The 130147-nt window shown below is 35.8% G+C and overlaps 3 protein-coding genes across 4 annotated transcripts; 1 reads left to right on the forward strand and 2 right to left on the reverse strand.

The window, feature by feature from the left end:
* Nucleotides 1-23982: 23982 nt before the first annotated feature.
* LOC132543206 (thyrostimulin beta-5 subunit-like) lies at nt 23983-25029 on the reverse strand. Its single transcript, XM_060206680.1, has 2 exons — nt 24808-25029; nt 23983-24180 (listed from the first exon to the last, which is right to left on the reverse strand). The coding sequence occupies exons 1-2, from the start codon at nt 25027-25029 to the stop codon at nt 23983-23985; spliced, it is 420 nt and encodes a 139-aa protein (XP_060062663.1).
* A 22140-nt stretch (nt 25030-47169) lies between these two features.
* LOC132543208 (hypoxia-inducible factor 1-alpha-like) lies at nt 47170-97030 on the reverse strand. 2 transcript variants are annotated; one of them, XM_060206682.1, is made up of 15 exons: nt 96909-97030; nt 76779-76975; nt 75514-75653; nt 75137-75328; nt 69524-69786; nt 69213-69319; nt 57844-57991; nt 57308-57492; nt 56093-56176; nt 55392-55537; nt 54457-54591; nt 53610-53725; nt 52903-53150; nt 51809-51930; nt 47170-51238 (listed from the first exon to the last, which is right to left on the reverse strand). In XM_060206682.1, exons 1-15 carry the CDS (start codon nt 96929-96931, stop codon nt 51068-51070), a joined length of 2277 nt encoding a protein of 758 aa, XP_060062665.1. In that variant the 5' UTR covers nt 96932-97030; the 3' UTR covers nt 47170-51067. The 2 variants fall into 2 exon arrangements, with proteins under 2 accessions (XP_060062665.1, XP_060062666.1); XM_060206683.1 differs by lacking the exon at nt 96909-97030 and adding an exon at nt 84018-84446.
* A 2730-nt stretch (nt 97031-99760) lies between these two features.
* LOC132543207 (fibril-forming collagen alpha chain-like) lies at nt 99761-120809 on the forward strand (the record flags this gene model as incomplete). Its single annotated transcript, XM_060206681.1, has 12 exons — nt 99761-100140; nt 101238-101445; nt 102294-102395; nt 102910-105244; nt 105976-106003; nt 106264-107160; nt 107585-107753; nt 112690-112905; nt 113867-113947; nt 118281-118308; nt 120165-120372; nt 120690-120809. Coding segments are annotated over exons 1-12 (4755 nt in total), but the record flags the coding sequence as incomplete, so codon positions are not given.
* Nucleotides 120810-130147: the final 9338 nt, after the last annotated feature.

Consider the following 130147-nt stretch of genomic DNA (forward strand, 5'->3'; position numbering starts at 1 on the left):
AGAAAGGATTTTCGGAAATGCTTTTATCTGATTTTCCCGGTGCACGTCCGACTGTTGTGTATATCCATATGTTGCTTTGTGTAGTAAAGCGATATAGTGCTTATGCTATTTTTCTAAACTGAGACATTGGGAGGCTCGGATCTTGTATGTAACAGGATTTACATTTTAATGTTCAATAGATCTATACACTTACATAAGTGACAATTGATGTGTAGTATCAACTAACCACGACAAGTCTGAACAAACAGATCGTTGACATCCGTCTGTTGATCACCAGCTACGCTTTGTATTATAAGTCCTTTCTGTCATTTAGCCTGACATTGTCAGCTGAAAAGTTCCCTCAGCTTATTTTGTTTATTAGATATGTTTAATGATCTAAAAAGTATTTCCCTTATGCCTTAACGGAGAATAAGGTATATAATATATATCAAGCACTGACAGTATAAAAGTCACACTTTCATTGGACTATGTAACAACGTGAAAAGAAATTAATGGAACACATCAGACATTGTTACGTTTTTAGGTAATATATTGATGTTAAAGTAGATTTTATATTCAAGGGCCATTTTATCACCGTGACATACAGACATATTCTGACTATTAACAGACAAACTTACAACACGATGTTTCTAAAGGTGCAGGCTGATGCAGACAATAACCAAGTTTTATGGTCACAGACAACATCCGGAAAGAAAATAATCGTTATCCATTTGAATAAATAAGACTGATATATGTTACACCTTACATCATCACTCTTGATTTACATGATAGGTCTGATCGTCCCTCAAAAATCTGGCACACCTAGCCTTTGACATTTGATATCAAATTGAATTACAGGGCAAAACTATGATATTTTGTCGATCTATTTCGATCTTTCTCAACTACCTCATATGATTCACAATTTAGGACATTAGCAACACTTCTTAGTCCTAGAAACAGCTGTATGATCGAATTTTATTTGTTACTATATTTAGTTCTAGATTTGTATTCAAAGGTGCTGTTATCTTGAGTGTCTTTTATATACTCCATAAAAAAGAAAATACCAACGTGTCATCATAATCCAAACTCAAATTCAATAAAACTAGGGCACAATATGGACAATAGAAAGATTTACACAGATACCAGGTGTTCCGGAAGAGTAAGCGTCCTCTGCTTCTTCGATGACACTTGCCATGTAAACCATAGTCAATCCAACTTAGTAATCCCACATTGGAACAAAGTATAAGACAATAGTACCAACAGGCAAACTAACGAGTAACAGACACGTTCAACTTCATATCGCACAAAGAATTAAAATATATATTTAATGAAAACACCCTGATGATAGTAAAACCTCCCTATAATTTGCATCAACCTACTTCTATTTGTCAGTCAGGTGACAATTTCTTTCATTAATATCGTGATAAAGGGAACAGGTTCTTGACTGTTGAATCAATTTGCGACATGCAAACAACATAGGTCGGGGATTTTGCTATCCAATAATGGAAAGTTCACAATAAGGTAAATTGAAATCATCAAACTTATGAAACAGCTTGGTGAAAAACTGCCCATATTGAGATTTCGTTGCAGGAAAAAATAATCAGCTAATCTAGAAAAGTCTGTCTTGTCCTTGATTTCATATTCTTTTGGGTATATACGATGGTGGTGGTAAATAATTCTATGTTATTTTTTCTTTGTGAAAAGTTTTTCGTTAAGTTCAGCCTCGTATGAAATTATAAAAAGCAAGGCAGGCAGCAGAGGGACTCGGTTAGTTCCCATAGGTATGCCAACAGCCTGTTGGAAGATCTTAACACAAAACTCGGCGAAGATGTTGTAAAACAGAAACTCGATCATTTTTAGGATTCCGTCCTCCGTATATTTATTCTTTGATTTGGAAGTATCTATACGAACTGCGCATCAGTATAATACACAACCGGATATCTATACCGCCGTTCACCTTTCTTGCAAAAGAAAGCTCTCATAAGAAGAGAAAGAAAGCGTTCTTTCAGTTGTGGTATGGTGTTGTACAAAGTGGATAAATCCAGTTATCTTATGGAAGAATGAAGGGTAATGAGGATTAGGCAAAGCTCTTCGGAATGCTTTATATATCCACATATTTATAATTTCACTTTTTGAATAAACAATATCACAATGACACTGTAACCCGTATTTGATAATATAAAGAATTGTGGTTAGTAGTTTTTAAAAGGACTTGGCTGAACAGCTTGACGAGAACGTAATAAAACGTTGTTTAAATGGATTCTTACGAGTTTATGAATCCGGTTTAAACGGGGAGTTCCGTATCTTTATTATTAATAGTTAACCAGTATTTCTTCTTCGGGAAGAATGCGCAATGTATGGGTGCCAGGTTCTGTGTGTATACATGAAATGTGATAATGTTCGATACAATGATCAAGTAAGCCAGGTTCTGTGTGTATACATGAAATGTGATAATGTTCGATGCAATGATCATGCTAATCTTGAAGATTTAACATCAGGATCGAGGAAAGCTGAGTTATATGCTTTCAAGGGTGTCTGTGTAAAACATTTTCCCTCATATTTCGTCTCATTTTAGATATGTTTACTGACATGTTTGTATATTTTACAGGTTATTTGGCTGTGATGATAAATACTACGAATGTTTTTACCTTTTTTATTGTCCATGACCTTTAAACATACCTGGAAATATTGGATCTGAAGAATATCTACTTACATCTCAACCAATATAAATAGCTTTCAACTAAGCTGTCTGTGTGTATACATGTGTGAATTGAATTTGATAAAATGTTACGCAGATTGTTAACTAAATGAAAGCTTCTAGAACTTTTATTAATCGACAACGTTGTTATGTATATGAAGTGTAGGTTTTCAAGAATAAATCGATTCTTCACATTGCTGAACACCTGCACATTCAGTGATGTTTGTTATCCTTGCACAAGAAGGGATTGTAAGAATGCTTAATCGAAAACAATGTTTGACCAGCTCATAACAGAAAAATTAAAGATCAAACCGTGATTTTTTTTCCTGCAAGATTTCCCTCAAGAAATATCTAGCTTTTTAGTGAGAAAGAGAATTAAAGGTGAAAAAATAACTTGGTATTGATGTTCGATATAGTGTTTCTATCATATATCTTTAACGACTTTTTTTTGTTCTATTGGGTGTTTGATGGATTACTAATAAAGTGAACTGCCTACGGTAAAATTGGATATGGATCAGCGATCTATGTCCTTCTCAACTTTATTAAAGTGCCCATATTTGATATATTGATATTTGAAAGCATTGGTTTTAACTTTGAAGTTCAATAAAACTTCTACAAAAAAGCAGGCCTCTGGTACAACGTGGGTGTGTATCGTAGATGATTAGCTAGCGTTATGAATTGTTTTAATACCAAAGCCTTATATATATTTACACCGCGAAAGATTTGGGGAATGATGCCTTTCTACTCTATTAACGACTTCATTACTGACTTCGCCTGAGGTCAAATTGTCAATATTCTGTTGGATGTTCTACCATGTTGTTTTGCTTCATTATAAATATATGAAACAAAAAGACAGGTACCATTAACCTGAATTTGTATGTTGGAGATATACACGTACACATGGGAGACCAAAGCATGATGGGAAATACCATTCGTGATTTCCGGTAGAAGTGAGAAATCTCTGGGGACGATGCCAATCCCTTTATCAGTGGTAATGTGACAAAGTGTGGGAAGTGTTGTTCCTACAGTATCTATACCTAGATAACACATAGACGATCAGCCTTTTGATATAAAAAAAATGATACTTCCGTGCTAATTTCTTTAAGATTAATTGATCTTAGAAATCATTAATGAGCTTATCCATTCATGAAATAGCATAAACAGTAGAGCCAATCTATAAAGACGGGATATATTGAATATCGATCTGTGTTGGGGCGCAGCCTTACAGAGATGGTTGAGTTTATTGTGTAAGCAGAACGGTAGCAGATAGCCTCGTGCAAAGTGTTTTAGAACATTAAGTGTTAGTGGGATATTTTCATCAACAAAGAGACAGAGTGGCTTTTGATTTCTTCTCTGGAAGTTATTTACAGATTCTGATGACAATAGATACACACAGAAATAAGTCAAACAAATAATAAAGTACAATGATATTGAATGATAACTGGAAACGGGAAAATTATCACTTGTTAAATACCGTTGAGAAATTCAACTTTTATCTGATTGTATTTTATTTCTAATGTTTGGGGATTTTTGCAATCTGTATACTCATTAAAATATTTTCCGAGAGTCACTCTAGAGATCAGATCTATTTAAATGCTGCGAAGCTGACATTTGCTTTATTCGATAAAACTGATAACTTGTTTGTGATTAGATAAAATTTATCATGTGACTCGTATGAAAAAAATAACATTCATCGTAATTTTGAATTTCAGTCTTTGGAACGATGTCCTGACGTCATTCTTTTGGTGCTTGAGATGCTAAATGATGGACGAATGGTGGGTAATTCAGGGTTATCTAAACACCAATCCGTAGTGACGACAGCAATGATAGACCACAGAAAAAAATATTGGATGATATTTCCAGAATCTGCTGCATGCCGTACGAATTACCACAAAAATAAACAGTTAGGCGGTACTAGCGATTTGTTTGGAGTGTTATGCTATTATTTTTCTATATACCATAAATCGGAGAAAACCAGCTGCACTGAATCTCCCTTGTGATGGTTTCACTTCTGCTGTCATCCATTTTTTGAGTCTGTATGTAAGACTGATATCAACTCATTTTGTTTTCCTGGTAAGACATTGTAAACAAAATATCGAAGATGTTTAAGTATTTTCTGATCTTGAGGAGCCATTTAATTCAAATTGCCACAAATCGCTCCTTCGTTGTGGAGGGTTTCTAGAATTCCAGAATGTTAACTTCGTCATTCACAGCCTGATATATGCAAGGAGGAGACTATATAGACTCATGACTGTGATGAAAATGCATGGTTACTTCTTAATTTAAAAAATCGTACATTATGCTGAATGTATCTAGATTTTGCCGACATGCCGCCCTGTTATACTTAATATTGGACATGTAAAATGACTGTTATGTAATAATTATCTAAATCAGAAACCAGATTTACTGAATACATAGTACGTTGATCAGGCTTGAAGTTAATACCTTCTGACGGACTGTATAGAGTGGATTCAGTCATCATTTCTATCGTCTTTGTTCAAGCTGTAAGGTAGTACCTACTGACGGACTGTATACAGTGAATTCAGTCATCATTTCTACCGTCCTTGTTCCTTGTTCAAGATGTAAGTTTAACCTTCTGACGGACTGTATAGAGTGGATTCAGTCATCATTTCTATCGTCCTTGTTCACGCTGTAAGGTAGTACCTTCTGACGGACTGTATACAGTGAATTCAGTCATCATTTCTACCGTCCTTGTTCCTTGTTCAAGATGTAAATTGATACCTTCTGATGGACTGTACACAGTGATTTCAGTCACCATTTCTACCGTCCTTGTTCCTTGTTCAAGCTGTAAGGTAGTGCCTTCTGACGGACTGTATACAGTGAATTCAGCCATCATTTCTATTGTCCTTGTACAAGCTGTATGGTAGTACCTTCTGTCTGACTGTATAAGGTGAATTCAGCCATCATTTCTACCGTCCTTGTTCCTTGTTCAAGCTGTAAATTGATACCTTCTGACGGACTGTATACAGTGAATTCAGTCATCATTTCTATCGTCCTTGTTCAAGCTGTAAATTAATACCTTCTGACGGACTGTATACAGTGAGTTCAGTCACCATTTCTACCGTCCTTGTTCCTTGTTCAAGCTGTAAGGTAGTACCTTCTGTCTGACTGTATAAAGTGAATTCAGTCACCATTTCTACCGTCCTTGTTCCTTGTCCAAGCTGTAAGGTAGTACCTTCTGACGGACTGTATACAGTGAATTCAGCCATCATTTCTATCGTCCTTGTTCCTTGTTCAAGCTGTAAGGTAGTACCTTCTGACGGACTGTATACAGTGAATTCAGCCATCATTTCTATTGTCCTTGTTCAAGCTGTAAATTAATACCCTCTAACGGACTGTATACAGTGAATTCAGTCATCATTTCTATCGTCCTTGTTCAAGCTGTAAATTAATACCTTCTGACGGACTGTATACAGTGAATTCAGTCACCATTTTTACCGTCCTTGTTCCTTGTTCAAGCTGTAAGGTAGTACCTTCTGTCTGACTGTATAAAGTGAATTCAGTCACCATTTCTACCGTCCTTGTTCCTTGTCCAAGCTGTAAGGTAGTACCTTCTGACAGACTGTATACAGTGAATTCAGCCATCATTTCTATCGTCCTTGTTCCTTGTTCAAGCTGTAAGGTAGTACCTTCTGACGGACTGTATACAGTGAATTCAGCCATCATTTCTATTGTCCTTGTTCAAGCTGTAAATTAATACCCTCTAACGGACTGTATACAGTGAATTCAGCATTCATTTCTATCGTCCTTGTTCAAGCTGTAAGGTAGTACCTTCTGACGGACTGTATACAGTGAATTCAGTCACCATTTTTTACCGTCCTTGTTCCTTGTTCAAGCTGTAAGGTAGTACCTTGTGACGGACTGTATACAGTGAATTCAGCCATCATTTCTATCGTCCTTGTTCCTTGTTCAAGCTGTAAGGTAGTACCTTCTGACGGACTGTATACAGTGAATTCAGTCATCATTTCTATCGTCCTTGTTCAAGTTGTAAGTTGTTTTAAAAATGATTTTGTAAACCATTTATTAAAGCAACATAGTAAAAATAAGATAGAGACTTTTAACATATAAATATGGTAGAATCGCTGCATTACGAAAACATTTTGATATAAATGTAGTATTTATCAAACTAAAGTTTCGTAAATGCTGCGAAGAGCACGCGATATTGCTACTGAAGAATTAGCAATCCTCTTGAATATGGTTACAACCATTTGATATCTGTTAATTATAAATAACAGTAGAATGTAGAGGATTTTTTTCCACAGAATTTCTCTCATTAAATCCTTTCTCAAAATTGTCATGAATGAAAAAACAACAAGAAAATATCAACTTATCAACATAATCATAATCCGAACTCAAATGCAGAATAAGATCAGATGTACCGGAAGAGTATATTCGCACACTAATACAATGTAGTAGCGTTCTTTAATTATTCTTTCCGGAAATAATTCTCATTAAAATCTATACGTTGGTGCCATCTGATGGACTGTGTAATGTGAATTTAGTCATCATCACTATCGTCCTAGAGCTAGAATATTGTGACTTTTAAATAACTTTATAGAACGGATTAATTTATTAGCTACTGTCTTTGGTCAAGTGTTTACATATGATACAACAAGCCAACAACGAATTGCTGTCGATTAATTACACGTTCTGAAATGATTTCAATTTCCTGCTTTTTAGTCAATAAGTCATTCGCATCCGTTTTCAAGTTTCCTGACATCAACAAATTTATTGACAATACCGAACAATTCCCATACTTCTATGCTTCAGACAGTGAAATAGTTTTTGGATAGTACTAGACTGTTTATCAGTTCAGTAATCCCAAATCGCCAGACATTTAAAGGATTGATACAAGTAAATTTTAATATATCTTTTTTCTGACTTGAAAGCATCGGTTTTTTTTTCAAATTACAAGGTGAAGTTTGGATTTACTGCAGCCTTATTTAACTGATGTCATGTCATCACTAACTGAGGTTTGTAAACTTTTTTTGTAATTTACATTAAACTAAAATGACGAATAGAAGAACAGGTGATTAGGATTCATTATTCTAGAAACAACACCAAATCTGAATTCTATGACTAAGCTTCAACTCATTACTTGTTAATCACAGTAGCAGGATATTCAAGCTTCAACGTGCTTCAGAATATTTTAGATGACGATCGATTCCTTTAAAACAAAAATACTATGCACCTCATAACATTCTTTCTAAATTCTTAATCGTCGTTTTAACATAATTTTTCCTAAGTTGTCTAAGGGAACATCTTACTGGGGTTCGCTTTAAAAAGTATAATTAATTAAATTTTTTTTTTCAGGTTTCTTAACGTAATTTCTTTTACGAAAGGAGGTATATTACGTGCTAACCAGCATGCGCTTTTAAATTAAATGCTTTGACATAATCATTCCAACGTCTCTTATATCAGAGTACAGGAAACAGTATTTGTTTTTCATGGAGGCGTGACGCTATTAAACCTTTTCTCATCATTCCCTGGAGTAGCATTAATACAAACCGTGACTGGATTTGTACCAGCTTTGTGCGAAGGTAAATCACCTTGGGTTTGTTTTTACACCACAGAAGACCAATGATTGTCACGTTTGTCATTTGTGGCAATTCCTGTTAATTTGATTAATGGTCTGATCGTTATCAAGTACGAATTTCCAATAAAACAAATTAAATTACACATAAAACGCTTTTATCAACTATAAAATGCTATATCGTGATCTCATTCAGTAAGCTCAGCCAGAAATTGCCCTCTGGTTACCCCAGGGGAGAGGCGTGTGCAGTAGGAATAACTGCGTGAGATCTGCTCATCAGAGTTTTGTTTCATTAAATTGAGTACTGTAACAAAGTGATGAAAATTAGCCAACACTTGTATGAACGTGATTTCTTTTTTCTCGATAATGCTTCATTAATATTTTGTCGACAAGGTTGCACGCTATGCTAGTGGGTTGTCTTGCACTTCCTTTTAAAATATAGTTCCGTGCTGACGAACTTTCTAAAACATTTCATTTGCAGTTATGCATGTTATGGGCATATTCTGTCAAACATTAACATTTTTGTTTTTACAAAAACAAATTATTGTTATTCTACGTTTAGGCTTATTCATTTCTCCCTTTTCTGTAAATCTAACGGTAGCTACATAATTTTTACTATTACTAATGCCATTACATGTAGATGACATTTTTCTATTAGGAAAAACTTGTTCGTTCTATTTTAGTCGAGATTACAAATATTGGCAGAACATTATGTAGCAATGGCTCTGGTCCTGTCTCAAGTCTAATATCTGAAATAACATTTTAGACGATTTGCATTGATTTACAATTTTATAATTACAAGGGTTTTTAATTTATGTATTTCAACTTATTAAGTCTGTAAATTAAAAGACCTACGGAATACAACATATTTTTACTCACAGTGTGTTGTTGCATGTCAGACAAAAAATCAAGTTTAATGCTTATGGTTCGGGTTTTATACTTCGGACGGTGTTTTCGTCTTTATAAACAATTAAAACATATATGAATTAAATACAATCACAATTATGATACTTCAGTTTACTTTGAGGTGGTTTGAAACAAGACAATAATGACCCATTCTGCTCCCAAACTCTGAGAGGAGTAATTCTGATGCCAGTATTTTCAACCGCATGTTTTTCTTTTGGTGACTGATCTGTTCGTGTATTGTAAAAGACGTTTATCTGTTTGTGCTGACGCTGAGGTGAATATACCTTTGAATAGGAAAATGATAATTAAACATCCTCTTAAATAAAAAAAAAACAAACAAAAAAAAAAACAAAAAAAAACAAGAAAAACATCAACAAATCAACATAATCATAATCCAAAGTCAAATTCAATAAAACTTTAGCAAAATATGAACAAAAGAAAAATTTAAACGGAAACCCCTGCAAAAGGACAAGGAAAAGAGGACCAGGTGTTACGAAAGGCATTTTTCCAATCAAAATGCAAGAATATGTATAAAAAAACTTGTCAACTGAGCCTAAGTTTGAAGTGTAAGCGTTTTTAACTTGATTGATCGACACCCGCTATTGACATACATGTAAGACATTGACTGATTACACAACCAATTGTATAGAAGGCTTTACAAAGCTTAGGCCGTAATTGCATGAAAAGTTATTTGTCACAAGTGTCAATGATATTAATGGTACATTTCCTTTTGTCATATTCGTTAAAGAATGGTATCGACAAACTTTTAATGGTCACAAGAGGGACAGTGCAGTGTACTATTAAAACGGTGCGTGCTGTTATGTAAAAGTACAGTAAATCCAATCACAATTTTTTTCACGATTTTATCGTGCAGCTTAATGAAAAGAACACAAATGACTTCATCATATGATGTGATGGTTAAATGTCTAAATTTATGTATTTTCTATTTTTGTTTCAGTTTGATTGGTGGATTCCCAAAAGATGTTTAATGTTTCTAATCATAGTACAATCTTTTCTTCCTGTCACTGATCCCCTGGTCCATGAAGACCTTTGAAACTATTATTTTGACGGGTTTTCAGGCAGTTATGTTGATCAAACATATCAAACCTCTCTGATGACATTAATGACTCCCATCGTCCCATACTGATATCACTATTCCATTTCCTTGTGCGATATAAGATAAAACATTTTCAATACCCGCTCGTGTTACTGGTTGTTTTGTTGATGTGAACGTCACATTACTTTTTGTGAGTCTTTCTTTGTTTATAATTTGTCTTCGTTATTTGAACTTAGATTGAGATTTTGTCAACTAGTTTTGTTGTTTCTATATAATGATTCAGATTGTTCCCACATGAAGTAAGACTTCTTATGATCGAGTTTCTAAATGGCAACATCTTCGCGTATGGTAGTAAGATCTTGCTCAGGTCACTGGCAAACCCAGAGGAACTAACGCAGCCCCTCTGCTGGTTGACTTTTTCATACGAGGTTAAATTTATCAAAACGCTTATTCAATAGCCTGTTCCATTATCACGATTTTCATAAAAGAAGTCGTTAATTGACGGACAACAACTCGTAAGACAGGGTTTCAAAAGACGCAGGCTGAAGAAAATGTCGTCATAGTGATATTGCGCGATATGAAGCTGGGGTGTTTCAGTATCCCTGGTTGTTCCGTTGTTATATATTTTGTTCTCATTTGAGACTGTGACATTACGTACTTGGATTGACCGAGGTTTTCATGGTGGTTGTCAATACAGCAAAAAACGCTCACCCATTCAGAACACATGGTCTTTGTTTGTATTTGGCTCTTTGTAGCTATTCTTTTGGTCATATTTTGCCCTAGTTTTATTGAGTTTGAGTATGGGTAACGATGATGTTGAATTGTTGACATTTTCTTAATATTTCAAAATATTCTATTTATGTAAGTTTTTTGACCAAAATGCAAATATAGACACAAAACTACAAAATCTATTTAAAAACTCAAAACATCAAATATAAACATAGTTGTCGATCTTGTTTAATTGTCTTTTTTCAAATCCAACTATATGTTGAAGTTTGTCGTTAGGTGCATGCGACGTTTTAATTTATTTGAGTAGTTTCGTGACTCAGAAAGGCAATGGCACTTTACGTCCTGTTCGTTAAATTTTGAAAATCACATTTTAATTTTTGGCTATTGCATTTTAAACCCTCTTTAACATTTGCTTCAACCTATATAGATTTTCTTGAACTGGTAAACTCATAACACGTGGTTTCACAAGATGCAGGCTGATGAAAATTATGGGGAAATTTTATAGTCGCCATGGTGAAGAAATTTTTTTATATCATGGATTAATATGAAGCTGGAGTGTTTAATGCTCGTTACGTTGCCTGTTGGTTCCGATGTTATATACTTAGTTCTCATTTTAGAACGTAACATACTTACTTTGATTTACCAAAATTGACGTGGCGCGTGTCATCGATGAAGTGAAAGACGATTACTCTTTCGGAAAAGTTTGGAGCCTGGGAGGAGAGTGAAGATAATCCAAAGTGTTCTAAAGGAAAGTCAAAAGATTGGAAGTGGAAAAGACATTTAATGATGTTAGTACCTGATAGATCTTACTGCTGCTTTTGGTAGCCAGGCATATAACACACCGTTTGAGATTATTTCATTTCTTTATTAAGATAACTATGTATCATATATCCATTGTATGTAATACTTATTCAATACCAAGATGTGATTTGTTACATATTTGTTTAATATATTTCTTGTCTGTATACTACACAAGCGTAATACTTCATCGATATTTTTTTCAGATTAGAATTTAAAGATAATAATTCTATGACGATAAAATGGTCCTTTATTTTAAAGATTTGCTTATTAGAAAAAGACATTGCTCTGTACCTCGTTCTTATATCAAATAACCAGACTAATGTGGAAAAAACCCAGAACAATAAATAACTAATCATTACAATTAATAACTTATGTTATACATGTATTAATTACAATTACTGAAATTAATCCGATTCAAAATAAAAAAGACACACAGTGAATACTACCTTTCTATACAAACTTAAGATTAGATAGTGTAAGGTAAGATAACGACTACAACTGTAGCATACATCTGTGTTTTCCTCCTGCATCTTCTCTGAGGTTTTGAAACAGAGGGAATATTGTAGTTCATACTTTTTAATTTGTGTTTTTTTTATTTAGATATGATAACTCATGCTCATTTTTCTATATCATAACTTGTTCTGGACTTATACGAAAGTACGGTTGTTAGTTTTTCCTTCAGCATTTTTCCAGTTATTTCAGTACAAGCCACACATACAGTCCTGTAAATAAGAGAGCAATATTTACCATTATATATAGGTCGCTATCAACATACTTTTTGTGGTATTCTATATTCAATGCTGAATGAGCAACATTTTTCATCCCTCATATATGGTAAGCTTTTTCTATTGTTTAAATTTCCCATGATTTACCAACAGCTTGCATGAAAAAGGAAAGCCTTTCTTAAGGAAGTCATAAAAAGATAATCATTGTATTTTATTTCAGGGAGATTAAATTTTTTCACGATCTTGCTAAAATCTAGTACATATATTTTTTTGCATTACGTAGGTTGGTAGAATGAATTGAAATGTGTATATGACAGCAAAGAAAAAGTGAACATGTTTCCACCAAGATCTACCTCTCATTGTAGCTAGCGATGAACTATCGATTTCTTTATATCGTTAAATTGTGTCCAATTGTTGCTATATTGTCTAATGGTAAATCGTCTTGGCGCAACACTAATATACAGTTTAGCAGAAAGGTGAATAATGATATCGTCGTAAGTTTTCTCCAAATTCAAGAACAGAATGGCGTCTGCATATTTACGTACTCGAGAGAAAGTAATAGTTTTCTATAAACATGAAGTGCTAAAGACTCGTTGTACCTGCCGTCAATAAACATCTCCGAGGCTAATGGTATACTTAACCAACCTTAGTAAACATTCTTCGTGTGACTTTATGGGTCTGTCTGTACTTTTTCTCGCCAGAGAGGCCTCGGAGTAAATTTGATAAAGGATTATAGAAATTGTAGGGAAGATTGTCATCCAACAAGAAAGTTTCGAGACTAGTTTGGTGTGCGTTTCTGTGTGACCTTTACCAAGTCGATAAAATGGTTTAAATTTTCGACTTTTCCTAATATTAAGTAATCATTTATTGCAGCTGTGTTTTTTTTTATTGATATCTATTCCAGTTTTATTGTTCAGTTGAATATGTACAAGAGACATAAAAGGGAATAACGCCTTTTGATACAAATTTAGAGTTATAAACAATAAAGCCAAGCAATCAATTTAACTGCATTATTCTGCAACTGTTTCGTCCTTTTATCTGACCTGTTAGTTCCGTTGTTAAATACCTTATTCTCATTTGAGCACGTGATATCAATCACTCTTGTAGATGATGCAGACAACGCTTACTCTTCCGGAACACCTGGTCTTCTTCTCTTTGTACATTTTCAGATGTCTCCGTGTTATTCTTTCTTTTGTTTATAGTTTGCCCTAGTTTCATTGTGTTTGAGTTTTATTATGTTGAAATGTTGCTTTTTTCTTGCTGTCTTCTTCTGCCTTAAATTTGAAGTCTAAGACACGATGTGGGAAAATCTGGTCAAAATGCAGGTGGTAGGGCAGGTTCACCAATCTATGATAAAATAAATTTCGTAATGTTTACTTGTATATTTGCTGATGTTTGAGGAACGACAAGTACATATTTATCTATTCATAATTATATATTATCAACGTAAACAAGGTAAAACGAGCCTCAGCATGTGGTGCGTGCTGCTGTTAGCGATCAGAGCTGACGAAGCGAAAAATAGCACTGTAACTTTTCTCCATTCCGTTTTACATTTAAGAATCTTCGTTGTTGATGGTAATTATTTCGTGAGTTTTGTTATTTATCTTTAAGTCTTTCTTTTTTTTATTTGTATCTTTCCTTCGAAATTTCTTGTCCGCCTTCTTGATTAGACAGAAATCGAATTATTTGAAAATGGCAACCTTATTATTGCTTTGCTGGGTGAAATGATTTTGGGATAATGTAGACTTTTTTCCTGTTAATTGCGGACGAAATCGATAGCGTACCAAAATTTATACGGATATTTTTCTAGTACTTTGCGCAGTTTTAAACATTACAAAAGAATCTGTTATTACACGATAAACTCACAGATACAACACAATCCCTTTCGTGTAGAAAATAATCTAAATACATTTTCAGTGGTTCGATTTTGTATCGACGAGCCGCGACTGTTGTCGTCCTCGCCATCTTATTTACACTGCTCTGCCCATGGCGCCACTAAAAACCGCAAGATGGTTGAAAGAAAATCCGAATATGCTCTTCATGACATGAGAGCTGCTTTTGCTCAGCTACAAAATTATCGATTGTGTGTAAATAATAATGACTTCTGAAACGGTTTTTTGTTCTTTTTATTATTGACAATTAACCAAAATTATACAGAATATTATAATATAAGTTATGTAGAAAGTATTATTTCTTCTACTGAAATTTCACAATATACCAATAAGATTCACCAGTTGGATATTTATGTATGTGTATATGTAGTCAAATTGATCTTGACCCTGCTGGTAAATAATACCACAATTTAAAAAACAGAAAACTAAGAAAACCAAAGAAAACAAGAATTTTATGCTATGTTGTATATAAAGAAATACTTATAAAGCCTGAGGAGATATTAGATATTAAAAGGAAACATTTCCGAGAGGTTACTAACTACAGTGAAAACATGCACTATCAAGTATCAGGTAGGCAAATATGTAGATTAATGAAATCTTTTTTCAAGAAGTTTTTTTAAGATTCTTTTTAATTTTAATCTTTGTTTTTTGGGTTTTTTTTAAAATTTTGAAATGGATCTTTCACAGGAATAATTTGAATGCTTCTATGCCATTTGACCATTACCATTCTTAGATACACGTGTCACAGTTATCAGACATCTCTGCTGTCATGGTGGTCAAAATAAAAAGAAATTATCAGAGGAGGAAGAATTAGTTTCATTGGTGAAAACCTGTCATCCCATAAATTATTCTGGCTTGTTTTGAAATGCCATCCAGGATTGATGATGAGAAAATCACAAACACTTGTTTGTATGTCCATTGAAGCACTATCCTTTCCTTCCTGAATCTGGAAAAAACAATGCATTGTCTTGGTAAGGCAATGTAGTCATTAACTTTCGTCTTTACATGCATCAGTTTATAACATTATAATTTAAAATGTCTAAACGAATGTGTAGCCAACAAAAGAATCTGGTACAAACTATGCCTAGTCCTATGTGGTTGAAAATTGACATCCATGCACCTTAAAAGATACCAAAATAAAATTGAAAAAGGATTATCTTTTCCAAATATCAATAAAACTATAGAATCCATATTTAGCAAACGTTGGTGTAGGAGTACAACATCAGTTTCTGGTTACTTTTGTGTAGAGGTACAACATCAGTTTCTGGTTACATTGGTGTAGAGGTACAGCTTCAGTTTCTGGTTACTGTGGTGTAAGGTACAACATCAGTGTCTGGTTACTTGTGTGTAGAGGTACAACATCAGTTTCTGGTTATTTTGGTGTAGGGGTACAGCATCAGTTCCTGGTTACTCAGCCTACATATCTGAGACTGAAAAATCGATATTTGCAGCATATGTTTGAGTTACTCATCAACGTATTAACGTTAGATGATCGGATATAAGAACTTTTGATAAATGCTTTTAAGTTGCCTCCAATATCATTTTGATAGATTTTCAAAGAGTACAGACCATGCCAATGCCACATTCGCACTAAGTAAGTCTTAGAACAATATGTAACCTAACGTCGATCGGTGTATAACTATTAATGTGCACGGTAGTGCCCTATTTCTCTGTTTACAGCAAATTTATGATGTATTCAATATGATGTGGTTCAAAATAAATATTTGAGACTCATTTGTTCTGGAAGATCAGGTCTTTCGACAGACAGGGTGTCAGTTTGGGTACACGCACCTTGTTTGATACAAGAAGTGACGCCAGTTCTACCGTTCTATTCATAAACAAGTGCGCTCTTAAAGTCCAATCAACACTCGGAGAGGAAGTCTTAAATCACTCTTTGTCAAAATGAAACAAACATTTGGGAATAAATCCTCAGCAAACGAAATATTAAGGTAAATCATTGAAAATTAGTATCATTTACGTCACGTTAGCTATTGGGATATAACTATTATAAGGAAAATAAGTAAATAATAACGACTTTTCTAATGATATTTTTATCTACAGAAATATTTTATGGTAACACTTTATGAAGCATAACCCAGAACAAGGCCTATATTCATGATATTATGTAAGATAATTTTCTCCTCAATGGCACACTTAAATAACCTTTCTCGTCATTATCTATTGAGGGAAATCTTTATGAAATTACCAGATTTTATTACGAGTTACAAAAAACGAAACGTCCTTCCCAATTGTATTATTATGTCTTTCTTTCGCAATAAAAACCATTATTTATTTCTATGGTCAATGTTTTTGTGATCTTTTGTGGAATTAATTTCATCCTGTCTTCACGTTGTAGTATTACAGTCAGCGGGGTATCATAATAACTAGGAAGTGTGATACCTTAGACCTTTTATGATCCAGTCGTTAAAATTAGAGAAAAACGTAAATATGTCACCTTCCTTTGTTTAATTAAAGGGTGAAAAGTAGTAACGATAATTTTAAAGGTGTAGGTGAATACTGATATTCTAAATGTTAGTTTCTTTTGAATTGCAATGAAGAAAGGTTGAACATAAAACACACAAGCAAATAATTATTTTCAATAAAAATTTCGAATAAGATACAGTATAACCTAATCATGAATTTAGTTACATTATAAAGCTGTTGCGTAACTGTTCGTATATGGGAACTTGACATTTCTTACATGGACTGACCAAGATTTAAAATGCGGCTGTCATCGCTATAACAGAAGACGCTTACCCTTACGGAACACCCGATCTCCTTTTTTCCTTGAATCTCCGTATAGATATTTCTTTTGATAATATGTGTCATAGTTTCTTCGACTCTGTGTTGAAATTAAGATTCTGTTAACATGTCGATATTCTATTTGTGTTTCGGACTTGTCGGTGATGATAAAAGTCTACATTGTTGAAATCCAATAGTCTTGTGTATTTTTCAAGATAATTCAATCATTACTTACAACTTCTGGTCACTAAATTCATTTTATTGTAAAATTGAATGAGAAATAAAAGGTAATGTTGAAGAGGATAGCATTTGTTTTTGACATGTGTTCTGTCAGTAGGAACATGCTCGGGGAAACACGTTCTACCTTCGGGATTTCCATTACGTGCCCGCATGTCTTCACCTTCTCCGAGTTGTGCGTGTTTTCTATGTTAAATTCCCTGAAGTACGGTTATGCCTGAAGGATGCTCAAGCCGCTAGTTCTATCATGTCCTATTTTTCGAATGGAATCTAGAAAAAAAGGCACTGTTTCTGAAGAACCACTGTTAAACCCCTTTTGCACCAATTAGAAGTTATATCGATAACTTTAAATTCAAAAAAAAACAATCACACATATGGTTTTAGTCATCCCACAGAGCGTAAATAATGCTCTTTATATTATCAAAAAAGACCGATGAAACAAACACAAGTATCAATATGTCAACAAATCGGTAACCCGATATCGCAAATTTTTATTAAAAAAGAAATTTAAAGTTTCAATATAGTAAGAGCACACCCCGGTTGCTCAAAGTCCGGGTAGAGATAACCAGAATTTATTGAAAATTGTCAAATACGAATTAAGCACAACTGGATACATTCTTTCATCATTTCGCTGCTGTAGGTTTGCTGAGACAGATCAGATTTGTGTGTCTGTAGGGTTATGCTTGCATTTAACGCTGTTGTTTTTTCAATAACATGAATTTGAATTTTTCACTTACCACAAGTTAACTTTAAATAACATTTCATAAATGACATTTGAACAAGCTTGATGTTCTGATAGTGCCTTATTCTACATGGACGACATATTTAAATCTATAAGTGAGATTTTGTGATATCATGCTCTTTAGGTAAGGGTTAGTGTAATAACAACAAAACGATCAGACCGAACTACTCTCAAGCATACACTACTTGATACCACACAATGGTACTTATTATCTAATTGAAATGTTAAAGTCACCATAAAGCTTGCCAGCAATGTTCATCATTCTGGGAAAATCACAAAAATGGATGTTTGTCAGTTTATTTTGGGTATATTTATGACCCCAAAACGAGTATTTGGAACAGAATATTGTTTTTCGGATATATTGGGACTTGCGAATGTAAATGGAAAAAGGAAGATACTTATTGCAGAGAAAATGAAGACGAACCTTGATAAACTGTCTTGATGAGGTCATCGAGGAATGCGTTCTTCAGGTTGTAAACGATATTACCGACAGAGTAATCCGTTACTTCAATAGCTCCTGTAGAGGAATTGAGGGCGCTCAGATACCATAGTGACACTAAACTATAATACAAAGAAAATTTATTAGAGGTTTGAATGACTGTGGCCTCCTTAGGCCCCTGGCATCATTGAGGAGTTCAAGAAGTACAAAACATAAGTATGACACAGTCGTATTAATTATTTGACCTTACAGTATCCAATTCTGAATCTGTATTGTAATGATTTTCATATCCGTGTCTATTTCACAAAGGGTTTTGGAGAATAATATCAGCGGTTTAAAAAAGAAGAAAATACCAAAATGTCAACATAATCATAACCAAACCCAAAGTCAATAAAACTAGGACAAACTATAGCTAAGAAAACTTTACACGCAGACTCAAAAATAAAAACAAGTTTTTGGATCGTCATAAATGCTGTGTTGCTGTAATGTAAGAACGTTTTGAACTAGGAGATGAAAATGCTTTTATTAAATCCAGTCTTCAAATGTTGTCAGAAATGATGAATTCCAATTGTCCTTATAACCGAAATAGATAAATGAAGCAAGCAAACTGTTAGTCGAATATGGCTGACATCTTATTGCCTCTGTAGCGTTACTACAAGAATGCCAAACCTCCCATTGTGTCTAGCTGCAATATTACAATATAGAGTAGAGATGTATATGGTCTATGGCTACAGTTATATGGTCTTCGAGGTGTGGACAGCGACGTTACACGTGTTTTATAGTGTTCCGGGCTGCTCAAATTAGTTATTATTCCTGGTGTCTGTGAAATTATACCTCGAGCATGTGCAGTCCTGAAAATGATCGTTATTATGTTAACTCTAATAAGACAAATGATCCGGATTAGGAAATCTGTGATGTAATGCAGCATATCATCTTAATAAGAATTTGGACGTGATTTCTCTGTGGCTTGACATTTCTATGACTGTCTATTGTCTAAGGCAAGATGGCGCTGTGTTTGAGATGCGCCTTTAGTACAATCCTATATCATCTTTAATGTTTCTGTCACAGGATCCTCAAATAAACTGGAAATAGCAAGTAAACAAAAGAATTATATGTTGATACATTCTGCCACAACATATGGTGCATCGAAAAGATGTAGTAGGATATGCTATATTGGCAGTGTGATAACGCCCAGAAAACAGTTGTTTGAATCAGATTTAGACTAAGTATATGTTATATAGCTATCCAGATACATTTAAAGCATGTTGGCAATTAAAAGGCAACTTTTATGAATGACGGATTTGCCATGTGTTATTTTGTCTGCTTTAGAAGCCAAGTTGTATTTCGTTCTCCTCCAAACTAGATTGGATACGTAGTTGTTTATATTCAGGAGTTTACTGATATGCTCTCACAGCTACGTATAATTTGCCGAGTATGAAGAGAGGAGTAATCACCGTTACAATAAAAACAAAGTTAACGGCGACTTCTGATGATTAGATCATCAAATTTCACGTTAGTTTTCGTGGCATTTTGTTGTGATGTTTGTAAGTTTTCGTGTTTCAGTATTTTACCCTGGATTTAAATGTCGTGTTGTAATGTTTGTACATTGTATCTGTTGTCGTGTTTCAGGGATTTAAGTATCGTGTTGTAATGTGTGTACATGTTATCAGTTGTCGTGTTTCGGGGATTTAAGTGTCGTGTTGTATTGTGTGTGCATTGTATCAGTTGTCGTGTTTCAGGGATTTAAGTGTCGTGTTGGAATGTTTGTACATTGTATCTGTTGTCGTGTTTCAGGGATTTAAGTGTCGTGTTGTAATGTGTGTACATTGTATCAGTTGTCGTGTTTCGGGGATTTAAGTGTCGTGTTGTAATGTGTGTGCATTGTATCAGTTGTCGTGTTTCAGGGATTTAAGTGTCGTGTTGGAATGTTTGTTCATTGTATCTGTTGTCGTGTTTCAGGGATTTAAGTGTCGTGTTGTAATGTGTGTACATTGTATCAGTTGTCGTGTTTCGGGGATTTAAGTATCGTGTTGTAATGTGTGTACATTGTATCAGTTGTGGTGTTTCAGGGATTTAAGTGTCGTGTTGTAATGTGTGTACATTGTATCAGATGTCGTGTTTCGGGGATATAAGTGTCGTGTTGTAATGTGTGTACATTGTATCAGTTGTCGTGTTTCAGGGATTAAAGTGTCGTGTTGTAATGTTTGTACATAGTATCTGTTGTCGTGTTTCAGGGATTTAAGTGTCGTGTTATAATGTGTGTACATTGTATCAGTTGTCGTGTTTCAGGGATTTAAGTGTCGTGTTGTAATGTTTGTACATTGTATCTGTTGTCGTGTTTCAGGGATTTAAGTATCGTGTTGTAATATTTGTACATGTTATCAGTTGTCTTGTCGTTTCTATATTTCTTCATTTTGTCCGATGTCGTGTTGTTATAATATTTGCACATTGTGTTATGTGAGGTTATAATGCAAAAAATTCCTTTCTATTCCTAAAATTCTTTCAATTCAAATGGAAAATAAATCGTTGAGAGAAAATTATCCTCATATGGATTAAACTTGTCCCATACGCATTTCATTTACTAAAGCAAAGAGACAATTGAATGAAAGTGTTGAATATCACAATGGCATCCACATAAATAATCTGAAAGCCCATTTTAAGTAAGGTGTTTATAATATCTTTATGAACGAAATGCAGCATGGTTATATTCCATTAGGAAAGAGAAAATCGGGAAATAAAAGGCTTAAAACAATTTTATTGGAACCGATCCTTTTTGCAGTATTTCCGGAAACTGGCATTTTCTCTTGCATGTGATTTACCCGGATCGGCAGGGACATCAAAATAATCGTCAGAGAAGTTTCGCTTAACATCACTTAGAATGAGACATAACTATACCACCGAAACAGCTCTGTGACTGGCACATCCGGAGATGGTGTTGGTATCTATTGTCACATGTTATATCTAACGCCGTGAATCCTCGGGATCGGAGAACTGGCGAGCTCTGACACCAATCAGTGGACATCTCGCCTCTGAGAATCATCTGTTGAGCGTCCACCTATTGTTGGTGTCAGTAGGTAGATCACCAATCAGGACAACAGTCTCTTAGAAGACGTACAAAGGACACAACACACCGTCACTACATATTTAGGATTGAATACGATAGAGCCAAATAATGAATTTAGCAGCTGCCTCTTCCTTCCTTGACTCGACATTAATGTTAAGTATTTAAATTGTAGAAACCTAGGAAGGGACCGAGGAAAATCAAATGGTCAACAAAATTGTAAAAATTGGAGAGGCGAAATACTTCCATACTTTAAATTCGATTTTAATTTTTGAATTTATCAATATTTTCATATCGGATAGTTCCAAATGAACGTTTAGTACATGTGTTTATTTTGAACATGTAACTGTTCAAATCACAATTTAGATGCACTTAAACGTGACATTCAGGTTGCGACACACCTTGGGGACTAAACTTCCAAGCAGTTTCTATCACCTGCAATTACAATGATTGTATAAAGGGCACAAAAGTGAATAGAACCGTGCAATGCAAATCTAGGATTAGAGGCAGTAAAGTCAAATAATGAATTAGACTGTTTTTACAGCTGCTTCGTCCCTCAGGGATTCATCGGTGATGCTAAATGTCGAAATAACGGAAACGTAAGAAGATATAGAATGATATCTTTTCTGACATGAAATTCTTCGTATGTTTGTCGGCAGCATTCCTCATGGACAAGAAAACCTTTGATATGGTGCCTGACATCAAGTTTGCTGTACCTTTGATAGATGCTGTTTCAGCTAGTATATTGTCAGTGAAATGTCTACATTATTTGATAGGTATATGTGTTGTGCCCCGGAAAACAATGAGGTTTTATAAAATCACTGATGATTTTTTTCCAAAGCAAGAGACACTAGATTTGATTGAATCTGAAATAATGAAGATTTCGGTACTAAAATAAAAGTTCTTGTAACTTAACAAGCTGAAGATTAGAGTGTCATGTGTCGACAACTACACGCTCACCTTCATCAAACAAATGACGAGTGTTGAGCGTACTAGAGTGACGTTGGTAGTGAATGAGAAAGTGAAGAAATGACCACCTTTTCCTGCTGTACTATAATCATATGCACACTAAGGTTGAAAACAGTGTGACTAGATGGTATACAGATTATAGACCAATATATACGCAAGATGGTTCCTTTTCATTGGTAGTAATATGTATTTATGTGTGAGAGAATATGGAGCTGATTTTCCATATCGAGTTCAAATGCTCACTAGTATCAAAGACTCACTTGTCATTCATAAAGATAGTTATATGGAATACCCCAGGGGGTGGGCAGTTGATTATACAAACAAGACGCATTTCTTATTTACACAATGGATAAACTGGTATAGGCGAGTAAGTTTTGGAGTGATTTGGGGCTTCAGATGACCTCATATGTCTTACTTTTGATGGAAGTAATTAGAAAATGTTATATCTGATTTTATCGTAAACATCGCAGGAATGCAAAGCTAGAAGGCAGACGTAAGCTTTTGTAAAAAACATAAACCTTTGATCATCATTTGTTCTGGCAATTGTACACGTTTTGTTGGATCGTTAGATCCCTACATCAATGTTTGATACTATTCTTTATGTTTTGTTATGTGAGGTGTAAAATAACAATGGGTCATATCAATATATATGTCATTGTACTGAATCTGATCATTTTACGCTTCATTATCTTTGCAATCTAAAACTTGTTCAGTTTTTTATGGATTAAAAAACTCATATGATTGATATTTATATAGAGAAAGTGTGGGAAGATCAAAATGCCCTTTTTATAAAAAAAATTACTAATGTTTTAGAGTGTGTTAAATATTTCTAAATTATCATAGCTTCTCCTCTTTCTGAAAAGTTATTCACAACACTGTTTTGTAAAACGAACAATGTCACTTATGTCTTACGTTTATAGCAAGAAAGTGTTTTTTTCTTTCAATTTCATAGTGTCATGTTGAATCACAATGAAACCTAAAATGTTAGATAATACAAAACGTGTCCGTAATGTCGGGTGGACAAATGAATGCTGGCACACTTAACCCAAAGTATAATGATCCGGGATGTCATGAGGTGGTTTTCCTCTGGCATTTAGTTTTAACATAAAAATAGAGGATATAGGAATGATCAGTTTTCGATTGTTGTTTATAGGGTATATGAATGACACCTAGATGAATTGTATTATTGAGATACATGTATCAACACTAACGTAGAGGACTTTTATGTTAAAGGTGAGAAACTGAAACAAGCATCGTATAATGGAAAATATTTTATTTTGGTATTGCACATTCACACGAAATCTCATATTTCACAAAACAAAAGGCAACCTCACAAGATTGTTTTCAGATTTTCAGTAAAACCACTGTAGCAACTTTAAACTCTCGATTATTCAACTTCATCGTTTTAAGAATCAGGGTTTTTTTTATATTTTATTTATTTCTGTTTTAGTTTAACCGTTCAAATTTTCACAACTCGTGAACTCTGAGTCACATGATCCACAAATACAATGAGTGGCATCATACACAGTGTAGGTAGGGTCAGGATGAAGAGGATGGCAATGTGTAAGGGTCAAAGTTCGCTCCCTAAGACCTCCATACGTACACACGGAATGGTTACTGATCTTGTATGGAATCCGGTAGTCAGGAATCTAAAATACATATCAATACCTTCAATAATATACTGGCTTCTGAATAGAACTGGTTTTATGCTACAGTGTATTTCAATCAACAAAAAAGATAAAAAAAAATAATCTGATGATATGAAATGATTTTTTCAAACAGGCAGAACCAATAGTAGATATGATATTCATAAATAGTAGATGTGATATTCATAAATAGTAGATGTGATATCTATAAATAGTAGATGTGATATCTATAAATAGTAGATTTGATATTTATAAATAGTAGATGTGATATCTATAAATAGTAGATGTGATATTTATAAATAGTAAATGTGATATTTATCAATTGTAGACGTGATATCTATTGATAGTAGATGTGAAATTTATCAATTGTAGACGTGATATCTATTAATAGTAGATGTGCTATTCATAAATAGTAGATGTGATATTCATAAATAGTAGATGTGATATTTATCAATTGTAGATATTGTATTAGTCAAAAGTAGATATACTACTACCAATTTTAGATATGATGGTTATCGATATAAGATATCAAATTCATTTACAGTAAATACGATATTTATTAATATTAGATATGATACTTATCAAGAAAGACAGGGTAGACAGTAAATGTTCATCACTAAAACAATTTACCTCGCTAGAGTCGCATCGACCCCAGCACGACCGGACCGGTATCATATCTTTACAAGGGAGTTCTTTGCCGCTCGGTGTCCTGTACGGTTTCGATGCGAACATTTTGAAAACTCTTTCATAACATCTTGAAACAAATCCACCGCTTTCTCCGCCACTACCGTTACAAAGAGCCAGGAAGGAGATCAACAACATACTGGGAAGACAACCCCAAAGGCAAACCATGTTGTTTATTACAGCAAAACTGCAAAACAAAATAATAAATAAAGAAAATCTTTCTGATTAATGGCGTACGTTTCTATAACACCAGACGTATCAATTTACCTTAGTTCTCAATGAGCATTACCTAACACAATTAACGAAACCGTGACGAAGAAGTGCCGAACAGTCGGCTAGTTCTTTTTATTGTATAATCGATGTTGTTAGCGCCATCTTACGGAAAGCTTACACAAAAATGTCAAGGCTGTAGCGGTCCCAGTCGAAAGTAGACAAATTACACAGTCAATGATGAACAAATTAGAACATTTGGCAAACTGAGCAACAGACAAATCAATCGATCACTTGATATCATGATAGGTATTGTCTGAGATTCCTTTCTTGTATTGGAATCCTGGGTTTATCCTCGTTCAGAACAACATGCTCCCTTTTTATATGAAGTTAAGAATGAAGTGCAATTTCATTGGTTATCAATTCAAGCAGTTAACCAAAACCAATATGTCAATATAATCATCCTGAAAAAGTACAAGGAGAATAAAACTAGACGTTCTGAAAGAGAAAATGTATTCTGCTTTATCGAAGACACCCACCATGAAAATCTTGGTCTATCCAAATAAGTTAGTTCACGTTCGCAAATGAGAAAAAGGAATACAACAACTGAACCAAAGTAACTAATACAGAGTTGTCCAGGTTTGTTCATATGAAATAGGAGACATTGCCGTGGAGGTCATATTACATCATGTTAACGTTGGCCTTTTGTCCTCATAATAGATTGAGTAGGTCGCAGAAGAAATTATACCTCTTTTGTACTCGCCTGTTTTAAATAATGTTTTCTGGATTTTCATTTTCAAGTGTTAAAAATATGTCTTTAGCTCAAGATCTGTTTAAGTTTATATTTTATCCTCATAATTTAGTTTATCATAAAATGACAATATCTAGAAAAATCACTTGACGAGAAAATTCCTGAACGAGACAATTTCCGTACGAGACAGTTCGCGGACGAGACAATTTCCGGACGAGACAGTTCGCGGACGAGACAATCCCCGGACGAGACAATTCCCGGACGAGACAGTTCGCGGACGAAACAATTCCCGGACGAGACCATCACCTGGACAAGATATCCATACGTAAGACAATGTTAAAGATTAGTTCTGACATAAGCAAAGTCAATAAATTAACAATATTGCCTTTATAACCAAATATCGGTATTTTCCTACATCTAATATCTGCTTTCAGTACCTTGAAGGAATTTGATTTTTCGGAATATTTTCTCTTATCCAATAGACTTATATCAGTGCAGAGAGCTGCAATATTTGTAAGCTTGTTCGATATGGTTCATTCAGCGTGGAATCTGTATGATGTAAATGTTCAAAATATAACTCAATTTTTGTGGAAAACTTCTTATTGTCGAAACTCAGTTTAGCTACTTACTGTGTAATCATTGACGATAATATTTACAAAATCAAAAAGTCATAAACTATAGTCAATAATGAAAACTATTTTCTTTGGGTTTTTATTAATACAAAACAAGCATTGACCTCAGTAGAAGTGCAAGTAATATATCAGATAGGTTATAGTGATACATTATACTGTTTTATGTTAGTATTTGTGTATTAAATTCACTTTTACTATTTAATGATTATTAAATAATACAGTTTTTACTGACAAAGACACAGGGATATGTTTGAGAATCTTGTTAATAATGCACCACCTTAAAAGCCTTGTCATTATTGAACTCGGTAACGCCCTAAATTGCTGTGACATGGCCACTCAGGGGAGAAGAGTTTCTACTCTACCTCACACAATTAACCTCATGTGTGATTATGTCACAGTGTAAAACATAACAGAGAAAACATGAAAAAGCCAATTTTTCTAGTACGAATATCTTTTAATCCAAAGACATTGCTTGAAATACATTACATATACTTTAATTTGATTTCAAAGTAACATTATACGAAACAATGATAGTGTTTTAGAAATAGCAACTGGTAAAGCACTACATATCCTATCTGTAGTGTTAAAATTTTCTATTATAAATACGTGCCTTCCTAATTTTGTTCGCAAACAAAATATTGACAGATAAAGATTTTATTACCCCCTAGCAATATTGAGATTAAAACATCAATTGGGATATCGTTCAAATTAATTAATTAGTTTGCACTATCAATAACAAATCGTGTTTTTGAGTGCAGTGTATTTGATAAATAGCTTCATCATACGCACCAGATAGAAATAATCAATAACAATTAAAAGTTTGCTTTGTTTGTACCTGTGTGTAAATTAATTGATTAATTAATGTATAATGATGTGAGCTAGGGTTACAGAGTGGACACCTTTATATATTTATACCATCTCTTACAAAAACTGTCTTTGTTTCGATAAAAGTGAAATTTCTACTTCCGCTGTCATTCATGCCAGTGCTCTATATATATATCTACCTATCAATGTTTATGGGAGAATATTCTCCTTGTGTGATATGGAGAACATCGGAAAAATGACAACATGTCAAGCTAATTTTACTCCAAACTCAAATTCAATAAAACTAGGGCAAAATATGAAAACGTACGAAGAGAATAAGACTAGGTGGACGTATTTGATGCTCTTTGTTTACCTTCTTCTCATATTGGAACGTCACATTACTCACTTGGATTGACAAAGATTAACATGGTAGATGTCGACGATGAATCAGAGGACACTTACCTTTTCAAAACACCTGGTCTTATATTTCTTGTACTTTATTTTTACATATGATTTTTTCGTTTATTCAAATGTTACGTGGTTTCGTCAGTTTGCGTTTGAATAATGACATTGTTGACATGTTGATGTTATTCAATTTTTAGATGTTGCATTGAATGAAATATACCATTTACTTCTCATTTATTTCAAACGCGGGATTACACTTAAGGGTTCATCCCTGACTAATATGTAATACAATCGAAGGTTTAATGTTTCATTAACATATTAGCAACACAATGGGAACATCCATATGTACTGATGTCTACTGTTTAACTAATAATGGTATGCTGTTAGAATTATACGAGAGACCTTTACTAGTATCAAACATTCCTCTTAATTAAAAGACCCTTCTTTCTTGTTTCCAATAAAGGATATTTACGATACTCCCGTTGGTGGTGACTTTTCAGGGATCTGTTTATCTTGTTTATAGTCTGCTCTTGATTTGTCAAGATTTATATAGGGGATGTCGCAGATGAAGCAGAAGACACCTACCCTGGTCTTTTTTCCCTTGTTTTTAAACAGAAGTCTCCGTGTAAGTCTTTCTTTTGTTCACATTTAGCCATTTTTTTTTATTGTACTGAGATTCTATTTACCTATCATCATTATTCTCTATTTTCTTTTTTTTTTTTTTTTTTTTGCTTTTGAGTGGAAACTTCTTTAAACGCGATGTGATGGTGATGCTGTTATTGTCATCCACTTGTCCTTTAGGTGTTATTAAACTATGTTCTAAACCTGTTTAATACATGTAACGCTAGTGAATTAAACAATAGTTGTATGACAATTTTTTAATGATAATCAGAGTTTAGCAAAGTTCGGTATCATTTTGTTTCTCTATCGTTTGCTAATAACGAATCTCGAATTTTCATTTTAATCAAATTCAGACAAAGTTTGCTTTCTGCGCTGGTGTACTAACTAACACCTGCCAATTTCAATGGAATGATAGTGCTTAGAATTCTTTTTTTTATCCTTCACAGATTTATGGTAGTTCTTGACATGAACTTAATGTTAATAAATGACTGGACACTTTCGTGGTTCGTATATATTCTGTCTACATGTTGATGTCTTTTTAGCCTGTCGATACAACATAAGTCTATGTAACCTTTGGAGGAGATCTGAGTCAGTGGTTCTGTGCTTCCCTTGAGATATGTATTTCTCATGAAGCTGACAAGTGGACCAATCTATGCTAACGTGATTTTGTCCATTGGCAAAACATTTTACCCGTGACTGCTAAGAATGACTTTCCGTATGTTGTTTGCCTAGGGCGATAAATCCAGAAAACGGGAATATCGAAAACTAACCGAGGAGGACATAAGGAGCAGCATTATAAACTCAATATCGGATTGATGAAGGCAAAACTTTAAAATTGCACGGGGACCCTTGAAAACTTGCAAGGTATTCCGGAAGGGCAAGCGTCTTTTGATTCATCGACAACGCCAGCAATTATACCTCTTACTATAAAACAATACATGATAAAACACATATAAGACATTTCCTTTTATATGCTTCTTGTGCAGTTAGATATCAGACAAAAATACGGTAATGATATTGTCTATCACTCTTAACAAACATTTCCCCTTGATTGGATTATTTCAGCCGATTTTAGTTTTGTAACATGTATTCTGATTCTTAAGTCCATAGCACCACTGCACTACAAGGTCGAAACAGTTGATTGCTATTGTAAATAGAGTTAATTTTGATTGAAAATTGCTATTTACTTGTGTGTTTTGTGCATGCATTTAGTACGATACGAGATTAAGCCTCAATGGTATAGAGCGCTTTTCGTGGAAGCGTGGAGGTGATAGTGCTATCACAGAGAACACGTAGCGTAAACACGGCATCAAGACATCTCCCTAAGCAATAATTCATTGAAGCAATTTTGACTGCTTTGTAGAGAATGTTCATGGGCAATCAAAGTAAATGTCATGTAATTAATATTGGAAATCAGATTCAGGTTGTCAGCTTGTTTTCAAAGACGGGAGGGATGAAGCTTTTTGTCATTTTTTGTTTGAAACCAACAGCTCTTTAAAAGAAAAATAGGCGTTTTCTTCCTAACACAATAACACGAATGCGTTTTACAATATACCAATTACAATAATTGTTAACGAGTGTATTAAAGTAACACATATATGCATTCATATCGATAATAGTATACAGTTTGCACACACTGAAAAGTCAATCTTACCTTCTGTTGCGGATAAAAAAGGACAGAATTGGCTCCCTCACAGGGACGAACCTTCGTGTATCCTCGGCCTGTATTGGTTTTAAACAAAAGGATTCAAATCCTCGGTTTTTTTGTCGTCGTTGTCGTCACATTCTCCTTGCGTTGGTATACAATCCCACGCAGACCTAGTGGTGACAAATTGGTCGCAATCAATAGCACACGTACTTCGTGTTATGTGTGGCTGAGAGGCCACCCAGCAACGCTACCATTCCGTAACACGTAGGAGTGGGAGGGGAGAAGACTTGTACTGACCCCTAATCAGTGAGATTTTTCATCGATTAGCCTTGTCCGGATAAAGTCATGAAGAATCCAAACCTAACCTTTTATACTTCCCATTGAATAAGATAACATTCATAATATTTTCACGAAAGAAAATGAAATAAAATCAAAGGAACGATTTTAAAAATAATTTCCGTTAGTGAAATCAACTTTGAATGAAAGTATGTTCCCCTCTCCTTATGGTATGACCTGGACGTAACAAAACGTACCTCTATCTCTCGGCTACTCGACGTCACCAACACTCCCGTTCATTGATAGTGGATTAGAACAGTTTGTCAACTTGACGATGAACGCGCGAAATGATGATTTGTTGCATTTAAATCTATTCTAAAAAGGGATATATTTAAAGATATAGCATAAAACACACAATGCATTATATTTCGTAATAAGAGGAAGGTGGTTAATATTGTCAAGGAAATATATTTTAATAATGCAAAAATAATGCTTACATGATTTCACACCTTCAACGCGAAGATGACTATAGTTGAATCCTCCTGTGGAAGTACTGCTACGTCAGGCCATATTTCTAAACAAAAATTATCACGCACAAACCTGAAGTCAAACTCCCTCAACATGAACAAACTTCCGGAAATTATTCAACACAAAATATTTGGCCAGTTTTGTTTTAAATTAACAGATAAATATCTTCCATGTCACACAACAAATCGATACTGGCAAGTTTTATCTCTTTTTATAGATAACCTTTCCATATCTATGTACACGACTCTGACTCTAGTATCATCAACAATCCAGAACAACAGAACAATTAAGTTCAAAATGAACAAAAAATGAATTATGTTTGTGTAAACGAATTAACCTCGTCTGGTTGGTGACATTTATAACAGAAAAATTGTTGGACAATATGATACATTAAGAGGTTTTCTCAAACGTAACACCGGAAACTCGATGTTCCGGTATTACAGAATTCACAGTCTTTTTTATTTTGTTGTTTGCTGAATTTGTTTTCCTGTGTATGCGTTTTAATGTTTTCTATAAAGCTTGTCAATGTCGTTGTCTTTTTCCCATTTCAAAAAAATATATATCTTACACCTTTTTATTCCGCAAACTTTTAACAAACTGAACATATCCTTCCAGTAATTGGTAGTCTTAGGTTTTTTCTTTCAATGTGTGTAAATAATTAAAACAGTTTCGCTTACACAGCATTCATATAACACTGTGTTCTGTTTTATATTTGTAAGTATACTCAACATATGTAAAGTAATTCAGTATTGTTCATGAATTTTATACTTATCTGGACTTATTATATTGTTGTGTACATCACTATAACAATCAGTTAAATTTCTCATGTAATATCTTACATATATCTACTAGTGTTAAATACCTATGTGGTGTTTTTACTTGCTTCGTCAGTCAAAAATCGATTGCGACAGCTTTTGTTTTGTTAATGTTTTTACTTGTTTTGGTTTTCTTTTTACCAAAAAATAGAATATCGTTTTCTAACTATAAACTATATATAAATCCAAATACAATTTAAAGATGTCAATTTCACTCGTTGGTGTTATTCTTACTTCTGTCAATCAATGCCTCAAAGTTATGATGAACAAAATCCTTTTAAGTTCTTGTGACGTCATACAAACTCACGATTTTGACATTTTTGTTACATGAAAGGTGTAAACCTGCCAGTCATAGGATAAATAAATCTGAATGCAGTAACGTTTGAACAATATCACGTTCCCTGCTTTGCAACGGTCTAGAAACGCCCTCTCTATAAATATGAAAGATCCACCATGTAAAGAACGTATAAGCAATATAAGAAGTCACTATTAAGCATTATTGTGCCATGTGGTAGACACCGCTGGTGGACTTTAAGTTCCCGACGTTGGCCGTAACCTGCACACTACTAAAATTATCAGATATATGAAAACTACGAAAAATATTCTTATTAGGGAGTTGCTGCTCCTCCATATCTATATTTTGACTTTTCTTTCGATCACTTTGATTTCTCCTTATCTGACTCACAGCCTTCCAAATTTAGGCCCTTATCATCACTCATGAGTCCTAGAAGGACGCAACAGCTCTATAATGCAGTTTAATTAATTGTTTAGATCTACTCTATCTCATCTAAATCATTTAATGGTGCTATTCACTTGTGTATCTTTTGTATAATCTTCAAGATTGAGACCGACTTAACTTTTAGTGTCACAAGATTAAAATGATAAAAATATCAACAGAACAGAGAAAATTAAAGATCGAGCGAATATTATATCTCATAATACTGAAGGAAATTCCGAAATACATTTAGCAATATGAAGTGCACTTTAAAATGTAGCCATGGAAAGTATTAAGAAAAAATAAAGAAAATTCAGTAAATGTTTTCATTGTAGGATTTTATTATTCTTATTCCACACATGATCTCTTCTATATGAAATTAATTCGAAACTTTGGAATTGTAATCTTATTTCGTTATAAAACAAAGACATGACCTATTTTTCTACATCAGTCACTTATCTCGATCGTTTTCTACCACATGGACAGCTTTCCGTGAAGCTGTATGATAAGCGTGATGATTTCAATTCCCCATTGTGAATTTTCCGTTTCTGGACAGCAGCTGGCTTGCAACACCAACGTATTGTACTTACATGTCACAGTTGATATCATATTCACGGACCTGTTCCCATTATCACAATTTTCGTGGAAGATGTCAGCAACTGACGGACAAACTCGTAACAATGGTTTTTAAAGGCGCATGTTGCTGAAGCTTTACGAACATCATAGTTATCTTATTGAGAAACAATCATTTCCGTTATGCAATATAAAGCTGGACGTGTTTGATATTCGCTTTTTGGTTCCATTTTGTAAACTCTGTCCTCGTTTGAGAACGTGACATTACTTTGGAGAATTCGTGTAAATCTTTCCTTTTCTTCATATTTTATCCTTGTTTTATTGTGTTTGGATTATGATCATTGATATTTTCTTTTTTAAATAAAATGTCTGTTCGTGAAACATGTCTTGCTGAAATTATGATATTTTTTGTAAAGTTTCATACGAAAGTCAGGAAGTAGTTTAATCGTTAGTCACACCTACATCGTTTATATCAATTAAAGCAACCGGATTTATTTATTAAGGAACCATTCTTTTATGTCTCTTGATTAAGAAACATTTGCTCAGAATAAATCTTAAGAGTTATAAACCACATGGAACAAAATAGAGATAGCTACATTTTTTATGAGTAGACTTAGCTTTGAAGTACAAAAACATTTGCTTACTGTCTTTTGTTTTGTCTTAAACCATTAAAACATTTGTATCAGTCTACCGGCTATAAATTGTTACCTTTCTTTGTAGAGTATAGATACTATAAATTGTTACCTTACTTTGTAGAAGTATACCGGCTATAAATTGTTACCCTTCTTTGTAGAAGTATACCGACTATAAATTGTTACCTTACTTTGTAGAAGTATACCGACTATAAATTGTTACCTTTCTTTGTAGAAGTATACCGGCTATAAATTGTTACCTTACTTTGTAGAAGTATAGCGAGTATAGATTGTTACCTTACTTTGTAGAAGTATACCGACTATAAATTGTTACCTTACTTTGTAGAAGTATACCGACTATAAAATGTTACCTTTCTCTGTAGAAGTAACCGGCTATAAATTGTTACCTTACTTTGTAGAAGTATAGCGAGTATAAATTGTTACCTTACTTTGTAGAAGTATACCGGCTATAAATTGTTACCTTACTTTGTAGACGTATAGCGAGTATAAATTGTTACATTACTTTGTTTTCCCTTTCTAGAAATTGACAAACTTTCTTCCCCAACCTATTGTTTTAAATTTGAATCGCTAATTAAAGACATGTTCCAAATACCAGTAAAACCGTGTAAGTTTGTCTTTTCCACCCTTTTCATTGAATTGACGTACGAGATAAGATTTTGATGACGTTTTGGTATTTTCTTTGAAATGAAGTTTTTTTCTAATTTCTTAAGATATCCTACAGTGTGTTTAACTTCCTGATGTCGGGATCAAACTTTTCCATCATCTGTATCTGTGCTTGGGTGCAAAATTATATTGACCTTGTAACTCTATATAATCCTTCTAACATTGTATAAATATTAAAATATTATAAAATCCTTATAACATTGTATAAATATTAAAACATTATATAATCCTTATAACATTGTATAAATTTTAAAACATTATATAATCCTTATAACATTGAATAAACCTTGAAACATTATATAATCCTTATAACATTGTATAAATATTAAAACATTATATAATCCTTATAACATTGTATAAATGTTAAAACATTATATAATCCTTATAACATTGTATAAATATTAAAACATTATATAATACTTATAACATTGTATAAATATTAAAACATTATATAATACTTATAACATTGTATAAATATTAAAACATTATATAATACTTATAACATTGTATAAACCTTGAAACATTATATAATACTTATAACATTGTATAAATATTAAAACATTATATAATCCTTATAACATTGTATAAATATTAAAACATTATATAATACTTATAACATTGTATAAACTTTGAAACATTATATAATCCTTATAACACTGTATAAATATTAAAACATTATATAATCCTTATAACATTGTATAAATATTAAAACATTATATAATCCTTATAACATTGTATAAATATTAAAACATTATATAATACTTATAACATTGTATAAACCTTGAAACATCATATAATCCTTATAACATTGTATAAATTTTAAAACATTATATAATCCTTATAACATTGAATAAACCTTGAAACATTATATAATCCTTATAACATTGTATAAATATTAAAACATTATATAATCCTTATAACATTGTATAAATATTAAAACATTATATAATCCTTATAACATTGTATAAATATTAAAACATTATATAATACTTATAACATTGTATAAATATTAAAACATTATATAATACTTATAACATTGTATAAATATTAAAACATTATATAATACTTATAACATTGTATAAATATTAAAACATTATATAATACTTATAACATTGTATAAACCTTGAAACATTATATAATCCTTATAACATTGTATAAATATTAAAACATTATATAATCCTTATAACATTGTATAAACCTTGAAACATTATATAATCCTTATAACATTGTATAAACCTTGAAACATTATATTCTTACACCATTAGATAATCCTTACAACATTAAATAATCCTTACAACATTATATAACCTTATAACATTGTATAAATATTAAAACATTATATAACGTTCTAACATTGTGTAAGCGGTACACAATTGTATAGTCTTTCCCACACCCTATGGTGTTGTATTGATAAACAACAGACCACTAGTGTTATTTATTTTCTATATTGTTAGAACTTGATACAGTGAAGCGTATTCAGTATTTTATTACAGAGGTGGTAAGTATAACTTCTGTATGTTCTGCCACCATGAAGTTGTATTCTATAACTGTTCTACAACAGGATCCTCTTCTGTCATTAAAGCAAAATGCTATGAGAGAAAATCCCTTTGATTTAATGAAGAATGTGTGTTTGATTGTTTTATGTAAGTGGAAGTATAAAGAACAATCGGTTTTCTACTATGCTCCCGTGATATGTCTAGTATTCAAGGGAAAATTGAAGATAAAACAATTTACATCAGTTCGTGGACGGTTTAATTTCGTTGTTAAAATCCGTACAGGTAACTTTATTGAACCAAATTATTCACGAAATTATATCTCAACCCACGAAAATGTATCGGCACGAAAGTATATGACTTTATAGGTATATTTCAAACTTAAATAAAAGGCTGCTATAGTGAGTGAAATACGTGTATTATCTGAGTTATTTTATGTGTTCATATGATGTATTGAAATATTGTATGATTACAATTATTCATCCAACCGAAGAGACTCCAGAAAAAGTACAAGGATAATAAGACCAGGTGTTCCGGAAGGTCACTTAACAAGGTATGAAACAAAAGGACCAACAGGCAAACTAATGACCATCAAACACGTCCAGCTTCATATCGCACTAAGAAATACAAATTTCACTGATCATTCTTTAAGATTGTTAAAAAAATCAGCACACAATGAATAACACTTATCAATAATTTAGAATTAGATACAGTAGAACCAAACCATGAGTTAAAAACTGCATTAAGTTATACTATTCTTGCCAGACTTTTTTCAGTTAATTCTCCTTGTCAACATTTTTTAATTAAACTCAACTTGTGAACATTTCTTTAATTTAGCTCTCCTTTTGAACATTTCTTCAATTAAAGAAATATTGGCATGGAGAATTAAATTAAACTCTCCTTTTGAACATTTCTATAGTTTAACTCTCATTGTGAACATTTCTATAATTTAACTCTCCTTGTCAACATTTCTATAATTTATCTCTCATTGTGAACATTTCTATAATTTAACTCTCATTGTCAACATTTCTATAATTTAACTCTCCTTGTCAACATTTCTATAATTTAACTCTCATTGTGAACATTTCTATAATTTAACTCTCATTGTGAACATTTCTTTAATTTAACTCTCATTGTGAACATTTCTATAATTTAACTCTCCTTGTGAACATTTCTATAATTTAACTCTCCTGGTGAACATTTCTATAATTTAACTCTCCTTGTCAACATTTCCTATAATTTAACTCTCATTGTGAACATTTCTATAATTTAACTCTCATTGTGAACATTTCTATAATTTAACTCTCATTGTGAACATTTCTATAATTTAACTCTCCTTGTCAACATTTCTATAATTTAACTATCATTGTGAACATTTCTTTAATTTTACTCTCATTGTGAACATTTCTATAATTTAACTCTCCTTGTCAACATTTCTATAATTTAACTCTCATTGTGAACATTTCTATAATTTAACTCTCTCATTTGTAATTTAACTCTCATTGTGAACATTTCTATAATTTAACTCTCATTGTGAACATTTCTATAATTTAACTCTCATTGTGAACATTTCTATAATTTAACTCTCATTGTGAACATTTCTATAATTTAACTCTCATTGTCAACATTTCTATAATTTAACTCTCACTGTCAACATTTCTATAATTTAACTCTCCTTGTCAACATTTCTTTAATTTAACTCTCATTGTGAACATTTCTTTAATTTAACTCTCATTGTGAACATTTCTTTAATTTAACTCTCATTGTGAACATTTCTATAATTTAACTCTCATTGTGAACATTTCCTATAATTTAACTCTCCTTGTCAACATTTCTGTAATTTAACTCTCCTGGTGAACATTTCTATAATTTAACTCTCATTGTGAACATTTCTATAATTTAACTCTCATTGTCAACATTTCTATAATTTAACTTTCATTGTGAACATTTCTATAATTTAACTCTCATTGTCAACATTTCCTATAATTTATCTCTCATTGTGAACATTTCTATAATTTAACTCTCCTTGTCAACATTTTCTATAATGTATCTCTCATTGTGAACATTTCTATAATTTAACTCTCCTTGTCAACATTTCTGTAATTTAACTCTCCTGGTGAACATTTCTATAATTTAACTCTCATTGTGAACATTTCTATAATTTAACTCTCATTGTGAACATTTCTATAATTTAACTCTCATTGTCAACATTTCTATAATTTAACTCTCATTGTGAACATTTCTATAATTTAACTTTCCTTGTGAACATTTCTATAATTTAACTCTCATTGTCAACATTTCTATAATTTAACTCTCCTTGTCAACATTTCTATAATTTAACTCTCATTGTGAACATTTCTATAATTTAACTTTCCTTGTGAACATTTCTATCATTTAACTCTCATTGTCAACATTTCTATAATTTAACTCTCCTTGTCAACATTTCTATAATTTAACTCTCATTGTGAACATTTCTGTGATTTAACTCTCCTTGTCAACATTTCTGTGATTTAACTCTCCTTGTCAACATTTCCTATAATTTATCTCTCATTGTGAACATTTCTATAATTTAACTCTCATTGTGAACATTTCTATAATTTAACTCTCTCATTGTGAACATTTCTATAATTTAACTCTCCTTGTCAACATTTCTATAATTTAACTCTCCTGGTGAACATTTCTATAATTTAACTCTCATTTTCAACATTTCTATAATTTAACTCTCCTTGTGAACATTTCTATAATTTAACTCTCATTGTCAACATTTCTATAATTTAACTCTCCTTGTCAACATTTCCTATAATTTATCTCTCATTGTGAACATTTCTATAATTTAACTCTCATTGTGAACATTTCTATAATTTAACTCTCCTTGTCAACATTTCTATAATTTAACTCTCATTGTGAACATTTCTATAATTTAACTCTCCTTGTCAACATTTCTATAATTTAACTCTCATTGTGAACATTTCTATAATTTAACTCTCATTGTGAACATTTCTATAATTTAACTCTCATTGTGAACATTTCTATAATTTAACTCTCCTTGTCAACATTTCTATAATTTAACTCTCCTTGTCAACATTTCTTTGATTTTACTTTCCTTTCTATTTTTCTATCTTTATCTTGAGTTGAGATCGTATCACTTTCTGACTGAAACATCACCATTATTCGTAGATTTTTGTGAAATCCTTGACGTAGTCAGTATAAATCTGTTGTAGAGATCCATTTCCCTTGTGATACGTGAGGAGTAAATAATACATGATTCTTCAATTAAATCTTGATAAACATATACTCTACACTGATATATGTGTTACTTAGGATCTTCTGTGATGCTCTTTGTAGTATCATTTACTCAGGCCCAAATCAAAGATATTTACTGTTATTCTCTAAGTGGGAAATGACTTGTCACTATCCATGGTTGTCATCACATCAAACGACATTTCCCATTAGCCTCTTGTCATCTTCTAACACAAGAAACTATAATGGACAAATTCCGGACAAGAATTTAGCGTTAATACATAAAATAACGGGACTTATGAGATTGGAGTATATCAATATTTACGAAATGCTAGAGATATCTGATATTTTTCTTTCGTATGATTGACTGTCACAATCTCATTTAATGGGGTAGTGCCTGAAGCCTGTTTAAATACACTTATGTCAGGCTAGAACAGGTTTTTTTTTTCTACATTGGAGAACTCCTAATAGACGAAGACGCCAATACATCAGTGTAAGCCGATTTGTGTGTTATGACAAGCAGGGAAACTCCCACCTTCCATTTCCTGTATTTGTGGAGAAATCTGGATATCACTCTATACTATAACAATAATCAGCTGTCGAGTATTTTAATCAAATTACAGCTCTTCATGATGATATTTTTTCATTTTCATTATTTAACATACTTTCTTTGTATAGAATCTTTGATGAATCATAGTCTTAAAAGCCTTTCTGTTTGATTAATTTTAAATGATATCAACATGATTGGCAATTTACTTTCTTTTGAACAAAGCTTTTACAATGGAAATAGTTCTGTAAAGTTTATCGAGTATTTGTGACTTGCAGATAATATGGCTCTAAAGTACAGCATGTACTTTTACATATAAAAATTACAAAACTTTTGTTCTAGTGAACCCACTATCTGGTATGGACATTTCTTTCCATAACTTTGAAATTTTGGAATTTCAGACGCCTCTTATTCTTAAATGTTAAGGCTTTTGGCACGGTTGACAAGTCCTAGAAGAATGAAATAGCTGTATGATACAGGTTTATTCATTGTTTGTCTGCGCTGTTTCTAACACCCAGTGTCGTTTGTAAAATCTCTCCGAATTTAACATTACTGACGAGTCCTATAAGGACGAAACAGCTGTATGATGTAGCATAGCTGGCCAATTCTATAAGGACAAAATATCTGTATGATGTAGCATCACTGACGAGTCCTAGAAGGACAAAATAGCTTTATGATGTAGCATCACTGATGAGTCCAAGAAGGACGAAACAGCTGTATGATGTAACATAACTGACGAGTCCTAGTAGGAAGAAACAGCTGTATCATACAACATCACTGATGAGAAATAGAAGGACGAAACAGCTGTATGATGTAACATAACTGACGAGTCCTAGTAGGAAGAAACAGCTGTATCATACAACATCACTGATGAGAAATAGAAGGACGAAACAGCTATATGCTGTAACATCAATGACAAGTCCTAGAAGGACGAAACAGCTGTATGTAGTTTTAACAAAAGTCCTTTATGAACAAGAAATACTTTTCAGGAGCAACTAGATTGACTTCGTAGAGTTGAAATCAATGATATTTCACTTTGTCTTTTTGTCTCATCAATTCCCGATGGGTTTCCCTTTGTTTTCACGTTTCGTCCTTGTCTGTTTTTGTCGGTCCTTTTATATGCCCCCTTGATTCATGCTGTGTTTTCGTTGGTGGTCCTGTCTCCTACATTGTATATATTTTTGTTTCCCTTTTTCATTTCTACAAATCTACAAATTGTTTGTTTCTGATGTGCCGTCTCCTCAATCTCTGAAAGTTTTCTGTTTGTTTGAGTGTATTCTCTGTTCCTATCGCTGTCTTCTGTTTTCATGCTTTTTCAATGTCGATTGCTCTTTTTGGGTATTGAACTTTAACCTGAACATCAGCATTTTTTCTAAAGACAATTTTTTTGTGATTTTGTCTCAAAAATAGCGCTTAAAGGTAAATTTTGTTTAAATGTGTCGTAAGCATCATGAATGCTTTACAAACATGACGCTTTCTTTAAACATGGAGACCAACATACTTGAAGCGATTGTACATAATGTACTACCTAATACCATATACTATGATAAAAGTCAGTAATTTAGCTGGCATGCTCACATGTTTGTAAAGACTTTCATCTGGTACTGATTTCTTACATTTGGCCAATGTTGTTGATATGGTATTTTGATTTATTCTTAATTTCAAAGTCAGAAACAAATGAAATGAGTGTAAATCACTGTCTTGTTCGTACTTCTATGTACTCATAATGATAACAAATGTACCAAGTAAGCTATTATCAAAATGCGGATCTTTAATTATATACGAGTTCATTAAATCTATCTTTTAAACTAATTTTCAAAATACGGATTTTTATTCATATATACCAGTTCATGAAATTTAATTTTTAAACTAATTTGCAAATTGCAGGTTTTCATTTGCATATACCAGTTCATGAAAGTTTTTTTTTCAATAATTTGCAAAATGCGGATTCTTATTTATATATACGAGTTCATTAAATTCACCTTTCAAACAGTCATCAAAATGCGGATTCTTATTTATATATACGAGTTCATTAAATTCACCTTTCAAACAATCATCAAAATGTACATTTCTATTATATATACGAGTTCATGAAAGTTTTCTTTTCAACTTTGAAAAATTTGATTAAAACACTGAAAAACATCGTTTCAGCAACACATTAAATGAATGATCACTCATGATATTTGCACATTGATATTAAATCCTAATGATTGAAATGATGAAGATATCATTATTTTACACTCTAATTATGGAAGACAAATAATCAACAATCAGTAGTGTTATGAACACTCCCTGATAATACCAAGATGACGTGTTTATAGGCGATAGACGTACCCTGCCTGGAGGGGTTCATACAAAACTGACACGTAATCGTAACACAGCTCTTCAGTCAAATTCAGCTATCGTGTTAATTCGCCATATTTCAGCTACAACAGTCTGATTCTTATCCTACACTACAAACATAAAAACACGCAATACTACCATCCTGAATAGTCAATATATATAACATTCATACGATAATGGCCTCGATACATCGAAAGTACCATCGGGCCATAGTTACCGTCCTAAAACCACATTTCTTGTTTAATTTTTAAAAAGAATGAAAATGCAGTAATTTTAGATTTCGTGACATGTATACTTCTTCTTCAGTGTTAAAGTTTCTTGACAATATCAGATTCGTGCCCTCTAGATTGGTTCGTCCAGGGGTTTATGCTGCTTGAAAACTGTCCAGGTTGTCTGTGATAGTGGATGTAAAAAAAAAAAACCAATTATAAAGCAATGTATGTTTATCATCAATGATTTAAAACCGGACATGAGAAAACCACTTTAGTTATTAGGATATGTCCCACGTGACATTTAGCGGATTTGTTTGCTGGACATTGTAGTGATTGGAGTTCCGTGTGTATCAGGGAAAACCTGTGACGAGTGTTAATGACTTGTTGATGACTCGGCCCTCATTACTCTATCTTTATAGAACGTGACAGAACTCGCGTACCTGGCAATCCCATTCAGATATACATCTGAAAACTTTATAATTTTTGTTGACTCGGATGTATAAAGCTTTTGTATCTAAACCAAACAGAGTGAAAAACAAACATAATTCTGCAATTTAACCTGAACTTTAAAAACAATCGCCCGTTAATATACAAACAAATATCCTACTTCAGCACATTGATTCGGACACTGAAGATATGACGGAACTGTTTCACTCGTGTTCGCAGTTGTTCTATAGATTTCACACTTCATCAAAATCGACTATATCTGATTGTGTTAAAGTACATTTACATTTTCTCGGCAGGATGAAACATATCATCGTCCATGTTATTTGATATCCCAGAGGATAGAAATGGTAGAACCCTAAGAGTGAAGATTTATCCCTTTGTTGTTTTCAACAAAACATCTCTTTGAGTAAATAAAGATTTTATCTAAATTATAGAAGCCATGCTGATGATTTACACGATAAGAAAATGTAGTTTGATGAATTCCTGACATCTGACACCTCAGTTACAGCAGAACACTTCTGTTTCATTTCCCGCGAAAACTGGTTTTCTTCTATATATGTATATACATATATATACGAAAAGGAAAACAAAACTTTGATGACTTCTGTCGAAGGATACAGAACAGATTTCAAACAATGATTGCGTTCATGCTGAGATTAAAAACAAGAAATTTTAAGAGCTGTAAAGGGCTTGCAACGGTATCCTGTTTCTGATCAAACTTATACAGACTTCAAAGTCTGTATATAAGTTTTAATAAAATGTTACATATTGTAAAAGATTCTTTGTCGAAAGAGAATATTTGATGGGGGAAGTTCCCAAATGAAAAGTAGCCTCGTTCTAGAGTTTTGACAGTTAATTACCAGGATCATGACTCCACTAGGGCCTTGAAAGCAGTTTAAGGTCGTCAGCGAGAAAGGTCCTGTATCATTCGGGTATGAACACGCTTATGTTCTTGAACACAAATGCCCCTTGTCTACGTATTTCGCCGACCAAATATTATTATTTTTTGGCCTGTTAATTATTAAGAAGATTAATTTAGAGATGATAAGATTTTTGACACCGGTATTCATTAAAAGAGGTTTGACAGCTCTTTCCCACAGTGTACATCTGACGGAATATTCTTTTCCCTAACGTACTGGTACGAAAGATGTTCAGAAAAAAGTTGGCGTCAAACGGGCAAACGACAGACGATTTCCCACGGTAGAGGAAAGGTCAAGCTATCGACTGAACAGCTTCTCTATACCGATAATCTACATCCTGGCGTGGAGTCGAAATGTCTCCATATAGTCGTCACTAAGTTGATACTCTATAATAACTTTGGAATTGAAACCATTATTTAATTGCTTTATTTCGTCAAAGTGGGCTATAAATACGTTTATTTTTAAATAAAATAGTCCATTTTCTTGACATTAGCTGTATAATACGAAAATATAGTATTACCGATTGGTCAAGTAATAAAACAAATCAAAGTCATTTATGATCATTACCAAATGTAGACATCCAATTTGTAACGATAATGACTTATTGTTAAGGTAACTATATTCAAAACCGCCTTGAGTAGATATGCCGGATCTTCATCTATAAAACTAAACAGTAAAATTCTACCATGTCAGTTACAATAAAGAAGCGAAAAATTCTGGATTCTACAGACAGAAGTTCGTGACGACTTGTACAATATGACATTGCATGTGGCATTGTAGAGGTAATCTACTTAAAAGTGGTCAGTTACAGGACCTTAACGAGATCAGTTGGGTCTGTCAAAGTATGCTTGTCACTAGCAACACTGTTCTGTGTTCTGTAATCACATTTTGGTCTCTAGATGGCACCACCGTAGCAGAAAGAACACGTTTCGATTGACCCATCAGACATTGGAGCAGAAGTAAGACCCATTTGGGAACGGATTTCCACAACACACACATCAGCAATTCAATTCTTACTGACGATAAGTTTAATACTCGAACGAACACACCCACTAGTCCACGTGGCTCACAACTCCGACAAAAAATCAGTCCCATTCATGACGTCAGGTATGCTATCTTTATTGTCATATATATTTTAAATCGGTTTTCAAGGATCTACATGTGTGTTGAGGAATATGAATGATTAAATTTAAAAACTGTGTTCTGATTTTCGTTTTCAGCAAAGAGCTTCAGGAATATGTTGTTTATAAAAAATAGTGAATAACTTTTTTCAATATATACCAAAAAACACGGCGGAAAGCACGCAATAAAATCGCAAAGTGGAGAATAACGCATTCTTTGAGGCGACATCAACTATGGCGCGAGTAACCTATGGTTAAGCCTGGTTATTGACCCTCCATTCAATCCCAGTTATACTAGACTACATCATAAACACGAAGATAAAACAAAAACGTGTGTATTGTTGCTGTAAACACTTCACAATCTGGGTCGTGTCTTGGTTTTCTCCGTCACACAAGAGCAAATTATGCTATATTAGAAATCAGGAAAGTTTCTTTCTTAACGCTTCATTCAATAATAAACTCTTGAATATTTTTTAAGAATGAAGAGTTTGAGGTTTCGTGTTTTTCACGTTCTGGCCAAACCCTGGCATAGATTTCGGTTACATTGTAAACATAAACATTGAATAGTGTTGTTATAAACGCTTTATAGACAAGCATGTTATTGTGATAAGATTGTTATAACATTTAGGGTCAATATAATCGACAAAGCTTTATAGACAAACATCTTATTGTGATAAGGTTGTTATATGTCCACAGTGCTGGCGACAATTGCGTTCTAGTGTCCTCCATCAACCACTGTGTAGAATTTATAATGACTTAATCTTTTCTTTTTGGATTTTGGCTTGAAATGACTTTGACGGTTCACAACACAAGACGTTTGTGAAAGAACATCAAACTTATAAACATGGAGCTACGAAGACAGCTGATTAATAGTGAGGGATTTTTCGCAGCCACAACACCATTAGAAAAACGCTTTGACATTGGATGATTTGTACTTGTAATTCTTGTTTGTGACAGTGAATTTCTCTGATGTTAAAACATTCTGTCAGATCAATAAACTGCCTCTGGAAATTATAAGAGTAAAAAACGTGTTAACAGTGTTGACATCTAATTACATGTCAAAAACACTTTTCCGAAAAAAAAAGAAAAAAAAAAAACCAATTAATTCTTTCTGCGCTCAATGTACAAAACCTGTGCTCTAACGAGGCACAATTGTCACGGGCATGTTCTCAACATTAATATCTAAAGGACGATATGACCTCTAGTTTATTATCAATTTTGTTTAAAGACGAACGGTCATCAGCATTCTACACCTCCACACGGTGGGAAGGGGATCCCCTTGAGATTTCATAGCTCTACCAACACTAATTAGACTTCCGTGGTTTTTGGCCCAAGGGAAGCAACTCGTATTAGGTTTTACATTGTAGTCGTATAAATGCATACCAGGAAGGGAAATCAAATTATTTTAAATTACTTAGAGATTGCAGAGAGTATAATATGCTGATAACCTTTATTCCAAACGTTGTGCCGTAATCCCTCATGTCATGTTTTCATTTATTTGAAACCCGTTCAAAAGGTTATTGAGAGGAAGTCGTTTTAAGATATTAACACTATTGACCTATGTGACCTTGAAAGTGGGTCAAGGTAATTCCATTAAACAACCTTCATAGCCTTTCATTCCAGCATGTTACATGCCGAATATCAGCACCATGGACCTTTTCATTAATTAGAAGAAATGGTTTAAAGAATTTGACACATTTTATTCCTGTGACCTTCCTAGTTGGTCAAGTTCATTCATTTTAACAACTTAGTAGCCCTTCATACCAGGATGCTACAAGCCAAATATCAGCAAAATGGGCAATTTGGTTATTGAGATGAAGTTATGTAAAGGTTTCAACATATTTTATATCTACCTCTGTGACCTTGAAAGGGGCTCAAAGTCATTCACTTTAACAATTTTAATTGCACTTCATCCAACCATGCCACAGGCCCAATAAATACAAACCCATTTTTCAGTTTATTAAAACGAAGTCATTAGAATTGAAAGTTGCAAAATGCATGGTGCACAATGACAAATGAAACATGGTGGCTGTAAGCCATTCTGACTCTCCGGTTATACCACCTAAAAACCAAATGTCAAATTTTCCAAACATACAAGTGCTTACAAAACAAACCACCAAGACAGTTCCAGGTTCCAAAAGGTCATGTTGTTTTGACATTTATCAGAGATGTTATCAGGTATCTTCAACCTTCATCTCAAAAGTTCTGAATGCGCCACACTACTGATATGATAGTTCAATTTGCACTGATAAACTAGAAAAGCACACAGGAGGGAATGTGCAACAGTGGTGAAGCACATGTACATTGTATTAGTGTCTACAGAAAGCAAATGTGTTGGGATATCTTCAGATTTCTGACAAATTAGTAAAATATTCAGCCTTTTGTTACAATGTTTGTTGATGAGGCTCATTTTATAGGCACAACCAGCTCTTTACATTGGTAGATGTAGCACATTGTTGTATTGATGCCAGTCTAACCTTACCAGTTGAGAAATAATATTGTTTTATCTTAGTATTCGTACATATGATGCATCTTTCAGAAAAAAAAACTCATGGTTGATGATAGCTATAAATTTCTGCTCAGCAGGTACTGATGTATTTCAGCACTCCACAAGTTGACTGAAGCACTTGTGTACAGGGTATTTACATCAGTTTTTGTCTGGTTGAAACTGTAGATAAAATAAGAACAGAGAATAGTTCTAGTTTTATTGTTACTGCACTACAGGACAACAAGCACATCTGTTCAACAGGAGATCAACTCCCTGATACATCATCTCTTAAAAGGATATGGACACTTCTTCATCAAGTGTGATAAAACTAGGATTCCATGCATCATTTGTCATCATAATCAGAAAAATTACTTTTCTGAAATAATACATAAAAAATACCATAAAAATCTACATTGTCAGAGAAATTGTAGTATTTACAAAATAATCTTCTGTCTTGTTTCTCATGGTCAAAAAGTTATATATGGTCAACATTTATACTATGTTAAGTAAATGTTAAAATCTATGATATACAATATGATGGAAGTGTGATACAGTTTACATATTAAATCATACATATAACTGATATCCCATAAATCTTCAATGAACTATTAATAAAAAAGTGAAAGCAAAAACAAAGACATTGCCTCCATGTTGACAAATACTAAATGACAAAGATCAAAAATTGTATGCTTCATAATGATAATAAAAACTTGAATCTTGGACAAAAAGAAGAAAAAAACCCTGCTTAGCTATGAATTATTTAAATGAACTTTTGAGAGAAAACCATGAATATCAAACTGTGAAAAATAAAGAAAACTTGCAATTTCTATGCTATTTCCCAGGATAATCTCAATTGTGCAGGGTGCTGATTGGTGTAGTAGGTGGGTGTGGGTAATTATTGATTATCTGTCTATCAGACAGCATCGATATCTCTCACCACACAAATTGTTTAGTCCTGCAAAATTTTCCTGCTGAGGTGTCCCACCTGAATCAGTTAATTTTGACTAACTCGGTAACCAGTTAATCTGTCAATACAGTTATCAAATAAAGTTCACCTCAACCAACCTCAAGTTTATAACACAGTAGTAATCAGTAATTGTACATATTTCAGCACTTTTCATGTGGAAAGTATTCTACTAAAATATGACTGAACTATCTGCCACTTCTAAAAAAGCAATTAAGCTGTATGACTGATTATTATTACAGAATTCACCAGTGGACTATTTGCCAAAAGTTATCATATACTAAAACTTGACTAAACAATTAAGTATGTTTAACGAAAGTTGGTATTCATTGTTAACATCCACTGGGCTTATTTACACTACATTATACTTCATAGCAGAATAATTTACTCAGATAGATCAAACTCCTGATATCCAGACAGATTTAACATCAGAACCTACTTGTCTGTTCGGCTTTTAAAGCATATCAATCCTAAATGAAATCTCACTTGCTCTGATATCACCACTTAAATATCAAATATTACGAAGTCTGCAATTCATCACCATTGTAAATTGTCTGGTAATGAACAAACTAGTGAAAATATACCAGTAACATACATCCAATTAGATAATACAAATTTCATTGTTTATTCTAAAACAGATCTGTAAACCATATAAGATTGAAAGTCAAAACAACAGGTTGAAACTTTACTAAGTTACCTATAACCTAAAAATAGTAACACACATAATACAATATTAACATGAAAACGAACCTGCTTATGAAATTATCATGATGTATGATTTTCTTCTTTATTTTTCATAATCTGATCTACTGATTCTATCATTTTTTAACACACTTTCCACGGTTCATTAAACAGCTGTCTAAAACACTAAATGAATTTAACCTCACCTACTAGTAATATGAACGACTTTCCACGGTTCATTAAACAGCTGTCTTAAACACTGAATGAATTTAACCTCACCTACTAGTAATATGAACGACTTTCCACGGTTCATTAAACAGCTGTCTTAAACACTGAATGAATTTAACCTCACCTACTAGTAATATGAACGGCAACGAAATACTAGTAATTTTTTGGTCAAAATTGCACCCATCAACATTTGGTTAGAATATATTTGTTGTCACCTCTAACACTCATACTGTACTGACAGCATAAATTTACGGTCAAGTTATGATGTTTATAATTAACCTATACTGTAGTTATATTAGCTTCATCACTATGCAGCTTATAAAATTTTGAAAAATGTACTTTTTTGGAACAGACTATATGTAACTGGATGAATGTATCAAAAGTAAGTCAGGACTATAATTATTTTGTTTACTAATTAAAGCAAAGAATAAACATTCATATCCAAAAAATCTAATTTACATTCATTTTGATTAAAATCTTGTCCTGCAAAAATAACCTATTTTACTCTACCACAATTACACAATTTTTCAAAACAAAACATGTACACCTGCACATCCTTAGAAAATAGGTAAATCATATCAAGGTCAACATGGGGCTCCCAACGGGGTGATAGGTCCAAATGGTTGTTATTATCTGTTAAGCAATATAGATTTCTCTTCCAAGTAAAAATTTCAAAAGCAGAAAGTTATCTTTAATTAATTCCACAAAATTGTAAAATAAAAAAAATGAAATACCAAACAAATTCTTTCCATTAATTTACCTTTTCGACATCTGAACAGAATTTAAATGTCTGTTCAACAATACCCCCTCCCCCCAATCTTTCTAAAGACTCCTATATAAAACATAACCCAGCTGTAATCTGATTGGTTTCCATCCCATCTCCTTAAAAAAAATTCAAATGATAAGATCTTTGAAAGTACACAGATTTGTAAAATTACTGCTCACAATGCTGACAATTATAACAACTGATTATCAAATTTTCTGATCTTGCATTATGTAATCATAAAAATACATATTCACAGTACTGTGTGGGTTAGGTTTTACTTTTTTCCAAGGTTAAGAAAAATAATCCCCCTTTTGTTTTAAGATTTAATGGACTAAAATGTTTTTTTTTCTGAATTTTCTTCAGATCAGATTTCAGTAAAGAATTGTGACTATTTATGTAATGTACGTAAAATATATAGCGCTCAAAAAGGTACAAATACACGGTAATTAACAATAAACCTACTGCTTCTTATCAGTATATAGGATGTAGGTAATTAGTAGATAATCACAAATATACAGTGCTATATACATCATGCAATATAATGATAAAATATATAATCTCAAATTTCACCAACCTCCAAAATCCAATAAACATAAACCATAAACACTGGTCTATCAATGTTAATTATCTTTACAGAAATCAAGAAAAATCTATAGTGAAGCTATTTTCTTTGGAAAAATCAAAATGTTTGTATATAAGCATGGTTCTATTCTTCTTTCTTTAAAAAAAAAAGTCAGCTTGTTCTCATATAATCATTCCACAGGTCTTTTATAGGGTTTTTTTTCCCTTTTTTTCTTTTTTTTTTCTTTTTTTTTTTCTTTTTATTTAATTTTTTTTCTATTTTTTTCCCATTTCAGCAAGTTTGAAAAGATAAAAATGAATATTTCTGCTTGTTAATGTAAGCCAGAATACGATGATGAAAAGATGATAACCATGATTTGAAATGAGAGTGAATTCATACAAAATGAGTGGTATGTGGTGTTGTTTACAAACAAATCATCAAATGAAAAAATGAATTCTAATCTTCATGTCGAAAGGCACTGTCTGAAAATGGGGTCATTAAGCCAACAGAATCCATCAGAAAAGTACAGCTGATATACACAGAAAACTAGATAACAGATACAGAAAACAATACAGTGTCAAGTAAAAACAATATCAATACCATAATCAAAAACCACAAAAATATATCAACAAATGCTGGTCAAATAAAATAATCCTCATTACAAATCAAGCTCCTTTTCTCATTTAAACCTTAGAACAAGCTACAATATGCATAGCATAGAGTCCAAAAGATCAAGAACAAAAATCTGTTTCATGTCAAATCTTGTGTTAAAGGTAAATCTGCATTAGAAAGAAGCTTGAGAAAATCTTCAGAAAAAAAAAAAAAACACTTGACATTGTCTATTCACCGATAGAGCTCTTATAATGGAAAACAAATCTTGGGCTCTTATATCGGTAAATTTCAAATAATTTGCAAAGGAAAAGCATCTCTATCTAATGCTTGTATTATAGCATCTCCCTGAAGCAAGCCGTCGTTAGGGTGAGATGGTGCATTGACTTCACAATCATGCTGTGTTATCTTAGGAAGAAAAGCACATTTTGTGGCCCTCCAATTTGAAGTACTCGTTGGTAACTGAAACAAAGAGAAGTGAAACAGGATCAACAAAGTTTGATATATGTATGCTAGATTATAATTTATTGGATAAACCTTGTGTAAACATCAACACATACAAAATGCCTTTCACATAAAGTAGAAAGGCATGACCCCTTGATATACAAATTTAAATTACCAAAATACCAACATATACAGATATTGCTGAGAATTGTTAAATCACCTAAGGCGATAACAGAAAGCATAATAGCACAAACAAGTACATACAACCTTTACTCTAACACAAATCACACAAGTATAATGTGTTAGGTAGCATACAACTTTAACTCTAACATAAATCACAGATATAATGTGTAAAGTTCCATACAACCTTAACTCTAATACAAATTACAGGTATAATGTGTTAGGTAGCATACAACCTTAACTCTAACATAAGGTAGGATATAGCCTTTACTCTAATACAAATCACAAGTATGATATGTAAGGTAGCAAAATATACATAAATACCATGTACTAATTTACTGAAAAAGTAAAAGACAGAAATCTTAACAGGAATCGGTCACACACAACATCCTACTTGGCCACACATACCTGTTTTATTTTTCGTGAATTTGCTGCTTTTTCGTTTTGTGTGTTATATACACTATATCCATAAGAGCGATCTTCGCCAGTTAAAAGTAAATTCATGAGAACACTGTCACTGCCTAATTGTCCTGTTAATTACAGAAAAAAACAAAATCAAATTAGATTTTTATCTTCTAAACCCCCTCCCCCCAAAAGTACTATTACTGTGATGTTAGTAAGACAATATAACCTTCTGAACCCCCTCCCCCCCAAATGTACTATTACTGTGATGTTAGTAAGACAATATAACCTTCTGAACCCCCTCCCCCCCCCAAATGTACTATTACTGTGATGTTAGTAAGATAATATAACCTTCTGAACCCCCTCCCCCCCTCCAAATGTACTATTATTGTGATGTTAGTAAGACAATATAACCTTCTGAACCCCCTCCCCCCCCCCAAATGTACTATTGCTGTGATGTTAGTAAGACAATATAACCTTCTGAACCCCCTCCCCCCAAATGTACTATTACTGTGATGTTAGTAAGACAATATAACCTTCTGAACCCCCTCCCCCCCTCCAAATGTACTATTATTGTGATGTTAGTAAGACAATATAACCTTCTGAACCCCCTCCCCCCCCCAAATGTACTATTGCTGTGATGTTAGTAAGACAATATAACCTTCTGAACCCCCTCCCCCCCAAATGTACTATTACTGTGATGTTAGTAAGACAATATAACCTTCTGAACCCCCTCCCCCCCTCCAAATGTACTATTACTGTGATGTTAGTAAGACAATATAACCTTCTGAACCCCCTCCCCCACCAAATGTACTATTACTGTGATGTTAGTAAGACAATATAACCTTCTGAACCCCCTCCCCCCCCAAATGTACTATTACTGTCACATATTAGAGACACTATAACCCCCGGATACACGTACATGCCCAAATTACTGTTACCATTTTTCATAAGACTTACATTTGCAACATGCCAACAACCTTCGGAAGGAATAAATTCTATATCTTAGGGGAACTGCATTCTCTTTACCCTAAGTACCATGGCCTACTTTATTTACCATAAGGTAAACATATTTACATAAGTATAACAAACCAACTCACCTTGATTCAGTGACTTATTTCCTATATCAGGACAACTCCTTTTAGGGATTGGTGGTCCTTTTTCCTGGTTGGTTTGATCCAGTGGCCGTTTCATTTGCATAATACCATTGTCAACAGGTCGTTTGATTCTGGCTACCGTTGTACTTCCTTCCATTATATCCCACAGACTTGGACGTCGTTTTTGTGGGGGATCCTCAGGGAAAAGCTTGTCTCTTGAGGTGAAAACTGATTCGGTGCGGCCAAAGAGTCTTAAAACAATAAAGATAATAAATAATAATACACATTAGCAGATTTATTTTCTATCTTAGACCAAAAAATTACTTAAAAAGAAAAAAAATTACACTTGTACTTCTTAAGAGATTGTGAATAATAAAATCTACTGATAAGCTAAATAATGTCCCTAAGACATAAATACCCTGTTTTCATGCAAATCAATATTTGATGAATTTCTCTAAGTAGTAAAAGTGACCTTGACCCCTCTTAAATTGATCACTGTGAAAGCATCTGACCATTAGGATTGTTTCAGTTGTTGTAGAAGTAGTGGTACTTCCAGTTTTACTGATCATCGTAACAAGTGGTAAAATAAAGACGTTTATGACAAATTTTCTTATCAACCAATTACTTTTATTTCACAGATACACAATGAAAGTTAAAATAGTTCATGAACAAAACTCAAACAATTGTTTTGATGTCTTTACAGGACTCACCCTGGATTGAAGTCTCCGTTGAGGTTAAAAAGCTCATCAGGTGCTGGAGGAAGCAGGCTAAAGTCATCACTTGAGTCCATTGGTATGTAAGGAGCTCTGGTGTCCATGTCAATTTCCTGTAACAAAATAAAGGTGGATATAACATAAATGTCAAGGTTTTTGGTACAAAAGACAGAAATGATTCATTAATTTATCTGATTATACTGGTATCAACCATCGTTTCCCAGTTGATACTCCAGTCACCATTGTACCCAAAAATATAAACTTGTGTGTAACCGAACTTTATTACTAATGTCTTAACATCAAAAACAGTTCCGTTCATTAACTTCCTCTGGGTGTGTTACCAGGTGGTGATGTCTCTGTAAATCTACCATGCTTACCTCCCCTGGATGTGTAACCAGGTGGTGATGTCTCTGTAAATCTACCATGCTTACCTCCCCTGGATGTGTTATCAGGTGGTTATATTCATTCTGTGACAGTCTACAATGCTTACCTCCCCTGGATTTGTCACCAAGTGATTTTGTCCATTCTGTAACGGTCTACAATGCTTACCTCCCCTGGATTTGTCAACAGGTGATTATGTCCATTTTGAGACAGTCTACAATGCTTACCTCCCTTGGATTTGTCACCAAGTGATTTTGTCCATTCTATGACAGTCTACAATGCTTACCTCCCCTGAATTTGTCACCAAGTGATTTTGTCCTTTCTACGACAGTCTGCAATGCTTAACTCCCCTAGATGTGTTACCAGGTGGTTATATTCATTCTGTGACAGTCTACAATGCTTACCTCCCCTGGATTTGTCACCAGGTGATTATGTCCATTCTGTAACAGTCTACAATGCTTACCTCCCCTGGTATGCAGCCATCAGTCATCTGCATTTGTGTCATATCCATAGTAGTGAAAAACTGGTCCATGGCCACGATATCAGCCGGGTTTATTGTGATCAGGAAGTCGTCAGTAATCGGTGGAGTTGGGCTGTGCTGTAAGACATATAAAACTATGCGTCTTAAGTTTTGTGACACAACTTCTACACCTAGCAAATGTTTGTAAGACAGGTATTCCCCCACTCCTTTCATGCAAACCAGAATCTGATCAGGTGTAGATCATGATGTTATGATACTATAGGGTATGTGTGAACCAGAATCTGATCAAGTGTAGATCATGATGTCATGATACCATACGGCAAGTATGAACCAGAATCTGATCAGGTGTAGAACATGATGTTATGATACTATACGGTAAGTGTGAACCAGAATCTGATCAAGTGTAGATCATGATGTTATGATACTAAAGGGTAAGTGTGAACCAGAATCTGATCAGGTGTAGATCATGATGTTCGTATACTAAAGGGCAAGTGTGAACCAGAATCTGATCAAGTGTAGAATGTGTTGTTATGATACTATAGGGTAAGTGTGAACCAGAATCTGATCAAGTGTAGAACATGATGTCATGATACTATAGGGTAAGTGTGAACCAGAATCTGATCAGGTGTAGAACATGATGTTATGATACTATAGGGTATGTGTGAACCAGAATCTGATCAGGTGTTCAACATGATGTTATGATACTATAGGGTAGGTGTGAACCAGAATCTGATCAGGTGTAGAATATGATGTTATGATACTAACAAGTATATATTGAGTGGTTCCCAAGACAATTTTGATAAAAATGTGAATACATAGGAGTTCAAACCTACAGACACCATCCAAATTCTGTCAACAGTGACTGCTGGAAGTAAAAATGAGGTATATGGGAAATGATAACAGATGTGAACACTGACCATAGGGGACGTTGCCAGAGGAGTCGAGCAAGCTGTACTGGCTGGGCTGATCATTTTCGGGTCGTTTCCACTACACAATGTCATTCTTGGCTCTTCCTTCAGTATCACCATTTGCTGGTCATTGCCTTGCTCTTGCTTAGCTTGTCCTATCATAAATATTCAACCTGTTTAAGTTTTTGTACTATAAACATTGACCAAACTGATCTCATTATCATAACCTTATACTAAATAATTACTAACAAACAGTTATAGAAACACTTTATAGAATAATGCAATTCAAATCAAAGTATGACTTGTGCATTGCTGGACTAACTGACAGAAGTGCAAACCAAACACCAGGAAAACAGGTTTGAGAGATCAGAAGGTGATGTTATGTCATTGGTATCTTTGGGAATTGTGTTGTTTTACAATAAATTCTTATCTTTTTCTTTATTTCCTCTAATATACATTTCTGGTTTATACTGGTAACTAATGTAAAATCATTTCAACAACAGTCAATTCCGAATATGAGTCTACAAATAAGTATCTGAACATAGACAAAGAAATTAACAGCAACAGAAAGATTTAAAGAGGTCTGTCAACAACAGGTAGTTTCTTATCCCAGGAGGCTATTAAGTGGGATCATCGAAAGTAAAACACAACTGTAATACAGAATATCTTGACTCTTTTCAAAGCAATTTTTATTAACATATTGCACATACCCTTGAAAAAAGTTGTATTCAAAGGTACGCATGCGTCACCTGCCATGGGAGCGAGATGCTGAAGATCCATTTGTTTCTGGCAAGCTGAAAATAAATTGAGGAAAATTAATCATAAAGTTATTAAGTAATAACAATATAAGCTTCTTTCTAATAAAAGGGAAAAATACCCATAGAAACACCCATAGAAACACCCATAGAAATACCCACAGAAACACCCATACAAACATCCATAGAAATACCCATTGAAACACGCATAGAAACATCCATAGTAACACCCATCCATAGAAAAACCCATTGAAACACCCATAGAAACATCCATAGTAACACCCATAGAAACATCCATAGAAACATCCCATAGAAACACCCATAGAAATACCCATAGAAATACCCATAAAAACACCCATAGAAAAAACCCATTGAAACACCCATAGAAACACCCACAGAAATACCCATAAAAACACCCATAGAAACACCAATAGAAATACCCATAGAAACACCAATAGAAATACCCACAGAAACACCCATAGAAACACCAATAGAAACACACATAGAAATACCCACAGAAACACCCATAGAAACACCAATAGAAACACCCATAGAAATACCCACAGAAACACCCATAGAAACACCCATAGAAATACCCATAGAAACACCGATATAAACACCCATAGAAACACCCATAGAAACACCCATAGAAATACCCATAGAAACACCGATATAAACACCCATATAAACACCAATAGAAACACCCATAGAAATACCCATAGAAACACCAATAGAAATACCCATAGAAACACCAATAGAAACACCAATAGAAACACACATAGAAATACCCACAGAAACACCCATAGAAATACCCATAGAAATACCCACAGAAATACCCATAGAAATACCCACAGAAATACCCATAGAAATACCCATAGAACTACCCATAATTTTTTTTCACATCGATGAGAGGAACCTTCTACACAAGCAAATAACATACATGTAGTTCTAGAGCAGTACGGCAGACATTTCTTCCTTCATCAAAGAAAAACCTAAACTAATTTATCCATCATTAAAATTGAAAAATAAAATGAATTGCAGAAAATAATCTTCCACCCAGACAAAGTGTTATGTTGAACTTTGATAGAAGTATTTTAGAAGTTGGGGCATGTATTTAATATATAAACTGCACTACTTAGGTGACAATTTAACAACATTCATGGAACTCACATTTAGGAACCTCTTCAGAGAAGTAGAATTCCGCCTTCTCATCTTCATCGGTCTTCCTGACAAACACATCCTTTGTACTTGGTCCAAAGCTCCACTGGATAACCTCCTTCACATCCTTCTTCACTTCTTTCTTGACCTCAGCATGTTGTACATCTGACAAAATTATGTTGTCCTGTTCCACTCCACTGAAATATGAAGCATTAGACTAAAATTTTGAAGAAATATTACAACTACAATTTATTAACATCACTTGAATTTTTTATATAAATAGCAGTGACCTTGACCTTTTCAACATCTAATATAAACCTATCTGAAGATAACTTTAACCATCCTTCTGTCTGCCATTAGAACCTGTCTAAAGACACCAGCTATTTCCTTCTACAGTAGAACGTTTTTTGAAAAACAACAACAATAAGAAAATACCAGTATGTCAACATAACTATAATCCAAACTCAAATTCCATAACTCTATGGCAAAATATGAGCAAAAGAAAGATTTACATGGAGATACCTGAAAAAGACACATGATATACATACCTTGTGACATAGTGAACACAAACAATACACTGGGGCTTCTGTGTGCGGTTGTTGTAAATAACAGTGGCCTGAGTGATGACCCAAACATATCCACCCTGCTTGACCAGGAACCTGTACTGACCCGTCATCATCTGGCCTTTGGCAAACACTGAAAAAAAATTAATATAAAGGACATTGCACATACTTACATATTAAAAAATAATCATGTCATATGAACGGATCACGGTGAAGATATACTAAGATATAAGAGGGACATAATGCATTTCTATAATTATGATGATATTTGTAAGTGAAAAATTTTATGCATGAAGAATTATAATCCTTCAAATGTAATAAAAAAAAAAGATGGCCAACATACCTCTGACTTAAAGTCATGGGGGGGATTTGATACAGGCCAATGAAACCTGCTGGTACATGTTTATGTAAAGATTCTTTATACACAACCAGGAATTTTAATATGTGACGTTTCAGTGACCAGTACGATCCGTACGCTGTCACCTTCCTCAGACAAATGACCAGTAAAGCATGTACACAAAGGTGTGATATGTGTACGAGTTGTCGTGGAATAGCGTCGATTTCGGACATGCTGACAAGTGCCGAAATGACTGTTAGCGAATAGTAAAACCATTCGGCTACGCTTATTTTATTACTTGGTCATAGATGTGCGTAAAACCATGTGATTGACTGGGAAAACTCAAAGGTGCTCGATAGGGAGAACCATCTTCTGAAGCGACAGATCAAAGAAGCCATCTGGATACGCCGCAGCGGGGCAATTCTGAACCGAGATGAGGGGGCTCATAGACTCTCGCACATCTATGACCAAGTAATAAAATAAGCGTAGCCGAATGGTTTTACTATTCGCTAACAGATGTAGATGTGCGAGAGTCTATGAGCCCCCTCATCTCGGTTCAGAATTGCCCCGCTGCGGCGTATCCAGATGGCTTCTTTGATCTGTCGCTTCAGAAGATGGTTCTCCCTATCGAGCACCTTTGAGTTTTCCCAGTCAATCACATGGTTTTACGCACATCTATGACCAAGTAATAAAATAAGCGTAGCCGAATGGTTTTACTATTCGCTAACAGTCATTTCGGCACTTGTCAGCATGTCCGAAATCGACGCTATTCCACGACAACTCGTACACATATCACACCTTTGTGTACATGCTTTTACTGGTCATTTGTCTGAGGAAGGTGACAGCGTACGGATCGTACTGGTCACCGAAACGTCACATATTAAAATTCCTGGTTGTGTATAAAGAATCTTTACATAATCCTTACTTTCCAACCTGACGAAAATGTTCAGTATTACTGCTGGTACATGTATTGCTACAAAACAGCAGCATTATATTGGTAGTGTTATTACCAGACCAGGGTTTTTAGATAGATACAGTAAGGAACCTACCATAGCCGTGACCTTTATAGGGTCTGACAGTGTTACAACATAACAAGTCAGGTCTTCTTCATATACAACCTGAAACATTTCCCTCAGCCCAAGCTATGACTCTGAGACTCGTTTACAATAGTACAGCACAACAAGACCTATTGTTTACCCTGTCTGCTTCATACAGACCCTGTGCCCTAGCTGTGTTAACAATATTACCTGAAATGTTTACTCCTTTCCTGTCTAGGACTCTGAGACTAGTTTAAAACAATGTTACAATATGATAAAACCTACTGTTTTACTCTGTCAGATCTACTTCATTCAGAACCAAAAATATTTACTTTGACCAGAACAGTGACTCTGAGACTAGTTAACAATGTTACCACACAGAGATAAACACAACCTTGCATCTGACACAGTAAATCATGGAGCTAATTCAGAGGAATATTCCAACTATAAAAAACAAACTGAGTGTGAAAATAAATAAACATTAAATGTCTGAAGTCATCCAGCTGTTGATTTCAACTCCTTGCTATACAGAATATCCAACATTCTGTATGAGATAAATGATGAAGATGCTATTTTTATAGGCCTACATCCTGACTTGTGTGACCTTGGATGACCTAGATGGGGTTGGCAGTTGTAATAGTAAACCAATGTTATTAATGTAGTAAGTGTTTACTGCAGTGTCAAGAAAACTCCTTCAGTTTCAGTCACCTTTCACTTCAGACCACTAAACTCTATCCTTATCAGTACACTGAAATGTATACCTATTATCAAATTTAAATCACCTTCTTCAAATTCTAATATAGAAAAGAAGATATAAATGTAGCAGACAAAATTTCTTGGTAATACAGGTTCTCCAACATCTAACAAACAAAACATAAACATGCAGCCATGATGATCTACTTAATGCATCACCTGACAAGGCCAAAAGAACTTTATCCTAAAATGTAATCTTACTCCAGTTAGGTACAATTGATGTGTTTTTTATCATGTTTGGTTTAACATATCAGACATCTGTAATCTACAGGTCACTGAATATATTTGACCCTTTGACCTTAAATTCAGCTCAAGGTCATTGACCCTGTGACCTTTGATATACATGGTATTTCAATGTCATCCAGTTAGATGCTTTTAAGTCCCATGGTTATGACTTTATATCATTAATACAAAAACATTTGACCCAGAAATCATTGAAATAGCTCAATGCCATTTATTAAACACCTTTAACCCCTGTGATCTTGAAAATACATTAAGGTCATTCATGAAAATGTTTGACTTTGAAAATAGCTCAAGATCATTAATTAAACACCTTTAACCCCTGTGATCTTGAAAATACATTAAGGTCATTCATGAAAATGTTTGACCTTGAAAATAGCTCAAGGTTATTGATTAAACACAATTAAGCTCTGTGAACATATATAAATACACGGAGAGTTAAATTCACTTATACTTGTGTACTGCATTACAAGACATTGTCATTGGTATCTTGATATCAGAATTTTTTTTCACTTTGAACTCCTGTGACCATGAAAGAGGTCCAGGGTCATTTACCTGTTATACAAATTGTCTTCAGGAGTCAACAGAAAGACTTGATTTTTTTTATCTCTGTAACCTTGAAGGTGGTACAATGTTATTCTTCTGGATGAGCTTCCAGCATACTATTTACCCAATATCTCTAACCCTAGGCCGAAAGTTGGATATACAGAAGATGTTGTCTAAAAGTTTTCATACAGTTGAACACTTGGAAGTTTGTCAAGATCATTACTGGAACAATGTTGGACAAATATCTCAAGGTCTCCTGGTGGTATTCAGAGGTCTGCATCAAGACTTAAAAACCCTTGAAAGTGACAACAATATAAGAGGCTAAAGCTGATTACACAATATTTCCTTCCTTTATCACACATTGTTTACAATACCACAAAAATATTGGTTAGTTGAATTATGTTTTGAAAGCTAGGGAGTGTCTTATCCGAGTTTTCCCATCAGTAGAGGACACTCCCTATGTATATAGTGTGGTGTACAAATTGTGACGTCAATATGAATGATACAACCACTGTGTAAATTACATAATAGACAAATAAGGCAAATGCTTCTCAGTACTGTAAGGTCATTCATATACAACATTCCGGTTCAGAAATGTCAACTTGGTGTGTATAGATTACACTGTTAAATCAGATTACATCCTAACTTCCGAATGTTGATGTAGCTGACGTCATACACAAGGCAAATTCACACACTACATGGTCATTTTAGTAAACCTTGGATATATCATAGGTTGTAAGTCATGGCTACTTTTATGATGACCTTCAAACATGGTTGTAAACAAAGCTATGACACGTCTTTATGCATCATGCATTCTTAAAATGATTTCTGGTTTTAGGTGAAACTAAACTGTTGCACATACTTGTTCTAAAAGCTTTTCCTAAGTACTGTATACTGTAAAATTTTAACATTTTTGAGGGGCTCAGTCATTGTGGTTTCTCCACACATCACCTTATTGTGGGCATTGGATTTTGTGCTTTGCAGAACAGTCCCTCAACATTTTGAATTCTAGATTTAGTGTAACCATGAAATATTGTAATGATCACAAGTACCTGTGTGTCATAAGAGTTTTCACGTGGTAGTAATGATTACAAGTACAGGTGTATCCGAACAGTTTTCACCTGGTTGTAATGATTACAGGTACAGGTGTATCCGAACAGTTTTCACCTGGTTGTAATGATTACAAGTACAGGTGTATCCGAACAATTTTCACCTGGTTGTAATGATTACAAGTACAAGTGTATCCGAACAGTTTTCACCTGGTTGTAATGATTACAAGTACAGGTGTATCCGAACAGTTTTCACCTGGTTGTAATGATTACAAGTACAGGTGTATTCTGACAGTTTTCACCTGGTTGTAATGATTACAAGTACAGGTGTATCCAAACAGTTTTCACCTGGTTGTAATGATTACAAGTACAGGTGTATCCGAACAGTTTTCACCTGGTTGTAATGATTACAAGTACAGGTGTATCCGAACAGTTTTCACCTGGTTGTAATGATTACAAGTACAGGTGTATCCTGACAGTTTTCACCTGGTTGTAATGATTACAAGTACAGGTGTATCCGAACAGTTTTCACCTGGTTGTAATGATTACAAGTACAGGTGTATCCTATCAGTTTTCACCTGGTTGTAATGATTACAAGTACAAGTGTATCCAAACAGTTTTCACCTGGTTTTAATGATTACAAGTACAGGTGTATCCGAACAATTTTCACCTGGTTGTAATGATTACAAGTACAAGTGTATCCGAACAGTTTTCACCTGGTTGTAATGATTACAAGTACAGGTGTATCCTGACAGTTTTCACCTGGTTGTAATGATTACAAGTACAGGTGTATCCGAACAATTTTCACCTGGTTGTAATGATTACAAGTACAGGTGTATCCGAACAGTTTTCACCTGGTAGTAATGATTACAAGTACAGGTGTATCCGAACAGTTTTCACCTGGTTGTAATGATTACAAGTACAGGTGTATCCTATCAGTTTTCACCTGGTTGTAATGATTACAAGTACAGGTGTATCCGAACAGTTTTCACCTGGTAGTAATGATTACAAGTACAGGTGTATCCTATCAGTTTTCACCTGGTTGTAATGATTACAAGTACAGGTGTATCCGAACAGTTTTCACCTGGTTGTAATGATTACAAGTACAGGTGTATCCTATCAGTTTTCACCTGGTTGTAATGATTACAAGTACAGGTGTATCCGAACAGTTTTCACCTGGTTGTAATGATTACAAGTACAGGTGTATCCTATCAGTTTTCACCTGGTTGTAATGATTACAAGTACAAGTGTATCCGTACAGTTTTCACCTGGTTGTAATGATTACAAGTATAAGTGTATCCGAACAGTTTTCACCTGGTTGTAATGATTACAAGTACAAGTGTATCCGAACAGTTTTCACCTGGTTGTAATGATTACAAGTACAGGTGTATCCTATCAGATTTCACCTGGTTGTAATGATCACAAGTACAGGTGTATCCTATCAGTTTTCACCTGGTTGTAATGATTACAAGTACAAGTGTATCCGAACAGTTTTCACCTAGTTGTAATGATTACAAGTACAGGTGTATCCAAACAGTTTTCACCTGGTTGTAATGATTACAAGTACAGGTGTATCCTATCAGTTTTCACCTGGTTGTAATGATTACAAGTACAGGTGTATCCGAACAGTTTTCACCTGGTTGTAATGATTACAAGTACAGGTGTATCCGAACAGTTTTCACCTGGTTGTAATGATTACAAGTACAGGTGTATCAGAACAGTTTTCACCTGGTTGTAATGATTACAAGTACAAGTGTATCCGAACAGTTTTCACCTGGTTGTAATGATTACAAGTATAAGTGTATCCGAACAGTTTTCACCTGGTTGTAATGATTACAAGTACAGGTGTATCCGAACAGTTTTCACCTGGTTGTAATGATTACAAGTACAGGTGTATCAGAACAGTTTTCACCTGGTTGTAATGATTACAAGTACAGGTGTATCCGAACAGTTTTCACCTGGTTGTAATGATTACAAGTACAAGTGTATCCGAACAGTTTTCACCTGGTTGTAATGATTACAAGTACAGGTGTATCCTAACAGTTTTCACCTGGTTGTAATGATTACAAGTACAGGTGTATCCGAACAGTTTTCACCTGGTTGTAATGATTACAAGTACAGGTGTATCCGAACAGTTTTCACCTGGTTGTAATGATTACAAGTACAGGTGTATCCTGACAGTTTTCACCTGGTTGTAATGATTACAAGTACAGGTGTATCCGAACAGTTTTCACCTGGTTGTAATGATTACAAGTACAGGTGTATCCTATCAGTTTTCACCTGGTTGTAATGATTACAAGTACAGGTGTATCCGAACAGTTTTCACCTGGTTGTAATGATTACAAGTACAAGTGTATCCGAACAGTTTTCACCTGGTTGTAATGATTACAAGTACAGGTGTATCCGAACAGTTTTCACCTGGTTGTAATGATTACAAGTACAGGTGTATCCGAACAGTTTTCACCTGGTTGTAATGATTACAAGTACAGGTGTGTCCGAACAGTTTTCACCTGGTTGTAATGATTACTAGTACAAGTGTATCCGAACAGTTTTCACCTGGTTGTAATGATTACAAGTACAGGTGTATCCTATCAGTTTTCACCTGGTAGTAATGATTACAAGTACAGGTGTATCCGAACAGTTTTCACCTGGTAGCAATGATTACAAGTACAGGTGTATCCGAACAGTTTTCACCTAGTTGTAATGATTAATAGTACAAGTGTATCCGAACAGTTTTCACCTGGTTGTAATGATTACAAGTACAGGTGTATCCTATCAGTTTTCACCTGGTAGTAATGATTACAAGTACAGGTGTATCCGAACAGTTTTCACCTGGTAGCAATGATTACAAGTACAGGTGTATCCGAACAGTTTTCACCTGGTTGTAATGATTACAAGTACAGGTGTATCCGAACAGTTTTCACCTGGTTGTAATGATTACAAGTACAGGTGTATTCTGACAGTTTTCACCTGGTTGTAATGATTACAAGTACAGGTGTATCCAAACAGTTTTCACCTGGTTGTAATGATTACAAGTACAGGTGTATCCGAACAGTTTTCACCTGGTTGTAATGATTACTAGTACAAGTGTATCCGAACAGTTTTCACCTGGTTGTAATGATTACAAGTACAGGTGTATCCTATCAGTTTTCACCTGGTAGTAATGATTACAAGTACAGGTGTATCCGAACAGTTTTCACCTGGTAGCAATGATTACAAGTACAAGTGTATCCGAACAGTTTTCACCTGGTTGTAATGATTACAAGTACAGGTGTATCCTATCAGTTTTCACCTGGTAGTAATGATTACAAGTACAGGTGTATCCGAACAGTTTTCACCTGGTTGTAATGATTACAAGTACAGGTGTATCCTATCAGTTTTCACCTGGTTGTAATGATTACAAGTACAGGTGTATCCGAACAGTTTTCACCTGGTAGTAATGATTACAAGTACAGGTGTATCCTATCAGTTTTCACCTGGTTGTAATGATTACAAGTACAGGTGTATCCGAACAGTTTTCACCTGGTAGTAATGATTACAAGTACAGGTGTATCCGAACAGTTTTCACCTGGTTGTAATGATTACAAGTACAGGTGTATCCTATCAGTTTTCACCTGGTTGTAATGATTACAAGTACAGGTGTATCCGAACAGTTTTCACCTGGTTGTAATGATTACATAAAAAGTTACTTAATTCAGAAACTAAATTATTTCAGTGTCCAAGGCAAGAAAGAACAAAAACTTCCAGACAAACATTTGGGAACATTTTCTTTAGGACCTATTATAGTAGTTCTTATCACACAGTCAGTAGAAGATTTTATGTGATATTTCAATGACTACACAGTTATCATCATCAGACAAATGACCAGTGTGCTAACACTGACAAACAGTATTTAACATGGCAAGGAATCAACATTTACGACTGTACTATAATCCTATGCACAGTGAGGTCAAAAATAGTGTGACGAGATGACAGACAGATTTAAGAAGTAATTACTGAATGTCAATAAAATCAAATTAAAGCCGAACAGTATTTTTCTATAGACTTTTGTGTAAAAGAACCATTCCCAGGAACGCAAACGTATAACTGTTTAAAATACAGATTCCAAACACAGAATTTCCATCATAATGTTTGGAACTTGTTAATCAGGTTTCACAGAACTATCAATACCTGCCATAGGATCGGAGGTCTTGTCAGATAATACAGTATTTCTCTGGAAACTTTTTAATAAGAACATCAGCATAGAAAACGAAACCATAAAATTCTTTGAACTTTTCAGATTTTTATTAGAATATGTTTAAAATTTTTTTAGTTCTATTTTCTTTCTTGTTTCATTCACAAAAAATATTAAGAAATACTGTTTAGAAGATAAGTAAAGCAGACCATGATTGACATGTTCCAGGGTAAAACCTAACGAGCGTTATCAGGATGTGAGTGAGGTTGATATCAGGGCAAATCAACGAAGCTGCCAGTCCATCAAGTGGCTGTTGGGATAAGGACTTATTGTTAGTTACATAACTACAGCCTCACTATGGTCACACTAGGACTCCAGCATCCATACCGCCTTGTCTTTAATCACACTTACAGCGGATGGACCTGCTCACCCCTGGTAAACATCTTGTTTACATGGTTATTTAATTAACCACAAAAGTAGAGGCCTGTATGGGTGAGCTCTTAGTTTTAATAGCACATGATGATTTAACGTTAGCTAACTAAGGAAGGCTAATCAAATAAAGATGGATCTCGACATATAGAAAATCTACGTTTAAAGATATAATCTACCTTACTGTGAATTGTACCTTCATTCCAAAAGATTTCTTTTGTAAAGAATGTACAAAACTATTAGTGTAACCAGACAAGTGAACAACACTTCTGCAGAGATTCAATTTCAAAGTAATGAGCATTTTAAAAAACAAATTTGAAGTTTGTTTTGTCTGTAACACCATCTGGAGGTATTACCCATCAAAGCGTACGAGGAAAAAATACATATCTAGCACCTAAATCACGAAATTAGATGCTAATAAATGACATGTTTTAAAACAAACAAAAAAAATGTTTGAAATATCAGAACCAACTCCACCCTAGCATGTACAAATTACAATGAATTGCTTAATTTCTTTAAAAACTGAATGGCATATCTTGGATGAAAAAGCTTTTAAATCACTGCATTGGAACAACATTTTGACACAAATAAATATACCAGATTTTTCCAGATGAATAAAAATCAGTTTTCCCATAATGTTCTGTGAAGATAAGTCCAGCCGATTCAAATGGGAGGCAATGAAATATAAGTGCAGTAGATATACAGGGGCCTTTGTTTTGGTGTGATGGTATTTACGGAGCCTGTATCATCTGTACCAAACCAGCTTCAGCTTCCTCACCCTCCATAAAGCTCAGATAAACTCACAGGTTATGGTACAGACAGTCATAAATCTAATTCATTAAATTTTGCAACAGAGAAAAATATTTAATCTTTTATTATTTTGTATGACAATGAGAGAAGTGTTTTTTAGTACAGACAGTCATAGATCTAATTCATTAAATTTAGCACCAGAGAAAAATTTGTATCTTTTATCATTTTGTATGACAATGATAGAGGTACTTGTTTAGGAATAAATTCATGAGTTGTTGTTTTAGTGGCAAGTGCGGGAGGTGACAGCACCAGTTTTAGAAGTCGGTTGTAAACTTCTATATCACTTTAAAATTCATGACTGATCATAATAACTTTTCTAACAATCCATGAAATTAATCTATTCTCCCTGTTTATGTATATAAGTTTGTACTAAGCTAAGAAACACTTTATATATATCTGTAAAATTGTTTAATGACTTTTTTTTTTTAGATCTGCTGTAAATCTTTCTGCGTTCACTTTGGAGTTAAAGTTTTAGGTGTTATTTTGATACTGTCTGAAGTACAATCAAGAGACATAATATAAGTTTCAGGTTTAAGTATGATGCAGAATCTACAACTATGTAAATCTGGAATGAAAATTGAGGACTCTTCCCCAGGATAGCTGACTTGTATAAATATGACAATATATTTCCACATCTCAGACAAGCTAAACTTAAACAGATTACTCAGGCCACAAAGACAGGAAGTACTGATAGGAGATAGAAAATAACACACATAATTTCTAGTAACAGAAAATGGTCCCTCCCATGATAAGCAATCTGTTTTTACAACATGACCTTGACCTCATGCCATCAGGTTCAGTTTCTGAGATAAGAGTTTTTAGACTGTGACAGAGGAAGTATACCATTCCATGAGGTATATTCTCTAGTGGCTACTACATAATGATGGCTTAGAAAAACATATCAATGCAATACTTGATTATCTTTTTGATAGAACATGGGCGTAATTGGTTAGCATCATATATAAATTTTTAAAATAAAGATTTTATACCTACATGTGCATGTATGATGGTATTATTCACAGATACACCCAAATGCAGTTCATTAATACATGCACTTATATGTAGTTCTGAAATACTTGCTTTAGACAGGTCTGAATGTGCTCCATGAGTGGTTGCTTTAGACAGGTTTGAATGTGTTTCATGAGTGGTTGCTTTAGACAGGTCTAAATGTTTCACATTTATTGGTTGCTTTAAATAGGTTTGAATGGGTTTCATGAGTGGCTTCAGACTGAATGTGCTGCAAAGTGGTTGCTTCAGACAGATCTGACTGTTTTTTGAAGGGTAGCTATATACAGGTCTGTATGTATTTATTTTGAACAGTATACAATGCTTTTAAAATTGTACATTATTGAAGGGCATAAGTTTGAATTTAAACTAGTAAACAACAACTGTAAATCAACAGTGAGTTGGCATTTCCTGACAAATTCCCAAAGTGAAGCTAACTCGTTTTCTTATTAAGTTAGTCTGACAAAAACTAAGCAACTATCTTACAATTAGAAAATTGTAAAAACTTCTTAATGTAAAGAAAGATAAAGACAATTCATCTTTACAGAAAAGAAGAAAATCAGTCCCAGGAAGGGTGGAAGAACTAACTTCCTGGTAATTATTGAGTAGAAGTGGAATGTGGCAGGATGTCTATATCTAAAGGTACCATCAATGCTGAGGCAGGAAAAACATCAGATTAATTTTCTGTGAAAAAGACAATCAATTTTAACACATTTTCTATCCTATGACCCTCGAAATAAAAATTCTTCTGAAATTCTTTTCATTTTCACAAATCATTTGAACCAAGTGATTTTTGAAATTGAGCAAAGGTTTGAAGAAATTTAACAACCCTTCATTATAGGTATGGCAAAGTTAGACAATATAATAACTTTATATCTTAGGGTTCTGAAGAGGAAGTTCTTTGAATAATAGATGACAAAGGACTATCACCACACACTTTGTGCAATGCAAGTTAAAACTGTTGATGTACTTACAGTCTTTGTAGGCCTTGTCAATGATGTTACTATCCTGTGCATGATGATAGGAAAAGATTGATTTACCAATCAATTCCTCACTGCTGTATCCAACCAATTCTTTCATCCTTAAATACAAACCAAAACTTTGTGTGATATTGACCTTGGACAGAGCAGTTTGTCACTGTTAGCAAAGAATACTTATATCCTTAAAATTGACATTTGATTTATTAACTAGTTTAACAAGAGATCCTCATGGTTTAATTGTTCGGAAAATAAGGACATCATGATAGTTCAGAAAACGAAGAAAATTTCTGGAGACAAACACTAACCTGCTATCGCAGTAAGTGAACTTAGAGTCCATGTTGTGTCTACTGAGGACTGTTTTGCAGTCGAGGAGAACCTCTATGTTGGATGGGTGTGGTATCGGTTCACCCACCCCGAGGAAATATCCAGAACTACGTGGCTCCTTCTCCACCTTCTCCTCCAACTCTTGTTCCATATCATCATCTCTTTCATCTTTGTCCTCCTCTTCCTCATTTTGAATCACTCTTTCTTCCTTTATCTCAACAAGTTTCCCCGTAAACTTTATCACCTGAAAACAAATTATGACACTGAACTAATTTTTTTCTTCAAACACACAAAAAATTCAATAGTACAAAAATAGTTCCAAACCTGTCAAGCTTTAATCACAATCTACTAAAGTAGTGAAGGTTTCATTAATACACAAGTATTTACTATTGGGTCGAGCGATAAAATGTTACCAATTTTATACTGCTATAAGCCTAGGGGCCAACATACACACTTCTACCAAAGACCAGGTGTTGGTTGTATTGTATGGAAATAAAATAGCATTGATTTGTAATTCTTCTGAACAGCAATATACAGCATTGATTTGTAATTCTTCTGAACAGCAATATACAGCATTGATTTGTAATTCTTCTGAACAGCAATATATGGCTCTACTGTAAGATGAAATTCTATAACAAAGATTGTTATTCCTAGCATCAACGATGACTGGAATAATTTACAAATATTTTATTTGGAGACCTGATAAAAAAATTTAGTGGTAAAAACTTCCAGATTTTGTCCATATAATAAATAAGTATAACAGAAGATGAAGGTGATGGCAATATAGCATTGAGTGTTAAACAGAAGTGACCACACCTTGTTTATCATAGTATCTAAGTTTGGTTTGAGGAATACCAGGTTTATCTTCCTTAACATAAAACCTTACATCTGTCTGCATGTTTTCATTCACTTCATCTTTATTTTAAGGGAGCATATTTTTGTCAGAATGTCATGTTTCTCAGTGCAAATTATACAATTTTCTGAAATTCTGAAGAATGCACTTCATAACATATGTATTATGTTTACAATTCTTTGGAAAAAATCCAAAATCCAAATGTGTTTACAGTCAACTTTCTGTACACAGGTGAAGTTAATTTTCACATCTCACATCAATTTTTTCTGTCTATTTCACAATAATCTTAATTATGTATATGCTGATGTTTTCAGCTGGAAATTTCAATGAATAGGTGTTTTTCTAACCAGAGACTGTATTATTGTCATGGCAGAGTAAAGGTGATATTTTAAACACAGTTTCACTGGATAGTGAAAAAAACACAATCTTTCAATTTTGCTTTGAAAATTTATATGTTTGTTTTTTTTAAAGTTTTTTTTTCTGTGTAACAAATTACAGATATCTAGTGATAAGGTTTCATACATTCCATATAGGCAACACAAATACACCTAACAACCCTTACAGTATGTCATATTGTTTGGAAGACTGATGTCAGTGCTAACACAAATCTTAATTTAAAATGCAGATATATATATTCACATTTGTATGACAGCACCTGACTATATGAATTAACCTGTGAAAAAAATGTAATTTAAGGTAACATCATTTAAGGTAACATGACTTCAGAATTAATCTGAAAAGTAAATAATTTAAGATACAATGACTACATTAATAAACCTGTGAAATAAATGTAATTCATGACACCATAAATGACACCTAGCACAAGGATGGTTCACTATCAGCATGGCTGTCCTACTAGACAAATCACCAAGTATTAAATGGTATAAGTTATGGATGGAGCATACAAACATAAGCAGTATGTAAAATGATATTTATCACCAATTCTGTGACCGTAATAGCAACTATTATCTTACTATATAAACATTTAAGGCTGTATGGTACACTGTTCTGAATTACTTCCCTTTATATCTAGATTGTTGTAACTCTCCAATGTTTAATTTTAGTTATCTTCCTGATCTCTACATACAGTGGCTGTAACTTTTTTCTCTGGTAAAACAGATCAGATTCCCATTCGAGATACAACCTTTTGTGTATAGAAATATCCCATTATGTAGTTTTACATTCTGTACAGTACATAGACATGCATTACAATGATATGCTAAAAATCTTATCAGACATTCAAATCAGTAATCTTATCCAAAGATGCAAAATGGAAATTTGATTTTCAAAAGTTCAAACCAAATTTTTCTTACAAAAAATATATCTTCTATTTTTATTTTTTCCCCTTAATTCTATACTCAAAGGAAGATTTCTCCTGTATAAAAATCTAGAACAAATTCAGATTCAATTAAAAACTAAATTTGAAATATCAAATTTAAATCAACCTATCACTGTCAGAGTTGGGTAAAGGGCAGACATGTAAAATTACAGTTAGTGGTGCATCAGCTGGGCAGATTATACAACGATGTGCTCAAACCAAGAGATGTCATGTTAAGTATGGTCATTTAATGTCCAATTGATATTTCGTTAAAATATACCCGGTAATCAATATTAAAGTTTAAAGGTAACATATCGCAGAAATAAGACCATTAGGAACAGACCAGACAATGGAAAAAGAACAGACCAGACCAATGTAAAAGGAACAGAACAGACTATTGGAAAAGGAACAGACCAGATCACTGGAAAAAGAACAGATCAGACAATGGAAAAGGAATAGACCAGATCATTGGAAAAGGAATAGACCAGACAATGGAAAAAGAACAGACCAGACCAATGTAAAAGGAACAGATCAGATCATTGGAAAAGGAATAGACCAGACAATGGAAAAGGAACAGACCATATCATTGGAAAAGGAATAGACCAGACAATGGAAAAGGAACAGACCAGACCAATGTAAAAGGAACAGATCAGATCATTGGAAAAGGAATAGACCAGACAATGGAAAAAGAACAGACCAGACCAATGTAAAAGGAACAGATCAGATCATTGGAAAAGGAATAGACCAGACAATGGAAAAGGAACAGACCAGATCATTGGAAAAGGAATAGACCAGACAATGGAAAAGGAACAGACCAGACCAATGTAAAAGGAACAGATCAGATCATTGGAAAAGGAACAGATCAGATCATTGGAAAAGGAACAGACCAGATCATTGGAAAAGGAACAGACCAGACAATGGAAAAGGAATAGACCAGACAATGGAAAAAGAACAGACCAGACCAATGTAAAAGGAACAGATCAGATCATTGGAAAAGGAATAGACCAGACAATGGAAAAGGAACAGACCAGACCAATGTAAAAGGAACAGATCAGATCATTGGAAAAGGAATAGACCAGACAATGGAAAAGGAACAGACCAGACCAATGTAAAAGGAACAGATCAGATCATTGGAAAAGGAATAGACCAGACAATGGAAAAAGAACAGACCAGACCAATGTAAAAGGAACAGGCCAGATCATTGGAAAAGGAATAGATCAGATCATTGGAAATTATACAAAGACACTGTTTTTTTTTAATTTCACAATTTCCATATGTAATCTGAGCTGGGGTTATTATCATAATCAATGAATCTTTGCATATCTACTGTATCTTTTAATATGCATGTTATACATCACAAATTCATATGCACAAGTGAAATTCATGAAGCCAAAAGACTTCCACATATTCAGTGTGAATTTACCCAAAGGTAAACTCCCATTAAACAGACCTCACCTTAATAGGACCAGATACACAGCTACCTCATCAAACATTCCTCACCTTAATGGGTTTAGATACACAGATACCTCATCAAATACACTTCACCTTAATGGGACCAGATACACAGATACCTCATCAAACACACCTCACCATAATGAGGCTAGACACACAGATAACTCATTAAACACACCTCACTATAATGAGGCTAGATACACAGATACCTCATCAAACATTCCTCAACATAATGGGACTAGATACACAGCTACCTCATCAAACACACCTCACCATAATGAGGCTAGACACACAGATAACTCATTAAACACACCTCACTATAATGAGATTAGATACACAGATACCTCATCAAACATTCCTCAACATAATGGGACTAGATACACAGCTACCTCATCAAACATTCCTCACCATAACACACACACAGATAACTCATTAAACACACCATAATACACAGATACCTCATCAAACATTCCTCAACATAATGGGACTAGATACACAGCTACCTCATCAAACACACCTCACCATAATGAGGCTAGATACACAGATACCTAATCAAACACACCTTACTATAATAGGACTAGATACACAGATACCTCATCAAACACACCTTACTATAATAGGACTAGATACACAGATACCTCATCAAACACACCTTACCATGTTATCATAATGGGAACATATTTATATTTTTCAGTTGATCTGAGTATATCATTGAATTCATATCCTAGTCCTCAATTAACTGATCAATCACATGATGCCTCAGTGTCAACGTATTTCTGCCATCAATTCATTACATATAATGATGCAGAAGAAATAGAATTTCTGTTCCATTTTCCTGCTTCCCTTCAAAGCAGGAAGTGATGTGCTTCATAATAAAACTGAGGTATTAAATACACAATGTAGAAGTATCTACATTTAGTAAATTCACCGATGGTAATGGGTATAAGCCTGTACCATCAATATATATTCACACCAAGCTTTTTTAACAGCTCATTAACCAGCATTCACAAGAGGATCTATAAATCCAATTGAGTATTATTATCATCATTTATTTCTGTGGTAGTGCACTGGGCAGACAACCTGCTTTCAGGACAGCTACAGAATTTTTTATTTAATCTGGTTCTATAGTGTGCACTGGGCAGACAACCTGCTTTCAGGACAGCTACAGAATTTTTTATTTAATCTGGTTCTATAGTGTGCACTGGGCAGACAACCTGCTTTCAGGACAGCTACAGAATTTTTTATTAAATCTGGTTTTACAGTGATCAATCACAACATTATCAACATCATGATCGATCCTTCACATCAACTGGTCTTATCTATGAATTTAAAATGATCTTGATACCAACTATATGTGATAATATGAATTACAAATGCTCTTAAAACAGACTATGTTAAAACTGACTAACGAAATAACCTTGATATGCCCTACAAATGACCTTAACATTAACTAATCTCACATCTGATATCATTTACAAATGACCTTGCCATCATCTGACCAAGCATATGACAACCAAAGTTTCAAATGACCTGACATTAACTAACCTTGCAATTACATATGACAAACTCAGAAATGATCTAGACAGATATCTGACCTTGTATGTGTGATATCACTTAACAAGTAATGAAGAAAATGTTGATAAGGTTGTGTCATTTAATGACTAGCATCAGCAACTTGTAGGGGCGATAATCCAATGATTACGGTAATGTCCGGCAGATGGAGTAGGAGTAAACTTTCGATTTATGAACCAATGAAAACGAAGTACTGATACTCGGGGCCAGGGGCGACAGCAACATGCTGAAGAGCATTGAAAATGCTCTTAGCATAAAAATGACTTTGAAATTAAATGACCATGCATGTGACAAGATGAATTACAAATGACCTTGACATTAACTGACCATGCATTTGACATTTACAAATGACCTTGCATGTGACAACCAGACTTATAGATGACCTCGACATTAACTGACCTTGTATGAAGCAGACTTAAGATTTACACTTCTGCCCTTGCTGGTAAGTGTACATTTCATCCTCACGAAGATACAGTGTTCCTCGGCTTGTTGCTCCACACCTTTGTGAGACTTGGTGGACATCATGTCTGCAATCTCTTCGTGGTCACAGGGATGAGCAAAGTCGTAGAGACTCTGGCCAATCATATCAATCTGGATAAATAAACATGGTATATAATATATATATCTTTAAACTGTTTTTTTTAACAATTTAAGTAACTTTACTTCAACATGTGAGTTATCACATAATTGCTTCCTAAACAAAATCGATATTTGTACAAAAATCACATGATGCAGATTAATATAGTAACATTGATAATCATAAGGTAGTATTTTACCTGTGGTATGCCAAGGTACTTGGCCACACTCTCCGAAACGTAGGCCATGTCAGAGTTGTCAGAAATGATGACTACAAAGCCATCTAAAGCCTTTCCATAAAGGTTGTCAACATCATCCAAGCTTTCTTTGGAGTCAAAATCTGCAAAATGAATAAAACACTTGTAAGTGTTGTATTGGTGTTTGCTCTATTAGGAAGCTGTATCTGGACTTTACTTAAAACATCTTGTCAGATATAACAATTATTCAGCATTATTGACAACCAAACTAAAGACTTTATATAAGACATAGAACCAACAGTCAGTAGAATAGCACTCAGTATCTAAATATCAAGGTGAGATATTATCAAATTTGAAATTCTTAATTTTTTTTATTTCATCAAATATAATTTATTTGATCATTAAGTAACAGAGTTCGGGAGGTGCAGTCACACTTGCCTTTCACCCAGCTGTCTTGGGTTCAATTCCCAGAACAGAGGTATAAAAAAAAAGCGGGGCCCTGCCCGACCATATGGGTTTTAATGCACTTACATCCAGGCTAACAAGAGTGATAAGTATAAGTTGAAATAACATGTTTCACAATTATTGTGATTATTGTGAAATTAATTGGTGTAGGATGGTGTTTTGTGTGATAAGAATTGGAGTTTGTGTTATATAATTTACGTACCATTATCATTCCAAAATGTGTAATTCAATATATTATAAGAATGTATTGACAAAAAGGATGATATTTCTAAACCTGTGTCTTCACCACTATACACTGCTGTATACGGAGATACTTGCCATGTGTATTTACCCAAGGAGAAAATAGGAAAAGTGTGTAGAAGAAATGGGATGGTACTTGTTGTACATGTTACTCTCTGGGTTTGTGTGATTTTCACTGTCTTAGTTGATGTTACATCGTGTTTCTATAAGTTGTCATTGTATAAGTTGATGTGTTTGGTAAATGAAGAGTAGGAGGTGTGTAAGAAAATTTACCTCCAGGGTTGCCTGTATTATTCTTTACAGTGATATTTAACAAGCACCTGCCTTGGACCAAGTAACATGTCAACATTTCACAGTTTCTAGCATGAACCTGTTAGTTTTATCACTGAATATCACACCAATGTGATATCTACACAGGATACCAACCACCTTTTTCCTTTTTTCTTGCCAATCCTTGAAAATGCTGATTTCAATATGACTAGGATGAAATAATTCATCACTGTAGTTTAGCTTAGGTATGATTTTACACAGTTTTTATCATAATTTGAAAACAAAGTACTCACTTTGAACATCCATCTTTTCCATTATTTGGCGTATCTTGAGGTGGCTAATGGCCACTCTCATCACAGACGCTTTGTCCAGTTGATTGAGACAAGGTGGAAGTGGCAACTCTTTAGCAAGCTCCGAGAACACCTCTGTCTCCTTCCCCCGGCGGCAACGGGCCGCATCGCGGGACTTCTCCTTTCGTTTTTCTGAATTTCTGAGGAATAAACAACAAATCTAAATAAATAAGAACTATATATTGACATCTTTATTAAGTTAAAGTTTGTATAGGGTTTGTTAATAAATATTACATTTGTACAGATGACTGGGAAATTCAAGGGGAACCGTTTCAACATATATTCAATTAACATATCTATCCTCAAGATCTAATACTGTAAATGTCAAGTTCTTCCAAAGACTGTTTTATCAAAGATCTGCAGTATATAGGTAACACATTTATAAAGCTGTGAAAACAGTAAATGAGTTTTACATTTAACATCTACTTTGAATCAATTGAAGTGCCTGACTTTGTAGCAAACCATGATCATTTAAATCTGTTGCTGGAATTAAATAGGATTGTACAAATTCTGATACAATCAATTCAATTTACAGTGAAAGGATGTCCCATAGGGTCATCAGTATGTCCCACAGGGTTATCAGTATGTCCCACAGGGTCATGAGTATGTCCCACAGGGTCATGAGTATGTCCCACAGGGTCATGAGTATGTCCCACAGGGTCATCAGTATGTCCCACAGGATCATCAGAATGTCCCACAGGGTCATGAGTATGTCCCACAGGGTCATGAGTATGTCCCACAGGGTCATGAGTATGTCCCACAGGGTTATCAGTATGTCCCACAGGGTCATCAGTATGTCCCACATGGTCATCAGTATGTCCCACAGGGTCATGAGTATGTCCCACATGGTCATCAGTATGTCCTACAGGGTCATCAGTATGTCCCACAGGATCATCAGTATGTCCCACAGGGTTATGAGGATGTCCCACAGGGTCATGAGTATGTCCCACAGGGTCATGAGTATGTCCCACAGGATCATCATAATGTCCCACAGGGTCATGAGTATGTCCCACAGGGTCATCAGAATGTCCCACATGGTCATGAGTATGTCCCACAGGGTCATCAGTATGTCCCACAGGGTCATCAGTATGTCCCACAGGGTTATCAGTATGTCCCACAGGGTTATCAGTATGTCCCACAGGGTCATCAGAATGTCCCACAGGGTTATGAGTATGTCCCACAGGGTCATGAGTATGTCCCACAGGATCATCAGAATGTCCCACAGGGTTATGAGTATGTCCCACAGGGTCATGAGTATGTCCCACAGGGTTATCCATGAAATAAAACTGATCATTTTTTTATGGTACAGTGATCTTATTTTGATGTGTAAGATTTTTATACTACATAGCATTTTAATTACTTTAACCACCAAACATGGATTTTGACTGTTTTGATTCTGATTCCATGCAATGAAATATTTAGATATTTTATCACCTCGTCAGCAGTTCCTGATACCACTGATATCATGTTGACCTGAGTCAGGTGAGTCGGTGACACTGATATACCGTCTGACCCACTGTTTGTAACCTTATTTTACAGTCAATATCTTAATCATATGTGCTTTTTGGGTTCCGCATAATATCTAATTTCAAAAATAAGTCTATGTTCAGCGAAAGATTTCCCTGATGTTGAGTAGAGATCCTACAGGTTGTGAAAGAAAATTGTGACCTACATTTATGTCGGTAAAGAAATGATAGAAACTTCTACTGACTAGGGAAAAGATAGTAAAGGCAACAGCTGGTATACCAAGACTAATACATCATGACAAAATGGACAGATTCTGACACCAACAGACAGACACATCATGATTAAAAGGACAGATTCTGACACCAACAGACAGACACATCATGATTAAAAGGACAGATTTTGACACAAACAGACACATCTTGATAAGATAGGCAGATTCTGTTCCAACAGACAGACACACCATGATACAATGACAGATTCCGACACCAACAGACAGACACATCATGATAAAATGGACAGATTCTAACACCAACAGACAGACACATCATGATACAATGACAGATTCTGACATCAACAGACACATCATGATAAGATGGGCAGATTCTGTACCAACAAACAGACACATCATGATACAATGACAGATTCTGACACCAACAGACAGACACATCATGATAAAATGGACAAATTTTGACACAAACAGACACATCATGATAAGATGGGCAGATTCTATTCCAACAGACAGACGCATCATGATACAATGACAGATTCTGACACCAACAGACAGACACATCATGATAAATTGCACAGATTCTGACATCAACAGACAGACACATCATGATAAAATGGACAGATTCTAACACCAACAAACAGACACATCATGATACAATGACATATTCTGACACCAACAGACAGACACATCATGATAAAATGGACAAATTCTGATACAAACAGACACATCATGATAAGATGGGCAGATTCTGTACCAACAAACACACACATCATGATACAATGGACAGATTCTGACACCAACAGACAGACACATCATGATAAAATGCAGATTCTGACACCAACAGACAGACACATCATGATAAAATGGACAAATTCTGACATCGACAGACACATCATGATAAGATGGGCAGATTCTGTACCAACAAACAGACACATCATGATACAATGGACAGATTCTGACACCAACAGACAGACACATCATGATAAAATGCACAGATTCTGACACCAACAAACAGACACATCATGATACAATGACAGATTCTGACACCAACAGACAGACACATCATGATAAAATGGACAAATTCTGACATCGACAGACACATCATGATAAGATGGGCAGATTCTGTACCAACAAACAGACACATCATGATACAATGGACAGATTCTGACACCAACAGACAGACACATCATGATAAAATGGACAAATTCTGACATCGACAGACACATCATGATAAGATGGGCAGATTCTGTACCAACAGACAGACACATCATGATACAATGACAGATTCTGACACCAACAGACAGACACATCATGATAAAATGCACAGATTCTGACACCAACAAGCAGACACATCATGATAAAATGGGCAGATTCTGTACCAACAAACAGACACATCATGATACAATGACAGATTCTGACAACAACAGACAGACACATCATGATAAGATGGACAGATTCTGTACCAACAAACAGACACATCATGATACAATGACAGATTCTGACACCAACAGACAGACACATCATGATAAAATGCACAGATTCTGACACCAACAGACAGACACATCAACATACAATGACAGATTTTGACACCAACAGACAGACACATCATGGTAAAATGCACAGATTCTGACATCAACAGACAGACACATTATGATACAATGGACAAATTCTGACATTAACAGACAGACACATCATGATAAAATGCACAGATTCTGACATTAACAGACAGACACATCATGATACAATGGACAAATTCTGACACCAACAGACAGACACATTATGATACAATGGACAAATTCTGACATCAACAGACACATTATGATATAATGGACAAATTCTGACATCAACAGACACATTGTGATAAGATGGACAAATTCTGACATCAACAGACACATTATGATACAATGGGCAAATTCTGACATCAACAGACACATTATGATACAATGGACAAATTCTGACATCAACAGACACATTATGATACAATAGACAAATTCTGACATCAACAGACACATTATGATACAATGGACAAATTCTGACATCAACAGACACATTATGATACAATGGACAAATTCTGACATCAACAGACACATTATGATACAATGGACAAATTCTGACATCAACAGACACATTATGATACAATGGACAAATTCTGACACCAACAGACAGACACATCATGATAAGATGGGCAGATTCTGTACCAACAAACAGACACATCATGATACAATGGACAGATTCTAACACCAACAGACAGACACATCATGATACAATGGACAGATTCTAACACCAACAGACAGACACATCATGATACAATGACAGATTCTGACATCAACAGACACATCATGATAAGATGGGCAGATTCTGTACCAACAAACAGACACATCATGATACAATGACAGATTCTGACACCAACAGACAGACACATCATGATAAAATGGACAGATTCTAACACCAACAAACAGACACATCACGATACAACGGACAGATTCTAACACCAACAGACAGACGCATCATGATACAATGACAGATTCTGACACCAACAGACAGACACATCATGATAAATTGCACAGATTCTGACACCAACAGACAGACACATCATGATACAATGACAGATTCTGACACCAACAGACAGACACATCATGATACAATGACAGATTCTGACACCAACAGACAGACACATCATGATAAAATGGATAAATTTTGACACAAACAGACACATCATGATAAGATGGGCAGATTCTATTCCAACAGACAGACGCATCATGATACAATGACAGATTCTGACACCAACAGACAGACACATCATGATAAATTGCACAGATTCTGACACCAACAGACAGACACATCATGATAAAATGGACAGATTCTAACACCAACAAACAGACACATCATGATACAATGACATATTCTGACACCAACAGACAGACACATCATGATAAAATGGACAAATTCTGATACAAACAGACACATCATGATAAGATGGGCAGATTCTGTACCAACAAACACACACATCATGATACAATGGACAGATTCTGACACCAACAGACAGACACATCATGATAAAATGCAGATTCTGACACCAACAGACAGACACATCATGATAAAATGGACAAATTCTGACATCGACAGACACATCATGATAAGATGGGCAGATTCTGTACCAACAGACAGACACATCATGATAAAATGCACAGATTCTGACACCAACAGACAGACACATCATGATAAAATGGGCAGATTCTGTACCAACAAACAGACACATCATGATACAATGACAGATTCTGACACCAACAGACAGACACATCATGATAAAATGGACAAATTTTGACACCAACAGACACATCATGATACAATGACAGATTCTGACACCAACAGACAGACACATCATGATAAAATGGACAAATTCTGACATCGACAGACACATCATGATACAATGACAGATTCTGACACCAACAGACAGACACATCATGATAAAATGGACAAATTCTGACATCGACAGACACATCATGATAAGATGGGCAGATTCTGTACCAACAGACAGACACATCATGATAAAATGCACAGATTCTGACACCAACAGACAGACACATCATGATAAAATGGGCAGATTCTGTACCAACAAACAGACACATCATGATACAATGACAGATTCTGACACCAACAGACAGACACATCATGATAAAATGGACAAATTTTGACACCAACAGACACATCATGATGAGATGGACAGATTCTGTACCAACAAACAGACACATCATGATACAATGCAGATTCTGACACCAACAGACAGACACATCATGATAAAATGGACAAATTCTGACATCGACAGACACATCATGATAAGATGGGCAGATTCTGTACCAACAAACAGACACATCATGATACAATGGACAGATTCTGACACCAACAGACAGACACATCATGATAAAATGCACAGATTCTGACACCAACAAGCAGACACATCATGATAAAATGGGCAGATTCTGTACCAACAGACAGACACATCATGATACAATGACAGATTCTGACACCAACAGACAGACACATCATGATAAAATGGCCAAATTCTGACATCAACAGACACATTATGATACAATGGACAAATTCTGACATCAACAGACACATTATGATACAATGGACAAATTCTGACATCAACAGACACATTATGATACAATGGACAAATTCTGACATCAACAGACACATTATGATACAATGGACAAATTCTGACATCAACAGACACATTATGATACAATGGACAAATTCTGACATCAACAGACACATTATGATACAATGGACAAATTCTGACATCAACAGACACATTATGATACAATGGACAAATTCTGACATCAACAGACACATTATGATACAATGGACAAATTCTGACATCAACAGACACATTATGATCCAACGGACAAATTCTGACATCAACAGACACATTATGATACAATGGACAAATTCTGACATCAACAGACACATTATGATACAATGGACAAATTCTGACATCAACAGACACATTATGATACAATGGACAAATTCTGACATCAACAGACACATTATGATACAATGGACAAATTCTGACATCAACAGACACATTATGATACAATGGACAAATTCTGACATCAACAGACACATTATGATACAATGGACAAATTCTGACATCAACAGACACATTATGATACAATGGACAAATTCTGACATCAACAGACACATTATGATACAATGGACAAATTCTGACATCAACAGACACATTATGATACAATGGACAAATTCTGACATCAACAGACACATTATGATACAATGGACAAATTCTGACATCAACAGACACATTATGATACAATGGACAAATTCTGACATCAACAGACAGACACATTATGATACAATGGGCAAATTCTGATCCTCCCCCATTTCTACTCCAAGTCAATAACACCAATATTAATTTGTGTGTGTATTATATATGTTTATCAAAAGCATTAAACACTTGAATTCATATCCCACAACCCAAACACCAATTCTACCATCCAAGAAATTTCAAACAATTAAGGACAAATGGTTCTAAGGATAGGAACCAGCCAAATGCAATTATGAAGTTTAGGAAAATGTGTCAATGCTGATGATACAACAATGCCAAATGATCCCCTATCTGTATCTAATCCAAGAAAATCATACTAAACAAAAAAATCTTGATTGCACAGTTCAACTCCTTCATTGGTTCTATGGTATAACAGACAGATATGCAATGAAATTATCAGTTTTTCCAGACATATACTAATTATTCTGGATTACAAGATCATGCATAGATGTTAAACATAGTAATTATTCTGTAGAGGAGCATAGATTTCCGTTTAACATCTGAGCTTTGTGACTGAATATAGAATCGGTGACACAAATATCTTGAATATGGATTATAAAAAAAGACTTCAGCAGGAAATTGCCACTTTCATTAAAACGGAAAGCAACCTTATTCAACAGTGCTCAAGCTGATGACTTACTTGTATGGCATGGCTCCGAGTGTTGAGATCACAAGATTGCCTCTGATATTCCCATGTACGAGGTTAATAATGAGTACAGGAAAGTGACACTAATAGAAATAGGTATCTAGAACTTCAACAAAGGGAGAAAACTGGCTCCAACTAATCAAGAATCTCCAACTTAGCAAGAATAAAAAGTCTAGTAAATGAGGTTTGAAATACCTCCAATAAATTGTAAACACTGAGTAAAAATTCAAGTCTACCAGATTTATAGAAAATATATGATACTTGAAAACCTGATATGAAAAAGTCATTAATTAAAAGAAATCCAGCAGAACATCTCAGTTTCACATTCAGGTCAACAGTAGCTTCATTAGAACCACAGAACTCCTTCTGTTTCTTGTTATGGAAATTAAAAACAGTGTTCACTGAATCACTCAGATGTTTTCACAGATCCCTCTGCATCATCACAACTTATCTTAAATAAATGGATTCAAATCAATCTCAGTTCATTTTAGGTTTGATATTTAATCCCTTTGACTGGTAGGAAATGTTTGAAACTTTCAAGCCATCAGATGATACACTACACCAGCTGAAACTTCCAGCAAATACAGATAGAGATTTCGTGGAAGTGCACATGTAATTTGACGTAGCAGCAATCCTAATGCTGCTAATGTTTTGACACACCAGTTATATGTGATGTAGATACAAACATTTAATTGATCATGATTAATAATCACCAATAACACTGATCAATGTTCCCACAGTTGAGGTTTACTTCACAGGATCTTGACCACTACATCACAGAAACATCATCGATCTCTTTCTATAGAGTATGTAGATCAACCTTCACAAAAAGAACCAATCAGAAAAGAATGGAGAAAAGAAGCTGAACACTTTGTTCTGGTATATATATATTAATTCACAGTTCACGTCATAAAATCTTTATCCGAAATATAGGTCACACAAGTAAAACTGTGACATCCTCTGTTTAAAATACATAAGATTAAATTTCAGCAACAGAAATATGCCAACAGATCTAGCATAAAATTGAAGCAGAAAATAGTCTTCCTTAAATATATATCCACAAAACGTAGGTGTAAAACTTTCTGTAAATATCTGTAATGGTGAAATATTATCCTTTCTGTAAATATCTGTAATGGTGAAATATTATCCTTTCTGTAAATATCTGTAATGGTGAAATATTATCCTTTCTGTAAATATCTGTAATGGTGAAATATTGTCCTTTCTGTAAATATCTGTAATGGTGAAATATTATCCTTTCTGTAAATATCTATAATGGTGAAATATTGTCCTTTCTGTAAATATCTGTAATGGTGAAATATTATCCTTTGTGTAAATATCTATAATGGTGAAATATTATCCTTTCTGTAAATATCTGTAATGGTGAAATATTATCCTTTGTGTAAATATCTATAATGGTGAAATATTATCCTTTCTGTAAATATCTATAATGGTGAAATATTGTCCTTTCTGTAAATATCTGTAATGGTGAAATATTATCCTTTGTGTAAATATCTATAATGGTGAAATATTATCCTTTCTGTAAATATCTGTAATGGTGAAATATTGTCCTTTCTGTAAATATCTGTAATGGTGAAATATTATCCTTTCTGTAAATATCTATAATGGTGAAATATTATCCTTTCTGTAAATATCTGCAACAGTGAAATATTGTCCTTTCTGTAAATATCTGCAACAGTGAAATATTGTCCTTTCTGTAAATATCTATAATGGTGAAATATTATCCTTTCTGTAAATATCTGCAACAGTGAAATATTGTCCTTTCTGTAAATATCTGCAACAGTGAAATATTGTCCTTTCTGTAAATATCTGCAACAGTGAAATATTATCCTTTCTGTAAATATCTGTAATGGTGAAATATTATCCTTTCTGTAAATATCTGTAATGGTGAAATATTATCCTTTCTGTAAATATCTGTAATGGTGAAATATTGTCCTTTCTGTAAATATCTGCAACAGTGAAATATTGTCCTTTCTGTAAATATCTGCAACAGTGAAATATTGTCCTTTCTGTAAATATCTGCAACAGTGAAATATTATCCTTTCTGTAAATATCTGTAATGGTGAAATATTGTCCTTTCTGTAAATATCTGTAATGGTGAAATATTATCCTTTGTGTAAATATCTATAATGGTGAAATATAGTCCTTTCTGAAAATATGTGCAATAGTGAAATATCATCCTTTCTGTAAATACCTACAACAGTGAAATATCATCCTTTCTGTAAATATCTGTACAGTGTAAATATTATCCTTTCTGAAAATATCCACAATGGTGAAATATTGTCCTTTCTGTAAAGATCTGTAACGGTGTAAATATTATCCTTTCTGAAAATATCCACAACAGTGAAATATCATCCATTCTGTAAATATCTGCAACAACCAAGCAGTTGTGTTTATTGCTATTCACAATAGATTTGATTCATAGAATCTTCCAAGTTAGATCATTAACATAATTTTTCTGATTAAAATCCAAGATATAAACACCTGTAGTGTATAAACATTCACATTATGTACACCTCAGCCACAGACCTATGAATTTCAAACAAGAAAATTAATATTTCAAAGCTATGCCGAAATACATCTTGTATGTAGAATACAGAACGGAAGGCTACTGGTGAAGCTCCCGCTAACAATAAACTTCCTGTAAGCAACATTAACAGAGGCTACCTTGATATAACTTACAAGTATCAGTAGTATGATATAGGTTCTCAAGGAGTAATAGGAGTACCACCATTTCTATACCTATTATTGTCAGACATATAATTCAACAGGTCCATTATAGCTAGAGACAAAGTGTTGTGAAAAATCATTCCACAACCAGATTTATGTATGGTAGACCCTGAAAATAACACCGCAATAGATCTGTCCAGTGTCTGACACCAGTAACTCAACAGATCTGTCTAGTGTCTGACACCAGTAACTCAACAGATCTGTCTAGTGTCTGACATCAATAGCCCAATAGATCTGTCTAGTGTCTGACACCAGTAACTCAACAGATCTTTCTAGTGTCTGACACTATTAACTCAACAGATCTGTCTAGTGTCTGACACCAGTAACTCAACAGATCTATCTAGTGTCTGACACTATTAACTCAACAGATCTGTCTAGTGTCTGACACCAGTAACTCAACAGATCTGTCTAGTGTCTGACACCAATAACTCAACCGATCTGTCTGTTGTTTGACACCAGTAACTCAACATATGTCTATTGTCTGATACCAGTAACTCAACAGATCTGTCTTGTGTCTGACACCAATACCTCAACAGATCTGTCTAGTTTCTGATACCAATAACTCAACAGATCTGTCTAATGTTATACATCAGTAACTCAACAGATCTGTCTAGTGTCTGATATCAATAACTCAACATATCTGTCTAGTGTCATACACCAGTTACTCAACAGATCTGTCTAGTGTCTGATATCAATTACTCAACATGTCTGTCTAGTGTCTGATACCAGTAACTCAACAGATCTGTCTGGTGTCTGATACCAATAACTCAACAGATCTGTCTAGTGTCTGACACCAGTAACTCAACAGATCTGTCTAGTGTCTGATATCAATAACTCAACAGATCTGTCTAGTGTCATACTTCGATAACTCCACAACTAAAACAAACTGACTCAAACTCAAGAAGTGGACTTCTAACAGGACAGCTCAAACAAACAGACTCAAACTCAATAATTGGACTTCTAACAGGACAGCTCAAACAAATAGACTCAACTCAAGAATTGGACTTATATCAGGACAGCTCAAACAAACAGACTCAAACTCAAGAAGTGGACTTTTAACAGGACATTTTAAACAAACAGACTCAAACTTAAGAAGTGGAGTTCTAACAGGACAGCTCAAACAAACAGACTCAAACTCAAGAAGAGGACTTCTAACAGGACAGCTCAAACAAACAGACTCAATCTCAAGAAGTGGACTTCTAACAGGACAGCTCAAACAAACAGACTCAATCTCAAGAAGTGGACTTCTAACGGGACAGCTCAAACAAACAGACTCAATCTCAAGAATTGGACTTATATCAGGACAGCTCAAACAAATAGACTCAAACTCAAGAAGTGGACTTCTAACAGGATGGCTCAAACAAACAGACTCAAACTCAAGAAGTGGACTTCTAACAGGACAGCTCAAACAAACAGACTCAATCTCAAGAAGTGGACTTCTAACAGGACAGCTCAAACAAACAGACTCAATCTCAAGAATTGGACTTATATCAGGACAGCTCAAACAAATAGACTCAATCTCAAGAAGTGGACTTCTAACAGGACAGCTCAAACAAACAGACTCAATCTCAAGAAGTGGACTTCTAACAGGACAGCTCAAACAAATAGATTCAAACTCAATAATTGGACTTCTAACTGGACAGCTCAAACAAACAGACTCAAACTCAAGAAGAAGTCAAACAAACAGACTCAATCTCAAGAATTGGACAGACTAACTCAAGATGTGGACTTCTAACAGGATGGCTCAAACAAAAAGACTCAATCTAACAGGACATCTCAAACAAATAGACTCAAACAAACAGACTCAAGACTCAAACTCAAGAAGTAACAGGACAGGAGAATTCTTAACAGGACAGCTCAAACAAACAGACTCAAACTCAAGAAGAGGACTTCTAACAGGACAGCTCAAACAAACAGACTCAATCTCAAGAAGTGGACTTCTAACAGGATGGCTCAAACAAACAGACTCAAACTCAAGAAGTGGACTTCTAACAGGACAGCTCAAACAAACAGACTCAATCTCAAGAAGTGGACTTCTAACGGGACAGCTCAAACAAACAGACTCAATCTCAAGAATTGGACTTATATCAGGACAGCTCAAACAAATAGACTCAAACTCAAGAAGTGGACTTCTAACAGGATGGCTCAAACAAACAGACTCAAACTCAAGAAGTGGACTTCTAACAGGACAGCTCAAACAAACAGACTCAATCTCAAGAAGTGGACTTCTAACAGGACAGCTCAAACAAACAGACTCAATCTCAAGAATTGGACTTATATCAGGACAGCTCAAACAAATAGACTCAATCTCAAGAAGTGGACTTCTAACAGGACAGCTCAAACAAACAGACTCAATCTCAAGAAGTGGACTTCTAACAGGACAGCTCAAACAAATAGATTCAAACTCAATAATTGGACTTCTAACTGGACAGCTCAAACAAACAGACTCAAACTCAAGAAGTGGACTTCTAACAGGATGGCTCAAACAAACAGACTCAATCTCAAGAATTGGACAGACTCAAACTCAAGATGTGGACTTCTAACAGGATGGCTCAAACAAAAAGACTCAATCTAACAGGACATCTCAAACAAATAGACTCAAACTCAAGAAGTGGTCTTCTAACTGGACAGCTCAAACAAATAGACTCAAACTCAAGAAGTGGACTTCTAACAGGATGGCTCAAACAAACAGACTCAAACTCAAGAAGTGGACTTCTAACAGGACAGCTCAAACAAACACTCAAAGTCATGGGATGGACTTAATACATGACCCAAGACTTAAAGTCAAGGGGTGGGCTTAATAGGATGGGTCAAACGCAGAAGCCAAACAACCTTGGGTCAACCTAGCGCTAATTGCATGACAATTCAGTAGCATAATTGCTGGTAATTCTACCACACAGCAATATCAGTAACAGTCTGCTATACAGTGAATTAGCCTGTCATACTTCAAAAGTATTCCACAGAGCCAATCAGAATGTGTATGTCATAACACCAGTGAGAGGTTAATTAGGGTGTCATAACATGGACATTGATTTGCCCTAAATTGTAAATGGTACAATATAGTTGCCTCTGTTAGATATTGTCATCAAGGTTTTGACTTTAAAAACCTTAAAAAATTTGATTTTTCTGAGTTAATTGATCAAAAGTATCTTAAAAAAATTGGTTTTCATTTCATTTGAGATTTTATGAAATTCATCAGAAGTTTTGATTTTTTCTTACAAAATCTTGCAAAACTAAAAACTTCTAAAACTGGTATCATGAAATCAGTGTTTGAGAGGTTGAGGTGATATGCCTTATATTCAGTAGAATGTTCATTAGATATCACACATTTATTTGGACTTGTGAGTAATGACAGAATATATCTACCTTTAAAAACAATTTCAAGGTCGGTAAACAACTCAGTGATGTGTGTACAATAGCATGCCTTTATAGCAGTTTGTATACACAGCTATTGGAGGTTTAAGTATCTCCCACCAATATCAGTCACACACTACAAAACTGGAAATTTCCATTACGAATTGGCTAATACTATTCTCCTTTGTTCATTTCTCAGAATTCATTTAAGACAGTGAGAATGATAAGAACCAATGGACAATCCTGAATGGTGTTATTACATTTTTTGTGTAGTTATGACCACATGTACTTAATAATGACTTCCTTCATGAAATGCAGATCTCCAGGGACTCAAACTTTCCTTCATCAACAAAACCTGGCATGTCCTTAAATGACCCTTGATATAAGTAAGCCGTAAAGCAATAATAAGATGATGTCCATTAACAAGAGCATTTACTGGTTTGGAAGGGAAATAGAAAGTATATGAAAAAAATACACGTTATATTAAAATATCACACTATTAAATATCACACTATATTAAAATGGTAAAAAGTCACTGTAAGATATCCACTCAAGTGAAAAACAACATCAAAGATCACTAGTGTATATAAACTATTATTCTGTTTCATAATAAAACATCAGAAAGTTATTGTATTAGCAATTAGGTTGTTTAAATTAAATTAAACTAAAACATGCATATTCCAAATAGAATTACATGAATACAAGTTACATTTCAAATTTTCAGTACTTCAAATCCAAAGGTAACCCGTACTTCTTGAAATGAAAAACATTCGAAAGAATAACTTCGACTCGAACTTCAAAAATTAGTATGTGAAGTTCAGTTGTTGTAGGTTACAAACACAAATAAATAGGTGAGAGAGGAGATTCACTGATTTAAAGGTTATCAAAAGGATGACTAAAATAAGAGATTGTGAAGGAAAAAGAAAATAGTAAACAGTTTAATGAATGATGGAAAAGACAAATCAACACTGGCAAAGCCAGTGAAAGGAACACAAAGAATTGTAAACAAAGTCACATTGTTTCTGACAAACAACGCTGGCAAAGCCAATGAAAGGAACACAAAGATAGTAAACAAAGTCACATTGTTTCTGACAAACAGCACTGGCAAAGCCAATGAAAGGAACAAAGTCACATTGTTTCTGACAAACAACACTGGCAAAGCCAGTGAAAGGAACACAAAGAATTGTAAACAAAGTCACATTGTTTCTGACAAACAACACTGGCAAAGCCAATGAAAGGAACACAAAGAATTGTAAACAAAGTCACATTGTTTCTAACAAACAACACTGGCAAAGCCAGTGAAAGGAACACAAAGAGAGTAAACAAAGTCACATTGTTTCTGACAAACAACACTGGCAAAGCCAATGAAAGGAACACAAAGATAGTAAACAAAGTCACATTGTTTCTGACAAACAACACTGGCAAAGCCAGTGAAAGGAACACAAAGAGAGTAAACAAAGTCACATTGTTTCTAACAAACAACACTGGCAAAGCCAGTGAAAGGAACACAAAGAATTGTAAACAAAGTCACATTGTTTCTGACAAACAGCACTGGCAAAGGAACACAAAGAGGCAAAGCCAGTGAAAGGAACACAAAGAGAGTAAACAAAGTCACATTGTTTCTGACAAACAACACTGGCAAAGCCAATGAAAGGAACACAAAGAGAGTAAACAAAGTCACATTGTTTCTGACAAACAACACTGGCAAAGCCAATGAAAGGAACACAAAGAGAGTAAACAAAGTCACATTGTTTCTGACAAACAACACTGGCAAAGCCAGTGGCAAAGCCAATGAAAGGAACACAAAGAGAGTAAACAAAGTCACATTGTTTCTGACAAACAACACTGGCAAAGCCAGTGAAAGGAACACAAAGAATTGTAAACAAAGTGAAAGGAACACATTGTTTCTGACAAACAGCACTGGCAAAGCCAGTGAAAGGAACACAAAGAGAGTAAACAAAGTCACATTGTTTCTGACAAACAACACTGGCAAAGCCAATGAAAGGAACACAAAGAGAGTAAACAAAGTCACATTGTTTCTGACAAACAACACTGGCAAAGCCAGTGAAAGGAACACAAAGAATTGTAAACAAAGTCACATTGTTTCTGACAAACAACGCTGGCAAAGCCAGTGAAAGGAACACAAAGAATTGTAAACAAAGTCACATTGTTTCTGACAAACAGCACTGGCAAAGCCAGTGAAAGGAACACAAAGAGAGTAAACAAAGTCACATTGTTTCTGACAAACAACACTGGCAAAGCCAATGAAAGGAACACAAAGAGAGTAAACAAAGTCACATTGTTTCTGACAAACAACACTGGCAAAGCCAGTGAAAGGAACACAAAGAATTGTAAACAAAGTCACATTGTTTCTGACAAACAACGCTGGCAAAGCCAGTGAAAGGAACACAAAGAATTGTAAAGAAAGTCACATTGTTTCTGACAAACAACACTGGCAAAGCCAATGAAGCCAAATGACAAAGAACAAAATATTCTTATGCTCCTTTTAGACAGTGATTTGTAACTTTAGATTATATGCTCCAAATTATATTTGTTACCATTTAAACATGTTGAAGCCTAATACATAGACAACCATTAGATATAAAACATTGGTTTTCTGGTAACCATTCCAATGCTTAACTACATTAAATAATATAATCCTTTTTACTCCAACAAAATTGGAAGCTCTCCCATGCAACAGCAAGAGTAATAAGTATACTGAACTTCCAAAATTTTCTGAAGTCTTTAAGAAGATACATATTTGAAAAGTCAAAAAGATGCAAAATGGCATACAGACTAAGCTGAGCTAGTAGATGTGTGTTTAGATGCCAGTAGACAGAGATGTCACATTTTTTTCATTCATACAACATTTCTGTGGCTATTTTGAATTTTTTTCATGAAAGATAAATTATTTCATAAATAGATGATCTTGGTTGACTTTTTTCCAACTACTTATTAAGTACCCATTATAGTCTACAAACTTATTTAATAGCATAAAAAGAATCTGGGTCTTTGCCAATTTCTAAATTTGCAGGACAAATACGAATGACCCAGTGTACAGCAAACTGTACCAGTGTGTGTAAGTCACTTATAAAGAACAGAATCCTCACAGTCACAAAGATAAATCAGTTTAACACAAATAATGATATCATAGTCAGTGTATTGTTAACATGTTTTGGATACCTAGTATGTTTTCATCTGGTTAATATCATTACTATGCCAAATAACTTGACATAAGCACAGATTTATAAACTCATATTTAAAGGGAGTCATACAGTAATTAAACATGCATAAATCTTTCCTTTTTTTAACTAAAAAATAAATTCATTGCACATGCATACTAGACAAATACTTGACAGTCGACACATGTACACACAGTCACTTGATTTCAGTTAAGTGTTTCACCTGATTCTTTTCTAACGATGTAAATATCGTTTATACTAAAACATCGTGCTACAATTCTAATTTTTGCTAGGTGTTTTGCTTTCCAATTTTAAAGGAAGTGTCAATTCCCAAAAACAAATATATTAAAACTAATATGATACAAAAAATCATGGTTTATTTCATGACTTATCCTGACAAAGTTTTGTTCAATCATTAATGTATAGAGACATAGCTTAGAAGTAGGTATCATATGTAACTGTGTGAGACAGATATTGCGTGTAAAAAATGTGCAGTTTCTATACACATTGAAAAGAAATCCATTTAAAAAGAAGCAAACTTTAGATGAATTTGTGTCATAAAGGGACATAAATCGTCAGAAAAAAAGTTTCTGGCTGTACTGTATCTTTTAAGAATATATTCTAACGACTTTTAAAACTATTGTTAGCATCAAAATATTTCTCCTTTGGTCAGTTTGGACAAATATTCCCAGACAAACCATCTAAATACAGTTCACCAGGAAATCTATGCCTGAAAGGTCACTGGATCATAGATTTTATGCAGAGTATGGAGTAAATACAAAAGTGTTTGCTGTTCACTAAAATTTCTGCTGGAGTTTAATTTACACAAAAATTCAATTCTGACAATGCAATGGTTCGCTTATGATACTGCAAAGTTGTGGCGCAATCAGGGATTGGACATGTTTAATGATTTCCGCAAATTAAATATTGCATGTTTGTTTAAACGGTAAATTGAGATTTACAATTTCCATAAGTCGATGATTTTGCAGTTTTCTTCAAAAGTATCATATAAAATCCATTTATAATATCCCTTTAAGGGTTATATCGTATATGATTGTGGCACTTCAAACAACATTTGTTCAATTTTTTAAAAATAAGGAGCACAACTCTCTCTAAAATAAGTGGGTTTAATTGTGAAATAATTTTAGCGGCACAACACCATATGGCACTGAATCCTTAAACAAAAAAGGTAAACCTAATGTTTATATTTCACGTAAAGGGACCTAACTCCCATAAAAAGGGGACACAATCCCATGGTACAGGCACTTAGTACTAAATGTAAAGAAATTCCATAGGAAAACAAACAAATGCATTGCTCAACAAATCTGGTCACAACTCCCTGAAAATTATCAAAAAGTAAAATCACTTCTGGGGGAACAACTCCATATCTCGTCCTGGAACTTCACATGTAGCTTGAAATAAAAAATATATACATTGCAAAACTATGTGAATACATAACCAGACAAATTTTGTCTACAGACAGATGGACGGACATGCTGATTCCAGTATGCCACTCTAAACATTATAACACAAGTTTGAAAAAAAGTGTCAAGACAATTCTTCAGCTGGATTCCGGGAAGAGAAACGGGCACAAATGCCAACAAAAAATGAAAAAAAAGCCTAAATAGAAAAAAATATTGATATACAGTTAAAGAAAATAGTAGTGTTTTCCAAACAGGCAGCATATGTATATTCCATACAGAATAGAAAAAAAAAACTCTGCACAATTTTATCTTCAGTTTTTTGTAAAAAAAATATCATAGCTAGTATGATAATTTGCCAACCCAGTACCAGGCCTTGAATTTAAGGCTTTTTACTGGCTATTTGTAAGTAGAAATCCAAGAATTGCAAGTAGAAAAAATAATGACTTGCTTTTTTCAGCAAATGGATTCATTAGATGCAAACTGGGAGTGCCTGTCTATTCCTAACATTTCACAGAATTAAATTGTTTTGATTTTCATAGTGTAAATATAGGGACAAAGCAGTTCTTCTATAATGTTGATATATATTGGATGAAGCAGGGTAATACATTATTAAAAATACATTATTTGAACATGGAGATTTGCTATATTAGCAAGTAAAAAGTAATTTTAGCAAGTATAATTTTCAGGCACTTGCTGTTTTCAGCAAGTGACAAAAAATTTTAAATTCGAGGCCTGAGTACTAATATTATAAATTTACTAAATCAAAATTCACTAGAGCTTGAAAAAGGGGTCCCAGGTAAACACCAACCTACCAAGACTACCATTTTCTGTACATATGGTATAATGATCATATTAAATTGACAACATAGCCCTAGGCTTGATGTTTAACATGAAATCGCTTTTATGCCACAGACACCAATGTCTTGTAACCTATATATGCAACCCTATGGAGGTAATGGTGATGAAAACCTGTGTATTTTTCTTCGAAGAATTCTTTAATGTTCAATTTTTTTGTTGTGAATTTTTTTCTTCTCTTATTCTTTGTTTTTTGGAGTTGGGAAATTGTGGGGTGTAATGGCAGGCATTTAGTAATACCTTTTACCATTGAATGTACTTCAAAAATATTATACAATGATATTGCCAGGGATAGTTCTCGGGGATACAAAGGGGCCTGATCATGAGCTCCGCAGAACTAAAAGTAACCCAACAATTAACCCACCTTATTTTTGACACTTTATGACTAAACATTGCTGAAAATGATCCATCATTCTCAGCGATTTATTTCCATATATTGGAAGATTTTGAACTGATTCTTTTTTATCATTTGATTTAAATTGTGTTTTGATTAAATTTTGATTAAATTGGGTTAGATGTCCATCAAAATGTCAAACGTCTTGTGTGGGGGGTCAGAAGAGACTTGGGTTAGAAGTCCATCAAAACGTTTTTTTTTAATGTCTGGCATAGGAGTCAGAGGAAACATGGTTTATTAATGAAATGATATAAGACACCTTTCTACCAGCTGGTCTAGAGATAATCTCTCTAGTTCTAATTCAGTTGGGTGTTAACAATGACTACTAAACTAGCATTCATTATGAAGTCATTATTAGGATAATGAGTTCAACAGCCCCAGTGGAGAGTCTGTCACCTTCACTGTTACATCTTGATCTATTTGATGACCTGGATGTCCTTTATGTACTATATCTGTAGATACAGATTATGTTGAGAAAGAGGAGGAGAAGAGAATTAAAACAGATAAAAAAAAAGATGATGTAACTATAAAGGTGTATTGACAATGGAATGAATGAGATAATTTGCCTGTTAAGAAAGTAATAATACTGACAACTCCAACCGAATTTTATATAAATTTAAGTTCAAAGTTTAAGGCCAACTCTCATGTTCACCGACTGTCAATTTAAGAGAAAGAAATTTAGCCTAAAAGAGGGAATGCATTTCATAATTTGGCCATTATGTCATACGACACACAGTTTTGATAATAAAGAGATGCATCATTTTATCAAAATCAAAAACGTCTAGCTGCATAAGAATTTGTTTCGTTGTTGAAAAAATAATATTTTTTTATACAGCTGTTTACGGTCCGTGACCTCAATATATGTCAACACAAGCCCAATTTCTGCATTGTGTATGAAATGCCAACCTTGTCAATCAAAATCGCTTACCTCCGTTTTCCTGAAGCAGTCATTGCGTAATTGACATAAACTATCAGATAATCCTGTTATATTGTAGTTCTTTCACCAAACAAAAGTCCTATTTTCACATTTGAGCTCAGTTTCATGCGTGTGCGATTCCGGTTTAGAAAGTTCACACTGTTTCCGATTAATGAACACTCCCTCGCCTCGAGACGAAATAATGAAGGGAGGTAACCCCGATGGAGTGTTAGGACAAAATGAAAATGCGCGAAATTTGGAGTCCTGGAATTTTGTGTTTACGGATACACGTCATTTACCACCAAATACTATTCATTAGATATGAAGCATGCCGGTGACATTTGTTGTTTGTAGTGCTTTTATAAATTGTCATTATTTATATTACAGACTTACTGTGATCACGACTTGAACCTTCTTTTCATTGTAATGCTGCTAAACTGCTGTAGTCGACACTGTTGACCCCTCGACCCCTAGAATAAAGCTTATCTTTTAAATAAGACAAACACTAAGCACTTGTTGTTTCAGAGTGACCATTTTATGACTATAAGAGCGATTGTTATTAGAGAAGACGAAATATATCTAAGGGTGATAATAAATTCAGAAAGATCGAAAAAAGACAATCGTCCTATTTCATTATGAGGGCATTTTAATTGATACAAAGTAGCACCGAAATAAAGAACTCCTCCTCCTCTTCCTTTTCTTCTTCCTCCTCCTCTTCTTCCTCGTCCTCCTCGTCGTCTTTTTCTTCTTCTTATAAAGTGTTCGTACTACGTTACAATTGAAACACAGCTGGTTTCAGAATTTCTGGTTTTTAGACACAACATCCGCTTGCCTCGAAATTTTCCACCAACCTAACTCAACAAGGACCGCTTTCGACCAAGATGTATGATAAGCGCGATTATTTCAATTTTCCTCTTGTGAATTTTCCATTTCTGGATAGCAACATTAATGCATACCCAGCCTATGGTGTTTAACTATGAGTTTCAAGAGATGCAGGTTGATGACTATTACGGGGTAGTTTAGTGGCCGTTATCATGATCTGTGAAGTCGGGCTTGTTTGATGGCGTTAGTTTGCCCGGTGGTTTCTATTGGAGTTTTCCTTGTTCTCATTTGGGAACATGACATTACTTACCCGAAGTGGCCTAACTTTATATGTCGTTGTTTTCCTTGTGGTTTTTTCATGGACCGGATGAAGGGATGGGACAGGTGAAGGACTGGAAGACGAAACAAATCGACCAAGTGTTGTTGCAGAGGTATCTCCTAATCGGGTTTCGGTGAGCGTCACTGTTAAAGATTTCAAACAAACTGATCGAAAAATCTGTTCTGTCTTATGAAAAGCATGATTTATAAAATCTGGATTTTCTACTCTGACAACGGTATACAGTTGGTGTAGTACCAAAGACAGCGATTTGTACACGTTTTGTATTTCCATGTTAAGTCTCTCCCCCGCAGATGTTACAAGGAAATTTGGGTGTTCTAGATCCCAGATCTCTCTTAATGTCTGATGATTGCCCTGTTCCCAAGCCTTACATGATCGGTAATTCCAAGAAGTTATTGTACAATTGTCTACAGTGGAGATTTCGTGAATGATGTTGATCCATGCGAAAGTAAACGAACGGGTTTCCAAATTCAAGTTGATATTGATTATAAGTGAGAATTTGAAGTGGACAAAGAGTTTCTGTGGGTATTTGAAGACCTGACGCATCCTATCCATGATACTTTAATATCATCAGTTACCATGGTGTTTTTTCAATGATTCAAGAAGTGATATTTCTACGAATTTACATGTCAATGAACTGTTGAATAATGATAAGGAGATTTCTCAGCTATATTTATCCACGAAATAGCATTAAAAACACGTGTGAGTATCAAAGAATTACACACATAAACCAATGTTTTTGACGTTGTTCTTAAATTATCACATACATAAAATTTACAAAATACGTTGAAACATAGGGCAAGTGCACCTCCCTCTCTAGATTTTGATATTTCTTTTCTCACATCGGACATTCCTGATTGAGTCGTCTTTTACGTTCAAAATTTAAGCCCTTACCATCACTGACGAGTCCTAGAAGAACGAAACAGCTTTAGTGATACAATTATATTAATTCTTGACTCTGTTTTATCTTACTGTAAAGTTGGATTTTTTTAAATAATCTTTATAAAGGTAATAAATATAAAAATGGGAGTTGTCTATGTAGACTTTTTTTGTAGAGGTTACAGAGAATATCTCTACGAAAATTACACGCATAAAAAATGGCAAAGACTCGTGTGTCACTCAGATTCTTATATAAATCAATAAATAACTGCATTGTAAAGTTCAATTATCATATATCATATCATGCGTACATGTGATGATTAAGTAATTTAGTTATAATCAGGGAGGTCATAGCACAGACGTCTCTGGTTATATACATGTTGTACGTCTTTCATTTGAACAACGTATCACTTTCTCGTGTACACTCAACATTTTCAATTTTGATACGAAAAATGAGACACATGTTAATAAAGTAAAATGAAACACTGAATACATTCTGTCAGTTGACCGATACCTCTTAAGTTTCCCATATTGTACATTTTAACTAAATATCCTTCTGTATATGTAGCTCTATCTGCTTTATGGGACTTTAGCAAAACATGTATTAACCATGTGATATAAATGATGTTAGTCTTTGAAATACAGAGACGTACGATATATTTTCAAAATCATATTATACATCCCTGACCAAATATACACCCGCTAATAATCAAACCAGTTAGGTATAGTGCCAAGTAATGAGTTCTCCCTAATTAGTATCAACTAGGGGGGACAACTCTAACAAAGCCATGAGACGCCATGTTTGAATGAGAGAAAACAGAGATAACTTTAAAGAACAACAAGATGTATGGTTGGCAGCAAATGACCGGGGGGATACCTGGCCAGCAAATGCAATTCTTTGGCCAAGGTAATATGGACCAACAACAACAAATGTATCATTGGTACTACCAACAGCAAGCCGTACAGCAACAATGGCCGGGCCAAAGTATGCCGATAGGGGTTCCAGCAAACCTGCCCCAACCTCCAGTCGGACCTGCTCCCCCGCTACCAACAGATCCCCCGCCCCCAACACCAGAGGAGAAAGAACCAGAGAAATCAATCGATAAGACGAAAAATGCTCCCCCCTTACCTGTAAACCCTGCCCCGCCTGTAGACGAAAAGCCACCCCTGCCCCCAGAGCCACCACCGGAAGAGAAAACGAAACAGGTAAAAACTAAATGTTATGGTACACGAGAATAACTTGCTGTGATTTAAGAAGCATTCTCTTTATTGAAACTACCGTCTTTCTGCTGATAAAAGGTGTCGGATGACGTGTTAAAGATATCATTATTGGTCCGAAAACAATGAAAATTTGTCAGTTATTGTCATATAATGAAATTGATAAAAGTGGCATGACTTATAATTATAGCAATGGCTGTAGATTGACAGAATTTCTTCCTTTTCTGAGACTAAATATAGCTTATGTAAAATACAGCTGAAATCCATAATTGATTATCATTTAAAATCAATTCATATTCATAGAAAATGAATACATGCAGTGTTCAGTGATTTTCATTTTTCTTATTGTAATTTTATTTACCTTAAATACCTCACTAAAACTTGCATAAGAACGAATGTTATTGGTAGTTGGTATCTTTCGTGTGCATAATATGACTTTTGTTTTGGCTACAACATGAAACAATATTAAGGTAGTGATTTAAAAAAAAAATAGAATCAATCACCGAATCAGATGAGGTTAAACAATTAGATAATTTATTATTTCCTATCATTGTCCATCACTTTTAAACACAGTTAGTATGACTATATATTTAAGGACTTAGAAATGTCATATCTGGCATGACTTAGAACTCCTCGAAAGTTGTGTGATATTGGCAAAACGAGCATATGCACTACAATGTACAAAGTTAAAGTTGTCAAGGAAATGTCCAATAAGTGGATTAAGTCTATTAAAGCTTTATCAGATAAATATAAGATAGCATGTCAGGAAAACTTACTTTTCTTTCCTTAAGAGAGATTGAATCATTCTTTAAAAAAAAGTCTTATCTTAACTGATGTTTAAAAGTAGTAAGTAAATTTGTCAAGACAAGAAAGAATGAGAATAAATCTGTCTTTACTGATGTTAGAGGGATCCAATCAGATTTTTTTTTTTTTTTTGGGGGGGGGGAGAGGGGAGGGGTTGTATACAAATGATGGTGTCAGACTGGTTTTACAAGTTCTGAAAATATTACTCTTTATGGTAGATGTGTTTACGGTTTTAATCTTTAAAATTTGTTTTATTAAAATACTGCATGTTTCATAAACAGACTAAAGATGCCAAAGCAAAAACTGAAGAGGAACAGAAACTGTCAGCTCTTCAGCAACAAGCAGCACATTGGCAACAACAACAGCAACAACAACAGCAGCAACAACAACAATGGTCTCAGGGTGGCTGGTCACAACAGAATCAATATGGAGGCTTTAGTGATCAGACAAATACACAGAGCCAACCTATAGTACCAACTTCAACTACAGGTCTGTATATCAGCACATTCTTGTTTGGAAAATAGACCCATAAACTTAATAATTATTACATGATAAAGAAATATTTTGTGTGTTATTGTGAACAAAATGATTAAAGACCATCCTGGTATGACCCAGACTGATGTTAAACACTGTAAAACAAGCAAACATGATGAAATCAGAATAATTCATTTTTATACAGTTTGGAGCATGAAGGAGTAATTGTTTAAATGAGTATCTCAAGTAACTTGCATATAATAAAGAATGTTTTGATTTACATACAAATTACAGTTACCCATTTAATGACATATATTGTCTTGGAGTTGTTGCTCTGGAGAAATTCTTCATAAAATACTGTTAAAGTAGCATGATAACCAATATTTTTTAAAGATCCAAACATTGGGAAGATAATTTTGATTTTTCTTTTGAAAAATAACGTGTTTTTTACTGCAAAAATGTGGCAAAAAAGTCACTTGTAGAATGAAATTTTCCACTTCAAACAATGAACATAAAAATCTTGAAGATTCCAAATTCTTCTGAAAGGTTTTCATCAATATACATGTAACAGTCCTGTAGCCCAGGTTGTCATAGCAATGTGTTGTCATAGCAATGTCTATATCACAATGCTGTAGTCCTTGTTGTCATAGCAATGTCTATATTACAATGCTGTAGTCCTGGGTGTCATACTAAAGTATATATAATAATCTTGTAACTCAATTTTTCATAACAATATATATATATAATAATCCTGTAACCCAGGTTGTCATAACGATACATAGATATATGTTCTTGTAGTCCAGATTGTGATACCTTTGTTTTTCTTGATCTGTATTTTTTATGACTGCCTGTTTATTTTACAGTGAGTCCAGCTATGGAAGCTATTAAACAGGAGGAGCGTGAATTTGATTTACAGTACAAACAGTGGAAACAGCAGTATGATGATTGGAAGGCACAGAATCAAAGTGAGTAAAGATACCAACTAGACTCCAGGACAAAGTACCAGGGCTTGATACCAAAAATGTAACCTGCCAATTTTTTAAACACATTGCCCTCATTTTCAGTACAATAGAATTGTTTTGTAAATAGCACCCTGGTTTTCTTTCATGCTGTTCTGTCATTTTGTTTTGAACCCTCAATATAGTCTGTCCTTGATTATAATTACTGTCATGTTGAGATGCAGAATGAAATGTGGGAAGTGAACTTGCTGTTGGCTTGATGAGGACATACACATTATGAAAACTTCTTCTCCGGCTCGAGAAATCTAAAGCTGAATGCTTTATCCTTGAAGGTCTAGTTATCTGGAGTTGGTAATTTTACAGAGTCAAAGCAGGTGTTTGTAAACACATAATTAAATTAAGCAAATTGGTTAGAAAATTTTTACTATTTATATTACGGAAAAAATCATGAATATCTTAATGAACCAAACATTTGTAAATGAAGAAATTAATTTTCTAATTCTTCATTTGTGTACTTCAGACCATCCTAACAAGGAGCAGTTCTTACAGTATGAAGCTACATGGAGACAGTATGAACAACAAATGGAAGGAAAGCGTTTAGAAATTGCCACCAGGAAAGCTGAAGTGCTAAAACAGGAGGAAAGCAGTGCAGGTTCAGGTAAACAACAAGGCCCAACAGACAGTAGCATTCCAAGTAGCATTCCACCAAACCAACAAGGGAACAACAATCAAGTCAGCAATTTTGGTTCAAACCAGGAAGGGAATTTTGGTCAAAATCAACAAGGCAACTTTGGTTCAAACCAACATGGGGGTTTTGGTCCTAGCCAGCGAGGAGGCTTTGGTCCTAACCAGCGAGGAAACTTTGGTCCAAACCAGCGAGGAGGCTTTGGTTCTAACCAGCGAGGAAACTTCGGTCCAAACCAACGAGGAGGATTTGGTCCAAACCAGCGTGGGGGATTTGGTCCAAATCAAGGAAAATTTGGTCAGAATCAGCAAGGAAACTTTGGATCAAACCAACAGGACAGTTATGAACAGAGACAAGGAAATTTAAGTGGTCCAGATCAGCAGGGCGACTTCAGCCAAGGTTATGGTCCTCAGGGAAAGTTTGGTCAGAACCAACAACAAAGTGCTAACCAAGAACAAGACAAACAGAATTTTAGTCAAGGTAATGACCGTCAAGAAGGATTTCATTCAAATGAAGGAAACCAACAGCAAGGAAATAGATTTGGTAATAATCAATCTGGAAATTTTGGATCAAGTAATCAGCGTGGAAATTTTCAACAAAATTGTGACAATTTTGGGAAAGGCAAACAAGGTGATTTCAGTTTTGGTGAAGAGCGAAGTGACTATAGCTCCCAGGAAAAAGATTCTGGAGATAATTTTAATTCTAATCAAAATTTAGGATCTTATAACGGTATGAAGTTTGGTCCATCACGAGTAATGAACAGAAGAGGAGGGTTAAACAGTGGTCAGAGATTTCCAGGACCTAGTTCTGGCCCAAGGCCAGGAATGTTCAGAGGTCAAAATACTCTAGGTCATCGCATGCAAGGTTCAGGGCGAGGAATGCACTCTAATGAAGGTGAGGGTGACATGGACTTAGATAATCCAGATGATAATCAGGACAGTTTTGAAGGAAATATTGAAAATGAACCGGAATCTTACATGCACAGTGGTCAAGGTCAGATGGGAGGTCAAGGCCAAATGCGTGGTCGTGGTCAAATGGGGGTTCAAGGACAAATGGGAGGTAGAGGACAAATGGGTGGTCGAGGTCAAATGGGTGGTCGAGGTCAAATGGGAGGTCGAGGTCAAATGGGAAGTCATGGTCAAATGGGAGGTCAGGGACAAATGGGAGGTAGAGGACAAATGGGAGGTCGAGGTCAAATGGGAGGTCGAGGTCAAATGGGAGGTCAAGGTTCATTTGGTATGAGAGGACAAAGTTTATTGGGACCTAGACCTATTGGCCAAAATACAGAAAACCAACAAGGCGAAGGAAATAATAATCAAGGCCGAGGTAGAGGTAATCAAAGGGGAATGTCACAAGGTCATTGGGGAGGTAGAGGTCATCGATTCGATGGCCCTCAAGGTCAGATGAATGAGTGTGCAGGGGGACAAGGTTTCATGAGAGGACAAGGTCCAAGGCCACAGATGCCCTTTGGTGGAAGCCGAGGAATTGGTCCAGGCAGAGGGGGAAGAGGTGGTATGATGTCAGGTCAGTCAGGCAGAGGGGGATATATGGGAAGAGGGGGAGGACCTGTTCCACTGATGGATCTGGAATTCCAAGGTGGAACAGACAACTTAGAAGAGCAAGACATGGATGAAGATGAGGATGATGAGTGGAAAATGGTGGAGTCAACAGCCGCATTTGGAGGTCTGCACGGTCAGTCATCATTATTAGGCCCAGGACCTGGACAAAAGACTGGAAGTGACCCTATTGACCAGCCAAACAAAAGCCAGATTACACCAAAAGGGGCCAACATTTCATCAAACCAGGTAAAGTCCTCAGACAGAAATCCAGAAGCACTTTCTGTTCCTGGTGCAAATCCTACAGGTTCAACTTCTACTGGCAATATAGGAGGAATGCTTGGTGACAAAGCAGACAACAAACATGGCACCACACAAACAGAGAAGCCAGGAGACAAAGCTGATAACACATCGCCATCTAAGCCAGGTGACAAACCAGGAGATAGCTCTGGGGCCAAACTGGGGGCTGCACCAGCGACCAAGCAAGGTGATAAATCTGCTGATGAACTAGGAGATAAACCTGATGAGGCTGTTGAACCTGGTGACAAAACAACTGCAGAAAAGTTAGGAAACAAATCTACAACAGACAACAGAGGGGAAATTAAAATTCCTGGGTAAGTCTGTAGTAAAAGGCACGCTCAAACTTTTATTTTCCAACACAATAGCCTTGATTTAATGATAGGTAGTCATAATCAATTTTTTTACCGTCAAATGTAGAATATAATACAAACACAACATTCATATGCATGCTAAAAAAATTTGCAGGACATATTATGGTAATGGTTCGTTATGGTTAGTCCATAAAAAACTGCGATTTGTCCAGTGATCTTCTTTCCCAGTTTTCAACTTATCTTTTTCAAACTTTGTAGCCTCAATAGCTATGACCTGAAGTTGTGTTTTCCTGTACAGCTGTTTGATTAGACTATTTTGAAGAGTTTCTGCCCCATGTTGTTTCCCTAGTGTCAATATTGTCCATTCTGCTATCCTGGATTTTATCAATAAAAATTTTGTTATTGCTATTTCTTAAGGAGTGCTGGATGGATCTTTCCTTTAAATTTCATATTTGTTCTGCTCTTGGACCCTAGTTGTGCCCTTTGGTTTTAGAAACAATCAGAAAAAATGGGTCTACCGAAGACCATTTTGGATTTGACAGTTAGAGATTATTGTCATTTAAAAGACAATTTTTCAAATTTTATTTCATTAAAAGCAAAAAAAGAGGAAAAAATGGAAAAAGGGAAAACATTCAACTTTTAAAGACCAAATAAAGATTAATCAATGGTGCGTGCCAAGGTTCCTCGGGGATTTCTTGCTTTTGATACTGATGCTGGTATTGTCTACATTTCAGTTTGGCTGATGAAGATGACCCTGGAAAGGTTGGTGTCCTTAATTTGGTCCAGTAGTGACACTCAAAAGCTTAAATTCTTATGCCTATAGATTTAAGATAAATAATATTCATGTTGTTTTGAAAAGACACCAGGATTAGAAAGTATGGAAACACTTTACTTGGTTAATACATGTATTATCACAAGATTAACACCAAGTGAGGAAGACTTAAATGTAATATCTAGTAAATAAAATGTTAAGGTAAACTATACCAAAATTTGATACTTTTGTAATTTTATTTCATACACAGAAGATGAGGACCAATCGAGGTGTTGGTGACTTGCTCAAGTCTTTAATGGATAATCCTCCTGTGATACCAGAAAATACCAAACCACAGATCACTGCTCCACAGAACACTGGTCCCCACCCACCATTTCCCAGGCCAGGGCAACCAGGTATGGGGCCTGGAATGCAACAAGGTCCACGTATGCAGCAGTTTGGAGGGCCTAACCAGGTTGGCCAATATGGGAGAGGACGTGGGCGTGGGTATGACCAACAAGCAGGTGGCTGGCAGGGCCCCCCTGGCAGAGGTAGGGGAAGACTCGGTCAGGAAGACGAGAACCAGCAAGGCTGGCAGGGCCCCCCTGGCAGAGGTAGGGGAAGACTTGGTCAGGAAGATGAGAACCAGCAAGGCTGGCCGGGTCCCCATGGTAGAGGAAGGGGAAGACCCGGTCAGGAAGATGAGAACCAGCAAGGCTGGCAGGGTCCCCCTGGTAGAGGAAGGGGAAGACCTGGTCAGGAAGACGAGAACCAGCAAGGTTGGCAGGGTCCCCCTGGTAGAGGAAGGGGAAGATCAGGAGAGGAGGAAGAGGATTGGCAGGGATGGCAACCGGGTAGGGGCCGTAGTAATCTGGGTAAAGAAGGGGAAGACCAGCAAGGATGGAGACCCCCTGGTAGGGGGAGAGGCAGACCTGGACCAGAGGGTGATGATCAACATGGATGGTATGGTGAGGAGGAGGAGGACCAGGGATGGGGAGGACATGGAGATGGGAAGGATCATCAGGGATGGCAAAGAGGGCGAGGACGTGGAAGGGGCAGAGGGAGAGGCCGAGGCAGGGGCCGGCCTGACCTGGACTGGAAAGGTCAAGACAGTGACTTTGGGGGATATAGTGAAGCACAACAGCCTCCACCCTATGGTGGAGATGAGGTAAAGAAAGTTTGGTTATTTTAATGCCCCTGTGATATAGTGGAGAAGTTATGTATTATTATCATTAAATGCTTCTATGTGAAACATTGGTTAGATATTCATATGGTACTAAAATGTCAAACTATCATCAATGTGATGATACATAATTAGGAGGGTACTACACCAGAATGAATATGTAGATTACGGTATCTCAGTATGGCTATTACCTAATCTTTAGTTAGTCTTTTATGTAAGTCAAATCCATTCCTGTCAAAAGGTGATGATGCAAAATAGGTGCTGATTAATTCAACCTATTTCCTTAGATTTTACTTTCAAAGCCATGAAAAATAATTAATGTTATGTCATTTTTTATAATAATTCATAAGTATATTGATATGATAATTTGTTGAATATAGTCAAACATTAACCCTGTTCTGTTGTGCAGCTTGTGAGGCGTGATGATCCTTATAGACGGGGCGAGTATGGTTACCCAGACAGACTGGCTGACAGTCGACTAGAGGATCGCTTGAGGGATCGGCCCGCCTTACCCCCACGTGACCCTTATGATAGACTTTACCCAGATCCATACCTTAGACGTGATCCGTACTATCGTGGTGCCACCACTTGACAACCATGGAATACCCACTGATTGTAATGGAATACCCACTGATTGTACAGACAGGTACAACCATGGAATACCCACTGATTGACAGACAGGTACAACCATGGAATACCCACTGATTGTACAGACAGGTACAACCATGTGTACAGACAGGTACCATGGAATACCCACTGATTGTACAGACAGGTACAACCATGGAATACCATGGAATACCCACTGATTGTACAGACAGGTACAACCATGGAATACCCACTGATTGTACAGACAGATACATAGATACATGGAATACCCACTGATTGTACAGACAGGTACAACCATGGAATACCCACTGATTGTACAGACAGGTACAACCATGGAATACCCACTGATTGTACAGACGGGTACAACCATGGAATACCCACTGATGTACAGACAGGTACATGGAATACCCACTGATTGTACAGACAGGTAAAACCATGGAATACCCAATGATTGTACAGCCAGGTACAACCATGGAATACCCACTGATGTACAGACTGGTACATGGAATACCCACTGATTGTACAGACAGGTACATGAAATACCCACTGATTGTACAGACAGGTACAACCATGGAATACCCACTGATTGTACAGACAGGTACAACCATGGAATACCCACTGATGTACAGACAGGTACAACCATGGAATACCCACTGATTGTACAGACGGGTACAATCATGGAATACCTACTGATTGTACAGACGGGTACAACCATGGAATACCCACTGATTGTACAGACAGGTACAACCATGGAATACCCACTGATTGTACAGACAGGTACAACCATGGAATACCCACTGATTGTACAGACAGGTACAACCATGGAATACCCACTGATTGTACAGACACGTACAACCATGGAATACCCACTGATTGTACAGACACGTACAACCATGGAATACCCACTGATTGTACAGACAGGTACAACCATGGAATACCCACTGATTGTACAGAGGGGTACAACCATGGAATACCCACTGATTGTACAGACAGGTACATGGAATACCCACTGATTGTACAGACACGTACAACCATGGAATACCCACTGATTGTACAGACACGTACAACCATGGAATACCCACTGATTGTACAGACAGGTACAACCATGGAATACCCACTGAATGTACAGACAGGTACAACCATGGAATACCCACTGATTGTGCAGACTGGTACATGGAATACCCACTGATTGTACAGACAGGTACAACCATGGAATACCCACTGATTGTACAGAAGGGTACAACCATGGAATACCCACTGATTGTACAGACTGGTACATGGAATACCCACTGATTGTACAGACAGGTACAACCATGGAATACCCACTGATTGTACAGACAGGTACATGGAATACCCACTGATTGTACAGACAGGTACAACCATGGAATACCCACTGATTGTACAGACAGGTACAACCATGGAATACCCACTGATTGTACAGACAGGTACAACCATGGAATACCCACTGATTGTACAGACAAGTACAACCATGGAATACCCACTGATTGTACAGAGGGGTACAACCATGGAATACCCACTGATTGTACAGACTGGTACATGGAATACCCACTGATTGTACAGACAGGTACAACCATGGAATACCCACTGATTGTACAGACAGGTACAACCATGGAATACCCACTGATTGTACAGACAGGTACAACCATGGAATACCCACTGATTGTACAGACTGGTACATGGAATACCCACTGATTGTACAGACAAGTACAACCATGGAATACCCACTGATTGTACAGACAGATACATGGAATACCCACTGATTGTACAGACAGGTACAACCATGGAATACCCACTGATTGTACAGACAGGTACAACCATGGAATACCCACTGATTGTACAGACAGGTACAACCATGGAATACCCACTGATTGTACAGACAGGTACAACCATGGAATACCCACTGATTGTACATGGACATGGAATACCCACTGATTGTACAGACAGATACATGGAATACCCACTGATTGTACAGACAGGTACAACCATGGAATACCCACTGATTGTACAGACAAGTACAACCATGGAATACCCACTGATTGTACAGACAAGTCCAACCATGGAATACCCACTGATTGTACAGACAGGTACAACCATGGAATACCCACTGATTGTACAGACGGGTACAATCATGGAATACCTACTGATTGTACAGACGGGTACAACCATGGAATACCCACTGATTGTACAGACAAGTACAACCATGGAATACCCACTGATTGTACAGACAGGTACAACCATGGAATACCCACTGATTGTACAGACAGGTACAACCATGGAATACCCACTGATTGTACAGACAGGTACAACCATGGAATACCCACTGATTGTACAGACGGGTACAACCATGGAATACCCACTGATTGTACAGACAGGTACAACCATGGAATACCCACTGATTGTACAGACAGGTACAACCATGGAATACCCACTGATTGTACAGACAGGTACAACCATGGAATACCCACTGATTGTACAGACAGATACATGGAATACCCACTGATGTACAGACAGATACATGGAATACCCACTGATTGTACAGACAGGTACAACCATGGAATACCCACTGATTGTACAGACAGGTACAACTATGAAATACCCACTGATTGTATAGACAGGTACAACCATGGAATACCCACTGATTGTACAGACAGGTACAACCATGAAATACCCACTGATTGTACAGACAGGTACAACCATGGAATACCCACTGATTGTACAGACAGGTACAACCATGGAATACCCACTGATTGTACAGACAGGTACAACCATGGAATACCCACTGATTGTACAGACAGGTACAACCATGGAATACCCACTGATTGTACAGACAGGTACAACCATGGAATACCCACTGATTGTACAGACAGGTACAACCATGGAATACCCACTGATTGTACAGACAGGTACAACCATGGAATACCCACTGATGTACAGACAGATACATGGAATACCCACTGATTGTACAGACAGGTACAACCATGGAATACCCACTGATTGTACAGACAGGTACATGGAATACCCACTGATTGTACAGACAGGTACAACTATGGAATACCCACTGATTGTACAGACAGGTACAACCATGGAATACCCACTGATTGTACAGACAGGTACAACCATGGAATACCCACTGATTGTACAGACAGATACATGGAATACCCACTGATTGTACAGACAGGTACAACCATGGAATACCCACTGATTGTACAGACAGGTACAACCATGGAATACCCACTGATTGTACAGACAGGTACAACCATGGAATACCCACTGATTGTACAGACAGATACATGGAATACCCACTGATTGTACAGACAGGTACAACCATGGAATACCCACTGATTGTACAGACAGATACATGGAATACCCACTGATTGTACAGACAGGTACAACCATGGAATACCCACTGATTGTACAGACAGATACATGGAATACCCACTGATTGTACAGACAGGTACAACCATGGAATACCCACTGATTGTACAGACAGGTACAACCATGGAATACCCACTGATTGTACAGACAGGTACAACCATGGAATACCCACTGATTGTACAGACAGGTACAACCATGGAATACCCACTGATTGTACAGACAGGTACAACCATGAAATACCCACTGATTGTACAGACAGGTACAACCATGGAATACCCACTGATTGTACAGACAGGTACAACCATGGAATACCCACTGATTGTACAGACAGGTACAACCATGGAATACCCACTGATTGTACAGACAGGTACAACCATGGAATACCCACTGATTGTACAGACAGGTACAACCATGGAATACCCACTGATTGTACAGACAGGAACAGTAAACCAGCTTTTTTTACTTTGTTTACTATTGAAGTAAAACCAGTAAAATGAATCACCACATATTTAAACATTGATAAGAAACACAGAATTTTCATTTAAAGCATTGTTGAATAATAAGATACGAAAAGTTATCATGCAACTGTTTATTGTGAATTTTCTTGTATTTTACATGTAAGTATAGTGTTTCTGGTGATTTTTTTGTTGACTTCAGAGTTATGGACAAATAAATTCCATGAAGCATTCATTACTGTGTAGTACAGGTTTGGTAACTCTGTGGTGAAGATCGGTAGTTTGTTTGAATTTGAAATGCTGGTCACCTGTTAATAAAGCTATACAAGTTTTTAAATAACTTATCAACTTCCATATTGCTCTAGAAACTGAAGAACAAAATAACTGATTGATGTAGATATTAACTTTGACTAGTTTATTGCTTAGGGATTTTGTACTGCATTCTTTGCTGATGACTTGTCAAAGTTGTTCAAGTTTAGGAACTGGTCATTGACTGACTGACACCGGTACCTCAGATGCCTTACCATGCATGCTTACCTGTCATGACCATATTAGTGACAGGAAATGGGGTTCCCTATGGAGTGTAAATGAAGACTGAATCTTCAACTTTTACAATGATGGTTCAGAATTTACACAAAGAAATCACCAAAATTTCTTGTACAGTTGATTTATAGAACATACAGTAGAACCTGGTTAGTTCAACTTGATGGGGTCATGGAAAAACTTCGAGGTAACTGATTATTCAGTGGAAGTGAGTTCAACTGTTTTGTGTAAAGTTGAATTAAACAGAGTCTTCCAGTTAGACGAGATCGACTGTAGTTAAAAAATAACAGAAGATACTTGTCTTGGAAAAAGTGTTAAAAACACAAAAAAAATATTCCTTAAAAATTGTTAGAATACCATATTCTGTCTTATTTATTTTTCAGAAAGTGCTAGAAAGGTGCTTTTCCTGGAAGGTTTTTAGTAACTCTATAAACCATGAAATAATTACCATGGTAACCTCCCTGGGAAAGCTTTCAAAAAAATTTTTGACCACTTTCATCACTTTATCCTGCAGATTTAATTAACCCTAACCCTCTCTCTATCTTGTTTTCCAGATATGATAGAGCAAGACCGTACTCACCACTTAGTCGTGAAAGAGATCCGTTGCTTGATCGAGAACGAGGTCTGGATCGCGACATTGATCGATATTTACCACCACGTGATGTAGTGGACAGACCCTACGTTCCTCCAATAGTTATTGATCACTCACATAAATCCTCGGTTTTACAAGGTATGTACTATTTCTGAGTCCCTCTTCCTGCATTTAAGACCCATCCTGTGTCATGACAACTTTAAATCTCATGTTAAAATTTGTAAATAACAAATTATAACGGAAGTCTATTCAAATCACTGGAGGTAAATTTCACCTGATTCAGTATTCAAATATTCAATGACTATAACACTACTGCTCTGGTAATGTTTTACTTATACAGAACAGAATGGTACTTGTTCAGTATAGTGGACATAGAATGTAACTAGTTTAACTAAAAAAGTTTGATATAGGAAATAAGGTCATTTAGAGGCCTGTTTGGTTTTCCTCAGACACACTTTTAAAAATAGAAAATAATACAAAAAGATGTCACCAGAATTGGTAAGATATGGACACAAATTTATCCTATCTTAAACATCCAGATTGGACTTTTGGATTTTCTGCAGCGTTGCTGTTACTTTCTTTCAATCTATATATAATAATATAAAATTTGTTATGCTGTGGATTTATTTTCATTTAATTTGTGGGTTCTTTAAATCCACAGATTTATTAGTCAACAAAATGATAGTACATGTGCATTTTGTGAGTGACATTTACCCATGAAATCAAGTGCCAGTGTAATTGTTTACTTCAGGAAAACCGCAGAATTTGAGCCCCATGAACATACATGATTATATAACTATAATTATCAGTTTCAAATCCAATGAGGTTTTGATAAAATACAGACATCAGTTGAGCCGTAGTTCACAAGTATATTGTTATATATTATATATGTTTTTATATATACAGTATAAGAGATAGGACCATAATATCTCAATGGACTGCTGATCAACTATTACAGACTGCAAAAACAAAATTAAAAATACTGCTTGTAACATTTCCATTTTCTTTCATTGGTTTTTTTCAACTTCTAAGAATCCCACATGTTATCAGACATATAAATCAAGGATAAATCCTGAAATTTTTGAGATTTTACTTTCAGATACAGAGTCTGCATTTATTCCTCCTCAAACAGTAATAGATTATGGCCACGGTAGAAGCGGCAGCATTGAGACTGACACAGGTAATTTACAAGAATCTTAAAAGAGAGAGAAATAGTGGAGAGAACAGGGAATGTGATTAGGTAATTTACAGGAATCTTAAAACAGAGAGAAATAGTGGAGAGAATAGGGAACAGGGAATGTGGTTAGGTAATTTACAGGAATCTTAAAACAGAGAGAAATAGTGGAGAGAACAGGGAATGTGGTTAGGTAATTTACAAGAATCTTAAAAGAGAGAGAAATAGTGGAGAGAACAGGGAATGTGATTAGGTAATTTACAGGAATCTTAAAACAGAGAGAAATAGTGGAGAGAATAGGGAACAGGGAATGTGGTTAGGTAATTTACAGGAATCTTAAAACAGAGAGAAATAGTGGAGAGAATAGGGAACAGGGAATGTGGTTAGTTATTTTCCAAGAATCTTAAAAGAGAGAGAAATAGTGGAGAGAACAGGGAATGTGGTTAGGTAATTTACAGGAATCTTAAAGAGAGAGAAATAGTGGAGAGAACAGGGAATGTGATTAGGTAATTTACAGGAATCTTAAAGAGAGAGAAATAGTGGAGAGAACAGGGAATGTGATTAGGTAATTTACAGGAATCTTAAAACAGAGAGAAATAGTGGAGAGAATAGGGAACAGGGAATGTGGTTAGGTAATTTACAGGAATCTTAAAACAGAGAGAAATAGTGGAGAGAATAGGGAACAGGGAATGTGTTTAGGTAATTTACAAGAATCTTAAAAGAGAGAGAAATAGTGGAGAGAACAGGGAATGTGGTTTGGTAATTTATGGGAATCTTAAAGAGAGAGAAATAGTGGAGAGAACAGGGAATGTGATTAGGTAATTTACAGGAATCTTAAAAGAGAGAGAAAAAGTGGAGAGAACAGGGAATGTGATTAGGTAATTTACAGGAATCTTAAAAGAGAGAGAAAAAGTGGAGAGAACAGGGAATGTGATTAGGTAATTTACAGGAATCTTAAAAGAGAGAGAAAAAGTGGAGAGAACAGGGAATGTGATTAGGTAATTTACAGGAATCTTAAAAGAGAGAAGAGAGAGAAAAAGAGAGAACAGGGAATGTGGTTAGGTAATTTACAGGAATCTTAAAAGAGAGAGAAAAAGTGGAGAGAACAGGGAATGTGGTTAGGTAATTTACAGGAATCTTAAAAAGAGAGAGAAAAAGTGGAGAGAATAGGGAATGTGGTTAGGTAATTTACAGGAATCTTAAGGGAATGAGAGAGAGAGAAAGTGGAGAGAACAGGGAATGTGGTTAGGTAATTTACAGGAATCTTAAAAGAGAGAGAAAAAGTGGAGAGAGGGAACAGGGAATGTGGTTAGGTAATTTACAGGAATCTTAAAACAGAGAGAAATAGTGGAGAGAACAGGGAATGTGGTTAGATAATTTACAGGAATCTTAAAACAGAGAGAAATAGTGGAGAGAATAGGCAACAGGGAATGTGATTAGGTAATTTACAAGAATCTTAAAAGAGAGAGAAATAGTGGAGAGAACAGGGAATGTGGTTTGGTAATTTATGGGAATCTTAATGAGAGAGAAATAGTGGAGAGAACAGGGAATGTGATTAGGTAATTTACAGGAATCTTAAAGAGGGAGAAAAAGTGGAGAGAATAGGGAATGTGGTTAGGTAATTTACAGGAATCTTAAAACAGAGAGAAAAAGTGGAGAGAACAGGGAATGTGGTTAGGTAATTTACAGGAATCTTAAAGAGAGAGAAATAGTGGAGAGAACAGGGAATGTGATTAGGTAATTTACAGGAATCTTAAAAGAGAGAGAAAAAGTGGAGAGGGAATGTGGTTAGGTAATTTTAAAGAGGGAGAAAAAAGAGAGAGAAAAAGTGGAGAGAACAGGGAATGTGGTTAGGTAATTTACAGGAATCTTAAAAGAGAGAGAAATAGTGGAGAGAACAGGGAATGTGATTAGGTAATTTACAGGAATCTTAAAAGAGAGAGAAAAGAGAGAGAAAAAGTGGAGAGAACAGGGAATGTGGTTAGGTAATTTACAGGAATCTTAAAAGAGAGAGAAAAAGAGTAATTTACAGGAATCTTAAAAGAGAGAGAAAAAGTGGAGAGAACAGGGAATGTGATTAGGTAATTTACAGGAATCTTAAAAGAGAGAGAAAAAGTGGAGAGAACAGGGAATGTGATTAGGTAATTTACAGGAATCTTAAAACAGAGAGAAAAAGTGGAGAGAACAGGGAATGTGGTTAGGTAATTTACAGGAATCTTAAAGAGGGAGAAAAAGTGGAGAGAACAGGGAATGTGATTAGGTAATTTACAGGAATCTTAAAGAGGGAGAAAAAGTGGAGAGAACAGGGAATGTGGTTAGGTAATTTACAGGAATCTTAAAAGAGAGAGAAAAAGTGGAGAGAACAGGGAATGTGGTTAGGTAATTTACAGGAATATTAAAGAAGGAGAAAAAGTGGAGAGAATAGGGAATGTGGTTAGGTAATTTACAGGAATCTTAAAAGAGAGAGAAAAAGTGGAGAGAACAGGGAATGTGGTTAGGTAATTTACAGGAATCTTAAAGAGAGAGAAAAAGTGGAGAGAACAGGGAATGTGGTTAGGTAATTTACAGGAATCTTAAAACAGAGAGAAAAAGTGGAGAGAATAGGGAATGTGATTAGGTAATTTACAGGAATCTTAAAGAGAGAGAAATAGTGGAGAGAACAGGGAATGTGGTTAGATAATTTACAGGAATCTTAAAGAGAGAGAAATAGTGAGAGAGAACAGGGAATGTGGATTAGGTAATTTACAGGAATCTTAAAAGAGAGAGAAAAAGTGGAGAGAACAGGGAATGTGTGATTAGGTAATTTACAGGAATCTTAGGTAATTTAGAGAGAGAGAAAAAGTGGAGAGAACTGGGAATGTGGTTTGGTAATTTACAGGAATCTTAAAGAGAGAGAAATAGTGGAGAGAACAGGGAATGTGATTAGGTAATTTACAGGAATCTTAAAGAGAGAGAAATAGTGGAGAGAACAGGGAATGTGATTAGGTAATTTACAGGAATCTTAAAAGAGAGAGAAAAAGTGGAGAGAACAGGGAATGTGATTAGGTAATTTACAGGAATCTTAAAGAGGGAGAAAAAGTGGAGAGAACAGGGAATGTGATTAGGTAATTTACAGGAATCTTAAAGAGGGAGAAAAAGTGGAGAGAATAGGGAATGTGGTTAGGTAATTTACAGGAATCTTAAAAGAGAGAGAAAAAGTGGAGAGAACAGGGAATGTGATTAGGTAATTTACAGGAATCTTAAAGAGGGAGAAAAAGTGGAGAGAATAGGGAATGTGGTTAGGTAATTTACAGGAATCTTAAAAGAGAGAGAAAAAGTGGAGAGAACAGGGAATGTGATTACGTAATTTACAGGAATCTTAAAGAGGGAGAAAAAGTGGAGAGAATAGGGAATGTGGTTAGGTAATTTACAGGAATCTTAAAAGAGAGAGAAAAAGTGGAGAGAACAGGGAATGTGGTTAGGTAATTTACAGGAATCTTAAAAGAGAGAGAAAGAGAACAGGGAATGTGGTTAGGTAATTTACAGGAATCTTAAAACAGAGAGAAAAAGTGGAGAGAACAGGGAATGTGGTTAGGTAATTTACAGGAATCTTAAAACAGAGAGAAATAGTGGAGAGAATAGGGAACAGGGAATGTGGTTAGGTAATTTACAGGAATCTTAAAACAGAGAGAAATAGTGGAGAGAACAGGGAATGTGGTTAGGTAATTTACAGGAATCTTAAAACAGAGAGAAATAGTGGAGAGAACAGGGAACGGGGAATGTGGTTTTGGCTGCAGTGGTAGCACACTTGTCTTTCACCTAGGCATCCATGGTTTGATTAGCAGCACAGATGTAAAAAAGTACTGGTGTACCTACACGACCATGTGGGTATTCCCTGGGTACTCTGGTTTTAACTAAAAATAAAACTCCTTGCATGCTTCAACCCGAGCCAACATGAGTGATTGATATAAGCTTAAAGCTTGTTTTGTTTTTGTTGTAAAAATAAATTAAGTTTTTATAGAATATATTTGACAGTGTTGGCAGTCAATACTCACAGCAGACAAGCTCAAAGTTACTCATAGCAGTCAAAGTTTATAGGTCAGCTATCATATATGTGTGACCTATTATTGATCATGGTCTCCCTTCCTTTGTACTGTTAGACAACTGTTAAACACAAATAAGTCCCCAAACATATATAGTATATGATAAGAGCGGACTGGGATGTTGTCCTATATATATGTATAGTGTACTATTGTGGAGGTGATAACATACCTGAGAGACAGTTTACCTGTTTACCAATCATATCCTAATAATCTGTAATTATTGTCAAGTCTATTAAATGTGAATTCTTCTTTTTCAGTTACTGCTCCAGCTCCTGAAAAAGAACGGTAGGTTACCTACAAGTCATCAGCTTATAAGCTTATGTACACACAGAAATAGGGCCTAGTAATATGTACACATGATGAAACCTCTTACTTACATATACTGATATGACCAAATTAATTCTATAAATAGCGACATGACCCAGTCACTTGTAGACATGTGACATGGCCTAGCTACATGTTGACATATCAACATGATCTATTCACTTGTAGACATATGACATGGCCTAGCTACATGTTGACATATCAACATGATCTAGTCACTTGTAGACATGTGACATGGTCTAGCTACATGTTGACATATCAACATGATCTAGTCACTAGTAGACATGTGACATGGCCTAGCTACATGTTGACATATCAACATGATCTAGTCACTTGTAGACTGTGACATTGTCCACATAGCAGCACAGCTTTGTTACAAGTTCACATTCCAACAAGACCTGGTTACCTGTATACATAGCAGCACAGCTTTGTTACAAGTTCACATTCCAACAAGACCTGGTTACCTGTATACATAGCAGCACGGCTTTGTTACAAGTTCACATTCCAACAAGACCTGGTTACCTGTATACATAGCAGCACGGCTTTGTTACAAGTTCACATTCCAACAAGACCTGGTTACCTGTATACATAGCAGCACGGCTTTGTTACAAGTTCACATTCCAACAAGACCTGGTTACCTGTATACATAGCAGCACGGCTTTGTTACAAGTTCACATTCCAACAAGACCTGGTTACCTGTATACATAGCAGCACGGCTTTGTTACAAGTTCACATTCCAACAAGACCTGGTTACCTGTATACATAGCAGCACGGCTTTGTTACAAGTTCACATTCCAACAAGACCTGGTTACCTGTATACATAGCAGCACGGCTTTGTTACAAGTTCACATTCCAACAAGACCTGGTTACCTGTATACATAGCAGCACGGCTTTGTTACAAGTTCACATTCCAACAAGACCTGGTTACCTGTATACATAGCAGCACGGCTTTGTTACAAGTTCACATTCCAACAAGACCTGGTTACCTGTATACATAGCAGCACGGCTTTGTTACAAGTTCACATTCCAACAAGACCTGGTTACCTGTATACATAGCAGCACGGCTTTGTTACAAGTTCACATTCCAACAAGACCTGGTTACCTGTATACATAGCAGCACGGCTTTGTTACAAGTTCACATTCCAACAAGACCTGGTTACCTGTATACATAGCAGCACGGCTTTGTTACAAGTTCACATTCCAACAAGACCTGGTTACCTGTATACATAGCAGCACAGCTTTGTTACAAGTTCACATTCCAACAAGACCTGGTTACCTGTATACATAGCAGCACGGCTTTGTTACAAGTTCACATTCCAACAAGACCTGGTTACCTGTATACATAGCAGCACAGCTTTGTTACAAGTTCACATTCCAACAAGACCTGGTTACCTGTATACATAGCAGCACAATCTAGTTATGCATCATTGTTACAACTTCAGTGTTTGAATATCATAAGGATAAATTTCTAAGTCTGTTGCATAAAAAGGGTCACTAGGGTAACAGTTATCCTACAATTATTTTACCAAATATAAGCCCCCTGCCGCAGTGAAAAAATATTGACCAAAAGTAGGAGAAGTGTATACAAAGGGAACCCCCACACCTTCTTTCCTGGAAGATACACAAATGTGGGAAGGAGTCTAGAGTTATATTTGCAGCAGGAGGCAGGGCATATTTGTTGTAAGATATAGTTGTGCCTTTGTCTTAACACTTTGAGAACTTATGAACAAAGGAGCAGAAGTTATTCTTGACTGTTGTACAAATCTTGTTGACAGTTTAATCATTTCTGACAGAAAATTTCTTGTGTCATTTTGTAGAGTATTAAGAGATTACAGATATGAGCAAGATAGAAACTCACCATCACTGTCAAGAGGAAACCAGTCTGTACATGAACCTAAGATAGAGACTGTGAAAGTAGATGACTTACTGGTAGCCCCTGGTCGAAACAGCAGGCCAGCACAGATAGTTGTCATCCTCAGAGGTCTCCCAGGAGCTGGCAAGTCATATGTCGGAAAACTTATAAAGGTATGGAAATGGAGAGGAAGGAAATATGGCAGTCTGTTGGAAATCAATGTGGTTGTGTGATGGGGAGTTTTCTCCTAGCAACAGACAGATTAAAATTAATACTGGGTAAATTTTGATGTGGTAATCTGACCATGAATCTGAAAATTTTATACTTATCACCAGTTAAATAAGATGCACTAGAATACTAGTACATCATAACTAAAGTGAAAGTAGAATACTAGTACATCATAACTAAAGTGAAAGTAGAATACTAGTACATCATAACTAAAGTGAAATTAGAGTGCTAGTTTTGGTTGACACTAATTGTTATTTATTAGGATAAGGAAGTACAACACGGTGGCGGTGCTCCTCGTATGCTTTGTCTGGACGATTATTTCATGGTGGAGGTAGAGAAAGTGGAGAAGGATCCTGATACTGGTCGTAGAATCAAGAAAAAGGTCTGTAATATCTATACACAATTTGTTACTAGCTGATTAACAGTTTTCATGATACAAGTTTTAAAAAATCATGTTCTCAGAGGAATAAGTCATAAGATCATAACATGGAAGTAATAAAAATCCATTCCCCATCAGTGGCCATTTATACAAATTACATTTGCTGCCAAGTGATACTGTACCTGATCCTTATGAACTTTTTCTATATTGATGACCCATGTCCATCGGTCCCATTATTGATGACCCATGTCCATCGGTTTAATTATTGATGATGACCCATGTCCATCGGTCCCATTATTGATGATGACCCATGTCTATCAGTCCCATTTTTGATGACCCATGTCCATCGGTCCCATTATTGATGATGACCCATGTCTATCAGTCCCATTTTTGATGACCCATGTCCATCGGTCCCATTATTGATGACTCATGTCCATCGGTCCCATTATTGATGACCCATGTCCATCGGTCCCATTATTGATGACCCATGTCCATCGGTCCCATTATGGATGACCCATGTCCATCGGTCCCATTATTGATGATGACCCATGTCCATCAGTCCCATTATTGATGACTCATGTCCATCGGTCCCATTATTGATGATGACCCATGTCCATCGATCCCATTATTGATGATGACCCATGTCCATCAGTCCCATTATTGATGACCCATGTCCGTCGGTCCTATTATTGATGATGACCCATGTCCGTCGGTTCCATTATTGATGATGACCCATATCCATCGGTCCCATTATTGATGACCCATGTCCATCAGTCCCATTATTGATGACCCATGTCCATCGGTCCCATTATTGATGACCCATGTCCATCGGTTCCATTATTGATGATGACCCATGTCCATCGGTCCCATTATTGATGACCCATGTCCATCGATCCCATTATTGATGATGACCCATGTCCACCAGTCCCATTATTGATGACCCATGTCCATCGATCCCATTATTGATGATGTCCATTGGTCCCATTATTGATGATGACCCATGTCCATCAGTCCCATTATTGATGACTCATGTCCATCGGTCCCATTATTGATGATGACCCATGTCCATCAGTCCCAATATTGATGACACATGTCCATTTGTCCCATTATTGATGACTCATGTCCATCGGTCCCATTATTGATGATGATTGATGATGACCCATGTCCACCAGTCCCATTATTGATGACCCATGTCCATCGGTCCCATTATTGATGACCTATGTTAATCGGCCCCATTATTGATGACCCATGTCCATCGGTCCCATTATTGATGACCCATGTCCATCGGTCCCAATATTGATGACCCATGTCCATCAGTCCCATTATTGATGACCCATGTCCCATTATTGATCGGTCCCATTATTGATGACCCATGTCCCATTGATGATCCCATGTTCCCATTATTGATGATGACTCATGTCCATCGGTCCCATTATTGATGATGACCCATGTCCATCGGTCCCATTATGGATGACCCATGTCCATTGGTCCCATTATTGATGACCCATGTCCATCAGTCCCATTATTGATGACCCATGTCCATCGGTCCCATTATTGATGAGTGACCCATGTCCATCGGTCCCATTATTGATGACCCATGTCCATCGGTCCCATTATTGATGATGACCCATGTCCATCAGTTTTGATGACCCATGTCCATCCTACCCATTATTGATGACCCATGTCCATCGGTCCCATTATTGATGATGACCCATGTCCATGTCCCATTATTGATCATGTCCATGGTCCCATTATTGATGATGACCCATGTCCATCAGTCCCATTATTGATGACCCATGTCCATCGGTCCCATTATTGATGATGACCCATGTCCATCGGTCCCATTATTGATGACCCATGTCCATCGGTCCCATTATTGATGATGACCCATGTCCATCCATCCTATTATTGATGATGACCCATGTCCATCGGTCCCACTATTGATGACCCATGTCCATTTGTCCCTTTATTGATGACCTATGTTAATCGGTCCCATTATTGATGATGATCCATGTCCATCGACCCCATTATTGATGACCCATGTCCATCGCTCCCATTATTGATGATGACCCATGTCCATCAGTCCCATTATTGATGATGACCCATGTCCATCGACCCCATTATTGATGACCCATGTCCATTGGTCCCATTCTTGATGATGACCCATGTCCATCAGTTCCATTATTGATGACTCATGTCCATCGGTCCCATTATGAATGATGACCCATGTCCATCGGTCCAATTATGGATGACCCATGTCCATTGGTCCCATTATTGATGATGACCCATGTCCATCAGTCCCATTATTGATGACCCATGTCCATCAGTCCCATTATTGATGACCGACCCATGTCCACCAGTCCCATTATTGATGACCCATGTCCATCGGTCCCATTATTGATGACCCATGTCCATTGGTCCCATTATTGATGATGACCCATGTCCATCAGTCCCATTATTGATGAATCATGTCCATCGGTCCCATTATTGATGATGACCCATGTCCATCGGCCCCAATATTGATGACCCATGTCCATCGGTCCCTTTATTGATGATGACCCATGTCCATCAGTCCCATTATTGATGACCCATGTCCATCGGTCCCATTGTTGATGATGACCCATGTCCATTGGTCCCATTATTGATGATGACCCATGTCCATCGATCTTATTATTGATGATGACCCATGTCCATCGGTCCCATGATCCATGTCCATCGGTCCCATTATTGATGACCCATGTCCATTGGTCCCATTATTGATGATGACCCATGTCCATCTGTCCCATTATTGATGATGACCCATGTCCATCAGTCCCATTATTGATGACCCATGTCCATCGGTCCCATTATTGATGACCCATGTCCATCGGTCCCATTATTGATGACCCATGTCCATCGGTCCCATGATGACCCATTGTCCCATTATTGATGACCCATGTCCATGGGTCCCATTTTTGATGATGACCCAGGTCCATCAGACCCAGTATTGATGAATCATGTCCATCGGTCCCATTATTGATGATGACCCATGTCCCATTATTGATGACCCATGTCCATCGGTCCCATTATTGATGATGACCCATGTCCATCAGTCCCATTATTGATGACCCATGTCCATCGGTCCAATTATTGATGACCCATGTCCATCGGTCCCATTATTGATGATGACCCATGTTCATCGGTCCCATTATTGATGACCCATGTCCATCAGTCCCATTATTGATGATGACCCATGTCCATCGGTCCCATTATTGATGACCCATGTCCATCAGTCCCATTATTGATGACCCATGTCCATCGGTCCCAATATTGATGACCCATGTCCATCAGTCTCATTATTGATGATGACCCCTATGTTAATCGGCCCCATTATTGATGACCCATGTCCATCGATCCTATTATTGATGATGACCCATGTTATTGATGACCCATGTCCATCGCTCCCATTATTGATGATGACCCATATCCATCGCTCCCATTATTGATGACACATGACCATCAGTCCCATTATTGATGATAACCCATGTCCATCGGTCCCATTATTGATGACCCATGTCCATCAGTCCCATTATTGATGACCCATGTCCATCGGTCCCATTATTGATGATGACCCATGTCCATCAGTCCCATTATTGATGATGACCCATGTCCATCAGTCCCATTATTGATGATGACCCATGTCCATCGACCCCATTATTGATGACCCATGTCCATCGGTCCCATTATTGATGACCCATGATGTCCCATTATTGATGATGACCCATGTCCATCGGTCCCATTATTGATGACCTATGTTAATCGGCCCCATTATTGATGACCCATGTCCATCGGTCCCAATATTGATGACCCATGTCCATCGGTCCCATTGGTCCCATTATTGATGACACATGACCATCAGTCCCATTATTGATGATAACCCATGTTCATCGGTCCCATTATTGATGACCCATGTCCATCAGTCCCATTATTGATGATGACCCATGTCCATCAGTCCCATTATTGATGATGACCCATGTCCATCGACCCCATTATTGATGACCCATGTCCATCTGTCCCATTATTGATGATCCATTGTCCCATTATTGATGACCTATGTTAATCGGCCCCATTATTGATGACCCATGTCCATCTGTCCCATTATTGATGATCCATGTCCATCGGTCCCATTATTGATGATGACCCATGTCCATCAGTCCCATTATTGATGACCCATGTCCATCGGTCCCATTATTGATGACCCATGTCCATCAGTCCCATTATTGATGATGACTCATGTCCATCAACTCCATTATTGATGACCCATGTCCATCGCTCCCATTATTGATGATGACCCATGTCCATCAGTCCCATTATTGATGACCCATATCCATCGGTCCCATTATTGATGACCTATGTTAATCGGCCCCATTATTGATGACCCATGTCCATCAGTCCCATTATTGATGATGACCCATGTCCATCAGTCCCATTATTGATGATGACCCATGTCCATCGGTCCCATTATTGATGACCCATGTCCATCGGTCCCATTATTGATGACCCATGTCCATCGGCCCCATTAGTGATGACCCATGTCCATCAGTCCCATTATTGATGATGATTGATGATGACCCATGTCCATCGGTCCCATTATTGATGACCCATGTCCATCGGTCCCAATATTGATGACCCATGTCCATCGGTCCCAATATTGATGACCTATGTCCATCAGTCCCATTATTGATGACCCATGTCCATCAGTCCCATTATTGATGACCCATGTCATCGGTCCCATTATTGATGACCCATGACCATCATCCCGACCCATGTCCATCAACCCATTATTGATGACCTATGTCCATCAGTCCCATTATTGATGACCCATGTCCATCAGTCCCATTATTGATGACCCATGTCATCGGTCCCATTATTGATGACCCATGACCATCGGCCCCATTATTGATGACCCATGTCCATCGGTCCCATTATTGATGACCCATGTCCATCGGTCCCATTATTGATAACCCATGTCCATCGGCCCCATTATTGATGACTCATGTCCATCGGTCCCATTATTGATGATGTCCACCCATTATTGATCCATGTCCATCGGTCCCATTATTGATGACCCATGTCCATGTGATGACCCATGTCCATCGGTCCCATTATTGATGACCCATGTCCATCAGTCCCATTATTGTCCCATTATTGATGACCCATGTCCATCGGTCCCATTATTGATGACCCATGTCCATCAGTCCCATTATTGATGACCCATGTCCATCGGTCCCATTATTGATGACCTATGTTAATCGGCCCCATTATTGATGACCCATGTCCATCGGTCCCAATATTGATGACCCATCGGTCCCAATATTGATGACCCATGTCCATCGGTCCCAATATTGATGACCCATGTCCATCGGTCCCATTATTGATGACCCATGTCCATCGGTCCCAATATTGATGACCCATGTCCATCGGCCCCATTATTGATGACTCATGTCCATCGGTCCCATTATTGATGATGACCCATGTCCATCAACTCCATTATTGATGACCCATGTCCATGGTCCCATTATTGACCCATGTCCATCGGTCCCATTATTGATGACCCATGTCCATCGGTCCCATTATTGATGACCTATGTTAATCGGCCCCATTATTGATGACCCATGTCCATCGGTCCCAATATTGATGACCCATGTCCATCGGTCCCAATATTGATGACCCATGTCCATCGGTCCCATTATTGATGACCCATGTCTATCGGTCCCATTATTGATGACCCATGTCATCGGTCCCATTATTGATGATGACCCATGTCCATCTGTCCCATTATTGATGACCCATGTCCATCGGTCCCATTATTGATGACCTATGTTAATCGGCCCCATTATTGATGACCCATGTCCATCAGTCCCATTATTGATGATGACCCATGTCCATCAGTCCCATTATTGATGATGACCCATGTCCATCGACCCCATTATTGATGACCCATGTCCATCGGCCCCATTATTGATGATGACCCATTTCCATCGACCCCATTATTGATGACCCATGTCCATCGGTCCCATTATTGATGACCCATGTCCATCGGTCCCAATATTGATGATGACCCATGTCCACCCATTATTGATGACCCATGTCCATCGGTCCCATTATTGATGACCCATGTCCATCGGTCCCATTGACCCATTGATGATGACCCATGTCCATCAGTCCCATTATTGATGACCCATGTCCATCAGTCCCATTATTGATGATGACCCATGTCCATCAGTCCCATTATTGATGATGATCAGTCCCATTATTGATGATGACCCATGTCCATCAGTCCCATTATTGATGATGACCCATGTCCATCAGTCCCATTATTGATGATGACCCATGTCCATCGACCCCATTATTGATGACCCATGTCCATCGGTCCCATTATTGATGATGACCCATGTCCATCGATCCCATTATTGATGATGACCCATGTCCATCAGTCCCATTATTGATGACCCATGTCCATCGGTCCCATTATTGATGACCCATGTCCATCGGTCCCACTATTGATGACCCATGTCCATTTGTCCCATTATTGATGACCTATGTTAATCGGCCCCATTATTGATGACCCATGTCCATCAGTCCCATTATTGATGATGACCCATGTCCATCAGTCCCATTATTGATGATGACCCATGTCCATCGGTCCCATTATTGATGATGAACCATGTCCATCGCTCCCATTATTGATGATGACCCATGTTATTGATGATAACCCATGTCCATCGGTCCCATTATTGATGACCCATGTCTATCAGTCCCATTATTGATGACCCATGTCCATCAGTCCCATTATTGATGATGACCCATGTCCATCAGTCCCATTATTGATGATGACCCATGTCCATCGACCCCATTATTGATGACCTATGTTAATCGGCCCCATTATTGATGACCCATGTCCATCGGTCCCATTATTGATGATGACCCATGTCCATCGGTCCCATTATTGATGATGACCCATATCCATTGGTCCCATTATTGATGACCCATGTCCATGTCCCATTATTGATGACCCATGTCCATCGGTCCCATTATTGATGACCCATGTCCATCGGTCCCATTATTGATGACCCATGTCCATCAGTCCCATTATTGATGACCCATGTCCATCAGTCCCAATATTGATGACCCATGTCCATCAGTCCCAATATTGATGACCCATATCCATCGGCCCCATTATTGATGATGACCCATGTCCATTATTGATCATGTCCATCCCATTATTGATGACCCATGTCCATCGGTCCCAATATTGATGACCCATGTCCATCGGTCCCATTATTGATGATGACCCATGTCCATCGGTCCCATTATTGATGACCCATGTCCATCGGTCCCATTATTGATGATGACCCATGTCCATCGGTCCCATTATTGATGACCCATGTCCATCAGTCCCATTATTGATGATGACCCATGTCCATCAGTCCCATTATTGATGATCCATGTCCATCGGTCCCATTATTGATGACCCATGTCCATCGGTCCCATTATTGATGACCCATGTCCATCGGACCCATTATTGGTGACCCATGTCCATCGGTCCCATTATTGCTGATGACCCATGTCCATCGGTCCCATTATTGATGACCCATGTCCATGTCCCATTATTGATGATGACCATTATTGATGTCCATGTCATCGGTCCCATTATTTGATGACCCATGTCCATCAGTCCCATTATTGATGATAACCCATGTCCATCGGTCCCATTATTGATGACCCATGTCCATCAGTCCCATAATTGATGACCCATGTCCATCGGTCCCATTATTGATGACCTATGTTAATCGGTCCCATTATTGATGACCCATGTTCATCAGTCCCATTATTGATGATGACCCATGTCCATCAGTCCCATTATTGATGATGACCCATGTCCATCGGTCCCATTATTGATGACCCATGTCCATCGGTCCCATTATTGATGATGACCCATGTCCATCGGTCCCATTATTGATGACACATGTCCATCGGTCCCATTATTGATGATAACCCATGTCCATCAGTCCCATTATTGATGATGACCCATGTCCATCAGTCCCATTATGATGACCCATGTCCATCGCCCCCATTATTGATGACCCATGTCCATCGGTCCCATTATTGATGACCCATGTCCATCGGTCCCATTATTGATGACCCATGTCCAACGGTCCCATTATTGATGACCCATGTCCATTGGTCCCAAGATTGTTGATGACCCATGACCCATGATGACCCATGTCCATCGGTCCCATTATTGATGACCCATGTCCATCAGTCCCATTATTGATGATGACCCATGTCTATCAGTCCCATTTTTGATGACCCATGTCCATCGGTCCCATTATTGATGACCCATATGATGATGACCCATGTCCATCGGTCCCATTATTGATGACCCATGTCCATCGGTCCCATTATTGATGACCCATGTCCATCGGTCCCATTATTGATGACCTATGTTAATCGGCCCCATTATTGATGACCCATGTCCATCGCTCCCATTATTGATGATGACCCATGTCCATCGCTCCCATTATTGATGACACATGACCATCAGTCCCATTATTGATGATAACCCATGTCCATCGGTCCCATTATTGATGATCCATATCCATCGGTCCCATTATTGATGATAACCCATGTCCATCGATCCTATTGATGATGACCCATGTCCATCAGTCCCATTATTGATGACCCATGTCCATCGGTCCCATTATTGATGACCCATATCCATCAGTCCCATTATTGATGACCCATGTCCATCGGTCCCATTATTGATGACCATGTCCATCGGTTACAATATTGATGACCCATGTCCATCGGTCCCATTATTGATGACCCATGTCCATCGGTCCCATTATTGATGACCCATGTCCATCGGTCCCAATATTGATGACCCATGTCCATCGGCCCCATTATTGATGACCCATGTCCATCGATCCCAATATTGATGACCCATGTCCATCGGCCCCATTATTGATTACTCATGTCCATCGGTCCCATTATTGATGACCCATGTCCATCGGTCCCAATATTGATGACCCATGTCCATCAGTCCCATTATTGATGACCCATGTCCATCGGTCCCAATATTGATGACCCATGTCCATCGGTCCCATTATTGATGACCCATGTCCATCGGTCCCATTATTGATGACCCATGTCATCAGTCCCATTATTGATGACCCATGTCCATCAGTCCCATTATTGATGATAACCCATGTCCATCGGTCCCATTATTGATGACCCATGTCCATCAGTCCCATTATTGATGATAACCCATGTCCATCAGTCCCATTATTGATGATGAC

Source organism: Ylistrum balloti, unplaced genomic scaffold (genome assembly GCF_031769215.1).
Source record: "Ylistrum balloti isolate Yb309-2 unplaced genomic scaffold, AGI_CSIRO_Ybal_v1 Utg369744, whole genome shotgun sequence".
Lineage (NCBI taxonomy): Eukaryota > Metazoa > Mollusca > Bivalvia > Pectinida > Pectinidae > Ylistrum > Ylistrum balloti.

Excerpts from the sequence above, each read along its gene's own strand:
- LOC132543206 (XM_060206680.1), bottom strand. The coding sequence starts at position 25,029 with ATGGTTTGCCTTTGGGGTTGTCTTCCCAGTATGTTGTTGATCTCCTTC. Across the intron at positions 24,181-24,807 it reads GTCGATGCGACTCTAGCGAG|ATTCCTGACTACCGGATTCC; the intron begins GTAAATTGTTTT and ends TATGTATTTTAG.
- LOC132543208 (XM_060206682.1), bottom strand. The coding sequence starts at position 96,931 with ATGACTGCTTCAGGAAAACGGAG. Across the intron at positions 57,493-57,843 it reads TGTGTTCACTATGTCACAAG|TGGAGTGGAACAGGACAACA; the intron begins GTATGTATATCA and ends TTCATATTTCAG. Across the intron at positions 51,239-51,808 it reads ATTCACGAAAAATAAAACAG|TTACCAACGAGTACTTCAAA; the intron begins GTATGTGTGGCC and ends TCTTTGTTTCAG.